The sequence below is a fragment of the Pseudophryne corroboree genome, chromosome 2 (genome assembly GCF_028390025.1).
Source record: "Pseudophryne corroboree isolate aPseCor3 chromosome 2, aPseCor3.hap2, whole genome shotgun sequence".
NCBI lineage: Eukaryota > Metazoa > Chordata > Amphibia > Anura > Myobatrachidae > Pseudophryne > Pseudophryne corroboree.
The window spans coordinates 361,025,442-361,169,620 of NC_086445.1; the positions used below are offsets into that span (position 1 = coordinate 361,025,442).

The following is a 144,179-nucleotide window of genomic DNA, read 5'->3' on the forward strand; positions in this document are numbered from 1 at the left end:
CTCAAAGAAGACTTGATGAACTGGCACAGGAGTGCTTGTGAACAGAGGATAAATAGCAGCTTCCCAGTCGCAAACCACAGCTGCACATAACTAGATAATCAATGCTGCCAGGTCACAGAGTGGGAACTGCTAGACAGACCAGGAGGCAGAGAGTGACACCTAGAGGCAGAATGGATATATGGCACGGATCATGACAGCTAATAGTCAAAACCATGGGGGTAATTCAGACCTGATCGTAGCAGCAAATTTGTTAGCAGTTGGGTAAAACCATGGGGGTCATTCCGACCCTATCGCACGCTGCGCTTCTTCGCAGCCGTGCAATCGGGTTGGAACTGCGCATGCGTAGCGGCTGCATTGGTGTCATTGCCCGATGATGGCCGTCGCCAGGCAGCGATACCTGCTAGCGAAGAAAGCGGTCGCAGCGTCCGGGCGGCAACTTACCGTTTTCGGGGAGTGGTGAGTCCAACGCAAGCGTGTCCAGGCGTTAGGAGGGTGGATGTCTGACGTCAATTCCGGGACCTGCATCGCTGGATCAATCGCACAAGGTAAGTGTAACTGTTACCATGGTCTTCTTTCACAGGAAACATTTTTTGCATATCAGGGCTGCACAAGAGTTCACAGCCCTGCTATGCAGAAATACATTCCCCCATTGGCGGCGTTTAGTTGATCGCACGGGCAGCAAAAAGTTGCTAAGTGCGATCAACTCAGAATGCACTGCAGGGGGGGGGGGGGCAGATATAACATATGCAGAGAGAGTTAGATTTGGGTGGGGTGTGTTCAAACTGAAATCTAAATTGCAGTGTAAAAATAAAGCAGCCAGTATTTACCCTGCACAGAAACAATATATCCCACCCAAATCTAACTCTCTCTGCACATGTTATATCTGCGCGCCCCCCCCCCTACAGTGCACATGGGGAGTAATTCAGACCTGATCGCTAGGGTGTGTTTTTTGCATACCTGTGCAGGTGTGCGATCGCATGTGCAGGAGAGCTGCACAAACAGCAGTTTGTGCAGCACAGGCCAGGACTTACTCAGCCGCTGCGATGATCGGGGCCGGAGCTGACGTCACAAATCCTCCCACAAAAGGCCAGGTCACTCCTGCGTTTTTCCGGACACTCCCTAGAAACGGTCAGTTGCCACCCACAAACTTCCTGTCAATCTACTTGCGATCGCCGGTGCGTTCGGATTTGTCGCACCATCCCGTCGCTGCCTGACGCTCCCCGGCGCTGCGCATGTGTATACACCGGCGCTTGCGGTGCATACGCATGCGCAGTTCCGACCTGATTGCCCGCTGTGCAAAAACGCACAGCAGTGATCAGGTCTGAATTAGCCCCATGGTTTTGCCCATTAGCTAACAAATTTGCTGCTGCAATCAGATCTGAATTAGGCTCTAAGCCTTGAAGAGAGATAATGTGGATGGAGATAAAGTGCCAACCAACCAGCTCCTGTCATTTTTCAAACTTAGCCTATAAAAGATAGGAATTGATTGGCTAAGAGCTGTAACTAGACTTTATGGTGCCCTGTGCCCTGAGAATTGGTGCCCCCCCACAACACACACATATTTTTCCAATAGGGACATAAGGCGCATGCCCTTGTGGGAAAGAGGCATGACAAAATTGATCCCAGATATATATATATATATATATATGTGTGTGTGTGTGTGTGTGTGTGTGTGTGTATGTGTGTGTGTGTGTGTTATACACACACACATTTATAGAACACTGCAAGGCAATGGACACAATTCCTCTTTTTACCACATTCATGTACTTAAGTTGAGAGTTTGTTGATATTCAGCTATGATACCTTTTATTAAATAACACATTTCAATATACGGACATACCCAGGATTCAAACCCATAACATGTTGCATTCCAGTCAAACACCCTACTCATTGACCTATTTGATCCTGCATAAAAACTATGAGATTTCTGGTGCTTTATCGCTTTCCAAAACTTACGTACATAAACCCCTGTGTTTGAAAAATGAAAGGAACTGGTTGGTCGGCACGTTTTCTCTCTCCACTTTATCTCTATCCAAGGCTTGGTAGATAGGGGTAATTGTATTAAAGGTTGATATGAGAGCAAGAGGTACCAGCATGTTATGTGCGCTTATAACGCTTCCCCCCATATATGGCTGTCTATATTGACGTTGCTATCTACAAGACAGCACGCCGGTATGCAGGGCAATGCAACACCTGCAGCTATCGATTCATGTTGCTATAATACATCTCCCACATAAACTACCATGTCAGGGAAAGCCAAGTTGTCTGAGGCCACATCCCATATGAAAGCACCAGGAAATACACACACACACACACACACACACACACACACACACACACACACACACACACACACACACACGAGTGAGTGTGTGTGTGTGTTTGTGTAAGTTTTTCGGGGTCCACACACCACTCTGTCAAGGTGAAAGAATATATATGTATATATATATATATATATATATAGAAGTTGTAACACTGTAAGGGTACAAGGTGCCGTTTCCTGGGGTAAATGGCAGCACGCAGCAGCTGAGGAATCACACAAGTCCAGTTTCTGGTGCAACTGGCCACAGACAGTTTTATTATACAGAAAATAAAACAAACACCAAAAGAAAATACCTTGCCTGTCCGGCACTAACTAAACACAAGATGTTCCTAACTATCACTAAACAAAAACACAGAGTTCTCCAGTAAACACTGTATAGCTCACTTGTATCAGAAAGCGTGTTTCTCTCACAGAGATCCTGCAGTCTTCCCAGGCAGTCTGCACACATTAATTAGGCTAGAAGCCCTATAAGGCTCTTGCACAGCTGAAAGCCCTGATTAGCCCTCTGTGAGGCCAAAGATCCGAACTAGGCCCAATGTGTGGAACTCGCCCTATCTCTCTCTCAGGGCCCTTATCCAGCTTTTCCAGCAAACTGAAAAGGTTCTAACAAAACAAGCATTTTCCTAGAAGTTTCCATTTTCTAAAACATGTAAGACAAGAACCTGGGACGAACATACCTGCCCTCAAACACTATCCCAGTGTTCTTGTCCCCCTCCCCTGTTTCGACCTAGGGGCCGGAACACTTGTAACACCCAAACAGAAGATGCGGGACAATGCATCTGCGTTGGCCAATTGTGTACCCGGTCTATGTTCGACAGTAAACTTAAAATCCTGCAATGCTAGAAACCATCTAGTTACACGAGCATTCTTGCCTCTATTTACATAAATCCATTTTAAAGGGGCATGATCTGTCACTAGTCTGAATTGTCTACCTAAGAGGTAATATCTCAAGGTATCTAGTGCCCACTTAATGGCCAAAGCCTCCTTTTCCACAATGGCATACCTTTTTTCATGCTCATTGAGTTTCCTACTCAAATAAATGATAGGGTGTTCGTCCCCATCTCTGGTTTGGGACAGCACAGCGCCTATCCCTACCTCTGATGCATCTGTCTGTACCACACATTCTTTTGAAAAATCTTTTCAAAAGAATGTGTGGTACAGAGTTCTCTTTTAACGCTTGGAACGCTTTTTCTGCATCAGGGTTCCATTTCACCATATTTGACTGCTTCCCTTTGGCAAGGTCTGACAACGGCACTGCTGTGGTCGCAAAATTGGGAATAAACCGTCTATAGTACCCAGTTATTCCCAAAAAAGCCCTTACCTGTTTTTTATTCACTGGACGAGGCCAGTTTTGAATAACATCTATTTTATTCAATTGGGGCCTAATCAGACCTCTGCCTATGGTGAAGCCCAAGTATTTGACCTCCTCCATTGCGAGGCAGCACTTCTTTGGGTTAGCAGTTAACCCTGCTTCTCTGATTGAGTCCAGTACTGCTTTTACTTTAACCAAATGGGACCCCCAGTCTGTACTGTAAATTACCACATCATCCAAATAGGCAGCTGCATATTTTCTATGGGGCCTCAAAATTTTATCCATCGCCCGTTGAAAGGTTGCTGGAGCCCCATGCAACCCAAAGGGTAACATCTTATACTGGTACAGCCCCTCCGGAACCGAAAAGGCTGTTTTTTCTTTTGCACTATCAGATAAAGGTATTTGCCAGTAACCTTTGGTCAAGTCCAACATGGTGAAAAACCTGGCTGTTCCCAGCCTTTCTGTAAACTCATCCACACGGGGCATGGGGTATGCGTCAAACTTGGACACCTCATTTAACTTACGAAAGTCATTACAGAAGCGTATGCTACCGTCGGGTTTCAGGATGAGAACTATGGGACTGGACCACTCACTGTTAGATTCCTCTATGACTCCAAGTTGTAACATGGTTTTAACTTCTTTAGAAACAGCTTCTCGCTGAGCTTCAGGAATCCTATATGGCTTTAAATGGACCCTGACCCCTGGTTCTGTGACAATGTCATGTTTTATTATGGTCATTCGGCCAGGCAGCTCTGAAAATATCTCCCTATTTTGGATGAGAAATTCTTTAACCTGATTGTTCTGATCAGCTGATAATGTCTCTGACACCTTTACTGCGGGAAGCAACCGAGGTGAAGACACCGAAGGGCAAGGCTCTGCTGACAGAGACAACCTATCTTTCCAGGGTTTAATTAAGTTAACATGGTAGATTTGTACGGGTTTTCTCTTTCCCGGCTGGTATACTTTGTAATTAACCTCATTCACTTTTTCCCTAATCTCAAATGAACCCTGCCATTTAGCTAAGAATTTGCTTTCCACAGTGGGTACCAAAACAAGAACTCTATCTCCAGGAGCAAATTCCCGTATCTTGGCACTCCGGTTATATACCCTCTGTTGAGCACTTTGGGCCTGTTCCATGTGCTCTCTGACAATAGGTACCACGGCTGCAATCCTATCCTGCATTTGTGTTACATGTTCAATAACGCTTCTATAAGGAGTGGGCTGTCCTTCCCACTACTCTTTGGCAATGTCCAACAGCCCTCTGGGGTGTCTACCATACAACAAATCAAATGGAGAAAACCCCTTAGAGGACTGAGGAACTTCTCTGATGGCCATTAACAAGTAGGGCAACAAACTATCCCAGTTTTTCCCATCTCTATCAACAACCTTTTTTAACATACTTTTTAATGTTTTATTAAACCTTTTCACCAACCCGTCAGTTTGGGGATGGTAGATGGACGTCCTGAGGTGAGTGACCTTAAATAATTTGCACAATTCTTTCATGATCCTTGACATAAATGGAGTACCTTGGTCAGTCAAAATTTCTTTTGGTATTCCCACTCTACTAAAAACCTGCACCAGCTCCCTAGCTATCACCTTGGTTGTGATAGTGCGTAAAGGGACAGCCTCAGGATATCGAGTGGCATAGTCCATAATTACCAGGATATACTGATGGCCCCGAGCAGACTTTAACAAGGGCCCCACGAGATCCATGGCTATTCTGTCAAACGGGACCTCTATAATAGGCATGGGAACTAGTGGGCTCCTGAAATGGGGTCTAGGGGCATGATACTGGCATTCAGGACAGAAAGAACAATATTCAGACACTTCTTTATAAACCCCTGGCCAAAAGAACCTTTGTAAAACTCAGTGTTTTTTTCTGCCCCTAAATGTCCTGCTGTAACGTGACTATGAGCTAAATCTAGTACCGTTCTCCGATAAGGCTGGGGAACTACCAGCTGTTCCACCACATCCTCACCCCTTTTGACAATGTGGTACAAGAGCTCATTACAGATGGCCATGTGGGGATACGTAACCCTGTCACCTGGTACCACAGGTTCCCCATTAACAACCTTAACATTCTCTCTAGCCTTTATTAAGGTAGGATCCTTTAACTGTTCAGACGCAAACAGATCCTTCTTTACCTCCAGGTCAGGCACGCTTTCAGTTCTAACTACTATGTCTCTGTTCCCAGCAAGAGGGTCCTCACTGGACTCCCCATCTGTCACTTCCTCAGCCAAACTAGCAAAAGGCAAAGGGTCAGAAAGTACCGAAGACACGCGTACATCCATAAAATCACCGGTATTATCAACTGGCTCTTTACTTCTCACATCTATTGATAACCGTGATTCCCACAGTTTCCAAAAATGAGGAAAATCCCTCCCTGTTATGGCCTCATGCACCAAGGTGGGGACCAGTCCTACTTTAACAATTGCTGACCCACAACAAGTTTCTATATTCACTTCAGCAGTGACATAATGTTGGGTATCCCCATGTATGCAAGTTACCCCAATAGGTATTTGCTGGACCTTTAAGGGGTTCACTAACCCAGCTTTCACAAGGGTAACTAAACTTCCTGAATCTAGCAAGGCCTCTACCCAGTTACCCTCTAAGAACACATCACACATTTGTTTTTCCAGCTCAGGTGAAGGTACCACAGTACAGGCTAACCTAGCAAAGAAAGACATTCTGCGACAATCAAAGGCAGTATCACATTGCATGGATTCTTGCGTGACTGAGCAATTGGCAATAACATGACCTGGCATACCACACCTAAAACATTTAACCACACGATTATCAACCCGTTTGGGCAGCATAGACCGTTCTAGCCCCATTGGCCTGTCTCCAGGGCCAGTGTTTACAGTCTCTCCAGCCTTGCGTTCTCTTAACCGCCCAGCAACGTTTTCCCACGGAACAGTCTTACCAGTCTTTACTGAAGGGCGCTTTCGAGGATCTATGGGTTGCTGGGTGGTCATCAGTAGTTCCTCTGCCGCCAAATACCTCTCTACCATGTCCACTAATTGGTCAGCAGTATCCGGGTTTCCATGGCTCACCCACTTGCGCAAGACCACGGGCAAAGATCTCAAATAGCGGTCCATGACAACTCTTTCAACCATCTGGGGACCAGTTAATGTCTCTGGCTGTAACCATTTTTTTGTTAGCTGAATAAGGTCATGCATCTGGGAGCGAGGAGGCTTCTCCATGGCGTACACCCAATGGTGCACCAGTTGTGCTTGTACTGACAGCGTGACTCCCAGGCGGATCAGGATCTCAGTCTTTAGTTTATCATAGTCCCGAGCCTCAGCAGGGCTTAAATCAAAGCACCCTTTTTGGGGCTCACCTGACAGAAAAGGTGCCAGCAGACTGGCCCACTGTGCTTTCGGCGAGTTCTCACACTCAGCAGTCCTTTCAAACGTGGTCAGGTAGGCCTCCACATCATCAGCCTCTGTCATTTTCTGCAGGAAGTGACTGGCCCGTATAGAACTAGAGCTGGTCGGAGCACTGATGGCCATATCTCCAATCCGGGCCGCAAGGCTCTGCACCACTTCTGTTAAGGCCTCTCTATCCTGACGCTGTTGCCTGTAAAGTTCGTCAATTGCCACCTGCTGCTGTCTCCTATTTTCCTCCATTGCCACCTGCTGTTGTCTGTTGGCCTCCTGCTGAGCCGTTGTAGATTGCAGCAAGGCTTTGAGCAGTTCCTCCATGTCGACAGACTTTTCAGGCGGCTTTGTAGCTGCTTTCACCCAGGACATATATCAAATCCTCAGGGCGAGTCTCAGTAACTTCACACTGGGCTGTATCTGCATAAACCACCGTTTTCTGCAGGCCTCAGAAAGCTGCTGCTTTCACTTATGCGCAGAACGGCATGCTCGCATTCTCCACCAAGTTGTAACACTGTAAGGGTACAAGGTGCCGTTTCCTGGGGTAAATGGCAGCACGCAGCAGCTGAGGAATCACACAAGTCCAGTTTCTGGTGCAACTGGCCACAGTCAGTTTTATTATACAGAAAATAAAACAAACACCAAAAAAAATACCTTGCCTGTCCGGCACTAAGTAAACACAAGATGTTCCTAACTATCACTAAACAAAAACACAGAGTTCTCCAGTAAACACTGTATAGCTCACTTGTATCAGGAAGCGTGTTTCTCTCACAGAGATCCTGCAGTCTTCCCAGGCAGTCTGCACACATTAATCAGGCTAGAAGCCCTATAAGGCTCTTGCACAGCTGAAAGCCCTGATTAGCCCTCTGTGAGGCCAAAGATCCGAACTAGGCCCAATGTGTGGAACTCGCCCTATCTCTCTCTCTGGGTCCTTATCCAGCTTTGCCAGCAAACTTAAAAGGTTCTAACAAAACAAAAGCATTTTCCTAGAAGTTTCCATTTTCTAAAGCATGTAAGACAAGAACCTGGGACAAACATACCTGCCCTCAAACACTAACCCAGTGTTCTTGTCACAATATATATATATATATATATATATATATATATAAAAATATATATATATATATATATATATTATAAGGGCACGGTCGTGCCCTTATATTAAGGCTGAATCAAACAAACGGAATTCTCCCATAGGGGCATGGTGTTTGAGGGGCTACACCTCAAAAGTGATGGGACGTACTGAGCTGAAATTTGGCATGAAGGCGTAGAATCGTCACCCGCTGCTGCATGCCAAATTTCAGGGCAAAATAATAATGAGGAATTGGGAGTAATCTAAAGTTTCAACTGTCACTTTTTTTCTGTGACTTCCTGGTTGGCGTTTTGACACCGTTTTCCCATATAGTGATTGAGAATTTTTTTGGGAAGGCATAACTCAGAATAGAGGACGAATTAAGACTTGAGGTTTGTTTCATTAGATAGATCTTGTCCCAGTGTAGTGCCTTTTGGGGTTAAGGTTTTTCAGAAAGTTACAGTTTTTTTTAAATTTAGTAAAATATGCCCCATTATAGAGATAGGGAATTTCAATTTGTTGCGGCTGCGCAGTGGCCGCCAGCAGGGGGTGTACTGAGATAGGCTTCATATGGGCGTACAAATATGGCCGACTTTGAAGATTTACGATCTGCACAGAAGGGGACATCTGATCCGCCATCCTCCTCGCAGCCAGAACACTCTGCCGGTCCCCTCCTTAGTTTGCCGCTTGGCCAGCAAGAAGGTATGGGGGGAGGAAGGGTCAGTAAGTGAGCGGCGCTGGCGGCTCATTTATACACCGGGGCATCTGCAGCAGTACTTTACTGCTACTTGGCTGCCCCTGTGACAAAGGGACCCTCAGCAGTGGCGGCGGAGCGAGAGAAGGACTAGGGGCAGCTACAGCAGTACATCACTGCTGCCGGGCTGCCCCTAATATCCAGGCATTGCCGACCGCAACAGTGTTCCTCTGCTCACTCATCATCAGTAGAGGAGGACTCCGGGCGCCTGTCCCCTCGCCCGCGATCCCCACCCGCACCGTATCAGTAGAGGACTCCGGGCGCCTGTCCCCCCGCCCGCGATCCCCACCCGCAGCACTGTTCCCCTGCCCGCACCCTATCAGTAGAGGACACCGGGCGCCTGTCCCCCCGCCCGCGATCCCCACCCACAGCACTGTTCCCCTGCCCGCACCGTATCAGTAGAGGAGTCCGGGTGCCTGTCCCCCCGCCCGCGATCCCCATCCGCAGCACTGTTCCCCGCACCCTATCAGTAGAGGACACAGGGCGCCTGTCCCCCCGCCCGCGATCCCCACCAGCAGCACTGTTACCCCCGCACCCCATCAGTAGGGGACACTCACCGCCTGTCCATCCGCCCGCGATCCCCACCCGCAGCACTGTTACCCCCGCACCCTATCCTTTCGTGACCACCACCAGCAGCAGCACATTCTGTCCTTGCAATAGGGGCCAGAGAAGTGGCAGGTGAGGGCTGGAGGGGGGTGCTGGCAGGGGAGACAGTGTTGCTGTATATGTGGGTGGGTGGAGGGGGGTGCTGGCAGGGGAGACAGTGTTGCTGTATGTGTGCGTGGGTGGGAGACAGTGTTGCTGTATGTGTGGGTGGGTGGAGGGGGGTGCTGGCAGGGGAGACAGTGTTGCTGTATGTGTGCGTGGGTGGGAGACAGTGTTGCTGTATGTGTGGGTGGGTGGAGGGGGGTGCTGGCAGGGGACTGCCCGGTTATAGGAAACTGCAGGTGCTAGTCTCCCCTGCCAGCACCCCCCACTTCCCCCACCCCCATACAGCAGAAGCAACAGTCTCCCCTGCCAGCACCCCCCCCCTCCACCCACCCACACATACAGCAACACTGTCTCCCACCCACACACATACAGCAACACTGTCTCCCCTGCCAGCGCCCCCCTCCACCCACACATACAGCAACACTGTCTTCCACCCACGCACACATACAGCAACACTGTCTCCCCTGCCAGCACCCCCCTCCACCCACCCACACATACAGCAACACTGTCTCAAACCCAGGCACACATAGAGCAACACTGTCTCCCCTGCCAGCACCCCCCTCCACCCACCCACACATACAGCAACACTGTCTCCCACCCACGCACACATACAGCAACACTGTCTCCCCTGTCAGCACCCCCCTCCACCCACCCACACATACAGCAACACTGTCTACCACCCACGCACACATACAGCAACACTGTCTCCCCTGCCAGCACCCCCCTCCACCCACCCACACATACAGCAACACTTTCTCCCACCCACGCACACATACAGCAACACTGTCTCCCCTGCCAGCTTCCCCCCACACATACAGCAACACTGTCTCCCACCCACGCACACATACAGTAACAATGTCTCCCCTGCCAGCACCCCCCTCCACCCACCCACACATACAGCAACACTGTCTCCCACCCACGCACACATACAGCAACACTGTCTCCCCTGGCAGCACCCCCCCTCCACCCACCCACACATACAGCAACACTACCTCCCACCCACGCACACATACAGCAACACTGTCTCCCCTGCCAGCACCCCCCTCCACCCACCCACACATACAGCAACACTGTCTCCCACCCACGCACACATACAGCAACACTGTCTCCCCTGCCAGCACCCCACTCCACCCACCCACACATACAGCAATACTGTCTCCCACCCACGCACACATACAGCAACACTGTTTCCCCTACCAGCACCCCCTCCACCCACACATACAGCAATACTGTCTCCCACCAACGCACAGATACAGCAACACTGTCTCCCCTGCCAGCACCCCCTCCACCCACCCACACATACAGCAACACTGTCTCCCACCCACGCACCCATACAGCAACACTGTCTCCCCTGCCAGCACCCCCCTCCGCCCACCCACACATACAGCAACACTGTCTCCCACCCACGCACACATACAGCAACACTGTCTCCCCTGCCAGCACCCCCCTCCACCCACCCACACAGCAACACTGTCTCCCACCCACGCACACATACAGCAACACTGTCTCCCCTGCCAGCACCCCCCCACACACATACAGCAACACTGTCTCCCACCCACGCACACATACAGCAACACTGTCTCCCCTGCCAGCACCCCCCTCCACCCACCCACACATACAGCAACACTTTCTCCCACCCACGCACACATACAGCAACACTGTCTCCCCTGCCAGCACCCCCTCCACCCACCCACACATACAGCAACACTGTCTCCCACCCACGCACACATACAGAAACACTGTCTCCCCTGCCAGCACTCCCCTCCACCCACCCACACATACAGCAACACTTTCTCCCACCCACGCACACATACAGCAACACTTTCTCCCACCCACGCACACATACAGCAACACTGTCTCCCCTGCCAGCTTCCCCCCACACATACAGCAAAACTGCCTCCCACCCATGCACACATACAGTAACACTGTCTCCCCTGCCAGCACCCCCCTCCACCCACCCACACATACAGCAACACTGTCTCCCACCCACGCACACATACAGCAACACTGTCTCCCCTGCCAGCACCCCCCTCCACCCACCCACACATACAGCAACACTGTCTCCCACCCACGCACACATACAGCAACACTGTCTCCCCTGCCAGCACCCCCCTCCACCCACCCACACATACAGCAACACTTTCTCCCACCCACGCACACATACAGCAACACTATCTCCCCTGCCAGCACCCCCCTCCACCCACCCACACATATAGCAACACTGTCTCCCACCCATGCACACATACAGCAACACTGTCTCCCCTGGCAGCACCCCCCCCTCCACCCACCCACACAGCAACACTACCTCCCACCCACGCACACATACAGCAACACTGTCTCCCCTGCCAGCACCCCCCTCCACCCACCCACACATACAGCAACACTGTCTCCCACCCACGCACACATACAGCAACACTGTTTCCCCTACCAGCACCCCCTCCACCCACACATACAGCAATACTGTCTCCCACCAACGCACAGATACAGCAACACTGTCTCCCCTGCCAGGACCCCCTCCACCCACCCACACATACAGCAACACTGTCTCCCACCCACGCACCCATACAGCAACACTGTCTCCCCTGCCAGCACCCCCCTCCACCCACCCACACATACAGCAACACTGTCTCCCACCCACGCACACATACAGCAACACTGTCTCCCATGCCAGCACCCCCCTCCACCCACCCACACATACAGCAACACTGTCTCCCACCCACGCACACATACAGCAACACTGTCTCCCCTGCCAGCACCCCCCCACACACATACAGCAACACTGTCTCCCACCCACGCACACATACAGCAACACTGTCTCCCCTGCCAGCACCCCCCTCCACCCACCCACACACACATACAGCAACACTTTCTCCCACCCACGCACACATACAGCAACACTGTCTCCAATGCCAGCACCCCCTCCACCCACCCACACATACAGCAACACTGTCTCCCACCCACGCCCACATACAGAAACACTGTCTCCCCTGCCAGCACTCCCCTCCACCCACCCACACATACAGCAACACTTTCTCCCACCCACGCACACATACAGCAACACTTTCTCCCACCCACGCACACATACAGCAACACTGTCTCCCCTGCCAGCTTCCCCCCACACATACAGCAACACTGTCTCCCACCCACGCACACATACAGTAACACTGTCTCCCCTGCCAGCACCCCCCTCCACCCACCCACACATACAGCAACACTGTCTCCCACCCACGCACACATACAGCAACACTGTCTGCCCTGCCAGCACCCCCCTCCACCCACCCACACATACAGCAACACTGTCTCCCACCCACCCACACATACAGCAACACTGTCTCCCCTGCCAGCACCCCCCTCCACCCACCCACACATACAGCAACACTTTCTCCCACCCACGCACACATACAGCAACACTGTCTCCCCTGCCAGCACCCCCCTCCACCCACCCACACATACAGCAACACTGTCTCCCACCCATGCACACATACAGCAACACTGTCTCCCCTGGCAGCACCCCCCCTCCACCCACCCACACATACAGCAACACTACCTCCCACCCACACACATACAGCAACACTGTCTCCCCTGCCAGCACCCCCCTCCACCCACCCACACAGCAACACTGTCTCCCACCCACGCACACATACAGCAACACTGTTTCCCCTACCAGCACCCCCTCCACCCACACATACAGCAATACTGTCTCCCACCAACGCACAGATACAGCAACACTGTCTCCCCTGCCAGCACCCCCTCCACCCACCCACACATACAGCAACACTGTCTCCCACCCACGCACCCATACAGCAACACTGTCTCCCCTGCCAGCACCCCCCTCCACCCACCCACACATACAGCAACACTGTCTCCCACCCACGCACACATACAGCAACACTGTCTCCCCTGCCAGCACCCCCCTCCACCCACCCACACATACAGCAACACTGTCTCCCACCCACGCACACATACAGCAACACTGTCTCCCATGCCAGCACCCCCCTCCACCCACCCACACATACAGCAACACTGTCTCCCACCCACGCACACATACAGCAACACTGTCTCCCCTGCCAGCACCCCCCTCCACCCACCCACACATACAGCAACACTTTCTCCCACCCATGCACACATACAGCAACACTGTCTCCCCTGCCAGCACCCCCTCCACCCACCCACACATACAGCAACACTGTCTCCCACCCACGCACACATACAGAAACACTGTCTCCCCTGCCAGCACTCCCCTCCACCCACCCACACATACAGCAACACTTTCTCCCACCCACGCACACATACAGCAACACTTTCTCCCACCCACGCACACATACAGCAACACTGTCTCCCCTGCCAGCTTCCCCCCACACATACAGCAACACTGTCTCCCACCCACGCACACATACAGTAACACTGTCTCCCCTGCCAGCACCCCCCTCCACCCACCCACACATACAGCAACACTGTCTCCCACCCACGCACACATACAGCAACACTGTCTCCCCTGCCAGCACCCCCCCCTCCACCCACCCACACATACAGCAACACTTTCTCCCACCCACGCACACATACAGCAACACTGTCTCCCCTGCCAGCACCCCCCTCCACCCACCCACACATACAGCAACACTGTCTCCCACCCATGCACACATACAGCAACACTGTCTCCCCTGGCAGCACCCCCCCTCCACCCACCCACACATACAGCAACACTACCTCCCACCCACGCACACATACAGCAACACTGTCTCCCCTGCCAGCACCCCCCTCCACCCACCCACACATACAGCAACACTGTCTCCCACCCACGCACACATACAGCAACACTGTTTCCCCTACCAGCACCCCCTCCACCCACACATACAGCAATACTGTTTCCCACCAACGCACAGATACAGCAACACTGTCTCCCCTGCCAGCACCCCCTCCACCCACCCACACATACAGCAACACTGTCTCCCACCCACGCACCCATACAGCAACACTGTCTCCCCTGCCAGCACCCCCATCCACCCACCCACATATACAGCAACACTGTCTCCCACCCACGCACACATACAGCAACACTGTCTCCCCTGCCAGCACCCCCCTCCACCCACCCACACATACAGCAACACTGTCTCCCACCCACGCACACATACAGCAACACTGTCTCCCCTGCCAGCACCCCCTCCACCCACCCACACATACAGCAACACCGTCTCCCACCCATGCACACATACAGCAACACTGTCTCCCCTGCAAGCACCCCCCTCCACCCACCCACACAGCAACACTGTCTCCCACCCACGCACACATACAGCAACACTGTCTCCCCTGCCAGCACCCCCCTCCACCCACCCACACATACAGCAAAACTGTCTCCCACCCACGCACACATACAGCAACACTGTCTCCCACCCACGCACACATACAGCAACACTGTTTCCCCTACCAGCACCCCCTCCACCCACACATACAGCAATACTGTCTCCCACCCACGCACACTTACAGCAACACTGTCTCCCCTGCCAGCACCCCCTCCACCCACCCACACATACAGCAACACTGTCTCCCACCCACGCACTCATACAGCAACACTGTCTCCCCTGCCAGCACCCCCTCCACCCACCCACACATACAGCAACACTGTCTCCCACCCACGCACACATACAGCAACACTGTCTCCCCTGCCAGCACCCCCCTCCACCCACGCACACATACAGCAACACTTTCTCCCACCCACGCACACATACAGCAACACTGTCTCCCCTGCCAGCACCCCCCTCCACCCACCCACACAGCAACACTGTCTCCCACGCACACATACAGCAACACTGTCTCCCCTGCCAGCACCCCTCCACCCACCCACACATACAGCAACACTGTCTCCCCTGCCAGCACCCCCTCCACCCACCCACCCACACATACAGCAACACTGTCTCCCCTGCCAGCACCCCCTCCACCCACCCACACATACAGCAACACTGCTCCCCCTGCCAGCACCCACCAATTATTAATTGGCATACCTAAATGTACCCAACTGAATTAAAAGAAAGACAGTGAAGCCTCAGCAAGCAGCACCCGGCCCCCCCTGCCCAAGATAGCTATTTGCTTCCCCCGCAAAGGGCCCCCATCAACCAGCACCTCACCGCCGCCCTCGATCGTCACCCGCTCCTCCTGCAAAAGAGCCACACACGGCCGTCACCCCTGATCAGCACTTGCTACTCCCACAAGATTAATCTCTTATCCACAGCAGTACAGGTAGAACCTTGAATCCCCCCCTCCCCCAGGAAGCACCTCCAATTCCCTCCTACCACTGATGGCACCTCCAATCCCCCCTCCTCCCCCATGTATGTCTGATATTTTTTAGTGCGCCTCCATCCCGCTCTGGCTGCCGTCCATCTCACAGACTCCATCCCCCTCCGGATGCAGGTACCGGCCACCTGACACCTCACCGCCACCAGCATCCTTCCCACACTGGCCGCCAGCCTCTGTCCTGTGCCGGCCGCAGGTTCCATACTCCTCACCGCCACCAGCATCCTGCCCGCACCGGCCGCCAGCCTCTGTCCCATTCTGGCCGCAGGTACCGTCCATCTCACCGCCGCCAGCATCCTTCCCGCACCGGCCGCCAGCCTCTGTCCCGTGCTGGCCGCAGGTGCAGTCCACCTCACCGCCGCCAGCATCCTTCCCGCACCGGCCGCCAGCCTCTGTCCCGTGCTGGCCGCAGGTACCGTCCACCTCACCGCCGCCAGCATCCTTCCCGCACCGGCCGCCAGCCTCTGTCCCGTGCTGGCCGCTGGTACCGTCCACCTCACTGCCGCCAGCATCCTTCCCGCACCGGCGGCCAGACTCTGTCCCACGCCGGCTGCAGGTAATGGCCACCTCACCGCCGCCAGCATCCTTTTCGCTCTGGCCGCAGGTACTATCCACCTCACCGCCGCCAGCATCCTTCCCACACTGGTCACCAGCCTCTGTCCCGCGCTGGCGGCAGGGGCTGGCCACCTCACCGCCGTCAGGTTCCATCCCGCCGCTGCCTTCAACATCGCAGGGACCAGCTCCAACTTCAGGAGGGACCGGCCACCTCAGCGCCGCCAGGCTCCATCCCTCGCAAGCTGCAGGGACCTGCCACTAACCGCCTCCTTCTTGATCCAGCTACAGGAGCCAGGGACCACCTCACAATGCTGCAAGCTCCAGTTGCAGGGCACATATGGAGCTGTGCAGCACACACGCACCGCTCCAGTAACATAGCGAGCTCCAGCCTGTCGGACAATCCGCGGAGACCACTTAGGTGTTCAGCTATTTTCCCTCATACACTTAAGATATGTGGGGGTGTGAGAGAGCAAGAGAGAAGTGATGGAGAGTGAGATGTGAGGGCGTATGTTTTGAGTAAAAAAAAAACTAAACTGAAGTACTGTAGGCAGGCACTGTCCGCCTACTTTGGTGACACCACAAGTTGGACAGAAGTTGGTAGGTTGGTTGGTCTGATGAAAAGTTGGTTTGATGTGTGGAGCAGTTTTAGTTGAACAGACAAGTTGGATGGTTGGAAGTTTGGAGTGTTGGAAAAAAGTTGGTCTGAAGTTGGTCTGATGTATGGCTAGCATTAGAGGGTGACATGCACACGTGTTCTAGTTATTAGTTCACAAAAGCAGCAAAAGGGTTAAGGAAGCTCTTCAGCATGGCTTCACTGTGCTGTGTGATACTGATACATGCATGAGCCTGGTAAGGGTACACTGATGCAGCACCCTCACTGGCAGTGAAGGGGTGATGAGATCTGCTGCACTTTGGATGCTCTCCTGTGGCAGAGAAGGCTGCTCTCTGCTTGCTCAGGGCCAGGCTGCTGTGGGATGAAGACATCTATGTACTGGGTACACACTGGCAGATATATTGGCCGATAAATTGATCGGCCTATATATCGTTAACCATACCTCCCAACATTGAATCCTGTGGAAGAGGGAAATCAACGCAGCGAAGCCGTGCCCATTTTTGAAAAGGGGGCGTGGCTTTATGGGGTTGTCGCGATTGCGAGCCACGCCCCCGTTTTCATCACTGAGGGGGTATGCCCAGCGCTCTGTGAGCTGATGGCATGCCCTCTCATCCCCCTATCACCTGTGAAAAGACGCTGTGCCCATGCGCACAGTGTCTATTCAGTGATGCTCTGCTAAGCAGAGCAGCAGTGACAGGAGCCTCCCAACTCCCCCCTCCACCGCGGGACACTGGGGCGCGTGTGGTGGGACAGCGGGACAATTCCCAAAAAACGGGACTGTCCCACGAAAATCGGGACAGTTGGGAGGTATGCGTTAACTGTTCGGCCAAGGGCCCTCATTCCGAGTTGTTCGCTCGCAAGCTGCTTTTAGCAGCATTGCACACGCTAAGCCGCCGCTTACTGGGAGTGAATCTTAGCTTAGCAAAATTGCGAACGAAAGATTCTCAAAATTGCGAATAGAAATTTCTAAGCAGTTTCTGAGTAGCTCGACACTTACTCTGCCACTGCGATCAGTTCAGTCAGTTTCGTTCCTGGTTTGACGTCACAAACACACCCAGCGTTTGCCCAGCCACTCCCACGTTTTTCCCAGAAACGGCAGCGTTTTTTCACACACACCCATAAAACGGCCAGTTTCCGCCCAGAAACACCCACTTCCTGTCAATCACACAACGATCACCAGAACAAAGAAAAAACCTTGTAATGCCGTGAGTAAAATACCAAACTTTTTAGCAAATTTACTTGGCACAGTCGCAGTGCAAACATTGCGCATGCGCAATTAGCGGAAAATCGCTGCGATGCGAAGAAATTACAGAGCGAACAACTCGGAATGAGGGCCAATGTGTACAAACGATATGTCTGTGAACAAAGTCGTTCACAGACATATCGAGTCGGCCCTGCAGCACAGCCCATGACCAATATAGCTGTAGATACATTGGTGCATCGTGCTGTGTGTATGGGCGACCTGTGATAGGTCAGCCTTTATGCCCATCATTAGGTGGGCTGGGTTATGTAAATACATAACCCAGCCAGCTCATAGTGTTGCGAGGAGAGCAGTACACTTCTGGCAGGGAGCGGAGCGCTTTTACTGCCGGCAGGAGGCTGCTGTGGCTGGGTTAACTGGCGGAAGCCTTGGTCATCATTCCAAGCACTGTTGAGAGATAAGCTAGACTCCTCTTCCAGTTCCTCCAGTGCCACAGGTCTGCCAGGCATGCAGTCCTCTTCCAAGTCCGCCGGTGCCACAGCCATCGCCAGGTCCGCCGTTCCCCATTCAGGTCCGCAAGGTCAGCAGCTCCCTTTAAGGTCACCAGGTCCCGTTAGGGTCAGTAGTCCCCCCCCCACCCCCAGGTCCGCAGTTCCCATTCAGGTCCGGCAGGTCTGTAGTTCCCCTTCAGGTCTGCATGCAATGCAGTTCTCTTACAGCATGGGGTGCATGAGCACAGAGAGGAGTAGTGGGGGTGCATAAGCAGTGCAAGATGGCAGTGAAGGTGGCAAGCAGTGCAGATGCAAGAGAACAGTGAGGGAATAGTGTGGGTGCCGTGAGCACAATGATGGGACGAGATAAATTTCCTATCCCAACGGATGGGATAGCGGCGGTCAGTTGACTGATGCCGGAATCCCATCACTGGTCGCAGGACCGGCGCTGGAAACCCCGACAGCCGACACCCCCCCCCCCCCCCCCCCCCCGTGAGTATTAGGGTTGCTTTAAGGGTTAGGGTCCTGGGGAGGGTTAGGCATCATAGTTGGGTTAGAATTAGGCATTACGGGGATGGTCAGCTGTAGCTGCCATTGCCCGAAATTTTGCAGTAGCTGCCACCCCACTAGATTTAGCCCTAGCTGCCACCAAGGTAGAGGGTGGGGGTGGGGGTGGGGGGTGGAGTGTTAGGTTAGTTATCCCCCAAAACAGTCGGTATTATAACATTCGGGATTCCGCGTCAGTCATCACTGGCATCCCAAACACCAGCAACACCTATCACACCTGATGGGACAATGGGGGTGATTCCGAGTTGTTCGCTCGCTAGCTGCTTTTAGCAGCATTGCACACGCTAAGCCGCCACCCTCTGGGAGTGTATCTTAGCTTAGCAGAATTGCGAACGAAAGATTAGCAGAATTGCGAATAGAAATTTCTTAGCAGTTTCTGAGTAGCTCCAGACCTACTCACAAATAGCGATCAGTTCAGTCAGTTTCGTTCCTGGTTTGACGTCATACACACGCCCAGCGTTCGCTCAGCCACTCCCCCGTTTCTCCAGACACTCCCGCGTTTTTCCCTGAAACGCCTGCGTTTTTCCGCACACTCCCAGAAAACGACCAGTTTCCGCCCAGAAACACCCACTTCCTGTCAATCACACTACGATCAGCAGAACGATGAAAAAACTTTGTTATGCCGTGAGTAAAATACCAAACTTTTGTGCTAATATACTTGGCGCAGGCGCGCTGCATACATTGCGCATGCGCAGTTTGTGACTAATCGCTCCGTAGCGGAAAAAAATAACGAGCTAACAACTCGGAATGACCCCCAATGTGGGTGTATGAGCACAGTGAGGGCGCAGTGTGAGTGTATGAGCACAGGGTTATGGCGAAATTATATAAGGCTAAAGGACCTTTGACGTCACAGACCACGAGGGGGAGGAGCAAAGTCGGAACATGGGACCCAAAATTTACCCTCGCAGGGTTCACTTTGCTCGCCACACTTTGGGCTGGGTGGATCACTTCGCTTACCACCAGGTTACTAACTGGAATAGTTGGTGATGTGGATAGTGAAAGTACTATCCCACCAACCTTGCTCCTCTCCCTGACGTCAGAGGCCCTTTAGCCGACTAGGAACTAGCATCTACCATGAGCATAGTGACAGGACAGTGTTGTTGAATGCGCACAAAGGGGGAGGTATCAGTGTGGTGCTATGAGCTGAGCAGTGTCAGTTTCACAGGATATATCATTATAGCTTTCTAGATGTGGAGGGGGGGGGGCGTGGATGCCCCCACACTAAACACCCACACTAAAAGCTCTATAGCAAAGTGACAAGGAGACAGTTGGCTAGCCACAGTTCCTGTGACTGCCCAGCATCTGTACTGTTACCATGGGGGGAGGAGGGTTGTGACCACTAGGGCGAGGGGTGTGCGGCCGCTGGTGCTGTAAGCGGATGTATGAGTGCGTCAGCGTGCAGGATGTATGAGTGCGTCAGCGTGCGGATGTACGAGTGCGTCAGCGTGCAGGATCTATGAGTGCGTCAGCATGCAGGATGTATGAGTGCATCAGCGTGCAGGATGTATGAGTGCATCAGCGTGCAGGATGTATGAGTGCATCAGCGTGCAGGATGTATGAGTGCGTCAGCGTGCGGATGTATGAGTGCGTCAGCGTGCGGATGTATGAGTGCGGCAGCGTGCGGATGTATGAGTGTGGCAATGTATGGATACATGGATGAGAGCGGCAGTGTACGGATATATGGATGTATGAGAGCGGCAGTGTATGGATGTATGAGAGCGGCAGTGTGTGGATGTATGATAGATGCAGTGTACGGATATATGGATGTATGAGAGCGTCAGTGTACGGATATATGGATGTATGAGAGCGTCAGTGTACGGATATATGTATGTATGAGAGCGTCAGTGTACGGATATATGGATGTATGACAGCGGCAGTGTATGGATGTATGAGAGCGGCAGTATACAGATATATGAATGTATGAGAGCGGCAGTGTACGGATATATGGATGTATGAGAGTGGCAGTGTACGGATATATGGATGTATGAGAGCGGCAGTGTATGGATGTATGAGAGCGGCAGTGTATGGATGTATGAGAGAGGCAGTGTGTGGATGTATGATAGATGCAGTGTACGGATATATGGATGTATGAGAGCGGCAGTGTACGGATATATGGATGTATGAGAGCGGCAGTGTATGGATGTATGAGAGCGGCAGTGTACGGATATATGGATGTATGACAGCGGCAGTGTACGGATATATAGATGTATGAGAGCGGCAGTGTATGGATGTATGAGGGCGGCAGTGTGTGGATGTATGAGAGATGCAGTGTACGGATATATGGATTTATGAGAGCGGCAGTGTATGGATATATGATGTATGAGAGCGGCAGTGTATGGATGTATGAGAGCGACAGTGTACGGATATATGGATGTATGAGAGCGGAAGTGTATGGATGTATGAGAGCGGCAGTGTACGGATATATGGATGTATGAGAGCGGCAGTGTACGGATATATGGATTTATGAGAGCGGCAGTGTATGGATGTATGAGAGCGGCAGTATACGGATATATGGATGTATGAGAGCGGCAGTGTAGGAATGTATGAGAGCGGCAGTGTATGGATGTATGAGAACGGCAGTGTACAGATATATGGATGTATGAGAGCGGCAGTGTATGGATATATGGATGTATGAGAACGGCAGTGTACGGATATATGGATGTATGAGAGCGGCAGTGTATGGATGTATGAGAGCGGCAGTATACGGATATATGGATGTATGAGAGCGGCAGTGTAGGGATGTATGAGAGCGGCAGTGTATGGATGTATGAGAGCGGCAGTGTACAGATATATGGATGTATGAGAGTGGCAGTGTATGGATATATGGATGTATGAGAACGGCAGTGTACGGATATATGGATGTATGAGAGCGGCAGTGTATGGATGTATGAGAGCGGCAGTGTACAGATGTATGAGAGCGGCAGTGTATGGATGTATGAGAGCGACAGTGTATGGATGTATGAGAGCGGCAGTGTACAGATATATGGATGTATGAGAGTGGCAGTGTATGGATATATGGATGTATGAGAACGGCAGTGTACAGATATATGGATGTATGAGAGCGGCAGTGTAGGGATGTATGAGAGCGGCAGTGTACAGATATATGGATGTATGAGAGCGGCAGTGTATGGATGTATGAGAGCGGCAGTGTACGGATATATGGATGTATGAGAGCGGCAGTGTACAGATATATGGATGTATGAGAGCGGCAGTGTAGGGATGTACAGTATGAGAGACAGAATGAAATAGCGTGTGTGTGGTAGAAATAAAACGAGATAGTATGTGTGTAAAAGAGAGCAAGAATTAGAGACAAAAAGGAGAGATGTGAAGTAATGTGAGAGAGACCAGAGAGTGTATGAGTGAGAGGTGGCAGCCGGGATGAGAAGGTAGTTGCAGTCCCCTTCAACCCAGCACCGTACTACTGCTGCTGTCAGTCGTGAAGAGCCTTCTCGGAACCAGAGAGCCAGCCAATAGGGGTAAAGTATGTAAGTACCAGAGTGTGTGTTTAGCTGTGTACGTATTTTGCTATATGTGTGTGTGTGTGTGTGTGTGTGTACAATTGTTTTGCTATGTGTGTTTAGCTGTTTGTGTGTTTTGTCATACGTGGTTGTGTGTGTTTTGCTATGTGTGTGTCTTTTACTATGTGTGTGTATATACAGGGCCGGCCCGACCGTTACATCATGGAGAGTACCATATGTGGAGGGTGCTGCCGCTGCCTTCTCATCTCCTCCCGAGGTGTGCTCGCACCCCTGCTGCACTACCCCAAGAGAGCCTGGATCACAGGGTGAGGTGAGTGGAGAGCCAGGGAGGGAATCCACTGGCATAGGGTCGCACACTGCGGCCGCCATCTTTCTGCATGCACACTTTCTCTCTGTCACCTCTACCTCAGTCACCCACTCTATACCTGTTACCCACTATCTCCCTCTCACCCCTGTCTCAGTCACCCACTGTCTCCCTGTCACCCCTGTCTCTGTCACCCACTGTCTCCCTGTCACCCCTGCCTCAGTCACTCACTATCTCCCTGTCACCCCTGCCTCACCAGTCACCCACTATCTCCCTGTCACCCCTGCCTCAGTCACTCACTATCTCCCTGTCTCCCCTGCCTCACCAGTCACCCACTATCTCCGTCACCCCTACCTCACCAGTCACCCACTATCTCCCTGTCACCCCTGCCTCATAATCACCCACTATCTCCGTCACCCCTGCCTCAGTCACTCACTATCTCCCAGTCACCCCTGCTTCAGTCACCCACTATCTCCCTGTCACCCCTGCTTCAGTAACCCACTATCTCCCTGTCACCCCTGCTTCAGTCGGGATCCGGTCTGAAGATCGACAGTGTCTAGGTCGACAATGTTTAGGTCGACCACTATAGGTCGACAGTCACTAGGTCGACAGGGTTTGAAGGTCGACATGGTTTCTAAGTCGACATGTTCTAGGTCAACAGTTGAAAAGGTCGACCTGAGTTGTTAACTTTTTTTTTTGGAACTTTTTCATTCTTAACGATCCACACGGACTACGATTGGGAATAGTAACCTTGCCCGAAGCATGGCGAGCGAAGCGAGCCATGCAAGGGGACACGGTGCACTAATTGGGCTTCCCGGTCACTGTACGGAGAAAACGACACCAAAAAAACATGAAAAACTCATGTCGACCTTTGACCTGTCGACCTAGAAACCCTGTTGACCTTCAAACCCTGTCGACCTAGTGACTGTCGACCTATAGTGGTGACACCCACTATCTCCCTCTCACCCCTGCTTCAGTCACCCACTAGCTCCCTGTCACCCCTGCCTCATTCATCCACTTTCTGTCACCCTGCCTCAGTCACCAACTCTACCTGTCACCCTGCCTCAGTCATCTACTCTATACTTGTCACCCCTGCCTCAGTCACCCACTATCTCCCTGTCACCCCTGCCTCATTCACCCACTCTGTCACCCTGCCTCAGTCACCAACTCTACCTGTCACCCTGCCTCAGTCATCTACTCTCTACTTGTCACCCATGCCTCAATCACCCACTATGTCCATGTCACCCCTGCCCCAGTCACCCACTATCTCCCTGTCACTCCAGCCTCACCAGTCACCCACAATCTCCCTGTCACCCATACTTCGGTCGCCCACTATCTACCTGTCATTCCTGCCTTACTCGCCCACTATCTCCCTGTCACCCCTACTTCGGTTGCCCACTATCTACCTGTCATTCCTGCCTTACTCGCCCACTATCTCCCTGTCACCCCTACTTCAGTCACCCACTATCTCCCTGTCACCCCTGCTTCAGTCACCCACTATCTCCCTGTCACCCCTGCTTCAGTCACCCACTATCTCCCTGTAACCCCTGCCTCATTCACCAACTCTCTGTCACCCTGCCTCAGTCACCAACTCTACCTGTCACCCTGCCTCAGTCACCAACTCTACCTGTCACCCTGCCTCAGTCATCTACTCTCTACTTGTCACCCATGCCTCAGTCACCCACTATGTCCATGTCACCCCTGCCTGAGTCACCCCCTATCTCCCTGTCACACCTGCCTCACCAGTCACCCACTATCTCCCTGTCACCCCTACTTTGGTCGCCCACTATCTACCTGTCACCCCTGCCTCAGTCACCCACTTACAGTTTTTTTTGTGGCGTGTGCTATCCCTATTTTTAATAAGGGAGAGGGGCCCAATGCATATTGTTGCACCTGGGCCCACCATTCTCTAGTTCTGCCACTGCCCTTGTCTGTCTCTCTCGCTCCCCCTGATACCTCTGTCTCTCTTGCTGCCCCTGATACCTCTGAATCTTGCTGCCCCTGGTCTGTCTGTCTCTCTCTCGCTGCCCCTGGTCTGTCTGTCTCTCTCTCGCTGCCCCTGGTCTGTCTCTCTCGCTGCCCCTGGTCTGTCTCTCTCTCTCGCTGCCCCTGGTCTGTCTCTCTCTCTCGCTGCCCCTGGTCTGTCTCTCTCTCTTGCTGCCCCTGGTCTGTCTCTCTCTCTCGCTGCCCCTGGTCTATCTCTCTGCCCCTGGTCTGTCTCTCGCTGCCCCTGGTCTCTGTGTGTGTGTCTCTCTCTGTCCCTGGTCTTTCTGTCTCCTCTCTCTCTTCCCCCATGTCTCCCAGTATCTCTCTGGCCCTGGTCTCTCTCTGTCTCCCCATCTCTCTGTCTCCTATGTCTCCCAGTCTCTGTCTGGCCCTAGTCTGTTTCCCTCTCTCTTTCTACCTCTAGTCTGTCTCTCTCTCCTCCACCTCTCTCTCTCCCATGTCTTCCAGTGGCCTTCTCTCTGGCACATCTCCCTTTCTTTCTGTCCATCATCTCTCACTGTCTCTGCCCCTGGTCTCTCCCCCATGTCTCCCTCTCGCTGTCTGGCCCAGGGCTCTGTCTCCCTCTCTCATGTCTCCTCTCACTGCCCCTGGTCTCTCTCTCTCTGCTCCTGATCTCTCTCTCATGTCTCCAACTCTCTCTGCCCCTGGTCTGTCTCTTGCTGCCCCTGGTGTCTCTCTCTCTCTGTAACGGCCCCTGGTCTCTCTCTGTTTCCCCCTCTCTCCCGTCTATCTCTGGCTCTAATCTCTCTCTCTCTGCCCCTGGCCTCCGTCTGTCTATCTCTCTTCCACTGGTCTGTCTCCCCCCATGTCTCCCGGTCTCTTTGCCCCTTGTCTCTCTCTGTCTCCCCGTCTCTCTCTCTTCCCCCATGTCTCCCAGTGTCTCTCTGGCCCTGGTCTCTCTCTGTCTCCTCCACCCCTCTCTCTCTCTTCCATGACTTCCAGTCTGTCTCTGCCCCTGGTCTCTCTCTGTCTCTCTCTCTTCCCCATATCTCCCTCTCTCTGTCTGGCCCTAGCCTCTGTTTCCCTCTGTCCCTCTAACTCAGGGCCGGCTCCACGGTTTGCAGCGCCCCGGGCAGGCAATAGGGGCGTGGCTGAAATGTGTGGTGCGCGATGACGCGCCTAGTTCCCTTCGTGGAGAGGACCTTTGCTGTGCGGTGCACGATGACGTCATCGCACACCGCACAGTAAAGGTCCTCTCCACGAAGGGAAACTAGACGCTAGGTAGCGTCTAGTTTCTCTTCGTGCAGAGGACCTTTCCCATAACCCCCTGGGTCCATGCCACAATCTATTTGGAATAGAAAAGTGTGGCGAGCGAAGCGGAGCGAGACACCGAGCCCGATGCGTGGCGAGCGTCCAATGCTGCATAGAAAAAAAAAAATACCCCAAACGATCGGAGAACGAAGAAAACATTTAGGAGCTGTAAGGGCGGAAGTTCTCTCCTGCCCACTCGTTTTGTCACGTCCAGGTCCTTTGCACAAAGGCAACATAGACACAACCATTTGGTTATGTACTCTGTAATTGGGCACTGCAGAACCCCTGTGGCGCCATATAAGAATACTAGTGGCATGATGGGTGTGTGTATACAATATGTGTGCATGTTCGTGTGCACTACTGCCATGCTGAGTGCGCGTGTGTGTACCAGTGCCATGCTGGGTGTGTGTATACAGTACGTGTGTGTATACTATTTCCACGCTGGGTGTAAGCCCGCCCCGGGCAGCATTGAGACAGCAGAGCAGTGGCAGCAGGGGGCGGGGCGCGCATTGCTCCTCCCTCACTCCCGGTGTGCTGCTGCTTCTGGTTAGCTGCTGCAGTTGAGCTGAGAGCAGTCATGTCTGTGTGCTCGGAGCTCGGATTCTCCAGCGAGGAGGTACTAAATCTCCGCTTCCCACTTCACCGAGCCTGCCGGGATGGGGACCTCCGCTGCCTCCGGTCCCTGCTGCAGGGCCCGCCCGGGACCACTGCTATGCAGCTGGGCAAGGAAGACACCTGCTACGGCTGGACGCCCATACATTGGGCCGCACACTTCGGAAAGGTGAGAGCCGTGAAAGCAGCTGCTGCTTCTGGGATACGGAGCGTGGGCATCCCCGAGGAGAGGGAAAGTGGGAGGAGATGGCGCCATTTTCTCCGGCTCCTTCCTAAAGCGTAGCCAGGGCGGGATGGGGGAGCAGATGGAGCCGACTCAGCCGAGACAAAGGAAATGGGGCGGGGCCATGCTAATGAGAGAGGCGGGGTGGTGCTCGGAAAGAAGAGGGAGGGGCAAGGCTGCCACAGCTGCCGTCTGTAGAAATACATTAACCCCTGAGCGCCCTCGGAGCTTAGGCCTCATGCCCATGGGCTGTAGCAGCGGCTATACAGCAAGCTTGCACTGGTGCCAGGGATGCCGCTAACATGTGTCTCCCGCCTGTCAGAGAGGGAATACACTGCTCTCTTGGGTGCTGTGTGTCTACGCTGTTACTGAACAAATCAACACACACGGAGATGTAGCCTACATTATTAATACAGACAGAGAGAAAGCAGGCCACAGCAGCCAATCAGCTTTTAGCGATCATCTAGCAAACACAGTAGAGGCTGATTAGTTGTTATGGAAAATATATGTACACTTTATCTCTCTCTAAGCTGTGGCACATCTATCTTCTCAATTCTTATCTAAAACACACATTCATGTTTGCAAAGGCCAGTGCCTGGTAACTACTAGTATGATATGGCACTGTGGGAGGAAGGGTGACCATAAATGCAGCACACTCTTGTTTAGCTGTCCCCGCTCTTTCAAATGTGTTACTTAATTTGCTCTGTGAGTATAGGGTCTATGTACTAAGCCTTGGAGAGAGCTAATATGGATGGAGATAAAGTATAGTCTTCACGCTACCTACAGTTGCCACGTTGATTCCGTGTGAATGCACACAGTATCTATTCACATCGAAGAGCTTTGGGGGAAGCCAAACACCACCTCAAGTGCTGGGCACGCCCCCATTAGTGATATTGACAGCCAGGCACACCCCCATTTGTGATACTTACGGGGGCCTCACCACGACCCCTTTTTGAGTGCGTGCATGCTGCCCCGCTTCTTGCCTGCATCCTGGCTGGTACTTTGTCTCCAGCCACTTTGTCTCTCTCCAAGACTTTTATAGGCCCTACACACTTAAAGAACTAACTGGACGTTCATATCGTTCAGAGTGTAGCGCTCGTTTATCGTTGGTGCCGGGTCGCTTATACATGCATGCCAATATGGACAATCTCGTCCATATTAGCATGCACTGCTATGGAGCCAGGTGACGGGGGGTGTGAAGAAACATCAATTCCCCCTCCACCCTCTGCCGCCGGGTTGCCCACCGGCCGTTGGGCATCTCGGCAGCACGTCGACGGGTGTGTAGGGCCCATTGGTACATAGACCCTTATATTCAGTATTGCATTTCAGTCAGCATTCTTATTTGAGAACAGTTGATTGCAGCACTGTCACTCGTGAGACTTGATGAGTTGCAGAGGAAAAAAACACACCTTGCAAGCTTTAACCCATGGTTATTGCCATTTTGCTTTTAAGTAAAATTGACATTTTTAGTTTCTAATTGGGTACAATTGTAATTATCAATTAATTGAGGTTGTTTATGATTTGGTATTCTGTTAAGGGCCCCATACACTAGAACGATTATTTCGGGCATTCGGGCCAATATATCGAGTGAAATTGGGCATTTTGGATGTGTTTCCTATCCGATGCGCGTTCCCGTGAGGGTCGGATCGGCTCCCCTAGATCGTTGGTGCTGTACTCGTGATATGTCCGTTCCCGCAGGCATGGCTGGGACCGCATACGATATATTGCATGCAAAATGTACCAGATCGTATGGAACCAGTCCTGGGAAGCACCCGGCAGAGTTAAAGGGAAATCGCCTCCGACTTCAGCCTCAGACATATCGTTGTAGTGTATGGGGCCCTTTACTGTTTACAGAAGATGTATTGACATTGGGGGTAATTCAGACCTGATCGCAGCAGCAAATTTGTTAGCAATTGGGCAAAACCATGTGCACTGCAGGGGGGGGGGGGAGAGAGTAGATATAACATGTGCAGAGAAAGTTAGATTTGGGTGGGATGTGTTCAAACTGAAATCTAAATTGCAGTGTAAAAATAAAGCAGCCAGTATTTACCCTGCACAGAAACCAAATAATCCACCCAAATCTAACTCTTTCTGCAAATGTTATATCTGCCACACCTGCAGTGCACATGGTTTTGCCCAACTGCTAACACATTTGCTGCTGTGATCAACTCTGAATTACCCTCATTGGGGCAGATGTATTAACCTGGAGAAGGCATAAGGAAGTGATAACCCAGTGATTAAGTGCAAGGTGATAATGCACCATCCAATCAGCTCCTGACTGTTAATTTACATATGGTGGCTGATTGGCTGGCGCATTTCTCCAGGTTAATACATCTGCCCCATTATTGTTTGAAGTGTATTATGGTGTGTATCTGAATTGATGGCATTGATCATGTGTTCATAGTTGGAGTGCCTGATCCAGCTGGTCGGAGCAGGGTGCTCTGTTAATGCCGGTACGACTCGGTTTGCTCAGACTCCAGCACACATTGCTGCGTTTGGAGGACATCCTCACTGCCTATTATGGTTGATTCAAGCAGGTGCCCATGTAAATAAACAGGTAAGCAAATATGGAATTCACAGCTTTCAAACACGAGACCATTAGCTACATCAATACACTGGAGATCGTTCCCTATGCACAGATTATTTTTCCTTTGAACTTGTCTGTGTATTGAATGGCAGTTGGGTGCTGTGGCACCTGTACTCAGTGTAGGCAGATTATTGTTATTTATTTTTCCCCTCAACTGTTTTTGTACCTGAGCGCGATAAAAGAGCCTGGCAGTATGACATTTATTTATTTATTTATTTATTATTAATGATTTTATATAGCGCATACATATTCCACAGTACTTTACAGAGTAAACATCACATCAGTCCCTGCCCTAGAGGAGTTTACAATCTATATTCCCTACCACATATACACACTAGGGTTAATTCTTGTCAGGCTACAAGTAACCTACCATTATTTCTTTTGGGTCATAGAGCGGAACAGAGAGGATACCTTAACCGGCAGCGAGCCTGCAGTTACACTTTATAAACTTTCATTTTGAGGCCATCTGGTTAGAATACACCACTCTAATACTTACAAATGATTTGTATTTGTCCATATGCCTATATGCTATTTTTATGTTATTTGTCTGTTCATGATTCTTATATGAAAAAGGTGATAATGTATAACTTTAGTGTCTCAATTTCTTCCATTCTTTTTGCTTTGTTCCCAAATCAAGCATTTGGAAACCCACTCCTCCTGCGTTTGCCCTTGGGTTCAGATCCTCCGACCAGGCGTCTTGTGCTGCTGTCTAGCTGGAATTGATTCCTGCATTTCATTTTCAAAAAGTGACACTTTTTAATTATAGTCTTTGTTATAGCCAGCTCCCACTCTTAATCTTGGTCCTAGAAATAGTGTTTAAGGTTTAGAATTTCAAAGCTTTTGCCATTACTGTTAGGTTTCAGAAATATGGAAGGATGCCTGAAATAACCAAAAGATGAAGGCCAACTGGGCGAAACTAAACATTACATTTGAAATATTTAATTTACATATGACTGGTCCTTAGATGACTGTGAAGGGTTCTGTTCATTCGCCACTCTATGCTTACTATGGCTGAGTTTTTTTGAAAAAGGAGAAGGTGTCCTCTTTTTCCCTGTACACTTACCATGCATGCATGGATGGTAAGTTAATGAAGGGTATACATCATTATCTGCTGGGCCTGTCTATAATGAAGGCTTATGCATGTAGGACAGTAATAATTTCCTATGGTAATAATTACCTATAGCAAAGGTTTCTCGGGAAAACATACCACCATGAATGGTGGTGCAGATTGTCATAGTCACTTGGTAGTATCTTTTATTTCTAAGGCACCACAATGGTTCTATAGCACTGTAAGTAGTGGATAGAACGTGCAGTATACATCATAATATAATTGTAACCTGCAGTTTTTGTAATTACGTAGAGACCACTGAGGGAGAGGGCCGTGCACTCTAGAGTGGGTGGACCTACAAAGAGATTGGTGCATACTAGGAGATTGCAGAAGCTGGATCATTATATGGAAGGCTGGAATGAAGGGATGACTTTTAAGAGCATGATTGAAGACCTGGAAGCTGAAAGTGTGAGAGTGTAGGAGGGCATCCTAGACCAGGTGTGGGAGGAGGTTATCAGGGAAGAGTTGAGGCAGTAGTCAATGAAGTGGGAGGGAGTCTGTGTGTGAGTGAATGATACTGGAGTTGTAGGGAGGAGAAGAATAGTATAGAGCTATGTAGGAGATTGAGTGAGGTTTGAATTTTTGTATTTTATGTTTGGAAAATGTATACAACACCAAGTGATAACATATTTTCAAAGGTGCAGTTTAATTTGGTTGTTTATGGGACGGGGAGCCAATGGAGCAATTGGCAGAGGTAGTGCATCAGAGGAAAATTACAGTAGTCAATGCGAGTTAGGAGAAAGGGAGTGGGGGTGAGAGTTTTAGTGACTTCCAAGGTAACAAATTGCCTGTTCCTGGATATGTTGATTGCCTTAGACTTCTTTTTGAGATAGGCATTTGCTTTTAGCTATCATTATGTGAACCCTCTTTTTATATGTGATGTGAAAAACTTGTCTGTAATGCTCTTGTTTGTTTGTTTTTACTTCTAGGACTACGTAGGGGAGACCCCCGTGCACAAAGCAGCAAGGGCTGGTAGTATGGACTGCCTTAAGGCCCTTGTGTCCAGTGGAGCGCAAATAGAGTATGTGCCACTTTTATTTTTCTATTTGAACGCTTTCTCATATTGCTTAAATATATGAAACCCAACACATTAACCTTATATGGCCATGACAAGTGAGTAAACTCACTTGTGTTTTTTTTTATCTACACAGGCTATATAACCAATTGTCACTACACACATTGCTGACAACATTCAATGCATGATGTTTCTAACATTAAGATGCACACACATATTGAGATTTAATTACATTACTGTATTAATAAAGGCCTGCATGTATTATGTTTATAATTACATTCTGTCTAACCTTTTTTGTCTTGAAGGTTTACAAATATCCTTTTAAACCGTTTCCTTCTACCTAAAAACAAAAAGTCTCTTCGCTTACAAATCCTAAGTGACTGTTTTTAAGTGAAACGTGCATCTATATATGACTCCAAAGCATGTTTTTCTTTCATCTTAATGCTGCAAACAATACAAAGGATATATCAATACAGTGTAGGCCTTGGGCTTTGTGTTGTCACAATGTAAACAAAGTAATGGGATTGCTGTAATGTACATATTTTAATTAGAATAAAAAAAATGAAGTACAGTAATATGTTAGACTCTTGCCCACTATTGACGCCTATTTTAAGGCACACTTTTTCCTTTCCGAATACAATAGCAGACTTACGAGTTTCCTACAGTAATGAGTCATTTAGTGCTGATGTCAGGTGATAGCGTCACCCGGCCTCTTCTCTTATGAGGCCTGTTCTTGCTGCTTTTTACATTTAACTCTAGTACAGTCAAGATAATGTACTTAAAAGTACCTTATTGATCACCTCTAGCATAGTGACTGGACACACAAACATTAAAACTTAGTTATATGACATTACTTTCAAGACAAATGATAGCAAGGCTTATACTGGCATTTACAGCTATCTTTTCTTGTCTGAAACTAGTAACTACTTGAATATTTTTAGTTTTAATATCCGCCACCATAAGGTGGTATCATGCAATATATAGTACGTTACACAATGCAGCATAAAAAGAATCCGTATATTTCTTAAAACCATATGAAACCTTTTCTTCAGCAAACAGGTTTTTAATAGATATTACAGGATGTAATATCTTTCTCATATTGCTTAAATATATATATACATGTCTGGTAAGGAGACTCGTAGCTGAACATCACTATGAGAATTATCCACATTATGTGGTCCACCATTCTGGCCATGGTTATGCTTCTACTGCTGAAAAGCCCATGTGTTACACTGTAGGCACGTAATACATTTGATATTGATCATTGATAATTACCTGTAGCGCTCCTCACTTTACAAAAAAAAAAAAGTGAAACCATTGATTAATACTAATCTTTTATAAATAACGTGTGATACATACTTAAGCATTCTCATTTCTATCACGTAATTGGAAACCTTATTACAGTCTTTCACATCTCCGGTCTTCAGGGACCACTAACAGTGTATGTTTTATACATCTCAGTATCACCATTTAAATAATTAGCACCACCCGTGGAGCTTTTGAAATGTGTCAGCCACTAATGAATGGACCTGTACACCAATTAAGAAATCTGTGAAACACGCACTGTTTAGGCTGGTTACACGCTAGAACGATATATAGTGTTTGTTCGAGCGATGAATGATACATCGGTAGCAGGTCGGTCGGTGTGTACACCCAATATGTCTGAATGAAGACCTATTATCAGTGGTTAATTTCCCTGGAGATTACCGTCTGGTTCGTTTATTACCAGTATTAAGGCAGCTGTAATAAATGTGCAGATGTCTGATAATGTACTCACAGATTATTCCAAATCATCTGCAGTTTTAGTTTCAATTAATTTAATGAGGTTATCTAATCCAGATGTCCATTTTTACAAACTATTCATATAGAAATATTAACATTATCAGTCACGCCATCTTTAGTTTTTACAAATATGAAACACCACAATCTATTAAAACATTTTCTAACAATAATTGTCACTAGCAAACCATTTTATGTACCTCTTTTAATGACCAGCTTTGTCTGCACGGGAGGATACAGTATATATATTTGTATGCATAAATATATATACTGTAATTTTATATTTGGATTCTCACAAGCGCTTTCTTGATAATAATATTAAATACAGTTTACGCTGTAGACTTCTTTACCTAGTAGAACACAAAATAGCATCTAGACGTCTTTAATGAAGATTATCTATTCCCTTTCTAATAATTGTCTTTTTTTTTTAAAGTAAATATTTGGCAAACTACTGATCACGTTCTCGCAGAATCTTTACCAAGATCATGGTTTTCAAAGTGTTCACATTCTAATGAAAACCAGTCGCATTTGCACTGTTAACTGTATGGGTAATCTCCAATTGATTACCTGAATTATTACACTTCTGTGGCTGGTTCTTTATCCTCTGCCTCAGTAGAACAGTTCTGTAAAATGGAATGTCCCTGTGTGCACTCGGGTAGTGTTCTCAGATGTGGCTGCACCTGAGCTACACCCAATTCATCAGAACCATGGGACCTTCCCCACATTTAAAGCTAAAACCAGCTGTCTGGAGTCCTTAATTTGCTGGTAATTGGGTATTTATCTTTCACTTGTGTGACTCTTGCAGTCCTCTTTCGCTATTAGAAGCGGGAATTCACTGTTGTCATTCTGCTATGTAGGGGATATATTTTTCATATCTGCGTTTATAAGGAGTGCACTCACCTTTGGCCAAATGTTTTAGGCCACTGAGCCACCTTATCACTCCGACGTAGTTGACTGTACAACAGACCTCTCTTTCTGCAGACTTTTAAACTTACAAGTCATATGATGGGAATTATAATGCAGGCTTATAGTGATGTTTAAAGTTTGTCTGTTCTTCCCATCTCTTATCTGAAAACAGAAACCACTATTTGCATGTTACACCCTTAAGGTGGCTGATACTGGAAGCTGTACAAAGTACATAGCAAATTATTTTCCCATAAAAAGACAAAGATAGCATGCATTAAATAACGGGATCTGATCCCAAAAATCTTATAAAGAAGCCTCTTAGCTGTGCATGTTGTCGGCCATTCAGCTTGGTCAAGCTCACTGCAAATCCAGGTGTTAAACTTTATACACAGTACATTTCCTTATGAAGCAAGATGTTACATGGCTTTATATATTGCAGTATTTATTATTGATTATCTATCAAAAATATGTGTACAACATCAACAGACATTAAATTATGTGCTGTACTGAACTAAACAGGAAACGCTGGTAGTAGTACAGGTTGAGTATCCCATATCCAAATATTCCGAAATACGGAATATTCCGAAATACAGACTTTTTTGAGTGAGAGTGAGATAGTGAAACCTTTGTTTTTTGATGGCTCAATGTACACAAACTTTGTTTAATACACAAATTTATTAAAATATTGTATTAAATGACCTTCAGGCTGTGTGTATAAGGTGTATATGAAACATAAATGAATTGTGTGAATGTAGACACACTTTGTTTAATGCACAAAATTATAAAAAATATTGGCTAAAATTACCTTCAGGCTGTGTGTATAAGGTTTATATGTAACATAAATGCATTCTGTGCTTAGATTTAGGTCCCATCACCATGATATCTCATTATGGTATGCAATTATTCCAAAATACGGAAAAATCCCATATCCAAAATACCTCTGGTCCCAAGCATTTTGGATAAGGGAGACTCAACCTGTAGTAGTAACATAGCCCACTATTTGTGGTGAAACTGGCACAAAAATGTTCCCTTATCACCTTGCCAGATATCTCCTATTCGATTGTTGTAGCTATTTAGGTAATAGAATTAGGTACTTTTCAGGCATGTCCTTTTTACATTAGCCCTCCTGCGCTATTATCCCAAAAACATGCCTCTTCCCAATCTTCCCTTTGCCAATTTAGAAAACACATTTATTATAAGTTTGTATCGAGCAATACTTTTATTACATATTATTTGTTCAGATATCCCATCCATACTCGGGGGTTTTTTTCTTATGTTTTTGCTATAATGGTACAGTTCCTTTTTTTTTTTTAAATTTTTTTTATTTTATTTTTTTATGGATGTCTTTTACATATTGGCAAAATACACTTTTGTTCCGGGAAGGTGAAAGTTACATTTCCTGGCTAATGAAGCACTGTATTCGGTGTAAAGTGCGGTTCAGCGTATGGACTTCACCTTAAATTACAGAAATCCCTGTGAGATCACAGTAGTGTTGAGTGGAGTTGAGTGGAGATGTTCAGTGGAGTTGGTGAGATCCAGTAAACTGGGCTATCACTGACAATAGTGATCCATGACCTGTGCTTCCATTTATGCTTTACTGTATGATCATCTCTCATGAGTAAGAAGTTCTGCTAAATCCTCTATTCTGTTCCGCTTACGTCATCTGCGTCCTTACAATTCTTGTTTCTGCACCAGCTACTCGGCTATCCGCTATTTTCAAGTTGAATGCAACAGTGTATTTATAAACACATTTTGTTATTGGCATTACCAAAATGTTTTTCTGTTAGCTCTAAACTGGTGCCATACTTTTATTCTATTTTATACTCCTTATGGGATTAGTGCAGACTGTGGACCCTAGTTTGCTTCATTTCTGTGGAACACCATTCAGAAATAACTTAGTTTACATTGACTTCTTATGACTGATGATTCACCAATTATTTTTGTAGTATATTGTTCCCCCTCATCAGTTTCACTGTAAAGTAAATCAATTAGGATGGATATTTCACACTTGAACTCTAATTTTAAATGCTGCAAGCACAGTTCTATACGTTATAAATAGGCACAAGTTCCTGAATCCCATGTGCACATTTTATTTTATCTATTGTTGCAATGGAGCAGATTTACTTTGTGAACAAAAACTGATATTATTTTTTTTTTTCACTTTGAAGCAGAATATTCTATTCCTGAAATCCCTTTTCCGTTCTGCACCAAGTGCAGAATGCAGTGTACTTTAGCTACTGTGCATTTACATCAATTGTCTCCAATCTATCAGTTGTCATCAGGAATTATATACATAATTTACACCTTCTTTCTTTTTTTTTTCTTTTTTTCCTTTTGTAACCACAGTTTTACATTTGCTGACATTTGTGGGAAAATACAGAATCATAGAATTTTCATGGCAGATAAGAACCACTTGGCCCATCTAGTCTGCCCTTTTAACATATTGGTAACCCAAACCCTATTCGAGCCTTAGTTCTTTGTAAGGCATATTTTAAGTTGCTCTGTTGTCTTAGCCTCTGCCACCTCTGATGGGAGGCTATTCCACCTATCAACTACCCTTTCTGTGAAGTCATATTTGCCTAAATTTCCCCTGAACCTACCTTCCTCCAGTTTCAGCGCATGTCCTCATGTTCTAATACTTCTCTTCCTTTGAATGTTTCTCTCCTGTACCTTTTTTAAAGCCCTTGATTTATTTGAAAGTTTGTATCATTTTCCTCCGCTGCTCCAGTCTTTCCGGGTGAGTTTTGTGACGTAGACCATGCGCTATTTTAGTTGCACAAGAGGATTCGTGCCACTGCTAATTTTTAGCTTCTAGTACTTGCACAGATGCCCTTTGGGAAAGCTACTAGCACTCTTACCAGAAGCCTTGGCACTGTCGTTCTGTTTTTATGCCCAATGCCATGTTTCATATTGTATCTCTGCTGTGGAGTAAGTTACAGCACAAGCTAATGGTTGTCTTTATTCTTTTTGATGTTGTCTAGTCCTGCTTTTGCAAATGACCTATATATTCAAAAGGTCATGCATTTTTCGAGTTAAGTCTTCAAAAACAAAATCCTAATTTCAGTTTTTGGAATATCATTTCAATGACGGCCATCACATTCTTCTAAAAAAAAAAAGGTTTGCTTTTACTGAATTGGGCTCTTCATTTTCTTGTAGCTGAGAGACATACCCAGCTGTCACGGTCACTAGAACTTGTCATCTGTAATAGCATTTCTCTACTTCATCTTCTGTAATGACATCTTTCTTACCCATCTGGAATGCTTCAAAGTATGGTGTTGGACCACCATGATTTTTCTCTCACCCCTCTCATCTCTTGTGACAGTATTATGTCTGCTATGATAACCTATCCATGTCCTCCTGGTGCGTGCATACATATGCTTACAAACATAAAACTTGCCTTAGGGGAAGAAGTTAGCCAGAATGATGTGTTTTTTGCAGCATTTTTGATGAATGTAAAATGTGTTTTGAGACGTTTGTTTAATTGCAGAAGACCTGTCATGTCTTACGTTAAACATATGCTCTGAGTTATTTAGATTGTTGCTAGAAATTGCACATTCATCCATTCCCTTTTAGATGTTTATAAAATATAGGTAATAAACCTTCTGTCCTTCAAGATAAGAGCCTTACAATCAAAATATATTTTTAAAGTGGTCACATGACATAAAAAATGTGATTGTTCCTTGGGCTCCAGTACACTCTTTTTGGGTGTATATAGATGTAATTTAAAGTCGTAATGTTGGCTGCAGATATGTGATCCCTTACATGATCCGTTTCCTGTTTATTTTTCTGTAATTTGCCATTTCCCTCTATAAATCAATTAGACGCTTTTTAAGAACTGTAAAAACTACACATGTCAATGTTTTACAGCTACGTAATTCGTATTGACTTGATTTTTTCAAGTAATCCTAGAAAGGGGAGCATCCCAAATAGAAACTGCTGAAACTGCCACAGGTGCTTCTCCGAAAACCTTACAGTTGTGGCAATGAGTGTTCAGTATCGCTTCCTTTCTGCACACAAGGCATACTGTTGAGGTATTTGTTGCGGTGATTGGTTTTAATGCTAATTTAGGAATTCCGTTATAGAGTTTTTAGATTTGCATGCATATGTTACCCTAATATACAGTCTCTGCTGTATCTCTTAAACTAACAGTAGCTGAGATCAGGTTAGTTAGTTTCTGTTGTATGAGGAATAAGATGTGACATTTTAACAAATCAAATTGTCTAGTGGCATTTAATTAAAAATGGTGGCAAAATGTTTGCATTTGGAATTGAGCAAATTATGCATGTCTCATATCAACTGATGCAGAAAATCTGCTCTATAAGTATATTTACATTTTAAAAGCTTTATGCTCCTGAGAATTATTTTTCAAAATTAAAGTGATCATTTGATTGTCTATGACATAAAGGGTTCATTCCTACTGAAACAGTTATGTTCACATTATGCTGTAATCCTGCTGGCTTAATTCATTCATTCTGATGTCTACATAAATCTTCAAATGTCAAACCTCCACCATCTCCAGACCACCACCATCAAAAAAATGATACTTACAATTTTTTTTTATTGTTGCTGTTTTATGGATTCTGCAGACTTCAGCTTCTTTTGGACTATCACTGAAGGAAACTACGCAAGAGATCAATCTGATCAAGATGAAAGGTCAAACTATTAAATGGTCACTGAAAATGTTAGAATTTATACAAAGATGACTTTATGACTCTTTGAAAATATATTTCTAAATTAATTATTTGAATATATTTTTATTTTAGGGAGCACGTTTTAGGAGTGCTGTACTTTTAAGACCCTATATAGCCTAATAATTACTTTGGCCCATCCTTTATCAGAATTTGGTATCTTACATGACTGCTTTCCAGTTGTCATAACAAGCAAGACATGACCTTAACTTTGTTTTGTAAGCTTTTCCACCTACTGCCTCTTAAATATCTTGACATGTCTATCTTTCAAATGATCTAAAGTTTTGGCCAATAAATAAAGGCAATTTCACTTAACAAGGCTTCTTTTTTTGTCTCCTAAGTCCCAGATTTCCCCTTCATTTATGTTCCTCACTTCTATCTTAGTTAATGTAAATTAACTTTTCTCTGTTGAATTGGGTATGTTTATAGTAAAGTGGTTTTCTTGTTATCGGGGAGTCCAGATGGTACCTGCCATATACTCCCAAGAGTGTAAGTATGGAAACAGATGGCTCCCTTAGGACACTAGTTTCCACTTCTAAGCAGCAAACATGGGACTGGATATACAGCTCTTCATTGTGTCTGAGCATGGCTCGTGGTCACCTCTGCTCATGTCTCTTCTGGACTGTGCAGCTTTGCTGCTCACGGAGAAGTTGATTGAAGCACTAATACTTTGCTAAGAAGTACAGGACATCGAGGATTTCCAGCAATGTAAAACCTGAACCCACAAAAAAGTCAGTGCTTCCTTTAGTATTTTTGAGAAGTGCTCTACTGTAAAAACTTTCATTGTAAGTTTGGTTAGTAACTATATCTTCCTAGTACTCTAGCAGAGCCTGTAGGGGGACGAAAACTAGCAAAACTCAACTTATATGTGAACCTTGATCTGATGAATATGTGGTACACATTAATTGAGCCCAAATGAATTATCACCATGATTATTTTTTTGTCTCTAAGAAAAATGAAACCTACATGGGCAGAAGAGACTAGATCATTAATTATTGGCATAAAAGATGTACACCCTCATCCCTGGGATCTTTTATTGAACATGCTTGGTCATCAAGCAGTCAGGAGTAATATGGGAAGAACCATGGTAATTTAATCCTGAAGTTGTGAATGTTCTACATAAACATATTACCAACATTATGGTGATAAATGGTACTACAGCCTCTGCTTTTCTCCAAGATTAATTATTTGTGGCTCATCAAGATTTGTTTATAAAATACCAGATTATTAAAGACCTCATTGATAGAGAATGGTAGTTGATGAGCAGACGTCAACTGGGTGATTCTCCGTGATGCACTGGAGAGCTACACAAATTCAAATGACATACTTCTCCAAAATATCAAGATATTAGTGGGTCTTAAGTTATAGGGCAGTGGTTTCCAAACTTTTTTGAATCACGGCGCCCTAGAATAGAATTTTTTTTTTCACGGCACCTAGGCCAAAAATTTCTTATTGAGAAATTTAGAAAGAAATATTACATTAAGTAGATCACGTTTATATGTCATCCTTAGGGTCAGTTGTGTGGTGAAGGACAAGATTTGCTTCTGTTTGGCCACATATTTTATGACTGGCAGCCACCAGCACTGGTTTTGCCTATTATATTGACCATGAATAATTTGAATTGGTCCTGGACCACCATCCCAGGGCAACCCTGCAAGAGTCCCGAGGCACCCCAGGGAGTCACGGCAAACAGTTTGGGAACCTCTGTTATAGGGTAAGGCATTGCTAGCAAGCAATTTAGTTTTCATATAACAACAATTTCTTAACAGACCAGTTTAAAATGGAAAAAAAAATTAAAAGCGTGTGACTTTATGTTCACTTTCTGGCGAATCACCCTATTTAATCTTAAAAGAATGGACCATGTGTATCCTTTTGAAGTTAAAGAAGGTTCTAAATGATTCTTAATTCCTGAAATGTGGCCATAGACGAGCGGTCTACAGGCAACCATTCCATTACAAGATGTTCGCTAAATTGATGCTATGGATTAGAAAATGGCATGTTACTTTATGAAACTACATATTGTCAGAATCCTGCTGTCGAAAGAAAAATGCAGACTCAGCGGGACTTGATTCCAAATCCTGCGGTGTAGTGATTATACTAGGTGTGTCAAAGCACTTGTTCAGAAAAATGTGATCATGAGTTTGCATGGAGCATACTCTGATATATCTATGGATATGGTTGTCTGGAAAGCCATGGCCGTGCTTGCTTTAGGAATACGTCTCTGGCGCTAGTCGCCAGGAAAGCCTTATTATTGCATTCATTTGTGGCATGACCAATATCAAAGTATCCTTTTTCCACACTTCCATTTGTTGGAGATCTACTGTTCGGGTATAAACCATACTCAATGATTCAAAAAGTCACTGGAGGTGAATCCCATAATATGACACAGGATAGGAGAAAGCTCATTTTCCTTTATCTTCCTTCGTGAGCAATTCAAAGAAGCATGAAGCCATTGACTAGGAAAACCATTCATTTCAAAATTGCTTGGTTTACATTTAAATGGCTTTTTTTTTTTGTCTCTTTAAGAAGTAAGCAAGGTAAGCCATTGCAAAAGCCTCTTAATGATTGTTTAGGCCATTGGTTCCCAAACTCTGTCCTCAAGGACTCCCCAAAGTTCACGTTTTCCAGGTTTCCTCACCGTCACAAACTAAATAATTACCACCACCTGTGGATCTTTTAAAATGTATCAGTGAGTAATAAATACACCTCTGCACCTGCTAGGTAATCTGGAAAACGTGAACTGTTGGGGGCCTTGAGGACCGAATTTGGAAACCACTGGTTTAGACCATCCTCTATGGACTCTTGTGGTTGGTAAGTATGCACAAACTTGGATGCTTATAATTTACAAGATCTTTGGGGTTGTGCTCTCAGCCAATAAAACAAGGTAGAATTCCACTGGACCCTGTTGATTTTCATAGTGAAATCAAGAGTTCCATCCTTTCCAGTGGAGCTGGAGGTGCTACAACAATATACAGACTTAAAATAATAATCTCCTTTTTCTGTGAAACTGGTGCACAGGCTTTTATTCAAAAATTTCCCTGGTAGAAAAGGTTGACTTCTGAATTCTGTATGGAATCTGTGCTTTCCTTCAGTAGATTTAAAAGGTGCTGGTAGGTCACATGGCTTCTCTCAGGAAACAGATTCACATGGCCTTATCTTTTTCATCTTTTGTAGCCGTTTATTACATACTGAACAGGTTAGGTGACTTAACTATGATGAATATGGGTGAATCATCAATACTGCAAAACGCATTCTACCGCCCTCTCAACTGCTTACAGTTCATAAGAGTACATAAGGAACAGTATCTTTGTCAGAAGACAGATTTGTTACATTTTCAGGATCTTGATCATCCACTTCAATCTCCGCAAATTGGGTCAATAAAGTATTGTCTCCGTTTCCTAGGATTGTTTTCATCCACTAGAGGTATTCTTTTGCCAAAGTAACTCTTTAAAATAAGATTGCAATCCAATGTCTCTAAATCAAGTCCTCCGTATTTCACAAATAAGTTCCTGTAAGGATGGCAAGGACCAAGGCTAAAAGATCAGGGAATGTGTCTTTTGATACCAGTATGGTTAGTATTTAGCACAGCCGTCTGCCCCATAATGTGTGGTTACAAAGATTATGGCTATAGGAAAGGAAAAAAAATAAAATGCATATTCTGAAAAGTGAGGGCATTATAGCTTGCTATTCAGTCATTTCAACCTCAGGACACAAACATCTGAAAATATTTTTCAATAACTATACAATATTTCTTTATAAACCGGCAAAGTGGAACAAGTAGCAGAAGCAGAAAAAAGTTATTTCTCACTGCATTACATGCCCAAGCAAGCCTACACGATAGAATACAGTCTCAGCTGCCGTCAAGTCAATCCTTGAGAATGAGCTTTACAGAAAGAGGTTTTTAAACTTCTTTGTGTAAGAGGTTGGACTCTTACAAGTAAATTTAATAGCGATTTCCTATATTCCCATCACAGCGATACCACAACAAAAGGAAAAGCTGTTCTTGTCCAATTCCATGGAGCCCTACAGAAGGTCAAGCGAGAAACCACATCAAAGGTGGTTTGCAGTGTACCGAGGGACTCTTCTATAACAGCTGTGGTCTTTGCCAATTCTGTTAAGGCTTCTGCATTTGCGGCTGATTTTGCATCCCGATCGAAAAGTCATATTTTTGATGCCGTGAAGAAGCAATTGAGGTGGTAGTTAGAAAAGCACTTCCACTACTTACTAAAGGATTTGCAGGACATTCTGTTGTACAAACCTAAACTATTTGACACTTCTAAAATGAATGGATTTATTATTAATAATATTATAATTATTATTATTTTTTGTTTAGGATGGATTAAACATGGTCTTGTGATCATTACCTCGAGAATTTCGGGGTGTGCACTTAATGGTTTCGTGACACCAGAACATCAGAATTTAATTATTTCCCCACCCCCCAAAGCAGAAAGAATTGAGCTGTGAAGCAAGCTTTTTGTGGCACCATGAGATCTTAATCTACAGTAAGAGGCTCTAATGATTGCTCACTTTGCAAGCGGTTTCCCTGAATGATCCTTAAGGTGCTGTTTCTTGTAGCAGTAACATCTGAGTGTCCAAAGGGAGAACTAATCTTTATCGTATAAGAAGCCTTTTTGGAATGTAAATATGGACAAATTGATGCTGCAAACAGCTGTTTTTTGTTTTAATATAAATCAGGAAATTGTATTTCCTTCTCTTTATCCTCATGAAACCATTGATAACAGAAAAAAAGATGACATATCTTGTATCTCATCAGGACAGGTTCTGTGTGCCTATCCAGAAAAAAATAATTCAGGAAAATTGATTAACCTTTTGTACTTCCTATCGGGACCCTTCAAGGACATGCTCCGTCCAAATATACTCCTGCAAGTTATTAAGTGTGTCATTGTACAAATGTGGCTTTATTACTTCTGACACAGTACATCCGTTCCCCTTGCAAGCCTGTACAAAGGTAGTGATGACCTCCTGTGCATGCAGGGCTCAGACTTCAGCAGATTTATGGAAGTCAGGAGAGTGGTTCTCTCTTCTTACCTTTTTGCCAGACATTTGGAACATCATAACAGTTGTTAAACAAAAAATATTTTTGTTTTTAATCTTCAATTATATGTACTATAAAAGGTAAGCCAGCTTCTTCCTTCACGTTGACTGCTGTGGAGTTTAAAAAGGAAATAGTCAAATTATTGTAATAGTTAATTTAATTTCCTTGAAATACTCGATACTAGCCAGATACTTCCATCAGTGTTCTCCGTTTGTATTGTAGAACAGCTTGGAAAGTTTTTCAAAAATGGGCAAGGGAAGCCATAGTCCCACTGTATACCTTTCTGTACTTGGTGGACTGAGTTATAACTCATTTGGATTGGCAGCCATGGAGTAATTCAAGGAAAATTAATTTTAAGTAATTTGACTATTTACATGTAATAAAGATCAGTAATCCCACCTTCGGGTACTATATGGAGGAAGTATGCTTCATACTTCTGTTTCCTCTAATATAATACAGCAGGCTTTACAGTTGCTGCTACATATGCAAAGCATAATATACATAATTGATTTATGTATTTCATTTATTTCCTCGTCTATAATCGCCTGAGCTTATTTCCATCACCTTGTTTCTTTTCTTCATTCTTTATCTGAGGTATTTTGCCTCTTCGAGTCAAACGAATCCCCATCCTAACCAATTACTGATGTTTTGGACATCCATAGTCTGGGTTATACCTGCAAAACTTTTGCGATTTATTTAGCTTATACCTGCTTTCTGTAGCCAATTTTAAAGAACTTTGAAGCTAAAGCTCAGAGTACTTCTAATGATCCTTTCACAGCCAGTGGGATTTGCAGGTTTTGTGTAACAAATTGTAACCAAGAACCCAATCATTTGAGATTACAAATCTGTTTTTTAAAGGTGAGACATGAAAATGCCACAGACAATCTATATAAAGGATAAAACCTAGGTAATTTTGTTTTCTTTTTTTATGCTATGATATATTGTATTTTTAAGTGTAGCCTAAGTAGTAAACCTCTGATCTTGTGCTCTGGAGTTTGTCGTAAATTTAGGAACTTCGAGCAAATTTTTATATATAATTTTTTTTTTTTTTTTTTGAGTTTAGGGAATTAAATATTTTTAAGTGAGAAGATATCATATTCTATATGTCTGAAAGATTTAGAATTGCCTTTGGTGATTACATCTTTTTTAGAAATAGCTGAATTTGTGTTTCTGCTGGAAAGGCCTCAGTAGATTCAGTAAAAGCAAGACCTATCTAGAAGCGAAGGAGATTTGAGCTTTACAGAAAGATTCTACTTGTTTTGCCTTCAGATAGTTAGCCACTGAGGGCTTGCCCTATGCAACATGGAGTATCTAATTCAATTCTTTGTTACACAGCTTTAGGAATGCCAGTGGCTTGACAGCGGCTGACCTTGCACACTCCCAAGGTTTTCGAGAGTGTGCTCAATTCCTCCTAAACCTCCAGAACAGTCAGCTGAACGGTTTCTATTGTAGCAGCTCCTTAAATGGAGGTCAACAGAACAACTCATCTAATCATTTTAATGGAGGAACAAACAACCGCAAACGGTCTTTTCATGATTTGGAGGCCTCTACTTTCAAGAAGCTTAGAACGGAGGGTGAGAAATGTTTTTGCTGTTCAATGAGACCACCTACAATTACAGAAATTAGACCTGAATCATACGGCCTTCTTTACCTTGGGGCTATTGGTGCTTTTGCCCTTGTTCACTGACTCCACTGCAAGGAATCCTTAGACATGTTATACCAAGAAGCACAGTCAGGTGCCTTAGGGCCTAATTCAGATCTGATCGCAGCAGCAAATTTGTTAGCAAATAGGCAAAACCATGTGCACTGCAGGGGGGGGGCAGATATAACGTGTAGAGAGCGTTAGATTTGGGTGGGTTGTGCAAATTGAAATTTAAATTGCAATGTAATAAAAAAATAGCCAGTATTTACCATGCACAGAAACAATATAACCCACCCAAATCCAACTCTCTCTGCCCACTAGCTAACAAATTTGCTGCTGCGATCAGATCTGAATTAGGCCCTTAAATTTTAGAGTTATTTATCATTAGAAAAGTATTTAAAATCATTCTGGTATTCAGATAGATCAACATGGATTTTTAATAAATTTCCATTGACTGCTAATGCTGTCCGCAGGAGTATTCTGCCATAGGTGTAAGGAACGTTGATTCTGTTACGCTTTGGACTCGGTGGGCCTAATTCAGGTTGGATCTCAGAACACGATCCAACGGCAAAATATGCTAAAAAGATGCCGGCGAATGCGCAGCACCTGTCCTGCGCATACGCCTGCATTTTCTGTGGGGGAAAGGACACAAAATGCGATCGCCTCTGCCTGTCAATCATGTTTCCTAGGCGGAGATGGAAAACTGCAGTGGTGGTGTCGGTGAAACATGGGCTTGGCGTGGGCGTGATCAGAAACATGGCTGCAGGCTTTCTGCGGGTGCAGTTAAGCTGAGCCGGCAGTAGGCAACCTTCATTTCTCTTACGTCCTAGAGGATGCTGGGGACTCCGTAAGGACCATGGGGGAATAGATGGGCTCCGCAGGAGACATGGGCACTAAAACGAACTTTAGTTATGGGTGTGCACTGGCTCCTCCCTCTATGCCTCTCCTCCAGACCTCAGAAAGAAAGGAATTTTGTTAGGTTTTTTTATTTTCAGGGAGCCCTGCTGGCAACAGGCTCTCTGCATCGTGGGACTGAGGAGAGAGAAGCAGACCTACTTAAGTGCTAGGCTCTGCTTCTTAGGCTTCTGGACACCATTAGCTCCAGAGGGAGTCGGAACGCAGGTCTCCCCTCGCAGTTCGTCCCGGAGCCGCGCCGTCGTCCTCACAGAGCCGGAAGATAGAAGCCAGGTGAGTATGAGAAGATAGAAGACTTCAGAGGCGGCAAAAGACTTCAGATCTTCTCTGAGGTAACACACCATTGCTCACACACACAACACACATGGCAGGCACTGATGGGCGCAGGGGGTGCGCCCTGGGCAGCAATTTTAAACCTCTAGGACAGGCACAAATAAAAAAAAAATTATATATATATATATTATATACACACACACACTCTGCGGGCTGTATATAGGAAACCCCCGCCAGTTTTTAAAGAAATCGAGTGGGACCGAAGCCCGCCGCTGAGGGGGCGGAGCTTGATCCCTCAGCACTCACCAGCGCCATTTTCTCCACAGCACACCGCTGAGAAGCTGGCTCCCCGGACTCTCCCCTGCTGAACACGGTGACAGAGGGTTTTAAAGAAGGGGGGGCACATAATTTGGCGCAGTGAAAATATATATATATATATATATATATATATATATATATATATATATATATATATATATATAATAAAAGTGCTATATCTATCTGGGAATTTTTTCCAGGGTCATTGGCGCTGGGTGTGTGCTGGCATACTCTCTCTCTGTCTCTCCAAAGGGCCTTGTTGGGGAACTCTCCAGATTAGAGATTTCCCTGAGTGTGGGGTGTCGGTACGCGTGTGTCGGCATGTCTGAAGCGGAAGGCTCTTCTAGGGAGGAGGTGGAGCAAATGAGTGTGGTGTCTCCGTCGGCAACGCCGACACCTGAATGGTTAGATATGTGGAATGTTTTAAATGCAAATGTGAATTTATTACACAAAAGGTTGGACAAAGCAGAGTCCAGGGAATGTACAGGGAGTCAAGCCCTGCCTTTCACTATGTCGCAGGGACCTTCTGGGTCTCAAAAGCGCCCACTATCCCAAGTAGTAGACACTGATACCGACACGGATTCTGACTCCAGTGTCGATTACGATGATGCAAAGTTGCAGCCAAAATTGGCTAAAAGTATTCATTATATGATCATTGCAATAAAAGATGTTGCATATCACAGATGACCCCTCGGTCCCGGACACGAGGGTGCGCATGTATAAGGAAAAGAAACCTGAGGTTACTTTTCCCCCTTCACATGAGCTAAATGAGTTGTTTGAAAGGGCTTGGGAAACTCCAGACAAGAAACTGCAGATTCCCAAAAGGATTCTATTGGCGTATCCTTTCCCGGCTAAGGATAGGATACGGTGGGAATCCTCCCCAAGGGTGGACAAGGCGTTGACACGCTTATCCAAAAAGGTAGCGCTGCCATCTCAAGATACCGCAACCCTCAAAGATCCTGCTGATCGCAGGCAGGAGACTACCTTGAAGTCAATTTACACACATACTGGTACATTACTCAGACCGGCGATAGCGTCGGCTTGGGTTTGTAGCGCTGTAGCAGCGTGGACAGATACCGTATCTGCTGATATTGATACGCTGGATAAGGAAACCATTTTATTGACCTTGGGTCATATTAAGAATGCGGTCCTATATATGAGGGATTCTCAGACGTGGGCTTACTGTGTTCCAGAGCCAACGCTATGGCGATTTCTGCTAGGCGAGCCCTATGGACCCGACAATGGACAGGTGATGCCGACTCGAAGAGGCATATGGAGGTTTTGCCTTACAAGGGTGAGGAATTGTTTGGGGAAGGTCTCACGGACATTGGTTTCCACAGCTACTGCCGGTAAATCAACTTTTTTGCCTTATGTTTCCTCACACCTAAGAAAACGCCACATTATCAGATGCAGTCCTTTCGGTCGCTTAAATCCAAGAGAGTACGGGGATCTTCCTTTCTTGCCAGAGGTAAGGGCAAGGGGAAAAAGCTGCCAACTACAGCTAGTTCCCAGGAGCAGAAGTCCTCCCCGGCTTCTACAAAATCCACCGCATGACGCTGGGGCTCCGCTGAGGGAGTCCGCCCCAGTGGGGGCACGTCTTAGACTTTTCAGCCATGTCTGGGTTCAATCACAGGTGGATCCCTGGGCAATAGACATTGTTTCCCAGGGTTACAGGCTGGAATTCGAAGAGGTGCCTCCTCGCCGGTTTTTCAAATTGGCCCTACCGGCTTCTTCCCTAGAGAAGGAGGTAGTTTTAAATGCGATTCAAAAATTGTGTCTTCAACAAGTGGTGGTCAAAGTTCCCCTGCTTCAGGGGATGGATGGGGTATTACTCAACCCTGTTTGTGGTTCCGAAACCGGACGGTTCGGTCAGACCCATTCTGAATTTAAAATCCTTAAACCTATACTTAAAGAGGTACAAGATGGAATCGCTCAGAGCGGTCATCGCCAGCCTGGAGGGGGGGGGGGGGGTTATATGGTGTCCCTGGACATACAGGATGCATACCTTCATGTCCCCATATATCCTCCTCATCAGGCGTTCCTGAGATTTGCTGTACAGGATTGTCATTACCAATTTCAGACGTTGCCGTTTGGGCTTTCCACGGCCCCGGGGGTTTTCACCAAGGTAATGGCGGAAATGATGGTGCTCCTGCGCAGGCAGGGAGTCCCAATTATCCCGTACTTGGACGATCTCCTAATAAAAGCGAGATCAAGAGAGCAGTTGCTGAACAGCGTATCACTCTCCCTGAGGGTGTTGCAGCAGCACGGCTGGACTCTCAATCTACCAAAGTCACAGTTGGTTCCAACGAACCAATTGCCTTTCTTAGGCATGATTCTGGATACAGAACAGAAAAGGGTTTTTCTCCCGATGGAAAAGGACCAGGTACTCCAGAACTTGGTCAGGGACCTGTTGAAGCCGAAAAGGGTGTCGGTGCATCAATGCACTCGAGTTCTGGGAAAGACGGTGGCGTCTTACGAGGCCATTCCATTCGGCAGGTTCCATGCGAGGACCTTTCAGTGGGACCTTCTGGACAAGTGGTCCGGGTCACATCTACATATACATCAGATGATCAGCCTGTCCCCAAGGGCCAGGGTATCTCTCCTGTGGTGGCTGCAGAGTGCTCATCTTCTAGAGGGTCGCAGGTTCAGCATTCAGGACTGGGTTCTGGTAACCACGGACGCGAGCCTCCGAGGATGGGGAGCAGTCACAAAGGGAAGAAACTTCCAAGGTCTGTGGTCAAGCCAGGAGGCATGTCTACACATCAACGTACTGGAATTAAGGGCTATATACAATGGCCTTCGTCAAGCGGAGAATTTGCTTCGCGACCTACCGGTTCTGATTCAGTCAGACAACATCACCGCAGTGGCTCATGTAAACCGCCAAGGCGGAACAAAGAACAGAGTGGCAATGACAGAAGCCACCAGGATTCTAAGCTGGGCGGAAAATCATGTAAGCGCTCTGACAGCAGTCTTCATTCCGGGAGTGGACAACTGGGAAGCAGACTTCCTCAGCAGACACGATCTACATCCCGGAGAGTGGGAACTTCATCTGGAAGTCTTTGCAGAGATTACAAGTCAGTTGGGGCTGCCTCAAATAGACATGATGGCGTCACGCCTCAACAAGAAGCTTCCGAGATATTGCGCCAGATCAAGGGACCCTCAGGCGATAGCAGTGGACGCCTTGGTCACACCGTGGATGTTCCAGTCGGTCTATGTGTTTCCTCCTCTTCCTCTCATCTCAAAGATATTGAGAATCGTAAGACGAAGAGGAGTACAGACAATTCTCATTGTTCCAGATTGGCCTCGAAGGGCCTGGTATCTGGATCTGCAGGAAATGCTCACAGAAGATCCGTGGCCTCTTCCTCTCAGAGAGGACCTGTTACAACAGGGGCCCTGTCTATTCCAAGACTTACCGCGGCTGCGTTTGACGGCTTGGCGGTTGAACGCCAGATCCTAGCTGAAAAGGGCATTCCAGATGAGGTCATTCCTACTCTGATAAAGGCTAGGAAGGAGGTGACGGCGAAACATTATCACCGTATTTGGAGGCAGTATGTGTCTTAGTGTGAGTCCAGGAATGCTCCTCCGGAAGAATTCCATCTGGGCCATTTTCTTCACTTCCTCCAGATGGGAGTGAATTTGGGCCTAAAATTAGGCTCCATTAAAGTTCAGATTTCGGCCCTATCCATTTTCTTTCAGAAGGAATTGGCTTCTCTCCTAGAAGTCCAGACTTTTGTGAAGGGAGTGCTGCATATCCAGCCTCCTTTTGTGCCTCCAGTGGCACCATGGGACCTTAACGTGGTGTTAAGGTTCCTTAAGTCTCACTGGTTTGAGCCGCTTCAAACGGTGGAATTAAAGTATCTCACTTGGAAGGTGGTCATGTTGTTGGCCTTGGCACCTGCTAGGAGAGTATCTGAGTTAGCGGCTTTGTCTCACAAAAGCCCCTATCTGATCTTCCATGTAGACAGAGCTGAGTTGAGGACTCGTTCTCAATTTTTGCCTAAGGTGGTTTCCTCTTTTCATATGTACCAACCTATTGTGGTGCCTGTGGCTACGCGGGACTTGGAGGATTCAGAGTACCTTGATGTGGTCAGGGCATTGAATATTTATGTAGCCAGAACGGCTCGGGTTAGGAAAACAGAGGCACGGTTTGTCCTGTATGTAGCCAACAAGGTTGGCGCTCCTGCTTCTAAGCAGACTATTGCTCGCTGGATCTGTAACACGATTCAGCCGGCTCATTCTACGGCTGGATTGTCGTTGCCAAATTCGGTAAAGGCCCATTCCACTAGGAAGGTGGGTTCTTCTTGGGCGGCTGCCCGAGGTGTCTCGGCATTACAGCTTTGCCGTGCGGCGACTTGGTCTGGTTCAAACACCTTTTGCAAAGTTTTACAAGTTTGATACCCTGGCTGATGAGCACCTCATGTTTGCTCAATCGGTGCTGCAGAGTCATCCGCACTCTCCCGCCCGTTTTGGAGCTTTGGTATAATCCCCATGGTCCTTACGGAGTCCCGAGCATCCTCTAGGACGTAAGAGAAAATAAGATTTTAAACCTACCGGTAAATCTTTTTCTCCTAGTCCGTAGAGGATGCTGGGTGCTCGTCCCAGTGCGGACAAAATTCTGCAAGACTTGTATATAGTTATTGCTTACATAAGGGTTATGTTACGGTTTTGATCAGTCTCTGGCTGATGCTGTTTTGTTTCATACTGTTAACTGGTTCGTATATTCCATGTTATACGGTGTGGGCTGGTATGAATCTTGCCCTTAGATTAACAAAATCCTTTCCTCGTACTGTCCGTCTCCTCTGGGCACAGTTTTCTAACTGAGGTCTGGAGGAGGGGCATAGAGGGAGGAGCCAGTGCACACCCATATCTAAAATTCTTTTTAGTGCCCATGTCTCCTGCGGAGCCAGTCTATTCCCCCATGGTCCTTACGGAGTCCCCAGCATCCTCTACGGACTAGGAGAAAAAGATTTACCGGTAGGTTTAAAATCTTATTTTCTCTAACGTCCTAGTGGATGCTGGGGACTCCGTAAGGACCATGGGGAATAGACGGGCTCCGCAGGAGACTGGGCACTCTAAGAAAGATTTAGTACTACTGGTGTGCACTGGCTCCTCCCTCTATGCCCCTCCTCCAGACCTCAGTTAGAATCTGTGCCCGGACAGAGCTGGGTGCATTTTAGTGAGCTCTCCTGAGCTTGCTAATAAGAAAGTATTTTAGTTAGGTTTTTTATTTTCAGAGAGCTTCTGCTGGCAACAGACTCTCTGCTACGTGGGACTGAGGGGAGAGAAGCAAACCTACTAACTGCGGCTAGGTTGCTCTTCTTAGGCTACTGGACACCATTAGCTCCAGAGGGATCGAACACAGGACCTGACCTTGTCGTCCGTTCCCGGAGCTGCGCCGCCGTCCCCCTCGCAGAGCCAGAAGTCAGAAGCCGGCGGGTTGAAGAAAGAAGACGTCAAAATCGGCGGCAGAAGACTCCTGTCTTCATATGAGGTAGCGCACAGCACTGCAGCTGTGCGCCATTGCGCCCACACTAACCCACACACTCCGGTCACTGTAGGGCAGCAATTAGATACCTCCTGGCAAAAGCAGCATATATACAGTTGGACACTGTTATATGCATGAGCCCCCGCCATTAATTTTACACACAATCGCGGGACAGAAGCCCGCCGCTGAGGGGGCGGGGCCTTCTTCCTCAGCACTCACCAGCGCCATTTTCTCTCCACAGCTCCGCTGAGAGGAAGCTCCCCAGGCTCTCCCCTGCAAACTCCCGGTAGAAAGGGTAAAAAGAGAGGGGCGGCACATAAATTTAGCGCATTTAATATATATACAGCAGCTACTGGGTAAACACTAAGTTACTGTGTGATTCCTGGGTCATATAGCGCTGGGGTGTGTGCTGGCATACTCTCTCTCTGTCTCTCCAAAAGGCCTTGCGGGGGTCCTGTCCTCATATAGAGCATCCCCTGTGTGTGTGGTGTGTCGGTACGCGTGTGTCGACATGTTTGACGAAGAGGGCTATGTGGAGGCAGAGCAAGTACAGATGAATGACGTGTCTCCGCCGACGGCGCCGACACCTGATTGGATGGATATGTGGAAGGTGTTAAATGATAATGTAAACTCCTTACATAAAAGGTTGGATAAAGCTGATGCCTTGGGACAGTCGGGGTCTCAGCCCATGCCTGATCCTACAGTGCAGAGGCCGTCAGGGTCTCAGAAGCGCTTACTATCCAAAATGGTTGACACAGATATCGACACGCATTCTGACTCCAGTGTCGATGACGATGATGCAAAATTGCAGCCTAAAATGGCTAAAGCCATCCGCTACATGATTATAGCAATGAAGGATGTATTGCACATATCAGAGGTAAACCCTGTCCCTGACAAAAGGGTGTATATGTATGGGGAGAAAAAGCAAGAGGTGACTTTTCCCCCTTCACATGAGTTAAATGAATTATGTGAAAAAGCGTGGGATTCCCCCAATAAGAAAGTGCTGATTTCCAAAACTTATGGCGTACAGTTTCCCGCCAACGGACAGGATGTGCTGGGAATCCTCCCCTAGAGTAGATAAAGCTCTGACACGCTTATCTAAAAAGGTGGCTCTGCCGTCACAGGATACGGCCGCCCTAAAGGATCCTGCAGATAGGAAGCAGGAAAGTTTCCTGAAGTCTGTTTATACACACTCAGGTACTATACTGAGGCCGGCAATTGCGTCGGCCTGGATGGTGTAGTGCTGTAGCAGCATGGACAGATAATCTGTCTGAGGAAATGGATACCTTAGACAAGTATACCATTTTACTGACCCTGGGGCATATAAAAGACGCTGTCCTATATATGAGGGATGCCCAGAGGGACATTTGCCTACTGGGCTCAAGAATAAATGCAATGTAAATTTCTGCCAGAAGGGTCCTGTGGACTCGGCAATGGACAGGTGATGCCGACTCCAAAAAGCACATGGAGGTGTTACCTTACAAGGGTGAGGAATTGTTTGGGGACGGTCTCTCGGACCTAGTTTCCACAGCTACGGCTGGGAAGTCAAATTTTTTGCCATATATTCCCTCACAGCCTAAGAAAGCACCGTATTACCAAATGCAGTCCTTTCGATCACAGAGAAGCAAGAAGGTCAGAGGTGCGTCCTTTCTTGCCAGAGGCAGGGGTAGAGTCCTCCCCGGCTTCCACTAAATCCACCGCATGACGATGGGGCTCCACAGGAGCCAGGACCGGTGGGGGTGCGTCTCCGAAATTTCAGCCACCAGTGGGTTCGCTCACAGGTGGATCCCTGGGCTATGCAGATTGTGTCTCAGGGATACAAGCTGGAATTCGAAGTGATGCCCCCTCACCGTTACCTCAAATCGGCCCTGCCAGCTTCCCCCATAGAAAGGGAAGTAGTGTTAGCGGCAATTCACAAGTTATATCTCCAGCAGGTGGTGGTAAAGGTTCCCCTCCTTCAACAAGGAAGAGGATACTATTCCACAATGTTTGTGGTACCGAAACCGGACGGTTCGGTCAGACCCGTATTGAATTTAAAATCCCTGAACATTTATCTGAAAAGATTCAAGTTCAAAATGGAATCGCTCAGAGCGGTCATTGCAAGCCTGGAAGAGGGGGATTTTATGGTGTCTCTGGACATCAAGGATGCTTACTTGCATGTCCCCATTTATCCACCTCATCAGGAGTACCTCAGATTTGTGGTACAGGACTGTCATTACCAATTCCAGACGTTGCCGTTTGGGCTCTCCACGGCACTGAGAATATTTACCAAGGTAATGGCAGAAATGATGGTGCTCCTTCGAAAGCAAGGAGTCACAATTATCCCATACTTGGACGATCTCCTCATAAAGGCGAGGTCCAGAGAGCAGTTGCTAATCAGCGTAGCACACTCTCAGGAAGTGTTGCAACAGCACTGCTGGATTCTGAACATTCCAAAGTCGCAGCTGATTCCTACTACGCGTCTGCCTTTTCTGGGCATGATTCTGGACACGGACCAGAAGAAGGTGTTTCTCCCGGCGGAGAAGGCTCAAGAGCTCGTGACTCTAGTCAGAGACCTCTTAAAACCGAAACAGGTGTCGGTGCATCGCTGCACGCGAGTCCTGGGAAAGATGGTGGCATCATACGAAGCCATTCCCTTCGGCAGGTTCCATGCGAGGCTCTTTCAGTGGGATCTGTTGGACAAGTGGTCCGGATCGCATCTTCAGATGCATCGGCTGATCACCCTATCCCTCAGGACCAGGGTGTCTCTTCTGTGGTGGCTGCAGAGTGCTCACCTTCTCGAGGGCCGCAGGTTCGGCATTCAGGACTGGGTCCTGGTGACCACGGATGCGAGCCTCCGAGGATGGGGGGCAGTCACTCAGGGAAGAAACTTCCAAGGGTTGTGGACAAGTCAGGAGGCTTGTCTGCACATAAATCTCCTGAAACTAAGGGCCATATACAACGCCCTGAGTCAAGCGGAGCCTCTGCTTCGCAACCAACCGGTGCTGATTCAGTCAGACAACATCACCGCAGTGGCTCATGTAAACCGCCAGGGCGGCACAAGAAGCAGAGTGGCGATGGCAGAAGCCACCAGGATTCTTCGTTGGGCGGAGAATCACGTGCAAGCACTGTCAGCAGTGTTCATTCCAGGAGTGGACAACTGGGAAGCAGACTTCCTCAGCAGGCACGACCTCCACCCGGGAGAGTGGGGACTTCATCACGAAGTCTTCACTCAGATTACAAATCGATGGGAACTGCCACAGGTGGACATAATGGCGTCCCGTCTCAACAAAAAGCTACAAAGGTATTGCGCCAGGTCAAGAGACCCTCAGGTAACACCGTGGGTGTTCCAGTCGGTGTATGTGTTTCCTCCTCTTCCTCTCATACCCAAGGTGCTGAGAATCGTAAGAAAAAGAGGAGCGAGAACAATACTCATTGTTCCGGATTGGCCAAGAAGGACTTGGTACCCGGAACTGCAAGAAATGCTCACAGAGGACCCATGGCCTCTGCCTCTCAGACAGGACCTGTTGCAATAGGGGCCCTGTCTGTTCCAAGACTTACCGTGGCTGCGTTTGACGGCATAGCGGTTGAACGCAGGATCCTAGCGGAAAAAGGCATTCCGGATGAAGTTATTCCTAAGCTGATAAAGGCTAGGAAGGACGTGACGGCAAAACACTATCACCGTATATGGCGAAAATATGTTGCCTGGTGTGAGGCCAGGAAGGACCCTACAGAGGAATTCCAGCTGGGCCGGTTCCTGCACTTCTTACAGTCTGGAGTGACTATGGGCCTGAAGTTGGGGTCCATAAAGGTCCAGATTTCGGCCCTATCCATTTTCTTTCAAAAGGAACTGGCTTCTCTTCCTGAAGTTCAGACGTTTGTTAAGGGAGTGCTGCATATTCAGCACCCTTTTGTGCCACCAGTGGCACCTTGGGATCTCAACGTGGTGTTGGGTTTCCTGAAATCCCACTGATTTGAGCCACTTAAGACCGTGGAGCTAAAGTATCTCACGTGGAAGGTGGTCATGCTATTGGCCTTAGCTTCAGCTAGGCGTGTGTCAGAATTGGCGGCTTTGTCATGTAAAAGCCCCTATCTGGTTTTCCATATGGACAGGGCAGAATTACGGACTCGTCCGCAATTTCTGCCGAAGCTGGTGTTATCTTTTCATTTGAACCAACCTATTGTGGTGCCTGCGGCTACTCGTGACTTGGAGGATTCCAAGTTGCTTGATGTAGTCAGGGTTTTGAAGATCTATGTAGCCAGGACGGCTGGAGTCAGGAAGACTGACTCGCTGTTTATCCTGTATGCATCCAACAAACTGGGTGCTCCTGCTTCAAAGCAAACTATTGCTCGCTGGATCTGTAGCACGATTCAGCAGGCTCATTCTGCGGCTGGATTGCCGCATCCAAAATCAGTGAAAGCCCATTCCACAAGTAAAGTGGGCTCTTCTTGGGCGGCTGCCCGAGGGGTCTCGGCATTACAGCTTTGCCGAGCAGCTACTTGGTCGGGTTCAAACACATTTGCTAAGTTCTACAAGTTTGATACCCTGGCTGAGGAGGACCTTGTGTTTGCCCATTCGGTGCTGCAGAGTCATCCGCACTCTCCCGCCCGTTTGGGAGCTTTGGTATAATCCCCATGGTCCTTACGGAGTCCCCAGCATCCACTAGGACGTTAGAGAAAATAAGATTTTACTCACCGGTAAATCTATTTCTCGTAGTCCGTAGTGGATGCTGGGCGCCCGTCCCAAGTGCGGACTTTCTGCAATACGTGTATATAGTTATTGCTTAATAAAGGGTTACGTTATGTTGGCATCCATTGTTGATGCTCTGTTGTTGTTCATACTGTTGACTGGGTAAGTTATCACAAGTTATACGGTGTGATTGGTGTGGCTGGTATGATTCTTACCCTGGATTCCAAAATCCTTTCCTTGTAATGTCAGCTCTTCCGGGCACAGTTTCCTTAACTGAGGTCTGGAGGAGGGGCATAGAGGGAGGAGCCAGTGCACACCAGTAGTACTAAATAGAGTGCCCAGTCTCCTGCGGAGCCCGTCTATTCCCCATGGTCCTTACGGAGTCCCCAGCATCCACTACGGACTACGAGAAATAGATTTACCGGTGAGTAAAATCTTATTTTCTGCTATCAAGCAGAAATTGCGATGTGATGGCAATTTCTGCTTGATGAAGGGGGAGAGGAGGCGGTCAGCATGCTAGGCGGCTTTGCCCTACGATGGGCGGCCCCCAGCATGCTAACACAAGGACTGCAAATTCTGCTAATTAGCAGAATTTGCAATCCTTACTGAATTAGGCCCAGTGCTCGTTTAATCAACTGTGGTGTAACATGTTTCAACGTTGGCTGTAAAAATGTGTGACTGATGCCACAACACAGGCAAAATGATGTAAAGGTCATAAAATACATTTAAAATATATATTTGTCCAGTGTTGACATTGTGAGCTGTGTTTTTTCAGTGTAATTTATTCCACCTAAGAATCCATGTATTTTACAAAAATATTTTGGGGCAGATGTATTAACCTGGAGAAGACATAAGGAAGTGATAAACCAGTGATATGTGCAAGGTGATAAAGGCACCAGCCAATCAGATCCTGACTGTTAATTTACATATATGTGCTGATTGGCTAGTGCCTTTATCACCTTGCACATATCACTGGTTTATCACTTCCTTATGCCTTTTCCAGGTTAATACATCTGCCCCTTTATTCGGTAAGAAACATCCATTCACTGCTAAAACCAGTTGGGTGACAAGTTTTCAATTTCAACTTTTAGGATGGAGGTTGTGTTAATCACTTCCTCTTGTATAATCTAATCCTCTAATTCCCTGAAAATGCATCAAGGAAGCATCTGCTTTGTCTAATTATTAGACTTTTTTTTTTTTTCTTTATTGTCCTCTTTTTAGTGAGACTTTTCACTTTGGGGCATATTCGTCATTGGTGGGGCCATTCGGGTAGCTGCTCCGAAAATCGCTGTCCCCGCTATCAGTAATACTGCTACTTCATTAGCAACGTTACTTACCACCACTGTTGTCCGTTCTGCGTATGTGCTACCTGAAGTAACGTATGCACACAGCCATTGTTCAGAGTGAGGATTCGGTGGAGTGGATCCTTCTATGCAGCTCCGGAACTTCTTCCCATAGAAAGCAGTGGGACTGAGAACCAGCACCATCTGAAGATGGTGTTTGTTCTCGCAGACAAACTCCGAAAACGTTTAGTTTGTTGAATATTAGGCAGCTCTATTGAACCACTAATAATGAATGGCCCATTACGCAAAACATTTGGAAGCTAAGGTTCCCACATGTGCGACTGGCCATTTTAGTGATCATGAATAGGCCCCTTTGAGTTCAGAATTGGAAGATTCTTTAAAAGTTTAGCCTGAACTGAAGCTTCCACTGAAGGTTTCTGGTTCCCTGGAAAGCCGAGGACATTACAGTAGTGTCAGTGGGGCGTGTTGTTTAATGTACAGTGGATGATGATACCTGCCTCTCTAGCAGTAGGTCTCTGTTAGAAATCCATTCTGACATCAATGAGGGCATCAGAGACTTGTATCAATTGCCTCCTGCCCGTATGGAGAACACAATGCAACCGTAGTCTGATTTCGGTCCAGCTACTTTCTTAGCCACAGTGTCACACAAACACCCCCTCCCCCCCAAAAAAACAAAATGCCATGCTTTTTCTTACAGCATCTCCCCTTTATAACCATTTTTTTCCATAATCTTTGATTTGCACCTGGTTTTTTAAATTACTGTCCTTGGGAAGAATATGTAAAACTAGTGCAGTCATTCTTGAGCTGAATAAGCTACCTGAGATATGAAATAGTACAAACTTGAAAAGTGTTCTTTGTCCATTAAATTGCCAAATTATGGAGGGCAGCATTGCTTTAAGAGCAAGTAAAGCCGCTATTAAACTTTTAACATACATCAGTAGTTGTGTATAGTTATGTATGGATTGATAGTTATAATATTTAAAAACTGAACTCTTGATCTATTTTACTAAGATCATTGACTATAGTTGACTTCTGGTAAGCATATTTATCATCTTCTGTCTGCAGACATTATTATCCATCTGTTTGCGGTGATCCAGTGTATTATTACCCATTATATTTTGTACATGTTATACATGTTTTTAATATATTGAAGATTTATGATGCTATAGTACCTAAATGTTAGATCGTAATAAATATTTTAGAGATAAACCCATCAGGCTGGAGGATATATACTAGTGTTCACAACACAATTTGTGGGTATAAATAATGTGGATTCTACACTTCTAGTGAAATACTCAGTGGAATATCACCGCTGCCTCTGCACACAATATAGGGAGTTGAGCTTCTCCATTCCGAACAGCTACTTATTGTACGTAAAGTATTTCTATTTGGGACACATTGTAACCACCTCTAGCTACAACGGCAATAAGTGATACAGTTGCTATATCATTAGAACTTCCATCTGCTGGAGCACTGAGCCGAATTCTACTAGTGCTCATATACAGTCCATATACCTTGGGGACTCAGATTGTCTGCGGACATTATTATCCATCTGTTTGCGGTGATCCAGTGTATTATTACCTATAACCTATTATATTTTATACATTTATATACATGTTTTTAATCTATTGAAGATTTATGATGCTATTGTATCTAGATGTTAGATCGTAATGAATATTTCTCTGACGTCCTAAGTGGATGCTGGGACTCCGTAAGGACCATGGGGAATAGCGGCTCCGCAGGAGACTGGGCACAACTAAAGAAAGCTTTAGGACTACCTGGTGTGCACTGGCTCCTCCCACTATGACCCTCCTCCAGACCTCAGTTAGAATCTTGTGCCCGGCTGAGCTGGATGCACACTAGGGGCTCTCCTGAGCTCCTAGAAAGAAAGTATATTTAGGTTTTTTATTTTACAGTGAGATCTGCTGGCAACAGACTCACTGCAGCGAGGGACTAAGGGGAGAAGAAGCGAACCTACCTAACAGGTGGTAGTTTGGGCTTCTTAGGCTACTGGACACCATTAGCTCCAGAGGGATCGACCGCAGGACCCGACCTTGGTGTTCGTTCCCGGAGCCGCGCCACCGGCCCCCTTACAGAGCCAGAAGCAAGAAGTGTTCCGGAAAATCGGCGGCAGAAGACTTCTGTCTTCAACAAGGTAGCGCACAGCACTGCAGCTGTGCGCCATTGCTCCTCATGCACACCTCACACTCCGGTCACTGATGGGTGCAGGGCGCTGGGGGGGGGGGCGCCCTGAGGGCAATATAAGACACCTTGGCTGGCAAATCATCACAATATATAGTCCCAGGGCTATATATGTGATAAATTACCCCTGCCAGAATCCATAAAAAAGCGGGAGAAAAGTCAGCCGAAAAAGGGGCGGGGCTATCTCCCTCAGCACACTGGCGCCATTTTCTCTTCACAGTGCAGCTGGAAGACAGCTCCCCATTCTCTCCCCTGTAGTTTTCAGGCTCAAAGGGTTAAAAAGAGAGGGGGGGCACTAAATTTAGGCGCAATATATGTATACAAGCAGCTATTGGGGGGAAAATCACTCAGTTATAGTGTTAATCCCTGCATTATATAGCGCTCTGGTGTGTGCTGGCATACTCTCTCTCTGTCTCCCCAAAGGACTTTGTGGGGTCCTGTCCTCAGTCAGAGCATTCCCTGTGTGTGTGCGGTGTGTCGGTACGGCTGTGTCGACATGTTGGATGAGGAAGGTTACGTGGAGGCGGAGCAGAGGCCGATAAATGGGATGTCGCCCCCTGTGGGGCCGACACCAGAGTGGATGGATAGGTGGAAGGTATTAACCGACAATGTCAACTCCTGACATAAAAGGGCTGGATGACGTAACAGCTGTGGGACAGCCGGCTTCTCAGCCCGCGCCTGCCCAGGCGTCTCAAAGGCCATCAGGGGCTCAAAAAACGCCCGTTACTTCAGATGGCAGACACAGATGTCGACACGGAGTCTGACTCCAGTGTCGACGAGGTTGAGATATATACACAATCCACTAGGAACATCCGTTACATGATCTCGGCAATGAAAAATGTGTTACACATTTCTGACATGAACCCAAGTACCACATAAAAGGGGTTTTATTTTTGGGGAGAAAAAGCAGCCAGTGTTTTGTTCCCCCATCAGATGAATGAATGAAGTGTGTAAAGAAGCGTGGGTTCCCCCGATAAGAAACTGGTAATTTCTAAAAAGTTACTGATGGCGTACCCTTTCCCGCCAGAGGATTGGTCACGTTGGGAGATATCCCCTAGGGTGGATAAGGCGCTCACACGTTTGTCAAAAAAGGTGGTACTGCCGTCTTAGGATACGGCCACCTTGAAGGAGCCTGCTGATAAAAAGCAGGAGGCTATCCTGAAGTCTGTATATACACACTCAGGTTCTATACTGAGACCTGCAATTGCCTCAGCATAAATAGTGCTGCTGCAGCGTGGTCTGATACCCTGTCAGATAATATTAATACCTTAGACAGGAATAATATTTTGCTAACATAGAGCATATTAAAGACGACGTCTTATATATGAAGGATGCACAGAGGGATATTTGCCGGCTGGCATCCAGAATTAATGCAATGTCCATTCTGCCAGGAGGGTATTAGAAACCCGGCAGTGGACAGCTGATGCTGCCTTTAAAGGGCACATGGAGATTCTGCCTTATAAAGGTGAGGAATTGTTTGGGGGTGGTCTCTGGGACCTCGTATCCACAGCAACAGCTGGGAAGAAAAATTTTTACCTCCAGGTTTCCTCACAGCCTAAGAAAGCACCGTATTTTCAGGTACAGTCCTTTCGGCTTAAGAAGAGCAAGCGGGTCAAAGGCGCTTCCTTTCTGCACAGAGGCAAGGGAAGAAGGAAAAAGCTGCACCAGACAGCCAGTTCCCAGGATCAAAAATCTTCCCCCGCTTCCTCTGAGTCCACCGCATGACGCTGGGGCTCCACAGGTGGAGATAGGTGCGGTGGGGGCGCGTTTCGGGAACTTCAGGGACCAGTGGGCTTGCCCACAGGTGGATCCCTAGGTTCTGCAAGTAGTATCACAGGGATACAGGCTGGAGTTCGAGGCGACTCCCCCTCGCCGTTACCTCACATCAGCCTTGCCTGCTGCCCTCGGAGAAAGGGAGGTAGTATTGGCGGCAATTCACAAGCTGTACTTCCAGCAGGTGAAATCAAGGTACCCCTCCTTCAACAAGGCCGGGGTTACTATTCCAAAATGTTGTGGTACCGAAACCTGACGGTTCGGTGAGACCCATTCTGAAATTGAAATCCTTGAACACTTATATACGAAGGTTCAAGTTCAAATTGGAATCGCTCAGGGCGATTATTGCAAGCCTGGAGAATTTCATGGTATCACTGGACATCAAGGATGCTTACCTGCATGTCCCTATTTACCCTCTTCACCAGGAGTACCTCAAAATTGTGGTACAGGATTGTCATTACCAATTCCAGACGTTGCCAGTGGTCTGTCCCCGGCACCAAGGTATTTACCAAGGTAATGGCCGAAATAATTATCCCGTACTTGGACGATCTCCTTATAAAGGCGAGGTCCAGGGAGCAGTTGTTCGTCGGAGTAGCACTATCTCGGGAAGTGCTACAACAGCACGGCTGGTTTCTGAATGTTCCAAAGTCGCGGGTGGTTCCTACGACGCGTCTACTGTTCCTGGGTATGGTTCTGGACACAGAACAGGATAAAAAGGGTTTCTCCCGGAGGAGAAGTCCAAGGAGTTGTCGTCTCTAGACAGAGACCTCCTAATACACATACAGGTGTCGGTGCATCAATGCACGCGAGCCCTGGGAAAGATGGTAGCTTCTTACGAAGAAATTCCATTCGCCAGGTCCCATGCAAGGATCTTCCAGTGGGATCTGTGGGACAAGTGGTCCGGGTCGCATCTTCAGATGCATCGGCGGATAACCCTGTCTCCAAGGGCCATGGTGTCGCTGTTGTGGTGGCTGCAGAGTGCTCATCTTTTAGGGGGCCGCAGATTCGGCATACAGGACTGGGTCCTGGTGACCACGGATGCCAGCCTTCGAGGCTGGAGGGCAGTCACACAGGGAAGAAACTTCCAAGGCTATGGAAAAGTCAGGAGACTTCCCTACACATAAATATTCTGGAACTAAGGGCCATTTACAATGCCCTAAGTCAGGCTAGACCCCTGCTTCAACACCGGCCGGTGCTGATCCAGTCAGACAACATCACGGCGGTCGCTCATGTAAACCGACAGGGCGGCACAAGAAGCAGGATGGCGATGGCAGAAGCCACAAGGATTCTCCGATGGGCGGAAAATCATGTGTTAGCACTGTCAGCAGTGTTCATTCCCGGAGTGGACAACTGAGAAGCAGACTTTCTCAGAAGACACGACCTCCACCCGGGAGAGTGGGGGCTTCATCCAGAAGTCTTCCAAATGATTGTACACCGTTGGAAAAGGCCACAGGTGGACATAATGGCGTCCCGCCTCAACAAACAGCTACAAAGATATTGCGCCAGGTCAAGGGACCCTCAGGCGATAGCTGTGGACGCTCTGGTAACACCGTGGGTGTACCAGTCGGTGTATGCGTTCCCTTCTCTGCCTCTCTTTCCCAGGGTAATGAGAATAATAAGAAGGAGAGGAGTAAGAACTATACTCATTGTTCCGGGTTGGCCAAGAAGAGCTTGGTACCCAGAACTCCAAGAAATGATCTCAGAGGACCCATGGCCTCTGCCGCTCAGACAGGACCTGCTGCAGCAGGGGGCCTGTCTGTTCCAAGACGTACTGCGGCTGCGTTTGACGGCCTGGCGGTTGAACGCCGGATCCTGAAGGAAAAGGGCATTCCGGAGGAAGTTATCCCTACGCTATTTAAAGCTAGGACAGAAGTGAACGCAAACCATTATCACCGCATATGGCGGAAATATGTTGCGTGCTGTGAGGCCAGGAAGGCCCCAAAGGAGAAATTTCAGCAAGGTCGATTTCTGCACTTCCTACAGTCAGAGGTGACTATGGGCCTAAAATTGGGTTCCATTAAGGTCCAGATTTCGGCTCTATCAATTTTCTTCCAAAATAGAACTGGCTTCACTGCCTGAAGTTCAGACTTTGTTAAGGGAGTGCTGCATAGTCAGCCCCCGTTTGTGCCTCAAGTGGCACCGTGGGATCTCAACGTGGTGTTGGATTTCCTGAAGTCGCATTGGGTTGAGCCACTTAAACCGTTGAGCTACAATACCTCACGTGGAAAGTGGTCATGCTGTGGGCCTTGGCGTCGGCCAGGCGTGTATCAGAATTGGCGGCTTTGTCATACAAAAGCCCTTATCTGTATTTTATATGGATAAGGCGGAATCGAGGACTCGTTCCCAATTCCTTCCTAAGGTGGTAACCGTTTTTCATGTGAACCAACCTATTGTGGTGCCTGCGGCTACTTGGGACTTGGAGGATTCCAAGTTACTGGACGTAGTCAGGGCCCTGAAAAGTATATGTTTCCAGGACGGCTGGAGTCAGGAAAACTGACTCGCTATTTATCCTGTATGCACCCAACAAGCTGGGTGCTCCTGCTTCTAAGCAGACTATTGCTCGCTGGATCTGTAGCACGATTCAACTTGCACATGCTGCTGCTGGACTGCCGCACCCTAAATCTGTAAAAGCCCATTCCACGAGGAAGGTGGGCTCTTCTTGGGCAGCTGCCCGAGGGGTCTCGACTTTACAACTTTGCTGAGCTGTTACTTGGTCGGGTTCAAACATTTTTGCAAGAGTCTACAAGTTTGATACCCTGGCTGAGGAGGACCTAGAGTTTGCTCAGTCGGTGCTGCAGAGTCATCTGCACTCTCCCGCCCGTTTGGGAGCTTTGGTATAATCCCCATGGTCCTTACGGAGTCCCAGCATCCACTTAGGACGTCAGAGAAAATAAGATTTTACTCACCGGTAAATCTATTTCTCGTAGTCCGTAGTGGATGCTGGGCGCCCATCCCAAGTGCGGATTGTCTGCAATACTTGTTTATAGTTATTGCTTAACTAAAGGGTTATTGTTGAGCCATCTGTTGAGAGGCTCAGTTATATTTCATACTGTTAACTGGGTATAGTATCACGAGTTATACGGTGTGATTGGTGTGGCTGGTATGAGTCTTACCCGGGATTCAAAATCCTTCCTTATTGTGTCAGCTCTTCCGGGCACAGTATCCTAACTGAGGTCTGGAGGAGGGGCATAGAGGGAGGAGCCAGTGCACACCAGATAGTACCTAATCTTTCTTTAGTTGTGCCCAGTCTCCTGCGGAGCCGCTATTCCCCATGGTCCTTACGGAGTCCCAGCATCCACTACGGACTACGAGAAATAGATTTACCGGTGATTAAAATCTTATTTTTAGAGATAAACTTATGTCAGCTCTCCTTTTATTTTTCTGTTTTCACTCCTACGAACGCAGCTGTTTTTCTTTTCCAATTGTTTTGCTCCTTGGCATGCATTTCTTTGCTTTCAATGTGATTTTAGTTCAGGGATCCCCTGACATGTATACTTACCTGTTTAACCTTTTAGAAAAAAAAAAAAAATATATATATATATATATATATATATATATATATATATATATATATATATATATTTTACTTGTTCCAAGGTAAGCAGAAGCTGCATTTAAACTTAATTATTAGCAACTTAAGGTTTCGTATGACACCTGCTTTGCTAATATTATATATACATGTTCCTAAATGTAGTACAGCCCAAGTGGTTTCTAACAGTCCATGGTTACTGGATGTTGTATGTGCAAATACTGTTCATTCGGACACCAGGTTTTTTCACATTCTATAGATGTTAATTTTCTCTTTTACAGCAAGCAGCTTTGTCACAAGTCCGACCAAGTACGTGGCAGGAGGGATGGAAGATGATGATGAGAACATGCATGTAGAAACTCTCTCAGAAATATCAGGTGGGATTGGGCAGTTTTCTGGCACATGCTGCAACACCAATGAAGATCTGAAACCTCAGGAGAGCACTTCTGTTAGACCAACAGATGCTAATATTTGCACGGTGTCTACAGTACAAACACACTTCCGTTGCATCAGTCAGTATGCTTATTTTTAAAACGGTCTCAAGTATCAACTGATGTTGACCATATCAACTTTAATCCATTTGTGTCATAGCTTTTAAAAAATAGTACCTTATTTAATAAAGACTTTTGGGTGCAGTCTGTATTACTTGGTAACATAGAGGAGTATTCCCATACAGCACACTCTGTTTGTTTTATAAAGTACGACAAAGATCTGCTTTACAGTATCCATTCTGCAGTTTGCACACTGGGCCAGAATTATTGTAATCATTATACCCCCTTTTTTGACCAAGTGGATATTCATTTTAAATGAACTCTAATTTTGATTACATTCACTGGACACTTATACTGGCATGAAAGTCATTAAATTACAGTCTCGCTAAAATGTTCTTGGATGCACTTGTTTTAGCTTATATAGAACATCCTTGTAATATGTGCAGATGTTTTGGTGCGGTCAATAAGCCAGACTTTTTAAAACCATAAACTCTAAAGCGGCCCAAGCCACAGAAGACATTATTAGGAATAACCGCCTACTTCCCACAGATCAAAGCAGTGAGACTACGTTGTATCAAAGCATGGAGAGAGATAAAGAACCTTCCAATCAGCTTCTAACTGTCATTTTACAGGCTGTGTTTGAAAGTGACCGGTGCTGATTGGTTGGTACTTTATCTCTCGCCGATATTTGATACATCTCGTCCTAAGCCACCAGGGGCATTTTAAGGCATGTCCTCTTGTAACCTTTTTTTTTTTTTTAAATGTAATCATGTATAATAGCATTTGGATGTAATGGCAGTGTCCATCCCATTTACCTCCACGGATCTTTCTAGCAGCATGAATCCCTTTCCAGGCATGGAATCTGGATAACTTATAACTGTGCCAAGACTGTATTTGTCCCATGACAGTAACTGGTTGTGGCATTCATTCGATTAGGTACTGGCATCCACCATGGCCACCCCAGGTTAAACAAACTGTCTAGTCATTATTACTGGAGGTGACCATGTTCAGTGAGCTGAATTTGTGACTGCAGGGATATCCGGAGACGGACCAGCAGTGATCTAAGCAAAAGAAGATTGGGGGGGGGGGGGGAGAAGTGGAAAACTCCTTTTAAAAGGAGTTTAAATATCTCTCAGGTCACTGTCCTTTGCCCTAGTCTTGTATCATAGATTTACAGCAGTATAGTGTAATTTGGACCAATCCACTATGAACACTTTTTTTTTTTAATTGCTTCTTTCTGCCTGGATGTCAGCAGGATATTAACAGCTGTAAGAACATTTGTAGCCTTTTGGAGTGGCTGTTGAGCAATAGGCATTGTTGCCCTAATACAATCATGGGTCACTGAGGCTCACTTTTGTTACACTGTATGCAGCAAGTGCTATAGTATCATGGCAGACTACGTTACACTACTTGGTGTGTGGAGTTTGAAGGCCAGGGTACAGGAGCTTTCATGGTTAGAGGTTTACTTAAGAAAACATTGGTATGTAAGATAAGCAATAGTGAATATATTTGTCTTTTAACAAAAAAGGAATGCTGCGATATTAAATCTAGAAGCATATTTATATCAAAACAATATCTAAGTTTAGTAATTTAGAGCACTATAAGTTCACTTTTGGGAAATTGGTTGTAATGGGTTGTCAGGCTGTATTTTTTATTTTGTGTGTGCGCTTTGAGATTATAAAATGTTATTATAATGACCGTAAATGGCTTTTAACAAATCTCAATTATTATTTGTTTTATCAAAGTAATTGCAGACATGTCCATCTACTATATTCTATGGCAACAGCAATGCAAATAAAGTATATGTGCATATTTTATTGAATAAAATCTTATATTAAGAACAGTGACAAAACAAAAATGTTTATACATCGTTCCATCTGCACAATATGGGACGGAAGTACTAGCACGTCACTTCAGTGAAGAATTGAATAAAAAAAAACCACATTCTACTAATATTTAATCCAAGAATTTTTTTAGGCCAGGTGTAGTAATTTGAAAGGAAGGAATTACACGTTCGTGCTGATGCCGAATTGAATGCAACTCTGATGCCATTACACCTACAATGTGTGCATGGAACTAAAGGCAAGTTCATGCCAAGCTGTATGCACCTCTGCAACCAGTCCTGGCTGTAGAATTTGCTTCACCATTATCAGGGTGTCCTTGCACCAGTCCTTTACCTGGTGCAAGAGGTCTGGAAGCAGAAGGATCTCCTGTGTACGCACAACTGTACAGTCCCATGCTAAGCTTACCCTATGTGTGAATGCCCAGCTACGCCCATTGTAGATGCAACTGAATTACTTATCACTCATAGAGGTGTGCGTTTGGCTATGGAGCATGTACAGTGCTGAAAACCTCAAAATATGTCTGTATAGTGGACTTGCGTTTATCTTTGCATTGGCCCCAATGTCTTTATTAAATGTCACGTCTGTTACATTTATTTTGCAGCCTGTCATTATAGCTACACAATACTTCAGGGAGATTTTACATATTCCCTTTTATGGACAAATGTCATCTTTACCATTTGTTTTACTTTATCTTCCCTTACATAATATGCAGTCCGTGGTATGTAAGAAGAGTTCTGGTACTCGTTTGCAAACAACACTTGGTACATAATTAAATAGCAACAATTGTAATATTATTATTATTATTACATTTTATTTATAGAGCGCCACAAGTGTTTTGCAGCGCCGTACAAAGGCCAGTACAGGGAGACAAAACTTAGCATTACAGTAAATAAATAACAAAATAGAGTACAGGTAACACAGAGCACCACAATTCTCAAAACATAATACAGCTAGGATGTAAGTAGCGAGGGAGTAATAATCGCATACCTCCCAACATGACCCTCTCCAGGAGGGACAGAATGCTCTGCTCCTGGACTTTCCTCTTAATTCATGATGGCCCTCACCTGTGCTGAAACACTTTTCTTATCTATTACCCTGTTCAACACAGGTTATTGCAATCATACATTAAGAGAAAAGTCCAGAAGCAGAGCATTCTGTCCCTCCTGGAGAGGGTCATGTTGGGAAGTATGTAATCGTACTACTTGGGGCTGGCGGCCATAGATAGAGAGGAGCCTTTACCAGTAGGAGAAAAAGCGAGTAAAGATGGTCGCAGAGTAGGAGAGAGTTGCGAGTGAAATGTGTTGAGAAGAGGGCTTTGACAACAAGAGGAAAGAGGGCCCTGCTCTGAAGAGCTAACAATCTAGTGGGAAGGATAAACCTTACCTAAAAAATAAAGAAACAGGAATTGTCTGCATTTATGTTGCAATTGTTATGTCCTCAAAGTATTTTGTTTTATAGAGTGGAAACTTTATTATGGTGACAGTTCTTCACACTATGGAATAATGCCCTGTATATATACCAGAAGTTACAGAGGAGTTTTGGGAGCATATAATTGTGTATGCTTCTGTAGGGAGAAATATCTTATATAGATCACAAAAATGCAAGATACAGTAACTTCTATTATCTGTAATTTACAATAGTGCATTATTCCATCTTGTACAAGCTTTCCGTATGAAACCTGTAGAAATGACCCTGGAAATAATCGTTTACCGTAGTTTATGATGTCACACAGGTGCTAAACCCCAGTTCTTTTACAGTTTTAGAACCGCTCATATCTAATTTCATAGTGTTATCACAGTTGGGAAAATTAGTGTTTTTAAGTAGTGCAGCTTAAAACGTGCAGATTAAAATGCTTTGTGTAACAGGACCTATAGCATTATAATGTATTTCAGTTGAAAGTTGTTGTTGTTTTGACCACCATGGACATTTGTCTCATAAAAACAATTTAAATTTGGAGTATATTAGACATGTAGTAAAATTATCTGTATGAACAACCTGTATACACTCATATATTATCGTCACCTGAGTCTTATATTTGTGTGTTGCAATATCTTTTTCCTGGAACGAAATAGAATCCTTTATTGCACTTTTGATCTCCCATAAACCATTTTGAAACTAATTTAAATTAACTTACTCCATCCACATAAAGGCACAGCAACATTGTGCATTGTAAGTGTACCCAAAATAAGTTTGAGGTTTATAGACAAAGTCAGAGTATTTCTGTTTATTCTTCTACACAGTTTCTTTTAGTTTTAATAAATGTGTGTGAGTGAGTGAGAGATTAGGTCTGCCATGGTCCCTGGTGCGTATAAGGATACCACCCTGCTCTCCACTTTCCTCTTCTTTCTTGGTATCTTTGAAACAAGCCAAGCACTTATGGTTGCCCCAGTCCTCTGAAGATCAAATTAGGGAGAATAGGAAATCGGTCAGCATGGGGTCATCAACAACTGCTCTGCTTGTTTCAAATCCCTGTGGATCCAGTAGGTGGAGTGTTGCAGGTAGTTTTTATTTTAACATTAAACCATGTTCTCCACCAAAAGCTGCATTTTCTTTTTATTTGGGGCGGTGTTTATTATACTAAAATAATATCTAGGTCATTAGTATAAATAGGCTGCTTTATTACTTATGCTGCTTAAGTTTCTGACCCAGTTAGCAGTTTCAGTGAATATTAGGTTCCCAGGGTGCATAAATTGTAATTAGATATTGTATAAGAAATTGAACGTAACAACCACCTTCTTACACATGGTTTTCTATAAGACTTCTCAAGATTTGTGACAGGTTTGTTTCTTAATGCAGATATGAATGGTAGCACGCACAGTACATTAACAAACGGACAAGAAAATAATGAACACGTTGCACCTCTCGGCGAAATGGAAACCAGTCCTTCCAAGTGCCTTCTGTCATCCAAAGGATTCTGCAATGTCACAAATGGGAACCAAGAGAGCCTAGATGGGCATGGAACTGCCACTGACCATAACACTGAAGCTGCGACTTCCCAATATTGTGGCTCTTTGCATCTTAATGGTAGCCCTGATAGTTGTATGACTCCTAGGCCTACCTGGGGGGAGGGGCTTGCTGATGCTTTGCAGTATGGATATTACCATGGCTTTGGTGATTCCGCTGAAAGCTTGCCTGAGTTCAGTAGTCTTATAGATCATTGTGATTCCGTAAATGTTGAACATAAGTACAAAAGTGCATTCATAAGCACACTTCACCAATATCAGGGATTCTGAGGTTACCTAATTGCCTGTAAGAAATACGTTTTGTATAATAAAACATTTCAATACTAAACCTTATAATTGAACATATTGCAGATGAAAGCCATTTCTATTAAGATGAATTATGGAGGATTTTTATTTTGTTGCTGGTTACATTTCCAGAGAAAATTTCCAGGCAGTGCTGCCCAGCTTCATAATTTAGGCAATGGTTGTTGGCATTTCACAATCCCCATTAAGTTGTCATTTTTGTTAAAAGCAGCTTTAAATGCGAAAACAACTTTTGTACATGTGAAAATGTTCATTGTTTTTGTAGCACATATAGATGTAAAACGTTTACCAATGCACTTCTGTAGGGACGTTTGGATCCCTGCAATGTGAGAAAACAAAGTAGACTGGTATAAGGGCAGGGATTTTCTAACTCGCAAGTGCTTTTTTTTTTTTATCCACTTTTGTAACTTTTTTGTTTCTTTTCTAAAATGTTTAGATTCATAGGCAGCTAACCTAGTAGTAACTACATGCGTTTTACTAACGTTAATGTTGGTAAAACCATTACTAGGCCTTTAGTATCATTCTGCTTGTGTTACAGTTTTAAAACATTTGTTCCATCCACATGCAAGTACTGTGGGTATTGTATTGTGGAAAGCTATAGATCAGGGGTTCTCAAACTCGGTCCTCAGGACCCCACACAGTGCATGTTTTGCAGGTAACCCAGCAGGTGCACAGGTTACTTGTTAAAAGGTCCGCAGGTGGAGTAATTATTTCACTTGTGATTTTGTGAGGAGACCTGCAAAACATGCACTGTGTGGGGGGGGTCCTGAGGACCGAGTTTGAGAACCTGTGCTATAGATAGTTCTGAATGCATTAGACATGCATTTTTACTAGCATTTAAAGAAAACAAATCTCACTGCTGCAGTGCAAGTGTGTACCTGGCCTAAAGGTTACTTGGCTTTAGAGTCCCTCTGTCTGTAGGCATTACTGCTTACATTAAATGATGAGGCTGCCTCCCCTATGTCACACTTAGCTATTCATGCTAAACATTAAACCCAGTTATGTTGAGAAACAATATTGATGCTTGATATCATGAGCAGACAATAATGTATCAAACACCATAAAAGGACTTGGTAATACATTCTCCTTGGCCTAACCATTGTCTATGTGATGTTACAAAAGTGAGCCGTTAGCCTTTTGACTTTTTAAAAATGTTTTCATTTTATTTCTTTTCTATGCAAAATATTAAGGAAAGTGGTTAATTCTGTTTTGTTTCAGTGTATCTTTGTAATAGATGTCAATATGTTAATATTCAATTACTATGTGCCTATGTTTATTGTATATGGTTAAGCAGTGCTTATTCCTTAATATGTAGATATATTGTGCTCAAAGTAAACTTTTTATGTAAAGGACAAGTCCACGTCTAGTGGAGCTTTCGTTAAATAAATAGCCCCCAAAGTTAAAAATAGTCTGCTCTAGCTGCCATTACTGGAGGGTTAAGTATACGTATAGTCCTATAATTGAGCTGTTCCTCTTGCTTTTGGCCTAGAGGTGAGGTTACCAGTTTGAAAACCTCCATTACTTGCTGTAGATTTAATTAATGAAAACAGTGCAAACTTAGGAGATGTTATGTATAAACGATGTTCTTTTTTTTTTCTTTTTTTGTAGACCAAAAAGGTTGTTTTTTCATGTTTAGTTAATAGCTGTTCAGGTTTGTTTTTACTTTGAGCTGACACAATTAAACAAGGCAGTCTGATATTTTCTTGGCTGTGTTAATTTAAGGTATGTTGGAGGCTACAGTTTATGTAAGGCAAGCTTGTCTTAACTACAGCCTATAATAGTCTGAACTCATGTTTGCAGGAAAGGTAGTTATATCATTTTAACACAGCAATTCAGAGTAATAAGTGAGATGTGGCCGTATGGCTTGTTTTATTAAATCTAAAACTGGACAAGACTTTAAAGGTCCCGTCATTGTGTTTGCATATTAATTTGGTATGGCTTGAGTGGGGTTTTTTTTTTTTTGTAGCTTAAAATCATTGCTTTTTGTGTCTGTGTGTATTCTCAGTATATCTATATTTGCTGCAAGTTTTGCTTTGTTACAGCTGAGATTGCCACTTACTCAGTGCAAGGAGTGAAGAGGTACCATATGTACTGCATAAGGATATATGGTGCTTATGTAACCATTTTTACTTTGTCTGGTGACCAGGCTACAACCTTAATTCCAGGTTCAGACCGGACTAATCGAAATACAAGTTCACTGACAGTCTGCTCAGCTTGTAGTCAAACTCCTGCTGTAGCAGTTTCAGATAGAAACTATAAATGGAAGCTTGCTTATCGCCATTATTAGCAGAGCTGACAAAGCAATATACTGCATAAGCCTATCCTCACTGAGTTGGTGGCACAAGCATTTTTGTTCAAAAACCAACATGATCTGTTTTGACTATTATTTTTCTTCAGGTTTGGTTTTGATTTTTTTGTACAGTTGAACATTGCAAAGGGAATGCATGTGCCCTGAACCGTTTGTTTAAAAAAAGAAATAAAACTGTTAATGCATTACTGATTCGTTCTGCATGATTTCTGTGATGTTGAGGTTGTGTTTTGTCCTCTCTTTTTTTTTTTTTTCAAGATTACATTTTTATTAGTTTTCACATAAAATGGGGTTTGGGGGGAGGATTACAGAAAGAAAAAAAAGGGAGGGGAGAGGGAGTAGACATTGCATCATGACAATACAAACGAGTAGAGTTCTTAGCAATAATTCGATACTTCGTGTCAGTCTATACCACAAGAGGCAATTGAGTACAATAAACAACGGATATCATCTAAAGGAGATCCCTTATCCGGGAGTAACAAAGGTTAACTGTCCCAAAATTGGCGAATCTAATATTCTAAGGGGCCTCTCTGAAGTGTCATTTTACTATAAACAAGGGTTGTATGACCCGAGATTTACAACTTCCAGATTGGAAGTAGACTATCAAGGCCAGGTAGGTGGTTCAAGGGGGCCGTGTCTTCCTATAGTCACACCATGCCGCCCATTTTGCGGTTAGCTTGGCGTTTCCTGACGTAAAAGTTACGCCCGCCATCTCAAACTTAAAGTGAGACTGAACTGTGGCTTCAATAGCAGAGACACATTTAGACAAACGAAAACAGGAGTCAAATATCAGACGCCATTCATCCTCTGTCAGGACACTATTCAGATCGGATTCCCACTTCACCTGACACTTAAGTTTAGTCTGAGAGGGGGGGTCAGTTGAGTAGGGCATACCGTCTGGAGACTGTACCTTTGCGGTCGGTTCTCACAATCAGAGAGTGAACATATTTGGGAATCGGTAGTAATGTGGCATGGGTACACTCTGCAACCAGTGTCGGAGCTGAAGATATTTAAAGAAATCACCCTTGGGGAGGGAGAATTTAGATTGTAGTTGGGCATAGGACATTAAAGTACCCCCTTCCATCACATCTTGAAGAGTCCTAATCCCCTGGAAAACCCATAAGCGAAATTATAAATCCGGAACTAGACCCGCTACTCCGTCCAGTGGGAAGTCTGGCGGGGGGAGAGAGATTTCCGGTAACATCCCTACCAAAGTCAGCCAAGATTTACGTGCGGATTGCACCATAGCGATCCTGAAAATAGATTCGGCCTCTCAATATTGGGCATTCCTAAGACACTAGATAAAGGGAGAGGTGATGAGAGGCACCTTTCCAAGGAGACCCATATTCTAGGAGCATCCGTCTCATACCACGCCCCTAATGGGGCCAAAATACACACTATCTGTTATAAATGTAAATCGGGAAAAGCTAAACCACCCCTCGATTTTGGTAAGGATAAAATTTTACGGGCCGGTCTTGGTATTTTGCCTCTCCACACATATCGGGTTAGTACAGAGTTAAATTTGGTTAATAAGGCATTAGATAATAGGATGGGGATAGTCCTAAATAGATAAAGCAGTTTGGGGAGCAGGACCATCTTCAAAGTTGCTATGCGGCCCAGCCACGATATATTATATAACATCCAGTCTTTCGTCAACATTGTAACTTTAGAGGAGATACGGATGCCTAAATAGTTCAGGCAATCTACTTGCCAGGTATAAGTATATTGAGTATACACACATGGGTTCTTAGGCCATGGGTAGCACTCCCAGATAATTAGGAAGTGTGTTGGTAGCACACTATATAAGAAGAGATAGGGGAAAGAGAACATCTTGGAAATATATTATACTGGTGCGGGAGTCATTGTTTCAGAAATAAGTATATTGAGATTTCAATTGATCGAGAAGGGCAGCGGAGAAGTTGATCGGGAGCGCTTCTGTTTTAGACGCATTTAGTTTGTAATAAGAAACTAGAGAGTAGGCCTGCAATATGTCATGGAGGGCCCGGAGAGAGTCGTGAGGTTTGGTAATGGTGAGGAGGACATCATCCGCAAAGAGGCATATCTTGTACATATGACCAGACAAAGTCGGACCTCTCACCCTGAGATCAATGCGGATAGCTTCCGCCAAGGGTTCAATGGCCAAAACAAAAACTAAAGGGTAAAGCGGGCAGCCCTGGCGAGTACCGTTAGAAATTGTAAATATGGGAGAGAGCATACACTTTATAAATATTCTAGCTGAAGGGACAGAGTAGAGTGCAGTAATTGAGGACAGGGCCCTACCAGAGATACCAAATTTTATCAAAACTACTTTCAGATAGCCCCAATGTAATCTGTCAAACGCCTTCTCCGCATCCAAGGAAAGCAACAAAAGAGGATCCACCGACTTGGAGAAGGCGTCCAACAGATCTATAATCCTCCTGGTGTTGTCGGGAGCTTGACGATTCTGAACGAAGCCCACTTGGTCTTGGTTAACTAGAGATGGCAATAGTGGATTTAGTCTATTAGCAATTAATTTTGCATAAATTTTAACGTCGGAATTTAAGAGAGCTATAGGGCGGTAGTTAGATAGCATAACTGGATTCTTACCAGGTTTGGGGAAAGCTACTATTCTGGCTTCCAACATTTCCGATGGAAATGAGCTCGTTGTCGTAGCTTCATCAAAAATTGTCCTCAAGGCTGGAACCAGGGTATCTCTAAAACATTTAAAGAACCCGTTCGTGAAGCCATCTGGGCCAGGGGCTTTTTCTGACGGGAGTCCATCAACTACTCGACTAATCTCCAAGGTCCAGGGGCGTTCCAACACTGGAATGGAACGGGGATCTAAGCTGGGCAAATTTAGTTTACTCAAAAAAGCATCAATCTCTATAGTAGCTGGTTGCGGGGTAGAGGGGTCCGAGCGGAGATTATATAGGGTTGAATAGTACTCTGCGAAGGCATTGGCTATGTCCGAAGGGTCAGAGACTTTCAAGCCTTTAGCATTAAAAACCTCCTTGACTCTCTCAGTTGCCAGTTTGCCTCTCAGCTTCCTGGCTAACATTCGTCCTGCCTTATCCCCGTGGGTATAGAATTTTTGTTTCAGCTTAAAGAGGTTCTTATGTACCTCTTTTAAGGTTAAAATATTCCATTCCTCCCTGACGCGGAGTAGCTCCCGTTAGAGTGATTTATTATCGGGCGAGGATTTGAGTCTAAGATCCGGGTCTGCTAAGCGCGCTTCTATGTCAACTTGTTGCTTTCGTAACAGCTTTCGATGTCGAGCTGCCGCTTGGATAACTGAGCCCCTAACCACCGCTTTTAGTGCGCACCAGTTGTTAAACACAGACGTGTCAGCAGGATCATTACATTCTAGGTACGAGGATAGGGCTTGGGAAATACATGATTTGGCTTCTTTATCTGTGAGGAGGTACTCGCCAAGGCGCCACGGTCAGGAGGAAGTCTGAGGGGGAAGTCAAATCCCAGCGTAGTTTTAAGGCCGAATGATCCGACCAGGGGATTGACAATATATCGGCCCGCTTTATTTGTTGTAACGTCCATTTGTCTGACAACGCCAAGTCGATCCTGGAAAATGATCTGTGGACTTGGGAGTAGAAGGTGTAATTTCTACAGTTAGGATTCCGTGCCCTCCAAACGTCATACAGGTCATACTCATGTAGTATGCGTCTAAATGTTTGGGAATGGTCCCTAGTCGGAAGGGGTTGTAGGGGTCGTCGGGTAGACGACTTATCTAAACGTGGATCTAAGACCAAATTAAAATCTGCCACTAATAATAATGCTCCACTGAGGCAGGATTGGAGAGTAGAACAGAATTTCCTAATAAACGTGGTTTGTTTGACATTAGGGACATAAACCACCGCCAATGTTACCTGCTTGTCATTCATTGTCCCAGTAAGAATCAGGTAGCGGGGGGACGGGGACGCCATAAAGTGAGTTTCCTGCAACGCTATCACTTGTGCTTTAAGTTTGGCAAAATGACATAAAGCAAGCCTCCGTTTATTTGGGGAGTTAAGGCCTTTAACATTAAGGGATATTACATTAACCATTTTGTGGGTAGAGGAGAGGAAGCTGGAGTATAGGACTGATTTGAAGATGTGGACTTAAGAACACGTCTATTTGTAAGCATTTGCTAAACACGTTGCAATGTATGGGGGGGGGGGGGGGGGACATAAGGGGACAGGAAATGTCAAAAACAAAAGAAAAAGGAAGGGAAAAATAGGTTGAGCGCCTCACGGGCGCGACTTGGGGCCGCCGAACATAGCGGCACATAGAGGGTAGTGGCCAGAGTAGCCACCCCCTACACTCCGACATCAAAAAGACTCAGCGGTCCAAATCAGGCAATAACTATAGCGCCCGAACCTGTCGGGCTGTTTTTTAAGATTAATTGGACAACACAACCTTGACCGCGGGTCTGATATAAACAACAACAGAGTAAACAGTAACATAGACCACTCTAGAAAAATAAGAAAGAACAAAACATAGAAAACACCAGTGAGCCCACACCTAGTAGGGAGAGAGAGGTAAATCAGCCATATGGCCGATCACACATCTATCAGCATATTGAGAATACAATAAACACATAACATATGTAGAAAGTCCATGCTAGTAGAATGTGCAGTATATGAAGTTAAGTAGTATATCATATGACCCTAATGGACATCAGGGTTGAGCTACAACGTCACTAATATACATGTCGCAGTCTGCCATCATGGGGGGTGAGTCTTAGTAGCCCAATCAGGAGAGATTTTATAATCCGAGGCCTTTACAGAAGAATCATCCTCCAAATTCCAGGAACGGAGAAGTTGGGAGCCTGCCGCTGGCGTGGAGACCACAGTCGTGGTCCCATTTTTCCTAATGATTAGTTTGGTTGGGAATCCCCAGCGATAAGGGATGTCAGCCTGTCTCAAAGCCTTGGTCACCAGGTAAAAGGAACGGCGAAATGCCAACGTAGCAGCGGATAAATCACCAAATATTTGGAGATCATCCAGGATGTCTTCGGAGGAGTCTGACAGGCGAGCTGCATGAAGTACCCTCTCCTTGATATGGTAATAGTGAAACCGCATTATGGTGTCTCTCGGGGCATCTTTTGGGGCATTTTTGGATTTAGGGAGACGGTGAATCCGATCCAATAAAAAGTCTGTTATCGTAACCGTCGGGAGCAACTTGGTAAATATGTCCATGACGAATTCAAGCAGGTCAGTCGCTGAAACAGATTCCGGGATACCCCGTATTTTGATATTGTTCCTGCGCGATCTATCCTCAAGATCTCCAATTTTAGCGCGGAGTTTCCGTGATTTCCACCTGCATGTCATCATGGAGGGTAATAAGCCCATTGTGGGATGCGACCACTTCTTCTAATTTGGTTTCCAACCGATCAGTACGTTGACCCACTTCATCTATGGATTGTTGGCAAACCTGCAATGCTGATCTGAAGTCCGCTGAGATATCCGCTTTAAAGGAGGCTAACAGCTGTTTCATTGATCCAATCGTTAGTGGGGCATCATCTCCCAGACCGCCCTGAGTGGTCGGAGTCGTGTGAGAGGGCTCAAAGGGAAAGCTCAAAGCAGACAGCTTGTGGGTTTTGTCGGTAGAGGAAGTGTTCTTATTCGTACGCGGAGGAGAGTGTGGTTTAAATAAATTAACGGTAGGGATTCCGGCCGGATCCTTCTGTCGTTTGGGCGGCATTATCACCGGTAGTGTATGTGTATAACAAATCACACTGGTGGACTATGTAGTATTCAAGCACACGTGGGCAATTGCGGGGGTAGGCAGTAGACGTCACATCAGAATGTTACTGTACGTATGATGTCGGAGCGGAAGGGGCGTAATGAGTGATCACATATGATGTTGACAGATCACCTGCATGGTGAAGCCTGCATACATCACAATCAGCAGCCAGTGGATTCCGCAGAAAACTTTCAAGGTCACAAACTCAGTAATTGCGGAGATGGAGATTCCCTCACACACAATGGATAGTATAGATAATGGTGCAGTTGAGGTAAAAGCCCCTGAAATTACCAGAAGCATCCACCAGATGGCAGCGAAGAACCATGTGGAAACTAACACCACTGAATATACAACTATTTGTCCCTTGCCAGACAGGAATAGTAATGCCCCGTTGGTATGGGGTGCAGTGAGTACTGAGGGTACTACGGGGGGGGGGCAGTTGGAGCAGGAATCAATGTCTGTAATTACAGCCCCCCTCTCCTCTCTTCCTGGGTGCACTATTCCTCCTCTGCTGAAGAGGTCTGCTGGTGCAGAGTCCAGGGCACTGGGGAGAGTGAGGCCGCGAGGCGGAGGTATAATGATTCCCCTCTGTGTAGGGGCGGAAGGCAGCGGAAGGCACGCGGCCGCTGAGAAGCGACGGCCGGAAGTCGCGCTGTCCGCTCACCCGTGCGCCGCTACACGGGACTCAGGTGGCGCCTTTCTCCTCCGCTGCTTCGCGCCCTCCGGCTCCCTCCGTCCAAAGTCAGGTAAAGCTCGTCGAGGGGGGTGTGGGGTACCTCAGGCGAGACAGGGAAGGACCCGTTGTGTACAGGGGGCTCCCCAGGTGCAATCAGGGGGATATAAAGAGGCACAATCTGGCAGGATTGAGGCAATAGATCCTATATATAGGTAGGATTTGCAGGGGCCCACCAAAAACACATCCTGCTGTGTAGGCTGACAGGCCACTCCCCCGTGTTTTGTCCTCTCTTATGCTGCAGTGACACATGCATTCTATCAAGCTGAGCTGCTTGTCAAAACATCAACCTAAGATGAAGGAAGAGATTTACATATTAATAGTGGGTTTAACAATAAGATCAACAATGGAAAATAAGTGCAAAAATATTGTTTATTCTCTATAAAACATATTACTAGATATACAGTCAGGTCCATAAATATTTGGGCAGCGACATAATTCTCATATTTTGGGCTCTATACACTACCAGAATGGATTTGAAATTAAACAAACAAGATGTGCTTTAACTGCAGACTTTCCGCCTTAATTTGAGGGTATTTACATTAGTGATGTGCACCGGCAATTTTTCGGATTTTGTGTTTTGGTTTTGGGTTCGGTTCCGCGGCCATGTTTTGGGTTCGAATGCGTTTTGGCAAAACCTCACCGAAATTTTTTTGTCGGATTTGGGTGTGTTTTGGATACGGGTGTTTTTTTCAAAAACCCCTAAAAAACAGCTTAAATCATAGAATTTGGGGGTCATTTTGATCCCATAGTATTATTAACCTCAATAACGATAATTTCCACTCGTTTTCAGTCTATTCTGAACACCTCACAATATTATTTTTAGTCCTAAAATTTGCACCGAGGTCACTGGATGACTAAGCTAAGCGACCCAAGTGGCCGACAAAAACACCTGGCCCATCTAGGAGTGGCACTGCAGTGTCACGCAGGATGGCCCTCCAAAAAAATACTCCCCAAACAGCACATGACGCAAAGAAAAAAAGAGGCGCAATGAGGTAGCTGTGTGACTAAGATAAGCGACCCAAGTGGCCGACACAAACACCTGGCCCATCTAGGAGTGGCACTGCAGTGTCACGCAGGATGGCCCTTCAAAAAAATACTCCCCAAACAGCACATGACGCAAAGAAAAAAAGAGGCGCAATGATGTAGCTGTGTGACTAAGCTAAGCGACCCTAGTGGCCGACACAAACACCTGGCCCATCTAGGAGTGGCACTGCAGTGTCACGCAGGATGGCCCTTCAAAAAAATACTCCCCAAACAGCACATGACGCAAAGAAAAATGAAAGAAAAAAGAGGTGCAAGATGGAATTGTCCTTGGGCCCTCCCACCCACCCTTATGTTGTATAAACAGGACATGCACACTTTAACGATCCCATCATTTCAGCGACAGGGTCTGCCACACGACTGTGACTGAAATGACTGGTTGGTTTGGGCCCCCACCAAAAAAGAAGCAATCAATCTCTCCTTGCACAAACTGGCTCTACGGAGGCAAGATGTCCACCTTATCATCATCGTCCGATTCATCACCCCTTTCACTGTGTACATCCCCCTCCTCACAGATTATTAATTCGTCCCCACTGGAATCCACCATCTCAGGTCCCCGTGTACTTTCTGGAGGCAATTGCTGCTGGTGAATGTCTCCACGGAGGAATTGATTATAATTCATTTTAATGAACATCATCTTCTCCACATTTTCTGGAAGTAACCTCGTACGCCGATTGCTGACAAGGTGAGCGGCGGCACTAAACACTCTTTCGGAGTACACACTGGAGGGAGGGCAACTTAGGTAGAATAAAGCCAGTTTCTGCAAGGGCCTCCAAATTGCCTCTTTTTCCTGCCAGTATACGTACGGACTGTCTGACTTGCCTACTTGGATGCGGTCACTCATATAATCCTCCACCATTCTTTCAATGGTGACAGAATCATATGCAGTGACAGTAGACGACATGTCAGTAATCGTTGCCAGGTCCTTCAGTCCGGACCAGATGTCAGCACTCGCTCCAGACTGCCCTGCATCACCGCCAGCGGGTGGGCTCGGAATTCTTAGCCTTTTCCTCGCACCCCCAGTTGCGGGAGAATGTGAAGGAGGAGATGGTGACGGGTCACGTTCCGCTTGACTTGACAATTTTCTCACCAGCAGGTCTTTGAACCTCTGCAGACTTGTGTCTGCCGGAAAGAGAGATACAACGTAGGTTTTAAATCTAGGATCGAGCACGGTGGCCAAAATGTAGTGCTCTGATTTCAACAGATTGACCACCCGTGAATCCTGGTTAAGCGAATGAAGGGCTCCATCCACAAGTCCCACATGCCTAGCGGAATCGCTCTGTTTTAGCTCCTCCTTCAATGCATCCAGCATCTTCTGCAAAAGCCTGATGAGGGGAATGACCTGACTCAGGCTGGCAGTGTCTGAACTGACTTCACGTGTGGCAAGTTCAAAAGGTTGCAGAACCTTGCACAACGTTGAAATCATTCTCCACTGCGCTTGAGACAGGTGCATTCCACCTCCTTTGCCTATATCGTGGGCAGATGTATAGGCTTGAATGGCCTTTTGCTGCTCCTCCATCCTCTGAAGCATATAGAGGGTTGAATTCCACCTCGTTACCACCTCTTGCTTCAGATGATGGCAGGGCAGGTTCAGGTGTTTTTGGTGGTGCTCCAGTCTTCTGTACACGGTGCCTGTACGCCGAAAGTGGCCCGCAATTCTTCTGGCCACCGACAGCATCTCTTGCACGCCCCTGTCGTTTTTTAAATAATTCTGCACCACCAAATTCAAGGTATGTGCAAAACATGGGACGTGCTGGAATTTGCCCAGATGTAATGCACGCACAATATTGCTGGCGTTGTCCGATGCCACAAATCCCCAGGAGAGTCCAATTGGGGTAAGCCATTCTGCGATGATCTTCCTCAGTTGCCGTAAGAGGTTTTCAGCTGTGTGCGTATTCTGGAAAGCGGTGATACAAAGCGTAGCCTGCCTAGGAACGAGTTGGCGTTTGCGAGATGCTGCTACTGGTGCTGCCGCTGCTGTTCTTGCTGCGGGAGGCAATACATCTACCCAGTGGGCTGTCACAGTCATGTAGTCCTGAGTCTGCCCTGCTCCACATGTCCGTGGTTAAGTGGACATTGGGTACAACTGCATTTTTTAGGACACTGGTGACTCTTTTTCTGACATCTGTGTACATTCTCGGTATCGCCTGCCTAGAGAAATGGAACCTAGATGGTATTTGGTACCGGGGACACAGTACCTCAATCCAGTCTATAGTTGGCTATGAAGTAACGATGGATACCTGGATACCGGAACCACGTTTCTCACTGCCCAGGCTGCCAAGGCCTCAGTTATCCGCTTTGCAGCAGGATGACTGCTGTGATATTTCATCTTCCTCGCAAAGGACTGTTGGACAGTCAATTGTTTACTGGAAGTAGTACAAGTGGTCTTCCGACTTCCCCTCTGGGATGACCATCGACTCCCAGCAGCAACAACAGCAGCGCCAGCAGCAGTAGGCGTTACACTCAAGGATGCATCGGAGGAATCCCAGGCAGGAGAGGACTCGTCAGACTTGCCAGTGACATGGCCTGCAGGACTATTGGCTTTCCTGGGTAAGGAGGAAATTGACACTGAGGGAGTTGGTGGTGTGGTTTGCGTGAGCTTGGTTACAAGAGGAAGGGATTTACTGGTCAGTGGACTGCTTCCGCTGTCGCCCGAAGTTTTTGAACTTGTCACTGACTTATGATGAATGCGCTGCAGGTGACGTATAAGGGAGGATGTTCCGAGGTGGTTAACGTCCTTACCCCTACTTATTACAGCTTGACAAAAGCAACACACGGCTTGACACCTGTTGTCCGCATTTGTGTTGAAATAATTCCACACCGAAGAGCTGATTTTTTTTTGTATTTTCACCAGGCATGTCAATGGCCATATTCCTCCCACGGACAACAGGTGTCTCCCCGGGTGCCTGACTTAAACAAACCACCTCACCATCAGAATCCTCCTTGTCAATTTCCTCCCCAGTGCCAGAAACACCCATATCCTCATCCTGGTGTACTTCAACACTGACATCTTCAATTTGACTATCAGGAACTGGACTGCGGGTGCTCCTTCCAGCACTTGCAGGGGGCGTGCAAATGGTGGAAGGCGCAAGCTCTTCCCATCCTGTGTTGGGAAGGTCAGGCATCGCAACCGACACAATTGGACTCTCCTTGGGGATTTGTGATTTCGAAGAACGCAAAGTTCTTTGCTGTGCTTTTGCCAGCTTAAGTCTTTTCATTTTTCTAGCGAGAGGCTGAGTGCTTCCATCCTCATGTGAAGCTGAACCACTAGCCATGAACATAGGCCAGGGCCTCAGCCGTTCCTTGCCACTCCGTGTCGTAAATGGCATATTGGCAAGTTTACGCTTCTCCTCAGACGCTTTTAATTTTGATTTTTGGGTCATTTTTTTACTGATCTTTTGTGTTTTGGATTTTACATGCTCTGTACTATGACATTGGGCATCGGCCTTGGCAGACGACGTTGATGGCATTTCATCATCTCGGCCATGACTAGTGGCAGCAGCTTCAGCACGAGGTGGAAGTGGATCTTGATCTTTCCCTATTTTTTTTAACCTCCACATTTTTGTTCTCCATATTTTAATGCGCACAACTAAAAGACACCACAGGTATACAATGTAGATGGATGGATATACTACTAGTATACTTTATGTATGACGACGAGTGACGACACAGAGGTAGGTACAGCAGTGGCCTACCGTACTGCTATATACAGTATAATGGACCTGGTGGACACTGTCAGCAGACTGCGTTTATAGTATAAAGAAAAAAAGACACCACAGGTATACAATGTAGATGGATGGATATACTACTAGTATACTTTATGTATGACGACGAGTGATGACACAGAGGTAGGTACAGCAGTGACCTACCGTACTGCTATATACAGTATAATGGACCTGGTGGACACTGTCAGCAGACTGCGTTTATAGTATAAAGAAAAAAAGACACCACAGGTATACAATGTAGATGGATGGATATACTACTAGTATACTTTATGTATGACGACGAGTGACGACACAGAGGTAGGTACAGCAGTGGCCTACCATACTGCTATATACAGTATAATGGACCTGGTGGACACTGTCAGCAGACTGCGTTTATAGTATAAAGAAAAAAAGACACCACAGGTATACAATGTAGATGGATGGATATACTACTAGTATACTTTGTGTCTGACGACGAGTGACGACACAGAGGTAGGTACAGCAGTGGCCTACCGTACTGCTATATACAGTATAATGGACCTGGTGGACACTGTCAGCAGACTGCGTTTATAGTATAAAGAAAAAAAGACGCCACAGGTATACAATGTAGATGGATGGATATACTACTAGTATACTTTATGTATGACGACGAGTGACGACACAGAGGTAGGTACAGCAGTGGCCTACCGTACTGCTATATACAGTATAATGGACCTGGTGGACACTGTCAGCAGACTGCGTTTATAGTATAAAGAAAAAAAGACACCACAGGAGTGTTTTTCAGGCAGACAAACGTATACTGGTGGTCACTGTCAGCAAAACTCTGCACTGTACTCCTGCTATAGCTGCTCCCCAGTCTCCCCCACAATTAAGCAGTGTGAGCACTCAGCACAGTCAGATATATCATGCAGCACACTAAGGCTGAGCACAGATATGGTATGGAGCGTTTTTTTCAGGCAGGGAACGGATAAAAAAAAACTAGCAAAACTCTGCACTTTACTCCTCCTGTCCTAACAGCTGCTCCCCAATCCTCTCCACAATAAGCTAAGCAGTAGCAATCAATCAGATCAACTAACTCTAAGGCTCTATAACTAAACGGAGAGGACGCCAGCCACGTCCTCTCCCTATCAATCTCAATGCACGTGTGAAAATGGCAGCGACGCGCGGCTGCTTATATAGAATCCGAATCTCGCGAGAATCCGACAGCGGGATGATGACGTTCGGGCGCGCTCGGGTTAGCCGAGCAAGGCGGGAGGATCCGAGTCTGCTCGGACCCGTGTAAAAAGAGTGAAGTTCGGGGGGGTTCGGTTTCCGAGAAACCAAACCCGCTCATCACTAATTTACATCCAAATCAGGTGAACGGTGTAGGAATTACAACGGTTTCTATATGTGCCTCCCACTTTTTAAGGGACCAAAAGTAATGGGACAATCTACTCAAAAGCTATTTCATGGACAGGAGTGGGCTATTCCCTCATTATTTCATCATTAAGCAGGTAAAGGTCTGGAGTAGATTCCAGGTGTGACATTTGCATTTGGAATCTGTTGCTGTCGACTCTCAATATGAGATCCAAAGAGCTGCCACTATCAGTGAAGCAAGCCTTCTTTAGGCTGAAAAATCAAAACAAACCCATCAGAGAGATAGCAAAAACATTAGGTGTGGCCAAATCAACTGTTTGGAACATTCTTAAAAACGCACCGGAGAGCTCGGCAACACCAAAAGACCCTGGATGACAGAAGAATTATTTCCCTGGTGAAGAAAAACCCCTTCACAACAGTTGCCCAGATGAAGAACCCTGTCCAGGAGGTAGGTATATATGTGTCAAAGTCAACAATCAAGAGAAGACTAGAGGGTTCACCACAAGATGTAAACCATTGGTGAGCCACAAAAACAGGAAGACCAGATTAGAGTTTGCCAAACATCTAAAAAAGCCTTTACAGTTCTGGAACAACATCCTATGGACAGATGAGACAAAGATCAACCAACTTGTACCAGAGTGATGGGAAGATAAGAGTATGGAGAAGGAAAGGAACTGCTCATGATCCAAAACATACCACCTCATCAGTGAAGCATGGTGGTGGTAGTGTCATGGTGTGGGCATGTATTGCTGCCAATGGAACTGGTTCCCTTGTATTTATTGATAATGTGACTGCTGACAAAAGCAGCAGGATGAATTCTGAAGTGTTTCGGGCAATATTATCTGCTCATATTCAGTCATGCTTCAGAACTCATTGGACGGCGCTTCACAGTGCAGATGGGCAATGACCCAAAGCATACTGCGAAAGCAACCAAAGAGTTTTTTAAGGCAAATAAGTGGAATGTTATGCAATGGCCAAGTCAATCAACTGACCTGAATCCGATTGAGCATGCATTTCACTTGATGAAGACAAAACTGAAGGGAAAATGCCCCAAGAACAAGCAGGAACTGAACTCATTTGCAGTAAAGGCCTGGCAGAGCATCACCAGGGATGAAACCCAGCGTCTGGTGATGTCTATGCGTTCCAGACTTCAGGCTGTAATTGACTGTAAAGGATTTGCAACAAAGTATTAAAAAGTGAAAGTTTGATTTAGGATTGTTTAGTTGGGTCTGGGACTCAGGGTCGACAACAAAAAGGTCGACACACCTTAGGTCGCCGCCAATTGGTCGACACACCTTAGCTCGACATGGACAAAAGGCTGACATGGTCAAAAGGTCGACAGGAACAAGGTCGACATGGAAACAGGTCGACATGAGTTTTTTATGTTTTTTTGGTGTCGTTTTCTTCGTAGAGTGACCGGGAACCCCAATTAGTGCACCGCGTCCCCTCGCATGGCTCGCTTCGCTCGCCATGCTTCGGGCATGGTGCCTTCGCTTCGCTCGGCACAGATTACCGTTCCAATCGTAGTCCACGTGGATCGTTAAGTATGAAAAGGTTCCAAAAAAGAAAAAAATCGTGAAAAACTCATGTCGACCTTTTTCCATGTCGACCTTGTTCCTGTAGACCTTTTGTCCATGTCTACCAATTGGCGTCGACCTAAGGTGTGTCGACCTTTTTGTTGTCGACCTGGAGTCCGGATACCGTTAAGTTTGTCCCATTATTTTTGGTCCCTTAAAAAGTGGGAGGCATATATAGAAACCGTTGTAATTCCTACACCGTTCACCTTATTTGGATGTAAATACCCTCAAATTAAAGCAGAAAGTCTGCAGTTAAAGCACATCTTGTTTGTTTCATTCCAGATCCATTGTGGTGGTGTATAGAGCCCAAAATATGAGAATTGTGTCGATGTCCCAATATTTATGGACCTGACTGTATATAATGTGACTTATGTGTGGGGGTGGGGATTTATCAAAACTTCTAATTAGGACCAGTGAAGAAGTTCCCCATAGCAATCACATTGTTCCTATCATTACAGAATTTACTAGATACAGTAAATGATGGCTATTTTCTTTGGTGGTTGCTATGGGCAGCACATCCACTGGTGTTCGTTAGGAGGTCAGAAAATAAATCTTCCCCTTTTTAACAAATTATCTCCACAGGGAGAATCAAGAGTCGCAAAGGTGACTCAAGGATGCAGGGGTCTATTTACTAAGCTTTGGAGAGAGATAAAGTACATCCAATCAGCTTCTAACTACTGCAGGCTGTTACAAAAATGAAAATGAGCTGTTTGGTTGGTACTTTCTCTCTCCAATTCTTAGAACATAGACACCTAAGTTCTACATAGCCCTTAGTTTAACACCACTCTCCTTCAGATGCAGGAAATTATCAATTGCAGGGTAAAATTAATATAGTGTCCTTTTACCACCTCTCGGTGGAAAACTTATATTAAGTAGCAGCTGAAAAAGTGGCGTTTATCGATCACCTGAACAGCAAATTAAAAATGAGATTGATGTATATGTGAACAAGCCCTAAATGTGGCTGCATAGTATATGTGTATATATATATATATATATATATATATATATATATATATATAATGTACACTTATAATTAGCTGAATACCCATGCTTCGCTACGGAATTTCAAGTATTTCCGTATAACTTTAATTGTGAAGATTTCCCCCCGGATTGATGCTGTCAAAAAGCTGGCGCTGAAGAGAATAATCCACCGCCTCCTCTCCTCTGATGCTGCCCTGCTCAGTGCTGCAAATGCTGGGACGTTAGGCCAAGCTCTTTCTGATGTATGTCAAATATGTAAGGTTTGCAGGGATAGGCTGACTCTATTCCAAAGGGCCCTAGGTCTCCTTGCTTAGTTTTTTGCTCTCCTTAGGGCTCCTCCTTTGAGGTAAAAAGGTTAATATTTTTGCACACCACTTAAGGTCACTGAGAGACCTGTCAGTACCCTGCTACACAGCAAATAAGCAGTTGCTGACTATCAAGCTTTCCTGTAATGCATTTAAGAGTCAAAATATCTATCTCTCCTTTCCTCCTATTGCTCTTTGAGAGGTTCGGCAATGTTTAATTCAACTGACAGGCTAACCTCTGATGATTGAGACACTATCCTCTCCTGACTGGCAATAGGTTGGTTAAATACTTATCGCTGAAATATCTCTCCTCTCTCTCTCTCTCTCTCTCTCTCTCTCTCTCTCTCTATATATATATATATATATATATATATAATGGTAAACCCCACTGACTCATCACAAAATCTCAGTCATAAGGCTGGACTTCCTTGCCAGTGGCAGTTGCAGAGCAGTACATTATTCAAATAGGGGAGCCCAGCGATGTTTTACAGTGTTTAGGGGTGGCAGTTGATGTGGCTCCCCTATTTGAATAGTGGACTGCTCTGCCTCTGGCAAGGAAGTCCAGGAACAGAGCATTTTGTCCTACCCCCCTCCGTGACTTATCGTATCGCCAGCACCGTGAATTCTTTATAGCCCCGGCTGGGTGGGCTGTCTTGACTCTCCTCTGTGAGGGGGTAATTCCCAATAATCATCTCACCCCTTTTGTGGGTGATTTTTGAAAAATCCCTTCTTGAGGGTGCCTACGTCACAAAAGCAAGCTACTGTCCAAATTTCAAGTTCCTAGTCTGTATGGTTCAGGAGATTTTGTGATTAGTCAGTGGTATTTGCCTTTTATATATACAGATTACTCACCCAGTGACGTGTGGCCTTCTATATGTTTAAATCTTCAGCTATTTTAGTCATTGCCATTTGGGTGAATTTTGGCTCATAATTGAAAATGGAATATGGGAATGGGGAAGCAAAATAATGATGTTTGAAATAGAAATAAATGAATAATTACAAAAACCTTCACTTTTATTGGGAGGTGACCAATCCTGTACTGTACAGTAACTGAGCTTTTCCTAACTCTCCTGGGCTGTGGGGCAGAGGTATTTAACAAGATTTGAGAATCTAAAGAATCAACAGTGTCTCCCGTACATGGAACCATAGAATTGACGGCTGATAAGAACCACTTGGTCCATCTACTCTGCCCATGTACATACACTTATACACTAGGGTTAATTTTTGTTGGGGGCCAATTTAGCCCATTATATTTTTGGATTGTTGGAATAAACCGGAGTACCTGAGGAAATCACGCAAGCTCTGTGAGAATATGCTAACTCCAAAATGTAAGCTGCTTTTTTATTTTTTTTATTTTATTAAATTGGCTATGGTCAAAATAGGGCTTATAACCAACCAATCAATAAAAATAAATAAAATAAGGAGGAAGACTAGAGGCATTTGGACATTTTAAAGAAGGCTGGGGACAGCAGAAGGTGCATGAACCAAACGTGGAGTTCGTTAACACACTATGTTAGCGACTGTAAAAAATAGGTCATATTGTGCGGGAAAATCTTATAGAGGTTTAAAGATGGCAGAAAAGAGCCTAAGATGTTTCTGTGCAAGTTCGGAAATTTAATCCACGTATTAAAGTCTAAACTCTTAGTACCAATCAGGGTTGGCTGGTTTCAACCAAATGGTTTTTTTTTATAAAAACCACTCTGGTTTTTTAATTATGCTGTTAGTATACTCACGATGCCGTGATTTATTAAAAAAAAGTCTATTATACTAAAAAAAGTGTTTTTATTCAAAATGTTTAATGCCAGTGACATGCCCAGTGCTTATACTTAACTCCTCCTTTTTGTGTATGTGTGTTTCTCTGAAAAGTGCTTTTGCATTTTCCATTTTGTATTACTATTCAGATTTATTTAATTATAATATTAATGCTTAACATGAACTTGTTCTTATTTTCAGTTTCATCTATGAGTGTATCTTGTATGTTTTAATACAGTATGTTTAGTCTATCTACATATATTCAGATGTAATAGGAATATTAAGCTGTAAAAATATTGGTTTTATTGAAATATGTAAAATTAAATCAAAGCCTAATAACATTATTAATGTTTCAAAGCATTTAAACATGGTTTATTGAGGTTTCTAATACATTAATGAAAAAAAAAATTGGTTTAAAAAAAACAAAAACGAATTACTAAAAAAAAAAGCAGATTTTTTTTTTAGGGAGCCCCACGAAGTAGTGGAAGAAGACATACAGAGCAAATATACCATATAAACTTGCTCAAACTTTGGCAAGAGGAGACGTTTATTCCTGTGCCCCTGGCTAGATCACGTTCCCGTCAATCTTTTTGTGGGATACGTTCTCTGCAAGGCAGGCGAAAAGAGTGGAGCCCAGCGTCCACAAGAAAAGAAGGATGGCTGCTTCTTTGCCAGAACGGACCACATTCGGCAAGAAGGAGGAAGATACACCTGGGAAGATGGTCAGAAAGCATAAGTCCGGTTTCCAAACCCGAAGTAAGAATTCTTTCAAAACTAGAAGTGTTAATAGTTTATTTTATCAATTATCAAAATGCAGATTAATTGAACAGAAAAGAAATCTAAATCAAATCAATATTTGGTGTGACCACCCTTTGCCTTCAACATAGCATCAATTCTTCTAGGTACACTTGCACACAGTTTTTTGAAGGAACTTGGCTGGGAGGTTGTTCAAAACATCTTAAAGAGCTAACCACAGGTCTTCTGTGGCTGTAGACTTGCTCAAATCCTTCTGTCTCTTCATGAATCCCAGACAGACTCGATGATGTGGAGATCAGGGCTCTGTGGCAGCCATATCCTCACTTCCAGAGCTCCTTGTTCCAGTACTCCTTGTTCTTCTTTATGCTGAAGATGGTTCTTAATGGCACTGGCTGTATGCTTGGGATTGTTGTCCTGCTGCAGAATTAATTTGGAGCCAATCAGACGCTTTCCTGATGGAAATTATGTCCAGGGGATAAAGGCTTACTCTTAGTTCCAACGCAATAAAGCTGGTCCTGCAAGGCCAGTACAGGCACCAAGGACTGGGAATTAAGGGGCTGATCCTGTTATTTTGCAGAACACAAACCAATATGAAATTATAGAGCCAATACCTGCTACTTTGCTCTCCAGGGAGTGCTCGCAAGTTAAGAGTAGGACTCCAATATCTGCTGTGTTTGATGTTGTCCATCTTTAGTACTTATGGATGCATTAAGTTTTGTATTTTTTAGCGTGCCATTCTGGAGCATGGAGTGGATGCAGATAACTGCAGATTATGGATGGCTAACATTATTGACATAGTCTAACATTTCCCTTCCATATTTGTTACAATACATGGGAGTTTGTTCTTTTTATACAGACCTAGCAAGTTGGCTTTGGGGCCTGTGACTTGATTGTCTTTTAGTAGTGGATGTCATATCAGACTTCATGCCTACAATAATTCCTGCCACAAGGCCAAGGTCTATCTAACCATGCCACTAAATTGGAGGCCGTATATGACTTATTAATAAAAAGTTTGGTAGGAGATGGTTATGGGAAAAAAAGTCCATGAAACCTTGGTGGGTGAGCTCTGAGGGTAAATTTGGTTAAAATGTCTGGAAAAAAAATGTTATAAACACCCCTCAGTACTAGTGATGTGCACCGGACATTTTTTGTGTTTTGGTTTTGGAATCGGTTCCGCGGCCGTGTTTTGGATTCGTACGCATTTTGGCAAAACTTCCCTTAAAATTTTTTTGGGGGATTCGGATGTTTTTTTCCAAAAAACCCTCAAAAACAGCTTGAATCATAGAATTTGGGGGTCATTTTGATCCCATAGTATTATTAACCTCAATAACCATAATTTCCACTAATTTCCAGTCTATTCTGAACACCTCACACCTCACAATATTATTTTTAGTCCTAAAATTTGCACCGAGGTTGCTGGATGACAAAGCTAAGCGACCCAAGTGGCCGGCACAAACACCTGGCCCATCTAGGAGTGGCACTGCAGTGTCAGACAGGATGGCACTTAAAAAAATTGGCCCCAAACATCACATGATGCGAAGATAAATAAAAAAAGAGGTGCAAGATGGAATTGTCCTTGGGCCCTCCCACCCACCCTTATGTTATATAAACAGGACATGCACACTTTACAAACCCATCATTTCAGCGACAGGGTCTGCCACACGACTGTGGCTGAAATGACTGGTTGGTTTGGACCCCCACCAAAAAAGAATCAATCAATCTCTCCTTGCACAAACTGGCTCTATGGAGGCAAGATGTCCACCTCCTTCTCATTGTCCGATTCCTCACCCCTTTCACTGTGTACATCCCCCTCCTCACAGAGTATTAATTCGTCCCCACTGGAATCCACCATCACAGGTCCCTGTGTACTTTCTGGAGGCAATTGCTGGTAAATGTCTCCACGGAGGAATTGATTATAATTCATTTTGATGAACATCATCTCCACATTTTCTGGAAGTAACCTCCTACGCCGATCGCTGACAAGGTTACCGGCTGCACTAAACACTCTTTCGGAGTACACACTGGAGGGGCGGGGGGGGGGGGGGGGGGCCACCTAGGTAAAATAAAGCCAGTTTGTGCAAGGGCCTCCAAATTGCTTTTTTTTCCTGCCAGTATTCGTGCGGACTGTCTGACATGCCTACAGTGATGCTGTCACTCATATAATCCTCCACCATTCTTTCAATGGTGACAGAATCATATGCAGTGACAGTAGACGACATGTCAGTAATCATTGGCAGGTCCTTCAGTCCGGACCAGATGTCAGCTATCGCTCCTGACTGCCCTGCATCACCGCCAGCGGGTGGTTTTGGAAATTTTATCCTATTCCTGGCAGCTCCAGTGGCAGGAGAAAATGAAGCAGCCACCTCTTCCCATCCGGTGTTGGGAAGGTCAGGCATCGCAACCGACACAATTGGACTCTCCTTGGGGATTTGTGATTTAGAATAACGCACAGTTCTTTGCTGTGCTTTTGCCAGCTTAACTCTTTTCATTTTTCAAGCGGGAGGAGGAGTGCTTCCATCCTCATGTGAAGCTGACCCACTAGTCATGAGGAACATAGGAGAGGGCCTTTGCCGTTCCTTGCCACTCCGTGTCGTAAATGGCATATTGGCAAGTTTACACTTCTCTTCAGACGCTTTTAATTTAGATTTTTGGGTCATTTTACTGAACTTTTGTTTTTTGGATTTTACATGCTCTCTACTATGACATTGGGCATCGGCCTTGGCAGACGACGTTGATGGCATTTCATCATCTCTGCCATGACTTGTGGCAGCAGCTTCAGCACTAGGTGGAAGTGGATCTTGATCTTTCCCTATTTTACCCTCCACATTTTTGTTCTCCATTTTTTAATGTGTGGAATTATATGTCAGTAATATATCTGGAATTAGACGGCAGTAATGTCTGGAATTAGATACCACTAGATAGATACCAGATACCACTGTGACTGGAATGATGATGACCTATGCACAGTGACAGGACACTACCACAGCACCCTATAGCAGCCAGATGTAGCACAAGACACTGGACTTTTAGTCACCACAATGCAGCACTGATACTGAGCACAGATATTAAGCACTGTTCAAGATACTAGAAGTGACACTGAGCTGCAAGATACAGCAATGGACTACTGTACTGTACTACTATATACTGGTGGTCACCACAATTTAGCACTGTACTATATACTGGTCACCACAATGCAGCACAGATGTTGAGCACTGATCAGGAGAATAGAACTGAGTCTGACACAGAGCTGCAAGATACAGCAATGGACTACTGTACTGTACTACTATATACTGGTGGTCACCACAATGCAGCACTGTACTACTATATACTGGTCACCACAATGCAGCACAGATATTGAGCACTGATCAGGATACTAGAACTGAGTCTGACATGGAGCTGCAAGATACAGCAATGGCCTACTGTACTGTACAACTATATAGTACTGGTGGTCACCACAATGCAGCACACTGAGTACAGATATGAAGCTTTTCATGCAGAGAACGTAGCACACATCCTCTCTGCTCAATCGACAATGCACGAGTGAAAATGGCGGCGATGCGTGGCTCTTTATATGGAATCCGAATCTCGTAAGAATCCGACAGCGGGATGATGGCGTTTTCCCCCGTTCGGGTTTTGCGTCTTAGGCAGGAAGAACCAAGGCTGCCTCGGACCCGTATAAACCACGTGAAGGTCGGGGGGGTTCGTATCTCGACGAACCGAACCCGCTCATCTCTACTTAATACTTTAACTGTGCGTCCCCTCTTTATTTGTATAATATAAGCAGACGTGATAAAGTTTAGATGGACAGAAACGGCTGTGTGAATCGCCATTAGTGCTGCCAAGTAGAAGACAGCTGGAATGCTTATGTGTGCTGCTTTGCTTGTTTAGTTAAAAAATTGAGACACTTTTGGGCACACACATATTGGCTCTGAATTTATAGAAGTCTAGTAAGGCTAAAAAAAAATGGGAAATCCTCTGATACCAGATTCACAGGCTTAAATAAGCCCTTTTATCGACATTGATAACTTCCAGGGCAAGGTTTGTATAAGACGATGATAGTTAATTTCCTACAACAATACCTTAGCTGGTTTCTTCCTACAGAGGACATTACTAGAGATGTGGATGCCATGAGTTCCTGCCTTTTCTGTTGCATTCTGGTAATGGTAACTCTTGTAATCAGAAACAATCACACATTGGGGGTAATTCCAAGTTGATCGCAGCAGGAATTCTGTTAGCAATTGGGCAAAACCATGTGCACAGCAGGGGAGGCAGATTTAACATGTGCAGAGAGAGTTAGATTTGGGTGTGGTGTGTTCAATCTGCAATCTAAATTGCAGTGTAAAAATAAAGCAGCCAGTATTTACCCTGCACAGAAATAAAATAACCCACCCAAATGTAACTCTCTCTGCAAATGTTATATCTGCCCCCCTGCAGTGCACATGGTTTTTCCCAACTGCTAAAAAATTTCCTGCTGCGATCAACTTGGAATTACCCCCATTGTTGGGGCTATTGCATTTTAAAAAGAGGTCTGTCTTATTCATGTACAACACTTGATAACAAGTTGCTTTAGAATACTGCTCAGGAAGTTTTTCACAGGGGCGTAAATTCTCCTAAGTCACCCGGAGGCATGATAGATTTTAGCACCCCTCCCCCTCCCAACAGAACATAGAAATGGTGTGTGTGTGATTGAGCCAGAGGTACGGAAACAGCAGAAGGACTGCCAGCAGTCTCCCCCACTGACCAGGACTTCCCTACAGCCAGAGTAGGGCACCAGAGGGCTCACCTGCATATCCACACAGACCTTGTCTGCACTACCAGCAGGAGAAGGAGCCAGGGACCAGGTAGCAGCAGGCAAGCAGGAGGCTCCAAAATGACGTTGGTGGCCGCTGTAGAGTGAGAAGAGCTCCATTCTCAGGACAGGACCGACCCATAACAGCTGATTGGGGCTCCACAGGTGGGCTCAAACACTCTCCGGTTAAAGGTAACAGGTAGACAGCCACTGCGTGCAGTGAAGCCATCCGATGGCTGGAGATTGCAGGTGTAAGCAGGGCTCCTGGTATAGAGTCTATCAACGCTGCAGCAGCAGTGAAGGACCAACAAATGCACCCTAATGTTGCTGTACATGCTGAAGATGGAGGAGCCCCTTCAGGGCTTGGTGCCCCGGCGGCTGGAGCCTCTATTGTCTCTGGGAGTTCCACTAATGGTTCTTTATTAGTTTAGTGCAAGCCACATTTGTAAGAATGGGTAATGTTAATTTGGTTCATATGCATAAGTCCTTTACTATTCTTCCATCTCACACTCTTGACAGTTACGGATGCAGTAATGTGAATATGCAGAGACCATAAGCAAAGGTAAGAACCTTGTGTCCATTGGCATCATCCTAGGTGGAGAGGCAGGAGGTTTTAGGATACTGCGCCCAAAATGCCTCTCCCTACCTCTCTTTTTGGTCTTGTCCCTGTAGCAGCCAGCGCAGTATATGAGACAGTGTACAATGCCACCCCAGCAGCAAGAAGAGATGGCACATAAAATGAATCTAATTGCAATTGTAGTTAAAGAGGGATCAATGTGGACCATCAGCCAGTCAGCTCCTAACTGCCATGTTACAGGCTGTGTGTGAAAAATGACAACCAGGAGCTGATTGGTTGTAACATTATCTCTCTCCAAACTTTGACACATATGCCTATAATGTGTTAAGTCCTTGTTTAAAAATGCAATTAGTGTATTTGTTGAAGTTATATTCATGGCAGTAAGAAACACATTTAGGGGTCACATTTGCAGGGGCTGCTGGTATGGAAAAGTGTATTTTTGTATGTTTTATTTTGTTTTCCCTATATAATGGTTATAACATCAAGATCTATCTTTCGGTATATTATTAAAAAATAACCCTACCTAGATTTGGAACACTGTCCAAGAATATCCCATACATTTATGCTACGTGTCCAAATCTGTAGTACATCCAAATATGTGCAAAATCGGAAAACGTGTGGCAACCAGATTGCACACCACATTTCCTTCCTACCCATCCCAGTCAAGAAAGCTGATAAATTAAATTCCTTTCTTAAAGAGCGATTCCAACTAGACCTTTGGTAGGTGGTTATTGGTTCAGACAGAGGCTACACATGTCTTGTGATGTCTCAAATATTTTCAGTCTGTCTAGGAATCAACTTTTTTGAAAACTTCCTGAGTCTGTCCTTATCCCTTCTCAGTGTTTTGAGTTGACTGATACCCTCTCAACATTTTCTTCCATTATCAGTCTCCCCAGTCTAGCCTCCTCAATTGTTTGGGAAGCCTCAATTAGAAAAATGCATTAATAGCTCAAGTGCCAGACACAAAGAGGAAAGAGAACTCCTTGACAGACTGGAAACTCAAATTCTATCCTTCTCTACAAAAACACCAGGGTTCCCTTCACTCTGTTCTCCTCATAAAGCCCTAATCTATATGGTAACACCTTACTGTGGTTCTTCTTCAAAAATCCAACAAAATCCTTATGGTCCTGCCAATGTTTTTGTTAACACTTGTTCCTTGCTAAAACAAAGCTCTGAGAAAAATAAATAATTTGAGATGTCATTATAACCCAAAAATAATTGCAAGAGAATTCCATTTTTTTAAATCTAATTTAAACAATTTACCTCTCATTCTCAGAACCATGGCCCAGAGCTTGCAATAAATCTTCACTAAGGGGTATATTTACTAAAGTGTGAGTTTTCAAAAGGGCAGATGTTGGCCATAGCAACCAATCAGATTCTATCTATTATGTTCTAAAAGGTGCTAGACAAATGATAAGTAGAATCTGATTGTTCGCTATGGGCAACATCTCCACATTTGAAAACCCGCACATTAGTAAATATACCCCATAAACAATCGCCATACTTTCTCTTGCATTGCTTAACTCTAAGATCTCCAAAAGGAGGCGGCAATGTTCTCCAGCGCATGAAGGTGGCCTCTGCTATAATATTATGAAACTCTTGTTGCAGTGGCGTCACAACGTGGGTGCGGGGGGTGCGGCCCGCACCCGGATGTTACCCTCTGAGGGGTGACACCAAAGTGCCGGCTCCTGCTCAGTTGCAGGAGCTGGATGCTGCAACCCGGCTCCTGTCACAGTGCAGAAGCCAGCACTGCAGATTCAGCAGTCTCCGCGTGAAGCCCACATCCCCCGGACCCGCAATGTGCCGAAAACGGGGGTTGGAACACGAAGCCACGCCCCCTTCCGCGAAGCCACGTCCCTTTTCACCCGCGACCGCACCGGGTGTTTTAAAAGTAAGTGACGCCTCTGTCTTGTTGCCAAGATAACAGCACTATTATACTGTCAGAGAGGAAGGGTCCTTTAATACTGTTGCATGAAGTGCTAAAATTATGGTTAAAGAATACAAAGATTGCCCCCATGAAGCAGCTATCAAATCATCTCCCTGTCAGGTGTCAATTTAAAGATCTTTCAAAAAAACTCTGTGTTACCATGTCTAATTCGCCTGGAGCAAGTAGCATTTTGTTGCCTGTCGACAGGTGGCGGACAATGCCAGGCGGATCTTAGACTAAGCACTCAATACTGACTTGCTGCTACATTTCCTACATACGCCTATGTTTTGGGGACAAATGTGCAGTTGAGGGTATACTTAATGTACATTACTATTTACCTATGGAATTTAGCAGTATTTCATTTATCATTGACTCTGATTAATATATATGTGTCTGTCAGAATAGGTGTACACAGGAGGTCTGGGGCTGTCATTGGTGTTCCCTCTGAAGGATGTGGGGTCACTCTTGCTTAGATTTGCTCTCTCAATTTAAAAATAAGTGTTGTTAGCCAATGCTGGCATGTCACACTCTGGACTTTTAAAAGTACTTTCTTACTTATGCAATGTCTGTCCTGGCTGGCGCAAAGGTCAGTGCACGTGTATCCACACATCGCTCACAGACGTCTACCAGCGCTGATCCAGCATGAAGTCTCCTGCAGCGGCTGCTGCTTCTGTGCATAGCACTTCACAGTTCTGTCTTCCATTGTTTCAGTGTTTATTTCTCATTGTGCTCACTTTCTGGTGTTTGGGCCCAGTCAGAGTTTCCCTACAAATTCAGACATGGGCACTGCCATCTTAGATTCCATCAGCTGATCCTCCATTGTCCACTCCTGGGGCTCCTTTCATCAGCTGACTGTAACATCCAATGAATCCACACTGCACGGTATAAAGGTAACTTCCTGGGATTACCAATTCGTCAATACAACAGTCTCTATCTAGGAAGTAACAGCTCTGTCCTGAGCACCATCATTCCAGTTACTTTGTATGATACAGTCCGTCCCGATTCCACTCCGGCTACTATTGCTATTTGGACTTTGCATTTCTTCAGTGTCTTTCTGCAATACTGCCAGTGTTAAGATTCCGGATCAAGCCCGGTGAGCACTCCAGTCCGTTCTGGTTCCATTCTGGATGCTATTGTCATTTGAACTGTGTCTTTCTGCAATACTGCCAGTGTTAAGATTCTGGATCAAGCCTGGTTAGCACTACAGTCCAATCCAGTTTCTTTGTGGATATTATTGTTATTTGAACTTTGTCTTCTACAGTCCAATCCAGTTTCATTTCGGATATTAGTGTTATTTGACCTTTGTCTTCTATAGTCCAATCCAGGATATTATTTCCAGTCATCATTCCTGTGGCTAACCTTGTATCTTCTGTCAGCATACAGTAACTGCAGTGAATCATGGATGTTGTTCTTTAATAAAAGTTTTATTCTTTATTATAATTGGCTCTGGGCTTGTCACTGCTAAAACATCAACAATTCTTTCAAGTCTATGCACCATACCTGGATAAAGCCTCCTCAATTTATTTATAATTCCTCTGTGTCATCTTTATCCACAAACGCCTTTCCAAACCAAACCCAACCCTCAGGCGTGACAGTTTGTACTGACCAAATGGATCCAGCCAAGGATCAGGCTTCATCTGCAGGACCAGTCCAGATCCTAGTCGCAAGCCTAGTACATCAAGAGGCTGCGCAGGGTCAGGTGATTCATTGCCTGCAAGAATTGTCCAGTCGCCTAGATGTCTTTAAAGCTTTACTCAAGGGTCATGGAGCTACACTTCCTTCACCTTCAAATCCTCCAGCTTTTTCTCCAGCCTCAGTGTCTCGGCTCCAGCTTCCTATTCCTATCAAATTCAATGGGAACCCCAAAAATTGCAGTTTTTAAAAAAAAAATCAATGTGAGATCCACTTCGAATTACAACCTAAGAACTTTCCAACTTAGCGTACCAAAGTGGCTTATATCATCTCCTTTCTCTCTGGGTCAGCCTTGGACTGGGCATCTCCACTCTGGGAAAAATCTGATGCAATATTGTTTTTATATAAAGACTTTGTAACATCTTTTCGCTGGATTTTCGATGAACCTGGGAGAGTGACATCTGCTTCCACAGACATCTAATGTCTCTGCCAAGAGTCTCGCTCTGTTGGCCAATACATGGTTCAATTCCATATATTGGCTTCTGAATTAAGCTGGAATAATGAGGCACTCTATGCAGCATTTTGGAATGGTCTATCTGAGAAAATCAAAGACGAACTTGCCACTCGTGACCTTCCAGACAAGTTAGAGTCCTTAGTCTCCCTATGTACTATGGTGGATTTACGCTTCCGGGAGCGAGCTATTGAAAGAGAAAGATTTCCTCTGCCTAAGATTTCAGCTGGGTCAACTCGTCAGATCTCTCCTACCAAGGAGGAACTGATGCTAGTAAACCATTCTCATCTGTCCCGGTTAGAACGCCTAAGACGACATTCTGAAAATCTCTCTACTGCGCTGCTCCTTCACATCAAATCAACTCCTGTCCCAAGCGTCTGGGAAATGCCCGCTCCTAGTCAAGCAAGGAGATGCTCGACTGGTAGTACTCAACTCCTCTCCACGAAATTCCGATTGTATTCTTTCAATTTACTTGCAAGTTGCCCAACGATTCAAGAAAGTCTCAGCTCTTCTCGACTCCGGTGCTGCTGGAAATTTCATCCCCACAGCTTTAGTCCAGCAATGGGCACTACCCTCTGAAAGTCTGTCCAAACCAGTTTGTCTAACTGCAGTAGATGGGAGTTGCATATTAAGTGGTACCATTACCCACCAGAGTCAACCTCATTGAGTCAAGATTGGGGCCTCGCATTCCGAACTTGTACATTTTCTAGTTATCCCTAGGGCATCGCATTCCATTGTTCTGGGTCTGCCTTGGCTCTGTCAGCATAACCCCCAAATCAATTAAGAAACCTCTCAAATCACTGCTTGGGGATCATCCTGTTTCAAGTCTGCAACAAGTATTACCAACACATTCTACAGGTCCGTCTCATCCGGATATTCCTCCTCATCTCCGACCATGGAGTTCAATTTGTTGCCAAATTTTGGCGTTCTTTATGTTCCGCTCTACAGAACCAGCTCAGATTCTCTTCAGCATACCATCCTTAGACCAATGGTCCGAGAGAGATAACCAGGATCTGGAGTCATTTCTTTGCTTGTACGTATCTTCTTCACAAAACAACTGGGCTGAATTAATTCCTTGGGCAGAATTTTGCCACAACAATCAATATCACGCATCTTCTGGAACTACGCCTTTCTTTGCCAACTACGGACTTCATCCTAGAGTACCATATTTCCAGCCTCTTCCAGCATCTCAAGTTCCAGCGACTGACCAAGCTGTACAGCAGTTTCAAAAATCTGGAAGGAAGTTCGTTCCTCTCTCAAGTCTTCAGTCAGGTACAAAAAATGTGCTGACAAGAAGAGATGAGCAATTCCTAGTCTTAAGCCTGAAGATCGAGTATGGCTTTCTACTTGGAATTTAAGACTTAAAGTTCTATCAATGAAGTTTGCACCTCGTTATAGTGGGGATTTTCCTATTGAAAGTGTTATCAACCCAGTTTAATTCAAACACAAGTTACCTCCATTCTTAATAATTTCCAACTCATTTCACATTTTGTTGCTTAAACCACTTATTCTTAAAAGGTTTCATTCCAATATGTCAAAAGCATCTAAAGTCCAAACTCAACGTGGCGTTGAATACAAGATTTCCAAGATTCTGGACTCTCGAATTTTTTGTGGGAAACTTCAATACCTGCTTGATTGGAAGGGTTATGGCCCAGAAGAATGCTCCTGGGCAGATGCCACTGATGTCCATGCACCAAGATTGGTTTGAGTGCTCCATGCCAAGTTTCCACGTAAGCCAAAAAGGTGTCCTGGGGCCACCCTTAAAAGGAAGATGGGGGGTGCTGTCACACTCCAGACTTTTAAAAGTACTTTCTTTCCTATGCGATGTCTGTCCTGGCTGGTGCAAAGGTCTGTGTGCGCTGTATCCATACCTCCCAACATGACCCTCTCCAGGAGGGACACAATGCTCTGCTTCTGGAATTTTCTCCTAATTTATGATTGCCGGCACCTGCTTTGAACAGGTTAATGGATGAGAAAGGTGTTTCAGCATAGGTGATGGCAATCATAAATTAAGAGGGAAGTCCAGGAGCAGAGCATTCTGTCCCTCCTGGAGAGGTTCATGTTGGGAGGTATGCTGTATTCACACATCGCTCCCAGAAGTCCACAGGCACAGATCCAGCATGAAGTCTCCCACAGCGGCTGCTGCTTCTGTGCATAGCACTTCACAGTGCTGCCTTCCATTGTTTCAGTGTTTATTTCTCATTGTGCTCACTTCCTCGTGTTTGGGCTTAGTCAGAGTTTCCCTACAAATTCAGACATGGGCGCTGCAATCTTGGATTCCATCAGCTGATCCTCCATTGTCCAATGCTGGAGCTCCTTTCATCAGCTGACTGTAACATCCAATTAATCCACACTGCAAGGTATAAAGGTAACTTCCTGGGATTATCAATTCGTCAATACAACATTCTCTATCCAGAAAGTAACAGCTCTGTCCTGAGCTCCTTTTTTCCAGTGACTTTGTATGATGCAGTCCATCCCGATTCCACTCCGGCTACTATTGCTGTTTGGACTTTGCCTTTCTTCAGTGTCTTTCTGCAATACTGCCAGTGTTAAGATTCCGGATCAAGCCTGGTAAGCACTACAGTCCAATCCAGTTTCTTTTTGGATATTATTGTTATTTGAACTTTGTCTTCTACAGTCCAATCCAGTTTCATTTCAGATATTAGTGTTATTTGACCTTTGTCTTCTATAGTCCAATCCAGGATATTATTGTTATTTGAACTTTGTCTTCTTCAGTCCAATCCAGTTTCATTCCAGTCATCATTCCTGTGGCTAACCTGGTATCTTCTGTCAGCATGCAGTAACTGCAGTGAATCATGGATGTTGTTCTTTGATAAAAGTTTTATTCTTTATTATAATTGGCTCTGGGCTTGTCACTGCTAAAACATAAACAATTCTTTCAAGTCTATGCACCATACCTGGATAAAGCCTCTTCAATTTATTTATAATTCCTCTGTGTCATCTTTATCCACAAACGCCTGTCCAAACCCAACCCTCAGGCGTGACATGGCACTCTCACTTTTTAGAGTTAGGACCATCTTATTAGCAGAAGCACCATGGCAGTGGATCACTGTATAGTATGTGCCACCAAGACATCTGTTTTATAATTACTAGTTTAGAAGCATTTTTTGCAGCTGGGTTTTGTAGCAAGTGGGTGCTGGAGAGAACCTGTTCTATCTCACAGGCAACTAGGGAAGCCAATCCCGGGGTTGGCGGGATCCCAGGATTTAGGGCCAAAAACGGCCGGGATTCAATCCTGGGATGGGAAGGTCCAATCCCGGGGATTGAGGGATCAGCGTGGAGTGTCCACAGGATGCTCAGAAGCTGCCCAACTTCCTCCTTCCGGCTGCGCCGTCAGCCGCCGCTGGGGGAGAGATTGTGGAGTTCCTCACCCGCCCGCGGTATATGGTTAGTTATGTGTGCAGAGCGGGGCGAGGGGGCAGCTACATAGTTAAAAGCCAATCCCGGGTGTCCCGGGATTGGCCATTTCCTTTGTATGTATTGACTTTTATTACCATGACGATTTACATTAATGCATACTATGGATGGACAATGGAAACTAAGGGTGAGCAACCATCGATGCTCCTGATTCAATGGAAATGGTTTTTCCTTATGACATTGGGCATGGGGTGGTTGCCACCCTTGTATTCTAATTTCTGAGTTCCAACTGATGGTTCATTCTGTTCATTCAACTCAGATTCCCGGAAGCATCACATCTCCATTGCGCAGGTGCGAAATCCCGGCACAATTTAACCATCAACTAGTTTCCTTGTGATGGGCACAATGGCAAAGTAGAAAAGGGGATGCAAATCATCAAATCGACAGTGTCTAGGTCGACAATGTTTAGGTCGACCGCTATAGGTCGACAGTCACTAGGTCGACAGGGTTTCTAGGTTGACAGGTCAAAAGGTCGACATGAGTTTTTCATGTTTTTTTGTGTCGTTTTCTCCGTACAGTGACCGGGAAGCCCAATTAGTGCTTCGCTCTGCACAGATTGCCGTTCCAATCGTAGTCCACGTGGATCGGTAAGTATGAAAAAGTTCCAAAAAAGAAAAAATGTGAAGAACTCATGTCGACCTTTTTTGACCTGTCTACCTAGCACATGTCGACCTAGAGACCCTGTCGACCTAGTGACTGTCGACCTAGACAGTGTCGATCTTCAGACTGGATCCCAGCAAAGGATGCAATAGCTTGTTTTTGCAATGTAAAGCTGCACTGACACCTAAAATAGTGAGCATTTCCATTTGCTTTACAATAGCTACAGAGGGCTGTGTAAGTGGGATAACTAATGAGAAGATTCAATGCTTCCTTTCACAGTATTACAAAGCCACATTTTACAAGGTATCCAGACTCCAGGTTGACACCAAAAAGGTTGACACCTGAAATAGGTCGACGTGGACAAAAGGTCGACATGAGTTTTGTTTTTTTGTTTTTTTTTCATACTTTACGATCCACGTTGACTACAATTGGAAGCGATAACCTGGACCGAACACAGCGGTAGTGGAGTGAGGCACCTTGCTCGAAGCATGGCGAGCGAAGCGAGCCATGCGAGGTGTTAAAGCAGATTATTTATCTTATATAATACCCTTTATGAGGTCTAAGAACACTGTACGCTAACTACGTATGAAGTACCGTAAGGGTATGCACATTGCGTAACGATCGCTTAGCCGTGGTCGAGATGCTCAAGCGTTACGTTCGCTCACGGCCAAGAGATCACTGGCAACGTGCGTACCCTCACGGTACTTCATACGTAGTTAGCGTACAGTGTTCTTAGACCTCATAAAGGGTATTATATAAGATAAATAATCTGCTTTAACAATTGGGGGCTCATCCTGTCCTTCACATATCTGCACTAGGTAATTACAGCAGACATTATCCAGCAGCAAAGGGCGGGAGATCATATTCCTCGTAGTGCTGCTTGGATAAGCGTCTGCTTCTCTTAGTAAAGGGTGCTGAAGGAATCCGGGAACCGGAGGTAAGAACAACACGCTAGTCTCTTTTAAAACTGTTTATTTCTGTCTTGCGTACACACGCACGCATATCTGCATTTCTTTTCATTCGTGTATTTTCGTATATCACTCTCCTGTTTGCTATTATATAGTTGATAAACGTGCTAAGAGAGATTTGCCGCTATTTCAAAGTGTAAAAGTAAAGGTAATATAGTTAAAGTATAGACAAACACACAGCTCTGCCTGAGAGACAAGGCGAAGTCAGTGTGGTGTGCGGTAGATGATCAAGGATCATCTACATTGATAAACATATAAATTGTGTTACGGTGGATCTTTATTTTGCGTACACGTGTCTCTAACAAGGACTGAGATTTGTGCACGCAATCCAAGGGCCGACGCACGCAGCGTATATTACGCAACGGAGCGTACGGGTACGCCCACGTAACTCAAATCACAAGTTTTTTCTCTCCTCTCAACGCGATAAGTAGCGCCACGCGGTAAATAACGCCAGGCGATAAATCGCACAAATTTATTTTAAATTCGAAATTTAAATTAATAGATCCTTCTCCTAATTTGTAACACATCTGGTCTAAAGAGAAATTTCTGCGCAGAAATAGAAATAGAAACAAAAGTGTATATGCGGTGAATGAGTGTTTGTTTTTACAATTTTAAAGGTTGAACCACAAGAAAAGTCGAGTTCTCGTGAGGTACATGCGTGTAAGTGACGTACATGGTGGCTAGGGAGGCATCCCTGGTTAAAACATACAATTTGAGCATTAGAGTGTAGCAGACCAGGAGGTCATACTGTAACAGACCAGGAGGTCATAGCAGACCAACAGGTTCAGGTACAGCAGACAAGGAAGTCCGCTATACAGTCCACAGGCACAACACCAAGAAAGGGTTGGTGCAACACCCATATAGGCCATACAAGCTCTTGCTGAAGGAATTCGCAGCCGCAATTTTCGATTCCACTGGTCGCTCCGTACATAAGATTAGTTGCTTATGTGCTGAACGATTGTACCGCACGTAATTGTGTACATTAGTAAAACCTGACCGGTACTATTTGTGTACGAAGGTCATAAACGCTATTTGTACATTCTAACGTGATTTGTGTAATTTTTTTTATTTTAAGGGAAGTTCGCTGCTCACTCAGGAACTATCCAACAACCAATAGTTACTGAAAAGAGTAAGTGTTCTTCGGATCACCCTCACAGGTTCCAGTAAACAGAGGTTCAGGTTGCAGGGGCCCTAGGTCGAGTACGCCAGCACCATATCGGTGTGATCAGGTCGTATTGGTCGGCGTGGGCGAGTGAGTGGGGTACTCGGTAAACCGCCACCGTCAGCCTATTTTGGACATTTGGTTTGCGTAAGGGTTGGCTGGATAAAGCAACACTTTCGAACTATGGGGGCCACTTGTTCAAGTAGGGGGCGATCAACCTCGGTTCGGGTTGATTCAGTGAACCGACCAATTGGGTCGGCAAGGTATGTAATGTGTGAGAAATACGGAAGTCACACAGAAGCTTTATGTGATGAATGGGAGAGAATGACAGTACATGACGGGGAGAAATTCCCAAGAGTAGGTAGCTTCAGCACAGAAGTGTTAACGAATTTAAGGAGAAGGATATGTCTCATTAAATCAGCAAAGAGACGAATCAAGCATTATGATTATTTGCAGTTGTGGCAACAGGAGGGTGACATACAGAGAGGATTGGCTCAGGCGGCGGGATCTGGCTCAATCAGAAAACTGATAGCCACGGCCCCACCGCCACCATACATATCAGGAGAGAAATTGGTTGCGGAGAATGACGCACTAAGGTGTAACACACAAACACTTAGCAACTGTGTAAATGTTAAAGATAATGTTAACCAATTAACCAATGCAAGTATTAACCCGTGCAAGTTGTACCCTGTTTTGAACTTTCCTCAGGAGTGTGATCAAGAAGACGAATCGGCAACAATTTCAGCGCTCTCTCTAGCAGCCACCATAGCAGAGACCACAGTAGGCACAGCTCCACCCACGAGATTAGTAACAAGGGCCCCTAGCGGAGGGATAGGTGAGGTCGTATCTACAGGTAAGTACGGCACCATACACTATGCTGAAGCCATTTCACCACAGGCTATAGAACCCACACAGAGTGATGTTGTTAGAGTTAATCCTGTTAGGGTAATAGCTGTTCCAAATGGGAAAACTGACACATCAGGAGTCACCCCTGTGAGGAACATTGCCATGTATAGCCCATTTCCCAGAATGGAATTAAGGACCATAGTGTCTGAATTCCCTGACCCTAGAAAAGACTTAGTTGCCAGCCAAAAATACATCAGAGACCTAGGTAACACTGTAGAGCCCAACAACAAAGACTGGCAGATATTGCTGAGAGCATGTTTACCCTCCAATGTTGACGCAACTCAATTTTTAGCTGACTGTGGATTAGATCAGGATGTACCTCTTACAGATGTGTACAACAAAGACAATGTAAAAAGAATAAGCTTACAGTTAAAGGAGTATTTCCCAGCCGTAGTTAAATGGAACAAAATATTCTCCATTAAACAGAAGGAGTCAGAAACAGCTGCAGAGTATTTTCACAGAGCATTATCAGAAATGGCAAAATACACAGGCATAGAGGACATTAAAACAAACATAAACCATCGAGAAGTAGCAGTATCGGTACTGATGGATGGTTTAAAAGAATCATTAAAGACTAGGGTACAGACCACACAACCATGTTGGCGAGGTCTGTCTGTGGCTACTTTGAGAGAGGCTGCTATTGATCACGATAGGAACATCACCAGACACAGGGAACAACAAAGTGATAAGTTAATGGCAGTAAGTATACAGGCCCTGACCACAAAACAGCCTGTGTTAACATCACCAAACCCTGTGGGTAAGTCAAATGTGGTAACATGTTATTTTTGTCACAAACAGGGATACTTTGCACGAGACTGTAGATCGAGAAATGTACAAAAATCTTATCAACCCCCTAGACAACGACACGACACACGACATTGGGAGCAGGGTCCGCAGAAACGGAGTTATGAGCCACATGCAGGGGAAACAAAAAGATACCCCCCAAACAGAGATTGGCAAACCTCTGGTAGTTCCCAGCTAACTCCCTCACAAGTAGTTGCTGCCAGCGGGATTCAGGGAGGTCACCATACCCAATAGGGGTGTGGCCATACCTGTAATCTGCAGCCAGTAAAATTGATTGCAAGCCTTGGAAGTGAACCAGAAATTGCAATCAATGTAGCTGGTAAATCATTAAACTTTCTTGTAGACACAGGGGCGGCCAAATCAGTGATAAATTCGACAGTGGGCATGAGAACCACTGGTAAGACAATTCCAGCCATAGGGGTAACGGGAGTAGTCCAGCACTACCCTGTTAGCAAACCAGCCGAGATTACAGTAGGGCCATTACATACCAAGCATTCCTTTTTGCTGGCTGCATCGGCACCGACCAATCTCCTGGGTAGAGACTTATTGTGTAAAATGGGGTGCGTCATTTATTGTACTCCTGAAGGTGTATTCTTGGACATACCTGAGAATCACGCTCAGGAAGTACGAGATATGTTAGACTCCCCGTCAAAATTAATGTCACATACCATTATGACAAATAGGACTCCCTCCCAAGTAGAAGAAATGACATCTCAGATACCAGAGTCACTTTGGACAAAAGATGGACAGGACACTGGATTAATGGCAAACGTAGCTCCGGTAGTTGTACAAGTAAAAGATGGTAGGATAGCTCTAAAAATCCCACAGTACCCTCTGAAGCCAGAGGTGGAGTTAGGAGTTTATCCCGTAATAGAGCGCTTGCTACAACAGGGCATTCTGGTAAGAACGTCCAGCACTGCTAATAGTCCCATCTTCCCTGTGAAAAAGAGTGGGGGGAGGGGTTACAGGCTAGTGCAGGATCTAAGGGGGATTAACAAAATAGTTGAGAGTCAGTTCCCCGTAGTGCCAAATCCAGCTGTCATCCTAATGCAAATCCCTCCCACTGCGAAATTTTTCACTGTTATTGACCTCTGCTCCGCTTTCTTTTCGGTACCTCTGCACCCTGACAGTCAATATCTGTTTGCATTCACATACAGAGGAGTCCAATACACATGGACTCGATTACCACAAGGATTCATAGATAGTCCAAGTATATTTTCTCAGGCTTTGCATGATTGTTTACAGTCTTTCCAACCAGTGAGTGGATCAGTATTAATACAGTACGTGGATGATCTACTACTGTGTTCTGATTCATTGGAAGCATCCCTGAAGGATACGAAACAGCTCCTGTTTCATCTTTCAGACACAGGACACAAGGTTTCCAAAGACAAGTTGCAATTATGCCAAACTAAGGTAAAATATTTGGGACACTGTCTAACACAAGGACTGAGACACCTGACCGCTGATAGAATTCAAGCAATTAGAGACATGACTCTGCCACAAACCCAGCAACAGATCAGAACATTTTTAGGAATGTGTGGGTATTGCCGTAACTGGATCCCAGGGTTTTCCATCCTAGCGTTACCCTTGCAGGAAATGGTCTCCTCAAACAAACCTGATCGGATTTCGCATACAGACGAGTCTGAGACAGCATTTGAGAGACTTAAACAGTGCCTAACGCAGGCACCAGCATTAGGTATGCCTGACTATGGGAAACCCTTTGAACTATACGGAACAGAAAGTGCTGGTTGCGCGGCAGGCGTACTAACCCAAAAGCACGGTGATGCCAGCAGGCCGGTAGCATATTACAGCGCTCAGCTAGACACGGTAGCGCGATCCCTCCCCACATGCTTGCGAAGCGTTGCTGCGATAGCATTGCTAGTAACGAAAAGCGAAGACGTCGTGCTAGGTCACAACCTCACAATTCATACACCACATGCAGTGTCAGCCTTGTTAAATTCTGCCCAAACCAGACACGTCTCATCAGCGCGGTTTACAAGATGGGAATTGGCACTAATGGCCCCCGTAAACATCACCATAAGGAGATGCAGTGCATTAAATCCTGCAACATATCTCCCAGGTGTGCCTGGACAGGCACAAAGGGTGGAGGATGAGAGTGGTGGGGAAGGAGAATTTAATACAAAGGAAGACACTCATGATTGTATGGAATATTTGACCCAAAATTTTACCGCAAGGCCTGACATCAGTGACAACCCACTGGAAGATGCAGAACTTACGTTCTACACGGACGGTAGTTGTCATAGACAGTCAGACTCGGGAGACTTGTGTACTGGATACGCAGTCGTAGATGACCAAGGCACCATAGAAGCGGAACCGCTAGGCCCACCTCACTCAGCCCAGGTTGCTGAACTGGTCGCCCTAACCAGAGCATGTGAATTGGCTAAGGGCAAATCAGCCAATATCTACACCGATTCTAGATACGCATTCGGGGTAGTCCATGATTTCGGAGCCCTATGGCGCCTCAGAAATTTCATGACGGCAGCTGGTACACCGGTAGCGCATGCAGCTCACATAAAAAGGCTTCTAACAGCGATACAGGAACCCGACAGAGTGGCTGTTATCAAATGTAAAGCACACACATATAGCCAAGACCCAATATCACTTGGTAACAGCCGAGCAGACGAAGCGGCTAAATTAGCAGCTGGTACCCCCAGACAGACAGACACCACACAACTGATGGTATTTAATACCATCAACACACAGAAGTTGTGTGAGATGCAAAATTTGTGTTCCACACAGGAAAAGGCAGTCTGGAAGGCAAAGGGATATGGCCAGGAGTCCTCAGGACTCTGGACGGATGGACAAGGTAAACCGGTGGCCCCCAGAGCACACCTTCCATGTTTAGCTGAGGCAGCTCACGGGCTGACTCATCTGGGCAGGGAAGGGATGTGCAAGTTGGTAAGAGCATATTGGTGTGCCCCAGGATTCTCATCTCATGCGAGTAAAAGGGCAATGTCATGCCTTACCTGTCTGAGAAAGAACATCGGAAAGGCAATACCAACAGAACCATCCCATATCCCACCTGCCGGCGGCCCTTTCCAGGTAATACAGATTGACTTTATTCAATTACCCCCTTGTCGAAATTTGAAATATGTACTTGTTTGTATAGATGTTTTCTCAAATTGGGTCGAAGCATTTCCGGCGGCCACAAATACCGCTATGTTTACTGCTAAGAAAATTGTGCAGGAATTTGTATGTAGATATGGTATCCCTAGAATTATCGAAAGTGATAGGGGTACCCATTTTACAGGTGATGTCTTTCAAGGAATGTGTAAATTGATGGGAATTGATAGCAAGCTGCACACTCCATACCGTCCACAGGCGAGTGCGAAAGTGGAAAGAGTGAACAGCACTATTAAAAATAAACTGAGTAAAGTGATGGCAGAGACAGGATTGACATGGCCAGAAGCTTTACCCATTGTACTGTACAGCATCAGAACCACTCCCAGGTCCCCTCTTAATCTGTCTCCCTTTGAAATCTTGTTTGGTCGACAACCGCATGTTATGATTAACCCTCAGGATGATTTGAAGTGTAACAATGAAGTGACTGTAAAATACTTGATTAACATGAGTAAACAGTTAAGGAATCAAAATGATAATCTGAAGTTAGTGATTCCTGATTTACCAGATAGTAATTGTCATGACATTGAACCTGGGGATTATGTAATGATACGGAATTTTCTACGCTCAGGTTGCCTTATTGACAGATGGGAAGGACCATACCAGGTCTTATTGACTAGCACTACAGCATTGAAGGTTGCTGAGAGAGAGACTTGGGTTCATTCGTCCCACTGTAAGAAGGTTGCTGATCCAGAGAGGTCCCGTGATAAGGAACAGACGGTAGAGGTTGTATCACTGGAGTGTCTGTTCCAGGAAGATTGAGGCGGCACCTGAGCATTGAAAACCACAAGATCAAAAGCAGTTGTCGATCCCCTGTTCCCTTTTATTGTTTTTCTCCAACTTCCCATCCCCTCTCCCTCAAATTATTTTTTTCCCCCTTCTCATTCTTCTCCGTTTCCTCCTACAAGATGGACTTGCCCCAAGAGACTGTGATCCGGTTTTTCCTGTTGACCATGATGTTGACCAGAGCAGTCTGTTCCGGCGAGAGTACCATGGAGGTCGAGAGAGGTTCTGGAATGGGTTCTGATGACAGAAATGGAGGCGTAGTTTTCCAAGAACAACTTAACCAACAAGTAAAGGCGAGTATCAGAAAACGATCCGATAGCATTGACCATAGAAGGAATTGTGAAGGATTGTTAGCTGAAGAAAACTGTATCTGTCGGCTTTGTAACAATGTCATTGAGGATGGGTGCATAAAGAAATGCCAATCCAGTTTTAATATCCATATGGACCGGCATCCCTTGAGTGACTATCACTCTTTAGTGGGTAGTGTGTTAAATAAAACAGATTGTTGGGTATGCTCTCAAGTACCTCAAGGTCATAGCAAATCAGGGCTAGTACCATTTCCTTTAACGTTAGGGGAGGTACTTGAGTTAAGTGGTGGGAGACCGGTGGACAGGAGGTTTAATATCTCCAGCCCTCCTAGTTTGAAGCTCCACCAATACCATGTGGATAGGTCCCTATTATGTTTTAACATCTCAGCACGTTGTTAAAAGGCACCTGATAGAGAAGACAGAGCATCCGACCTCTGATCTGATAAGTGAATCCACCGGGATTCAATTCTTAATCGCGTTAGATTTCACCCGCACCGCTAGAGGAGTGCTGAATTATAAATACATATCGGCGCTCGCAAATTTGTTAGATAATATCACTGAAATGTATGATGACACATTTAGGTATACTGGAAGGGAACTTCAAGCTTACAAAACAGAACTGGTACAGCATAGAATGGTTCTCAATTACCTCACAGCAGTGACAGGCGGATATTGTGTCACACTGGCAACACAATACGGCGTGAAATGTTGCACATATATTACGAATAGCACCGAGGACCCGGTCGAGGTCATAGACCAAAAGATGGACGATATTCTCCAACTAAAGTGGGAATTTCGCAGAAGACACAATCTCACCCTTGCTGCTGTGAGTAATGAGCTGACTGGTTGGGTGTCATGGTTGAACCCGCGAAATTGGTTCTCCGGTTTAGGAGAATGGGCCCAAGGAGTTATAATGGATGTTGGGAAGTTTCTCCTATGTATCTTAGGTGTTATCATAACGATTGGTTTGATATTTAAATGCGGTCAGGCTTTAATGAGGTGCAATCGTCATACTAGGGTAATGAGTTTAAGGAGTGAGGAAACTGTAATTCCAATGGACTTGATTTATGACCCAAATGTAGAAACAATGATGTGATGAAAATGCGATTTCTACGGTCCGTTTCTTTCACCTGTTTTTCCGTTTCCTCCAAGGTAAAAAGACCCACTTGGACGAGGAATTTGATGAGCCGATATACAGACAACAGAGGGATTAAAGAAGAAGTTTTGACAACCTGAAACACAGATTTTGATGAACTATGCCATGGATTCCCAGTTTCCCTAGAAATTTTAAAATTACGCTAGCCCAACACTTTTGTAAATCTATGGACATTGACAGCTTTTGCTCGCACCTTATGAGCAAAAGCACAAAGAAGACTGCATTCAACAGACACCAAACAAGACCTCAATCGACGAATGTACATTTACCTGACATAGAATACCACCGCATTTACCGTAATTATGTCTTTTCTTCATTTCTACAACCCTCAGGTAATGACACACATAGTCGATAGGGAATACAGGCACAGATATCAGCAATCACATATCTCCCCCATTCATGTATCATCAACTAAAATGTGCTCCCCCATTTTGTTACAACCAAAGCCGAAAAGAGCTCGGTAAAGTTTGACAGCCCATCCACAGACCCGTACCACGGGATAAGAAGGAATTCAAATGTATACTTCGCAATACCTCGAAGCTTGATTTAAAACACGTACGGCACAATGATACATGACCCCCAAGCACGGATTCATACACACATGCTTCTGCTATCTCACTAGGTCATACCCTTTTCCTACCCTCTCCTCTCCTCCCTTACCCAACCATGTAAATGTATTAACCCCTAACATATATTTTTCCTTTTTTGAAATGTTTTCAGGAAGTGGCAGTTATTGTTGACTGCCAAAGGGTGGACTGTCAAAGTCAGAAAAATATCTCTATGCACACTACCATATTTGCACCTCACACAGGTCCGTGCTGCGCATGCGTACGCTCTCCCGTACGTGCGCATACTCACAGTCGCGGGCACCCGCAGGTGCACGGTATGCGTATTTACGGTAGAGTTTATGTGATCGTAGCGTGCGACTCAATCATTACATATTTTCACTATATAATGTATTTTTTAGATCATGGTCCCTTTGATAGATTCTGAAAGTTTGGTTAATATAGAATGTTCATGAACAGAGAAATCCCTCTTTGTTTGATACGAAGGGTCAGACAGGAGTAATACAGTGGTGTTTAGTATCCATCGGAAGAATATTTAATTAGAAATATTCCGGTGTTGGTTTGAAGCAGATCAATCGCTCGTGCGAATAGTTATGGACATAAGAAGTTTATGAACATTTACTTTATTTGCACTTTATTACCCATGCGGCGGGAAACCCAGTTTCCCTCCCACCTGAGCTGTTGGAAATAGTCACAGCCCACCTGTATGAATCAACCTATGACCTTTTGTTATAATGCGAGGAGGAATTCCTGTGTCCAATGAACAATGAGATTGTAGGGACCATTGAATTGCATTGTGTGTGGGGCATAAATAGAAAGGCCGATCACATCCAGCTCTCACTCTTCAACGGTTATCATTGCTGAAAATCGGGAGCTGGATGTCCAGAGGCGCATGCGATCGTTTCCTTTGTGCGTAAGTTTTTCTCCGTGATCATACTGTTTCTCTCTTGTTATTATGGGCCATATCTTTCTCTCTCTTCTCTTTCTCTCATTTTTCTCTTAAACTTAATTGTATTGTATTTACTGTGTAGTTACCTGGTTAGTTAGTCTATGTTATATTGTAGTGTATGATTTGTATTTGTATTAATTCTTTTGCAAGTATATCATTCAAAATATATATATATATTAGGCGTTGGACCCTAAGCCCAGGTATCTGTGTATTTCTTATAGAGTTAAGTATTCTCAGAGCGTCGGTGACGCTCAAACTGCTTTTAAGCTAGTAAGGTTATACTGTGTTGCATTTACACTATATCACTACACAAAGGGTTTACTGCATAATACACTGTTTTTGGTTTAGATATAAAGGTTTTACATTGTGAGCGTATGCGCCGCTGGTGATCTCTTCGTGGTCTCGAGCGGTCGCATCGCTATAGCGAATCATTACGGTAGTCGGCAGCCAATAGCGTACCTGCCAGTGATCTCTTGGCCGTGAGCGAACGTAACGCTTGAGCATCTCGACCACGGCTAAGCGATCGTTACGCAACGTGCGTACCCTTACGGTACTTCATACGTAGTTAGCGTTAGTGATGAGCGGATTCGGTTTTACTCGGTTTTACTCGGTTCTCAAAACGGCATCTTATTGGCTCAGGGATGTCACGTGTTTTGGATAGCCAATAAGATGCCGTTTTGAGAACCGAGTAAAACCGAGTAAAACCGAACCTCGCTCATCACTAGTTAGCGTACAGTGTTCTTAGACCTCATAAAGGGTATTATATAAGATAAATAATCTGCTTTAACAATGCCGCTGGTGATCTCTTCGTGGTCTCGAGCGGTCGCATCGCTATAGCGAATCATCCCGGACGAGCCCCCAATTGTTAAAGCAGATTATTATTCACAATGTGAATGTGGCTTAGGGTCCAACGCCTAATATATATATATATTTTGAATGATATACTTGCAAAAGAATTAATACAAATACAAATCATACACTACAATATAACATAGACTAACTAACCAGGTAACTACACAGTAAATACAATACAATTAAGTTTAAGAGAAAAATGAGAGAAAGAGAAGAGAGAGAAAGATATGGCCCATAATAACAAGAGAGAAACAGTATGATCACGGAGAAAAACTTACGCACAAAGGAAACGATCGCATGCGCCTCTGGACATCCAGCTCCCGATTTTCAGCAATGATAACCGTTGAAGAGTGAGAGCTGGATGTGATCGGCCTTTCTATTTATGCCCCACACACAATGCAATTCAATGGTCCCTACAATCTCATTGTTCATTGGACACAGGAATTCCTTCTCGCATTATAACAAAAGGTCATAGGTTGATTCATACAGGTGGGCTGTGACTATTTCCAACAGCTCAGGTGGGAGGGAAACTGGGTTTGCCGCCGCATGGGTAATAAAGTGCAAATAAAGTAAATGTTCATAAACTTCTTATGTCCATAACTATTCGCACGAGCGATTGATCTGCTTCAAACCAACACCGGAATATTTCTAATTAAATATTCTTCCGATGGATACTAAACACCACTGTATTACTCCTGTCTGACCCTTCGTATCAAACAAAGAGGGATTTCTCTGTTCATGAACATTCTATATTAACCAAACTTTCAGAATCTATCAAAGGGACCATGATCTAAAAAATACATTATATAGTGAAAATATGTAATGATTGAGTCGCACGCTACGATCACATAAACTCTACCATAAATACGCATACCGTGCGCCTGCGGGTGCCCGCGACTGTGAGTATGCGCACGTACGGGAGAGCGTACGCATGCGCAGCACGGACCTGTGTGAGGTGCAAATATGGTAGTGTGCATAGAGATATTTTTCTGACTTTGACAGAGGGCACACGGTGCACTAATTGGGGTTCCTGGTCACATTACGGAGAAAACTACATAAAAAAAACTCATGTCAACCTTTTTCCATATCGACCATGTCCATGTTGACCTAGTTCAGGAGTCGACCTTCGGTGTGTCGACCTAAGTGATGTCAACCTTTTTGGCGTCGACCTGGATTCCCATACCCATTTTACACTAACCTCAGAACCCCAGGAAAATGAAGTAGTTGTGGCCCCCGGGAAAGTAAGACGCTATTAAGCTCCAGATGGTCAAGCAATTTTAAAGATAAAGTATGGTTTGTTGCAAATAACAGTGCGCTATGGATAAGGATTATGTATAGAATCTATGCCTGTCCTGAGCTTTTGCAAGTTCTCATTAATATAGCAGTAACATAAAAGCACAGTATTGGCAAAATTGTAATTTGTATTATTCTGCCACCTGCTGGTAAAAAAACATAATGCAGTTTGTACCAAGACAGAACTGAGTGATGCTTGTACATTAAACGACCTAAGCTAAATACATTTTCTTTGGTATTGAGCTCTTATTCTTTTTGTTTCTGAAAGTTTACCAATGACAAAATCAGTTTACAAAAAAGGGTAGAAATAGGGACCAAAAGAAAAAAGCCTCTTTGTGGGGGCACTCTTTCAATACTTTTTACATTGTTTAAAAATACATTTTAATTCAATAAATTTAAAATAATGTGTATAGAACAAGGGCTAAATGTACCTATTGGTACAACCCTATTAGGAAAAAACAAACATGATTCTGTGGTGAATACAATGTATATAACATACTCCTCCAATGTAACAACGTATCTAAAAAGAAAAAGTTTGTAGCAGCCTCTGTATCAAGTGATATGTCTGAGAGTACAGATAGAAGTACCTGTACTCTTGACACAGGATGCAATTTAATTGATTGATTGCCTTAAGCAGTATTCATGGAGGGAAATTAATTAGTTAATTGCTAGGTGAAAATTATAGACAAGTAAGGTAGTTATTAAGTAGGCAAAGGCAAGGCACTTATTATCCAAACCAAATCACCGGTCAGACAATAAAATTCAGGTTATATAAACATGATAGAACTAAGTTAATTAATATGCTCATTAGTCTGATTATAGATAAATGTTAGAGATCAATATTAATAACCACACAGAACGACCAGTGTATGTAAATAGTCTGGCGCGTACAAAGAATACAATACAGTCGCTTAACGATTTGAAAATCAGTGTCCAAATAATTCAGCAAGTGCCTGATAAGCAAGCTCTGCAGCAATAATAAAGATAATTATGTATGATTGCAGGTTATTATCATTAAACTAGTACCAGTGTAGAGAAGACAGTACCCGTGCCGTTCGTCCGCTAACTTCTGCTGCCTTCCCATATGTGAAAACCGCCACAGTGAATGGGAGGTGAAAGAGTCAGCGGCCGGAACAGGTATGAAGGAAGAAACAGGTGGCGTTACTTGCTGTTGTCGGGAACAAGGAGGGTTAACCCTGTTAACAGTATGTCATTGCAGGGAAAACCCACTTCCGTCCCGCAATGAGTGCGCGACGAAATACCTATTAGAATGGTGTGTAGTCCTCCTGATGTACTAGATCGCTGCCGTTAACTTGATACATGTCCCTAGTTGCCTACGAGTCCGGACCCGTGTGCGCTTCATGGGAATCCCGGAGAAGACGTCAGGGTGACGTCAGTATGAGACCGAAGCTGGACGTACGTTTCACCCTAGCCAAGCTTGTTCACCATAGATCCTATTGTGGTCATGCTGCTTTGTGCCTATATACTGACCGCAGCCAATCATAATTAAGAGCCGGAAATTTCAAATCCAAATAAGAATGGGGCAGTGGCGTGTCACCAATTAACCAGGCTTAATTAAGATGATCACTATGTACATACTGATTAGAAATGGAATAAACAGGCTACTAATAAATAATATACAACATGGGAATAATTATATAGCTGATTGTAGACAAGAATTGAAAGAGTGCCCCCACAAAGAGGCTTTTTTCTTTTGGTCCCTATTTCTTTGTAGGGACAACCACCCTTTTTTGTAAACTATATTAACACCTCTGGGGCGCACCACCAACATATATACAACTTTTCTAACTATATGATGCCTATGATTATCTAAAATTGTTGGTTCATTCTTATTATTCATAATTATTCCTAGTGGTGCAGGCAGACTCAATCTCTTGCTTCACAATGATAAAATCAGCTAGCCCTGGCCCCCCCTGGGCCCCTCCAAGAGGCCGGGGCTAGGTAATTAGTGCCTACTCCTCCCCCTCTTGGCACCTCTCTGATGTAGCCTGTGCTGTATGCACTGAGGGTAATGTGACTTTGTCTATGGTCTTGTCACAACATTTACAAGAACCTTGAGAACCATGAGACTTGCCTATTTCTCCCTTTAAATAAATCTCTTACATTAATACTAAGATACTGTTACATTAAACATGACATTGAAGGAGAGATGTATCAAGCAGTGGAGAGAGATTAAGTACCAACAAAGCAGCTTCAAAGGGGAGCTGTATCAAGCCGTGGAGGGAGAAAGCACCAACAAAGCAGCTTCTACTGTAAGGTTGGTTATACACTGATAGACATATTGCCGGTTCTAAAGGCGTAGTTACCATATGTGCATTCAGTGCAGCTGCTATGGGGCCCACAAAGTTCTGGCTATGCACTTGGCTTGTTCCATCAAACCGATATCGCTATAGGTCATTTGCGGGTTAACAACGTTGTCCAGACATACCGAGTTGGTCCTGCATCACAGCTGATTCTGATATAGCTTGCAGATATATCGGCATGTCTGGCTGTATATACGGACGGCCCGCTGACCTCCCATAGACTGGCTGCAGGGACTGACATCACAGGTGGGCTGACAAATTAAAGTGCCAGCTCACTTGTAATGTCTCAGCCGCTTTGCCGGCATAGTGTTTACCCAGCCTAATTGTCAAGTTACAGAATGTGTTAGAAGCTGATTTGTTGTTACTTTATCTCTCTCCAATGCTTGATACATCTCCCCTTCAGACAGAATTAGAGACTCTGGGTACTTATTAGTCATAATTAAAAATGTTTTAGCTGCAATATACAGCAAATGATTCATGCTAAGAGATTAAGCTTTATCTTGTATTCTATGTATGATGTGTGTCACATTGGGGGAAATGTAACTTCCAGACCTCTGCACAATGTTCTGGAATGCACATATGGCATCGTAAGGGTTCCCTTGCACCCCATAAAGGTGTGAGGGGAAAACCTGTGATGTCAGCCCTACTGTAAGAGCTCGATATGTGCACACTGCGTAGACTGGCATCATGGCACTTCCCGCTGAACTGAATTCCCCCTACTGAATAATTACAACTGTTATAGTTTGTATTGTTAGTAAGGATACCTGTAACATACCATAATGCTGTCTGAGTGACATGCAAATACACATTATAGATAATGGTATATTGCATAATAATGGTATCTTTTGAACTTAAGCAAAAATGTGCAGTTGAGGGTATATTTCTATACTTCTATTCCAGTTTACCTATGGAAGCGGACTAGAGCTGAGAACCACTAACTGAATGTCTATGGAACACATTTTGCACCATTAATACTGGCATATTTGGGGACATCAATAACAATTGGGGCGTGGGGGAGGTGGAATATAAAGAAATTGATGCTGGAGGTGGGCAGTAAAAATAATGCAAACAAAATTAAAAAAGGTCACAAGGTGGGGGGTGCAAAAAAAAGGTCTTTTTACAGGGTGGGGTGGGGTTATAAAACATTATTTTTGCTACTAAGGGGGAGTATACTAAAGCATAGTAAAACTGCACTAAGGACCTTATTCAGCAACATACGCTGCTGCGATGCGATCCCATTCTCCCCGGTCCTGCAGCAGTGTGCACGTGCAGGACCCACATTGTGCATGCGCTGGCCAGGAAGATGCAATCGCATCGCAGTGATGCGAACGCCTCTGCCTGATTGACAGGCGACACAGCGTTGCGACGGCGGTACAGGTAAAACTGGGGCTGATTGGTGCCATTTTTGAGGCGTGGCCATTGCAACTGAAAACATGGCCGCCCTGCACCTGCCTTCGCAGCCAGACTGCGCAGATGGGGGGGACAGCCCTAATGCAGCAATGCGATCACAACTGAATTGCGATCACAACTGAATTGCGATCACATTGCTGGCGGGCATTTGCATGCTGGGCGGCCCCCGGCATGTGGTCTCAAACAGTTGCAGTTTTGCTAAATTAGCAAAACTGCAACTGATGCTGAATAAAGTCCTAAATAAGGAGAAAGTGGTGTATTTCTGTTGTACACTATGGTGAAACTGATCAATGTAAAGTGAAAGAAGTGCTTGTCAGGAAATGTGTGTGTACAGGTCCATTCACTTACATTGCAGTTTTAGTTTTCAGTTCTACAAATTTGTGTTGTTCTCATGTATTAAAAAAAGCTTTGCGTGCTTGTTTCAACACCCATGTGTACGAGGCTTTAGATGACAGTGGATTGTAATGGTAACGTTCCCAGTACGTAGGAACAAATCTGCTAAATCCAACCTGTCATATTTCCTTAACCATTCATTAAACACCCACATAATGGCACTGCCCCTGTTAGCAACACCTGTTTACAAACACTGTTTTTAAAATGCATAATCAGACAATGATTTCTGATAAATTAGAATTTGCATTATCCTCCATATGTACAGGCTACAGCAAACACTCTGCCCATATGAAAGTGACTAAGGAACACTACTCAGGATAAGCATGGGATGATGGAACAGCTGCTCCGGATCATGCACAATAAACTGCTATCACATTTAGTCAAAGAAAACAGTTTCCTTCATAAGCACAAACATTTCGATATGCACCTGCATATTACTAAATCCTCAAAGACAATTTAGCAATACAGCAAATAACAACTTGACAAGTCTATCTGTAGTCTGTTCCCTTGGTATCAGAATAAAGTATTTTTCTTCAAATTTCAGTTATTCAATCAGCTGTTGACCCATTTAGTGAATGTAATGATGGGAAAAAATGGAAATAGTAGAAAATTGCTTTCAATTATTTTTTAAAGGTCATTAATAACAATTTTCATAGTACAGGTTGAGTATCCCATATCCAAATATTCCGAAATACGGAATATTCCGAAATACGGAATTTTTTGAGTGAGAGTGAGATATTGAAACCTTTGTTTTCTGATGGATCAATGTACACAAACTTTGTTTAATACACAAAGTTATAAAAAATATTGTATTATAAGACCTTCAGGCTGTGTGTATAAGGTGTATATGAAACATAAATGAATTGTGTGAATGTAGATACACTTTGTTTAATGCACAAAGTTATTAAAAATATTGGCTAAAATGACCTTCCTGCTGTGTATATAAGGTGTATATAAAACATAAATGCATTCTGTGCTTAGACTTAGGTCCCATCGCTATTATATCTCATTATGGTATGCAATTATTCCAAAATACGGAAAAATCCGATATCAAAAATACTTCTGGTCCCAAGCATTTTGGATAAGGGATACTCAACCTGTATTTAACCACTTGCCTGGTACTGTCAATGTGATGTGATGTGACTGGAGCCCGGATTACATTACCCGGCCAGGTGTCCCCATCATGTAGATTAGGAGATCTGTTAAAAGTGCAGAACGGATCTATTATTTATTTATTTATTAACAATTTCGTATATAGTGCAGCAAATTCCATTGTGCTTTAGAACTGGACACAATTAGAAGACAAAACTGGGTAAAAACAAACAGTCATAGAGGGAGGAGGGCCCTACTTGCAAGCTTACAATCTATGGGGAAATAGGCATGGATACACAAGGATAGGTGCTATCTATTGAATTGTTGTCAACTAGATTGCAAAGGTTCTTGGTGGGCTGCATGATATCACAGCAGTGATGAACCAGGAGGAAGGGAGAGTGAAGAAAGAAAATATGTGGGGGATATGTGTGGACTGTACTGTGGGAATATAATTGGATAGAGAAGCTATGAAGGTAATGTGAGCGGTTCTGGAATTTGATAAGCTTGTCTGAATAGATGAGTTTTCAGGGAACAGTTGCAGGTTTGAAGACTAGAGGAGAGTCTTATTGTATGTGGTAGGGCATTCCACAGAATGGGTGCAGCCCGAAGTAAGTCCTGTAATCGTGCATGGGAGAAAGTAATGAGTGTGGATGAGAGATATAGATTTTGTGAAGAGCGAAGGGTAGGGATTGGGAGATATTTTGAGATTAGCTAAGAGATGTATGTTGGTGTAGTATGGTTAATAGCCTTGTGTGTAAGTAAGAATATTTTATATTGAATACGGCAGAATACAGGTAGCTAATAGATGGACTGACAGAGTGGGTCTGCAGACGATGAGCGTCTAGTGAGGAATATTGGCCTCGCAGCTGCATTCAGAATGGATTGTAATGGTGAGAGTCTTTTCTTAGTAAGGCCAGTAAGAAGACTATATGTTTATAATCTATAGGATATGTTTCTTAGATGCATGTAACATGATTTTGAGACAGATTGAATGTGGGGAGCAAAGGACAGTTCTGAGTCAAGTATGACACCTAGGCAGCGAGCTTGTGGTGTAGGGTTTGATTGTAGAGTTCTTAACAGTGATAGAAATATCAGGTTAGTAACTGCTATTGGCCGGTGGAAATATAATTAACTCTGTTTTGGAAATATTAAGTTTGAGGTGGCGAGATGACATCCAAGATGAATCGGCAGAGAGGCATTCAGTGACCCGGCCCAGTACAAATAGAGACAAATCAGGGGAGGATAGCTAGATTTGAGTATCATCTGCGTACAGATGATACTGAAATCCAAAAAAGCTGATTAGTTTCCCAAGAGATGAGGTATAGATTGAGAAAAGTAGAGGACCTAAGACTGAGCCCTGCGGTACTCCAACTAAAAGAGGTAGCGAAGCAGAGGTGGATTCAGAGAAATGGACACAGAAAGAGCGATTAGATAGGTAGGATAGGAACCAAGAGAGGGCCGTGTCCTGAAGACCTAGGGATTGCAGTGTTTGTATGAGAAGAGAGTGGTCAACAGTGTCAAAAGCAGTAGAGAGATCTATTAGAATAAGTGGTGAGTAATGGCCTTTAGACTTCACAGTGACCAGATCATTCACTATTTTATTCAGCGCTGTCTCTGTGGAGTGTTGGAAGCGAAAGCCTGATTGCTGTGGGTCCAATAATTTGTATGAGTTAAGAAAGTGTGTGAGGCGAGTGTAGGCAAGTTTCTCAAGTAACTTGGAGAGACATGGGAGCTGAGAGATGGGACGGTAGTTTGAGAGAGAGTTAGGGTCAGAATTTTTTTTTTTCAGAATGTGAGTAATCACGGCATGCTTGAACAGTGAAGGAAAGATACCAGTAGAGAAAGAGAGATTACAGATATTAGTTAAGGTTGGGATGAGCACAGGAGACAGAACTTTACTTATTTGTGAGGGTATAGGATCAAGAACAGAGTGTCACAACTGAGGGCCTGAGCTGACGGGAGGCAGCCTCAGTTGTAGGGGCTGAGATGTACCGGAACCTGGGAGGTTGTATCAGACCCCTGGACATGTAAGTAACATGAATAATAACTGCCCGAAGGCGTGACCACGACAACTTGGATAAAAGTCAATGATGTTTATTATGACAACTCCGCAACACAGCAGCAGTAAAAGAAAACGTAAAAGTCAGCAAAGAATAAATACAGTTCCTGGGTACTACAGGATGGCAGGAGCCACAGGGCACTGGTAGTGTGAGATAGTTCTTATAATCTTCTAGATGGAAAGTCCTTACCAGGCCCGACTGTAGCAATGGAGATAACCCAGGATTGTGCCAGCTGGTGTTCCAGGAAAAGCTGGGTTGCTGAAGATAAAACGGCTGCTGTGGATACTGGCTGGAACCAGACTGTTGTTAGCACGGAGTGGATACTGGCTGGAACCAGTTAAATAATAAATGAACTTGGGAGCGATGAAATATGAACTGAAATGTAGAACTTGAGAGCGGAGAAATAATAATACCGGTGGAGAGTGGTAAAGTGTAGAAAGGACACCGGCCCTTTAAGAGAAGCTGTACTCTGCTGGAAGCTGAGCTGGAAGCAGGTAATGTTGTAGCTGGAAACAGATGAATCCACAATGGATTGGAGAGTCAGGCTACACCGCAGGTGGAATGCTGGTGCGGGTCTCTATGGTGGAAGTCTTGAGACAGGAGCTGGAACCTGGAAGACAATCACAGGAGAGAGACAAACAGGAACTAGGTTTGACAACCAAAGCACTGACGCCTTCCTTGCTCAGGCACAGTGTATTTATACCTGCAGCAAGGAAGGGATTGGCTAGGCAATTATGCAGATTATCAATACTGAGAACAGATTGGTGGAAATGATCAGCTGACAGAATCCAAGATGGCTGCGCCCATGCAGACACTTGGAGGGAAGTTTGGTTTGTAATCCATGTGGTAATGAAAACAGTAATGGCGGCGCCGGCCACCGGAGACAGGAGGCGCCAGGCTGACAGATGCACATCCAACCACGCGGACACAGCGGAGGCCGCGGCTGACGTAATCGCCACTCAGACACTCTGCATGCAGAAGAGCAGGGACGGCGGCGGAGGCCGCAGGAGACGCCATGCCAGGTGTAATATGGCGTTTACTGTGACAGCGTCCCAGAGTGACAGGAGAGGATACAGGAATGTACACATCAGGATAACAGATGGGATCCGGTCCTGGAGCGCTGAGCCAGCCTTAGGAGGCATCTGATGGGTAAGAAATGGCGTCCAGATACCCGGATCGTGACAGCACCCCCCCCCTTTAGGAGTGGCCCCAGGACACTTCTTTGGCTTTTGAGGAAACTTGGAATGGAATCTCCGGACCAAGGCAGGAGCATGGACATCAGAAGCATTGGTCCATGAACGTTCCTCAGGACCATAACCCTTCCAGTCAATAAGATATTGTAGTTGACCGTAACGGTGACGTGAGTCCAGGATCTTGGCCACTTCATACTCAACGCCTCGTTGAGTTTGGACTTTCGGAGTTGGAGGAAGTGAGGAATTAAACCGATTCAAGATCAGCGGTTTCAACAGGGAAACATGGAATGTCCTGGGTATTTTTAAGAAGGGAGGCAACTGGAGTCTGTAAGCAACAGGATTGATGACTTGTTCAATCTTGAAAGGACCGATATAGCGAGGTGCAAACTTCATACTGGGAACTCTTAACCTCAAATTCTTCGTGGATAACCATACCCGATCACCCACCTTGAGAGCAGGAACTGCTCGACGCTTCTTATCCGCAAACTTCTTGTACCTGAACGATGCCTTGAGCAGAGCTGATCGTACGCTCTTCCAGATATTGGCAAACTGATGCAAGGTGATATCCACTGCGGGAACAGAAGTTGCTGGAAGCGGTTGGAACTCAGGGACTTTAGGGTGGAATCCAAAGTTAGTGAAGAATGGTGTTGAAGCAGATGAAGAATGATACTGGTTGTTATGACAGAACTCGGCCCAGGGAAGTAATTGAACCCAGTCATCTTGAGAGGAGGACACATAGATGCGGAGGAAGGCCTCCAAGTCCTGATTCACCCTCTCGGTTTGACCATTGGTCTGAGGATGGTAAGCCGTGGAAAACTTTAGCTTGACTTGGAGGACTTGACATAAACTTCGCCAGAATTTGGCTGTGAATTGAACTCCTCGATCTGAGATAATTTCTTCAGGAAGACCGTGGAGTCGGAAGATCTCTTGTATGAATACTTGAGCCAACTTGGAAGCTGACGGAAGACCGGTGAGAGGAATGAAGTGTGCCATCTTGGTGAACCGGTCAACTACCACCCAGATGGTATTGAACTTGTTGCACATGGGTAAATCTGTAATAAAATCCATCGACAAATGGGTCCAAGGTCGACGGGGAACAGATAGTGGAACCAGTTGCCCCGCAGGCGACTGGCGGGATACCTTATGTTGAGCACACTTTGGGCAAGATGCAATAAACTCCAAGACGTCCTTTTTCAGAGTTGGCCACCAATAGGACCTAGAGATAAACTCCAGGGTTTTTTGGATACCTGTATGTCCGGCAAAACGGGAAGCATGGGCCCAATGCATGAGCTTCTTCCTTAGCATCGGTTTCACAAAACTTTTCCCTGATGGGGGCGTAGAGTCCATCCCTACCGTGGAGAATGCCAACGGATTTATAATAGGATGCTTGTCTGAAGACTCTGACTCATTTTCTTGCTCCCATGAGCGGGAAAGGGCTTCGGCCTTGCGATTCTGAGAGCCCGGACAGAACTGGAGTTTAAAGTCGAACCTGGAAAAGAAAAGTGCCCATCTGGCCTGACGAGGGTTGAGACATTGTGCGCCTTTCAGATATAAAAGGTTCTTGTGGTCTGTAAGTATGGTGATTGAATGAGAAGCTCCCTCCAACAGATACCTCCACTCTTCTAGAGCGAGCTTGATGGCTAGCAACTCCTGGTCGCCAATGGCATAGTTGCGCTCAGCTGGGGAGAACTTCCGGGAGAAGAAACTGCAAGGGTGTAAATGGCCATCTTTAGCCCTCTGAGATAACACCGCTCCTACTCCAACGGAGGAGGCATCCACCTCTAAGATGAAAGGAGAGTCGATGTCAGGCTGTTTCAGAACAGGCGCAGAGATGAACCTTTGTTTTAAAAGATGAAATGCTTGCATGGCTTCTTCAGACCACTTGGACGGGTTAGCACCCTTCTTAGTGAAAGCAGTAATAGGCGCCACAATGGTGGAAAAGTCTCGTATAAACTTTCGGTAATAGTTGGCGAACCCTAAGAACCTCTGGACCCCTTTGAGGGTTAAGGGTACCGGCCAATTTTGGATTGCTTGTAGTTTCTCAGGATCCATCTCTAGTCCGGAACCGGACACAATGTACCCTAGAAACGGAATGGACTTGACTTCAAAGACGCATTTTTCTAATTTGCAATAGAGATGATTGACACGGAGACGGGACAGAACCTCTTTAACCCAAAAACGATGTTCCTCTAAATCGTTGGCAAAAATGAGGATATCGTCTAGATAGACCACGACATGACGGTATAGAATGTCTCTGAAGATCTCATTGACAAAATGCTGGAAGACAGCTGGAGCATTGCTCAATCCGAAGGGCATGACGAGGTACTCATAATGTCCGTCACGGGTGTTAAAGGCGGTCTTCCACTCGTCACCCTCACGGATCCGGATGAGATTGTATGCACCTCTCAAGTCCAGCTTTGTAAAGATGGTAGCTCCGCTAACTCTGTCAAAGAGCTCAGTAATCAGGGGTAAAGGATAACGGTTCTTGATGGTAATGTCGTTCAAACCTCTGTAGTCGATGCACGGCCGCAGACCACCATCTTTCTTTTTTACAAAAAAGAAGCCTGCGCCGGCTGGAGAAGAAGAAGGTCGAATGAACCCCTTTGCTAGGTTCTCTTTAATATATTCCTCCGTAGAATGCGTCTCAGGCAGAGACAACGGATAAGTTCGGCCTCGAGGTGGAACCTTCCCTGGAACGAGATCAATCGGGCAGTCCCATTCTCTATGAGGAGGAAGGATATCAGCAGAAGCTTTACTGAACACATCCGTGAAATCTTGATATGGAGGAGGTGGAACATCAGACGACCTGGGGGAGGAAGAACAGACAGGCAATACTTTAAACAAACATGTCTCAGCACAGGAGGAACCCCATGCCAGGATTTGCGTAGTCGTCCAATCAATTGTAGGATTGTGAAGACGGAGCCATGGAAGGCCCAGGACCACAGGATGTGTGGCTCTTGGAATCACTAAAAAAGAAATAAGTTCGGAATGAAGAACTCCCACTCTCAGACGAACTGGTAGAGTCCTTAAAGAAATAACTGCATCAAAAATTTTGCTGCCATCCACGGCAGTTAAAGAAATGGACGAAGGAAGTCTCTCGGTGGGTAGGGACCACCGTTTAACATAGGCTTCGGTAATAAAGTTCCCAGCTGCTCCGGAATCAAGGAGGGCAATGACGTTCCGATAACGTTGAGCAACTTGAAGCGAGACTGGGAGATTACAATCTTGAGGAGATGGAGAGGAGATCATTACTCCTAGCCGGCCCTCTCCTTGGCGAGCTAGGATTTGGAGTTTCCCGGACGTTTGGGACAGGCATTAATGGTGTGAGACGGAGCTGCACAATAGAGACAGAGAGACTCGGAGAGACGTCTTCGGCGCTCAGCAGGAGTTAAACGGGAACGGCCAAGTTGCATGGGCTCATCTTTAGATGGTGACAGTTGACGAGGAGGAGGAGCAGAAGATTTTGGAGCAGATGATCTTCCACGCTCAGTTGCTCTCTCTCTGAAACGTAAATCAACTTTCGTGCAGAGTGAGATTAGCTCATCTAACTTAGAAGGTAAGTCTCTGGTAGCTAACTCATCTTTAATACGCTCAGATAAGCCATGCCAGAATGCAGCATACAGGGCCTCGTCGTTCCATGCCAGTTCGGATGCCAGGATCTGGAACTGTATCAGATATTGTCCTACAGTACGTGACCCCTGGCGTAAACGGAGAATCTCGGATGAAGCTGAGGTTACCCGGCCTGGCTCGTCGAAGATGCGCCTGAATGTTGACACGAAGGCAGTGTAGGAAGATAGCAGGGTGTCGGACCTCTCCCATAACGGTGATGCCCAATCAAGGGCTGAGCCACTGAGAAGAGAAATAATGTAGGCAATTTTTGTACGGTCACTGGGAAAATTGCCAGGTTGTAGCTCAAACTGAATCTCACACTGGTTGAGAAATCCCCTGCAGAATCTTGGAGATCCGTCAAATTTTGCTGGCGTTGGAAGATGAAGACGTGGAGCAGAAATGGGTAAGGTGGGTGGGGTTATAGCTGGAGTCACTGTGGTTGACGCACCAGACGCGCCTGATCCACGGAGAGTTGTCTGAATCCCATCCAGCCGAGTAGAGAGATCCTGGAGACAGCGGATGATGTGGCCCTGTGCAGCCTCCTGATGTTCTAGTCGGGCTGCCAGTTCTTGCATCGGCCTGGCCGCTTGATCCTGGTCTCCGGCTGGATTCATTAGGTCAGTGCTTACTGTCACAACTAAGGGCCTGAGCTGACGGGAGGCAGCCTCAGTTGTAGGGGCTGAGATGTACCGGAACCTGGGAGGTTGTATCAGACCCCTGGACATGTAAGTAACATGAATAATAACTGCCCGAAGGCGTGACCACGACAACTTGGATAAAAGTCAATGATGTTTATTATGACAACTCCGCAACACAGCAGCAGTAAAAGAAAACGTAAAAGTCAGCAAAGAATAAATACAGTTCCTGGGTACTACAGGATGGCAGGAGCCACAGGGCACTGGTAGTGTGAGATAGTTCTTATAATCTTCTAGATGGAAAGTCCTTACCAGGCCCGACTGTAGCAATGGAGATAACCCAGGATTGTGCCAGCTGGTGTTCCAGGAAAAGCTGGGTTGCTGAAGATAAAACGGCTGCTGTGGATACTGGCTGGAACCAGACTGTTGTTAGCACGGAGTGGATACTGGCTGGAACCAGTTAAATAATAAATGAACTTGGGAGCGATGAAATATGAACTGAAATGTAGAACTTGAGAGCGGAGAAATAATAATACCGGTGGAGAGTGGTAAAGTGTAGAAAGGACACCGGCCCTTTAAGAGAAGCTGTACTCTGCTGGAAGCTGAGCTGGAAGCAGGTAATGTTGTAGCTGGAAACAGATGAATCCACAATGGATTGGAGAGTCAGGCTACACCGCAGGTGGAATGCTGGTGCGGGTCTCTATGGTGGAAGTCTTGAGACAGGAGCTGGAACCTGGAAGACAATCACAGGAGAGAGACAAACAGGAACTAGGTTTGACAACCAAAGCACTGACGCCTTCCTTGCTCAGGCACAGTGTATTTATACCTGCAGCAAGGAAGGGATTGGCTAGGCAATTATGCAGATTATCAATACTGAGAACAGATTGGTGGAAATGATCAGCTGACAGAATCCAAGATGGCTGCGCCCATGCAGACACTTGGAGGGAAGTTTGGTTTGTAATCCATGTGGTAATGAAAACAGTAATGGCGGCGCCGGCCACCGGAGACAGGAGGCGCCAGGCTGACAGATGCACATCCAACCACGCGGACACAGCGGAGGCCGCGGCTGACGTAATCGCCACTCAGACACTCTGCATGCAGAAGAGCAGGGACGGCGGCGGAGGCCGCGGGAGACGCCATGCCAGGTGTAATATGGCGTTTACTGTGACAGCGTCCCAGAGTGACAGGAGAGGATACAGGAATGTACACATCAGGATAACAGATGGGATCCGGTCCTGGAGCGCTGAGCCAGCCTTAGGAGGTATCTGATGGGTAAGAAATGGCGTCCAGATACCCGGATCGTGACAGAGAGGTAATAGAGTAGCAAGATGAGAAGAGTGTTGATACTTCCTCTTCATTTGTGGGATCAAATGAAGAGAAAGTGCCAGAAGGTTCAGGTAGGGAATTGAGTAGGTCACTGGTTGAGGCAGAATATACCATTTCATCTTGGATCTTATCAATCTTGTCCTTAAAGTAGGAAGCAAGATCTTGCGCCTTGATAGTCGCTGGTGGGTTGAGTGAAGGAGGGTTGGGAAGTGATTTAAATGTATTAAAAAGTAATCTGGGGTTTAGAGGCTTGAGCAGAGATGAGAGTTTGGAAATATGTTTGGCAGTGTCCAGGGCATTATGATAAGAGTGGTAGACAGTCTTGTATGTGAGAAAGTCACTTGGAATACGAGATTACTGCGACTGGCGTTCAACTTTATGTGACAGTTTTTGTAGGTGTCTTGTTACTTTAAAGTGCTACGGTTGACATCTAGGCCTACATGGAGTGTGCTGGGTAGCTGGAGCCACTTCATCAAGGGCTATCTCTAGAGTCTGGGTTCAGGTGTGATACAGCCATCTCAGGAGAAGTAAATGCAGAAATAGGTGAAAGTAGTTGTTGCAGTGAGGTGGAAAATTCTTGAAGATTAAATGCAATAATATTTCTGCAGGTTTGAGGAGGATTGGAGGATGTCAGCGACACTGAGTTTGAAGTATTAGAGGAGAGCATGCAGGTGATAAGGTTGTGATCTGAGAGCGGGAAAGGTGTGTTAGTGAATTCAGAAACTGAGCATAATTTGGTGAATACTAGATTGAGTAGATTGGAGGCATGAGTATCAGATTTTGGACTATCAATAGCAATATTGAAATCTCCCATGATAATGGTGGAGATGTCAGAGGATAAGAAGTGAGGGAGCCAGGCAGAGAAATCTTCTAGAAATTGTTTAGGTTGTCCAGGTGGGCGATAGCTGCAATACGCAGAGAAAAAGGAATGTCAATTCTGATAGAATGTACTTCAAATTATGTAAATGTGAGTGATGGAACCTGTTGTAGAACTATGTATGTGAAAGATTGGGATAGTAATAATCCAACCCCACCTCCCTTACTGTTTCCAGGCCTGGAGGTGTGTGTGAAGTGGAGACCACCGTGTGACAGTGCTGCAGGGGAGGCCGTGTCTGATTGTGTGAGCCATGTTTCTGTAATAGCCAGCAGGATGAAGTTGTTACATATGAAGAGGTCATGAACAGATGTTAGTTTGTTACAAACAGAGCGTGCATTCCATAAACTACATTTTAGGCATTTGAAGGGTGCAGGGAGACATGTGATGTTTATGAGGTTAGCTGTATTTCTATATTGCTGTGAGTCAGGTGAATGTGAGTGGGGCAGGTGTTTGGGGTCTGGATTAGGTGAAATGTCACCAGCTAATAGCAGTAAGAGATAGAAGTAAATATAGTTGTATGAGGTTTGTGAATGTTTTTTTATGGTGTCCAGTTGAGGATGTTATTGTTAAAGTACAAAGATGAGTAAAAATAAGATTTTAAACCTACCGGTAAATCTTTTTCTCCTAGTCCGTAGAGGATGCTGGGGACTCCGTAAGGACCATGGGGAATAGACGGGCTCCGCAGGAGACATGGGCACTAAAAAGAACTTTAGATATGGGTGTGCACTGGCTCCTCCCCCTATGCCCCTCCTCCAGACCTCAGTTAGAAAACTGTGCCCAGAGGAGACGGACAGTACGAGGAAAGGATTTTTGTTAATCTAAGGGCAAGATCCATACCAGCCCACACCATCCACACCGTATAACATGGAATTTACGAACCAGTTAACAGTATGTAACAAAACATCATCAGCCCGAGACTGATCAAAACCGTAACATAATCCTTATGTAAGCAATAACTATAAACAAGTCTTGCAGAATCTAGTCCGCACTGGGACGGGCGCCCGCAGCCTCTATGGACTAGGAGAAAAAGATTTACCGGTAGGTTTAAAATCTTATTTTCTCTTACGTCCTAGAGGATGCTGGGGACTCTGTAAGGACCATGGGGATTATACCAAAGCTCCAAAATGGGCGGGAGAGTGCGGATGACTCTGCAGCACCGATTGAGCAAACATGAGGTCCTCATCAGCCAGGGTATCAAACTTGTAGAACCTTGCAAAGGTGTTTGAACCCGACCAAGTTGCCTCTCGGCAAAGCTGTAATGCCAAGACACCTCGGGCAGCCGCCCAAGAAGAGCCCACCTTCCTAGTGGAATGGGCCTTTACTGAATTTGGTAACGGCAATCCAGCCATAGAATGAGCCTACTGAATCGTGTCACAGATCCAGCGAGCAATAGTCTGCTTAGAAGCAGGAGCGCCAACCTTGTTGGCTGCATACAGGACAAACAGTGCCTCTGTTTTCCTAACCCGAGCCGTTCTGGCTACATAAATTTTCAATGCCCTGACCACATCGAGGGAGTCGGAATCCTCCAAGTCCAGGGTAGCCACAGGCACCACAATAGGTTGGTTCATATGAAAAGAGGAAACCACCTTAGGCAAAAATTGAGGACGAGTCCGCAACTCAGCTCTATCCACATGGAAGATCAGATAGGGGCTTTTGTGAGACAAAGCCGCTAACTCAGATACTCTCCTAGCAGATGCCAAGGCCAACAACATGACCACCTTCCAAGTGAGATACTTTAATTCCACCGTTTGAAGCGGCTCAAACCAGTGAGACTTAAGGAACCGTAACACCACGTTAAGGTCCCATGGTGCCACTGGAGGCACAAAAGGAGGCTGGATATGCAGCATTCCCTTCACAAAAGTCTGGACTTCTGGGAGAGAAGCCAATTCCTTCTGAAAGAAAATGGATAGGGCCGAAATCTGAACTTTAATGGAGCCTAATTTTAGGCCCAAATTCACTCCAGTCTGGAGGAAGTGAAGAAAACGGCCCAGATGGAATTCTTCCGGAGGAGCATTCTTGGACTCACACCAAGACACATACTTCCTCCAAATACAGTGATAATGTTTCGCCGTCACCTCCTTCCTAGCCTTTATCAGAGTAGGAATGACCTCATCCGGAATGCCCTTTTCAGCTAGGATCCGGCGTTCAACCTCCAAGCCATCAAACGCAGCCGCGGTAAGTCTTGGAATAGACAGGGCCCCTGTTGCAACAGGTCCTCTCTGAGAGGAAGAGGCCACGGATCTTCTGTGAGCATTTCCTGCAGATCCAGGCCCTTCGAGGCCAATCTGGAACAATGAGAATTGTCTGTACTCCTCTTCATCTTATGATTCTCAATATCTTTGAGATGAGAGTTAGAGGAGGGAACACATAGACCGACTGGAACACCCACGGTGTCACCAGGGCGTCCACTGCTATCGCCTGAGGGTCCCTTGATCTGGCGCAGTATCTCGTAAGCTTCTTGTTGAGGCGTGACGCCATCATGTCTATTTGAGGCAGCCCCCACTGACTTGTAATCTCTGCAAAGACTTCCAGATGAAGTCCCCACTCTCCGGGATGTAGATCGTGTCTGCTGAGGAAGTCTGCTTCCCAGTTGTCCACTCCCGGAATGAAGACTGCTGTCAGAGCGCTTACATGATTTTCCGCCCAGCGAAGAATCCTGGTGGCTTCTGCCATTGCCACTCTGCTCTTTGTTCTGCCTTGGCGGTTTACATGAGCCACTGCGGTGATGTTGTCTGACTGAATCAGAACCGGTAGGTCGCGAAGCAAATTCTCAGCTTGACGAAGGCCGTTGTATATGGCCCTTAATTCCAGTACGTTGATGTGTAGACAAGCCTCCTGGCTTGACCACAGACCTTGGAAGTTTCTTCCCTGTGTGACTGCTCCCCATCCTCGGAGGCTCGCGTCCGTGGTTACCAGAACCCAGTCCTGAATGCCGAACCTGCGACCCTCTAGAAGGTGAGCACTCTGCAGCCACCACAGGAGAGATACCCTGGCCCTTGGGGCAGGCTGATCATCTGATGTATATGTAGATGTGACCCGGACCACTTGTCCAGAAGGTCCCACTGAAAAGTCCTCGCATGCAACCTGCCGAATGGAATGGCCTCGTAAGACCCCACCATCTTTCCCAGAACTCGAGTGCATTGATGCACCGACACCCTTTTCGGCTTCAACAGGTCCCTGACCAAGCTCCAGAGTTCCTGGGCCTTTTCCATCGGGAGAAAAACCCTTTTCTGTTCTGTATCCAGAATCATGCCTAAGAAAGGCAATCGGTTCGTTGGAACCAACTGTGACTTTGATAGATTGAGAATCCAGCCGTGCTGCTGCAACACCCTCAGGGAGAGTGATACCCTGTTCAGCAACTGCTCTCTTGATCTCGCTTTTATTAGGAGATCGTCCAAGTACGGGATAATTGTGACTCCCTGCCTGCGCAGGAGCACCATCATTTCCGCCATTACCTTGGTGAAAACCCTCGGGGCCATGGAAAGCCCAAACGGCAATGTCTGAAATTGGTAATGACAATCCTGTACAGCAAATCTCAGGAATGCCTGATGAGGAGGATATATGGGGACATGAAGGTATGCATCCTTTATGTCCAGGGACACCATATAATCCCCCCCCCCCTCCAGGCTGGCGATTACCGCTCTGAGCGATTCCATCTTGAACTTGAACCTTTTTAAGTATAGGTTTAAGGATTTTAAATTCAGAATGGGTCTGACTGAACCGTCCGGTTTCGGGACCACAAACAGGGTTGAGTAATACCCCATCCCTGGCTGAAGCAGGGGAACTTTGACCACCACTTGTTGAAGACACAATTTTTGAATCGCATTCAAAACTACCTCCCTCTCTGGGGAAGAAGCCGGTAGAGCCGATTTGAAATACCGGCGAGGAGGCACCTCTTCGAATTCCAGCCTGTAACCCTGGGAAACAATGTCTATTGCCCAGGGATCCACCTGTGATTGAACCCAGACATGGCTGAAAAGTCGAAGACGTGCCCCCACTGGGGCGGACTCCCTCAGCGGAGCCCCAGCGTCATGCGGTGGATTTTGTAGAAGCCGGGGAGGACTTCTGCTGCTCCTGGGAACTAGCTGTAGTTGGCAGCTTTTTCCTCTTGCCTTTACCTCTCGCAAGAAAGGAAGATCCCCGTACTCTCTTGGATTTATGCGACCGAAAGGACTGCATCTGATAATGTGGCGTTTTCTTAGGCTGTGAGGAAACATAAGGCAAAAAAGTTGATTTACCTGCAGTAGCTGTGGAAACCAGGTCCGTGAGACCATCCCCAAACAATTCCTCACCCTTGTAAGGCAAAACCTCCATATGCCTCTTCGAGTCGGCATCACCCGTCCATTGTCGGGTCCACAGGGCTCGCCTAGCAGAAATCGCCATAGCGTTGGCTCCAGGGCCGGCAACAGAAATCTTGGGGCCCGGTACACGGCTATCTCTGGGCCCCCCATCCCCCATATATGGCCATTATGTAATACATAGGATACAGTATAATACTGTATATGCTTCTGACAGCTATGTGACTTATGCTATAAACATCACCACTACATCAGGGTCGAAACTAGTATTTTTGTTATCTTGACATGCCCCCCCCCCATATAAAATTACTACACACATTATTACACCGCACAGTAGTACACCTTATTAACATTACCCCACACAGTAGTTATTCACGCTACACCACACAATTCTACCCCTTATACACGTTATGCCACAGTAGGTGTATTACTGACTCCAAGTATATGGGAGGAGGAGGCGGAGTGCAAACTAAGGTAACAGCATCACACGCACACACTACCATAAACACAGTGTACCGGCTGCATACACACTCCTCTTGTCAAACAATATAAACTAGCGCTCTCCCTAGAATATGAAGCAGTTTTAATATCAATATGAAGTGGTGCTAAAATAAGGTATATCTAAACAGCAGCATGAAACAGACACATAAAATATCATAAATCACACACACACACACACACACACACACACACACACACACACACACTATGTATAGGTACTTTAGGAAGAGTTGGCAGGTGCTTCACTGTCAATATGCGGGGAAAATACCATGTGCTGCAGGCAGCTTTCCCTACCTTTCCCTACTAGCAGTGCCCGGATCCATAGAGCACAGGGCAGCGCTCACAGAGATCTAAAGCTGCTGATTGCAGAGTGTGGAGAGCCCCAAATGCACAGCGCTGGTCTGCTGTGTGGAAGCGCGGATCTCCTATAGAGCTTTCCCCCCCTTGTGTCCTTCCGTGACAGGTGCTGGGAGCCCGCACTACAGCACTGGCTTGCTCAGTCAGCGTGCCGCTCAGGTTCCTCCTGCCTTCCTTCCTCCCGGATATGGCGGACACCATGCAGTCAGTGAAAGCGGCTGCGCCAGATTCTTGGGGCCCCTCTTAACCTCGGTGCCCGGTACGGGAGTCCCCTTTGACCCCCCCTGTCGCCGGGCCTGGTTGGCTCTGGAACCCAGTAGGCCCACATCTCTCTGAGCATCCCTCATATATAGGACCGCATCCTTAATATGACCCAGGGTCAATAAAATGGTTTCCTTATCCAGCGTATCAATATCCGCAGATAAGGTATCTGTCCACGCTGCTACAGCGCTACAAACCCAAGCTGACGCTATCGCCGGTCTGAGTAATGTACCAGTATGTGTGTAAATTGATTTCAAGGTAGTCTCCTGCCTGCGATCAGCAGGATCCTTGAGGGTTGCGTTATCTTGAGATGGCAGCGCTACCTTTTTGGATAAGCGTGTCAACGCTTTGTCCACCCTTGGGGAGGATTCCCACCGTATCCTATCCTTAGCTGGGAAAGGATACGCCATAAGAATCCTTTTGGGAATCTGCAGTTTCTTGCCTGGAGTTTCCCAAGCCCTTTCAAACAACTCATTTAGCTCATGTGAAGGGGGAAAAGTAACCTCAGGCTTCTTTTCTTTAAACATGTGGACCCTCGTGTCCGGTACAGAGGGGTCATCAGTGATATGCAACACATCTTTTATTGCAATACTCATATAATGAATACTTTTTGCCAATTTTGGCTGCAACTTCGCATCATCGTAGTTGACACTTGAGTCAGAATCCGTGTCGGTATCAGTGTCTACTACTTGGGATAGTGGGCACTATTGAGACCCAGAAGGTCCCTGCGACATAGTGAAAGGCAGGGCTTGACTCCCTGTACATTCCCTGGACTCTACTTTGTCCAACCTTTTGTGTAATAAATTCACATTTGCATTTAAAACATTCCACATATCCAACCAGTCAGGTGTCGGCGTTGCCGACGGAGACACCACACTCATTTGCTCCACCTCCTCCCTAGAAGAGCCTTCCGCTTCAGACATGCCGACACACGCGTACCGACACCCCACACACTCAGGGAAATCTCTAATCTGGAGACAGTTCCCCAACAAGGCCCTTTGGAGAGACAGAGAGAGAGTATGCCAGCACACACCCAGCGCCAATGACCATGGAAAAAATTCCCCGATAGATATAGCACTTTTATTATATATATATATATATATATATATATATATAGTCACTGCGCCAAATTATGTGCCCCCCCTTTCTTTAAAACCCTCTGTCACCGTGTTCAGCAGGGGAGAGTCCGGGGAGCCAGCTTCTCAGCGGTGTGCTGTGGAGAAAATGCCGCTGGTGAGTGCTGAGGGATCAAGCTCCGCCCCCTCAGTGGCGGGCTTCGCTCCCACTCGATTTCTTTAAAAACTGGTGGGGGATTTCCTATATACAGCCCTCAGAGTCTATATATATATTTTGGCCAGTCCTAGAGGTTTAAAATTGCTGCCCAGGGTGCCCCCCCCCCTGCGCCCTGTACCCATCAGTGCCTGCCATGTGTGTTGTGTGTGGGAGCAATGGCGCGCAGTGTTACCGCTGCGCGTTACCTCAGAGAAGATCTGAAGTCTTCTGCCACCTCTGAAGTCTTCTATCTTCTCATACTCACCCGGCTTCTATCTTCCGGCTCTGGGAGGAGGACGGCGGCGCGGCTCCGGGACAAACTGCGAGGGGAGACCTGCCTTCCGACTCCCTCTGGAGCTAATGGTGTCCAGTAGCCTAAGAAGCAGAGCCTAGCATTTAAGCAGGTCTGCTTCTCTCTCCTCAGTCCCACAATGCAGGGAGCCTGTTGCCAACAGGGCTCCCTGAAAATAAAAAACCTAACAAAATTCTTTCTTTCAGAGAAACTCAGGAGAGCTCCCTGTAATGCACTCAGTCTCCTCTGGGCACAGTATCAAACTGAGGTCTGGAGGAGGGGCATAGAGGGAGGAGCCAAAGCACACCTATATCTAAAGTTCTTTTTAGTGCCCATGTCTCCTGCGGAGCCCGTCTATTCCCCATGGTCCTTATGGAGTCCCCAGCATCCTCTAGGACGTAAGAGAAAAGCTCATGGGTGTTAATAAGAGGTGTGTGGGTAATTGAGGCGGCAATGTGTACAGAGGAGAGGGTTGCAGGGAGAGTAGGCAATGTATTTGATTTGAAGAGAATACCATGGAGTGCAAAGAAGTACAACAATTTGAGGTGCATGGTGTGTTTGTGAAAGGTATTTAGGCTAGAGCATGAATGTATGTGCAAGTTTTAAAGTTGAACATTCAAATACCTGTGTTGTTCAGCTGTTCATTTGCAAACACCTTATGAATGTGAATGCACTTTGACCAGCACAGCTGACCCTAGATTGCATGTAATGAATACTATGGCTAATTGATACAGGCTACCAATGAGAAAAATGTGATGTTGATGAAAGGCGATAGATTACCCTGTATTGGACTAGGCAAACAACAGACATATAGACCTTCATTAAGTATGGATTAATAAGTAAAATTTGAAGTACAAGTATTATAATTGCATGCAAATCATGATATTGCAAAAGTTGCTAAGCATAGATTGTTTGCATAGTGATCACAAAGTGGGGGCGGCAGAGTAATATATACATACATTAGAAGTTGCAAAGAAGTTTATTTGTAGTTGTTTTAGGTGCTTGATGTTTCCTTCCAGTTTTCGTACAGGATAAGTACCGGCTGAAAAACACTTCTATTTCTACACTTTGAATTTTTCACACCCTGCCTATGTCAGCCAGGCTGTGTCAGCCTTGTATCCCTTATTATGTAGACCAAATACCAAGTGTTTGATTTTTCCCTGATTAAGGCCACACCTCACTACCCATCACCCACTGAGGGGTAGTGAGGAGAGCAATTAATAAATAAAAAAAATGATGCTGAGGGGGGAGAGATACCATCACAGAATCACAAACACTAACAGATTGTTCTTAAAATTATTTCAAATTACTTAAGAATGCAGTAATGTTAACTATGCGCCTAATTCAGACCCGATCGTATCAGCCAATTTGTTAGCAGATGGGCAAAACCATGTGCACTGCAGGGGAAGCAGATATAACATGTGCAGAGAGCAGGGCCGGCCCGACGCATACGCGGGCTACGCAGCCGCGTTGAGCGCCGGGTCGTAGAGGGCGCTGCTGCAGAGAGTGAGTCACAGTGACTCACTCTCTACAGCAGCGGTGGCTAGCAAGCGGCTCGACCCGCTCCCGGCCACCGCTGCCCGGCGCGCACTGACGTCTCCAGCAGCGGTGTGTATCTGAAATTCAGGCCCGTGAGCCAATCAGAGCTCGCGGACCGGCAGCTGAGACTCCTGATTGGCTGCCGGACCGCGAGCTCTGATTGGCTCACGGGCCGGCGCCGAGTTTCAGATACATACCGCCGATGGAGACGGAGGGGTAGGAGAGGCGCGCGCTGCCCTCTCCTCCACTCACAGCAGCAGCAGCAGGTGAGCAGCACTTTTTTTTTTTTCAGGGGAGGAGGCACTGTGGGGACATGTATCAACACTGGGGGCATATTTGGCGCTGTGGGGGCATATCTGGCACTGTGGGAGGCATGGTGGGGGCATGTGTATCAACACTGGGGGCATATCTGGCGCTGTGGGAGGCACTGTGGGGGCATGTATCAGCACTGGGGCATATCTGGCGCTGTGGGGGCATATCTGGCACTGTGGTGGCATGTATCAGCACTGGGGGCATATCTGGCACTGTGGGGGCATGTGTATCTGCACTGGGGGCATATCTGGCGCTGTGGGAGGCACTGTGGGGATGTGTATCAGCACTGTGGGTATATCTGGCACTGTGGGGGCATGTGTAGCAGCACTGGGGGCATATCTGGCACTGTGGGGGCATGTGTAGCAGCACTGGGGGCATATCTGGCACTGTGGGGGCATATGTATCTGCACTGGGGGCATATCTGGCACTGTGGGAGGCACTGTGGTGGCATATCTGGCACTGTGGGGGCATGTGTATCTGCACTGCACTGGAGGCATGTGTATCTGCACTGGGGGCATATCTGGCACTGTGGAGATATGTGTATCTGCACTGGGAGCATATCTGGCACTGTGGGGATATATGTATCTGCACTGGGGTCATAGCTGGCACTGTTGGGATATGTGTATCTGCACTGGGGGCCTAGCTGGCACTGTGGGGATATGTGTATCTGCACTGGGGGCATAGCTGGCACTGTGGGGATATGTGTATCTGCACTGGGGGCATAGCTGGAACTGTGGGGATATGTGTATCTGCACTGGGGGCATATCTGGCACTGTGGGGATATGTGTATCTGCACTTGTGGCATAGCTGGCACTGTGGGGATATGTGTATCTGCACTGGGGGTATATCTGGCGCTGTGGGGACATGTGTATCTGGCACTGGGACATCAGTCATTGACTATCTCAATGTCACCCTGCCTCAGTCACCCATTATCTCCCTGTCACCCCTGCCTCACCAGTAATCTATTATCTCCCTGTCACCCACTATCACCCTGTACCACAGGGAGTACAATTGTGTAGCCACACCCCTTTCTTGTAAGACCCGACCTCTTTTATCCCATGAAGGGGCGCCAAAATAGATTTTTGCTTACTAAAACACTTTGACAGGCGCTGGAATTACCCAAACTGTGGTGGTGCGATAGACGGGAAATATGTGCGCATCACCAAACCCACCAACAGCGGGTCGGACTACTTCAATTATAAAGGCTACTTTAGCATTGTTCTCATGGCGGTGGTCAATGCAAATTATGAATTTATTTTCCTGGATGTTGGGAAAAATGGTCGTTGCTCGGATGGTGGATCGTTGAAAAATATTCGCTTCTATGATAGGCTCACCACCAACTCCATTAATCTGCCACCTGTGGAGCAAACGAAGAATGGACTGGGATTTGTGTTAGTGGCAGATGAGGCCTTCACACTGCACGAACACATAATGAAGCCCTACCCGCAAAGAGTCCTGAACCACGATAGGCACATTTTCAACTACCACCTTTCTAGGGCCCGCAGGGTTGTTGAGAATGCATTTGAAATTCTCAGCAACCGGTTCAGGATCTTCCACAAACCCATCAACATGAGGCTGGACAACACAACATGCTCTGACGCAAGACCACCAGGCAAATGCCTTTCCTCCCAGCAGGACCTGGAAGACCCCAACCAGCCAGTGGTGACAGCGCTGATTTCCTCGGTGGGACCACCTGCAGCAACTTTACGCGGCACTGCAAGGGGAAAAGAGGTCAGGAGAAAATATAATGCCTTCTTCAATGGGGAAGGAGCTGTGGCATGGCAGGAGGAATGTATAAGGTAAAAACAATTTAAAAAGCAACATAACCCCTCAGCC

The 144,179-nt window shown here is 45.6% G+C and overlaps 1 protein-coding gene across 1 annotated transcript; it reads left to right on the forward strand.

The window, feature by feature from the left end:
• The first annotated feature begins 26,775 nt into the window (after window positions 1–26,775).
• ANKRD10 (ankyrin repeat domain 10) lies at window positions 26,776–74,489 on the forward strand. The gene is made up of 6 exons (XM_063953164.1): window positions 26,776–27,089; window positions 29,548–29,700; window positions 31,768–31,859; window positions 45,618–45,856; window positions 66,674–66,769; window positions 71,524–74,489. The coding sequence occupies exons 1-6, from the start codon at window positions 26,886–26,888 to the stop codon at window positions 71,958–71,960; spliced, it is 1,221 nt and encodes a 406-aa protein (XP_063809234.1). The 5' UTR covers window positions 26,776–26,885; the 3' UTR covers window positions 71,961–74,489.
• The last annotated feature ends 69,690 nt before the right edge of the window (window positions 74,490–144,179 follow it).

Excerpts from the sequence above, each read along its gene's own strand:
- ANKRD10 (XM_063953164.1), top strand. The coding sequence starts at position 26,886 with ATGTCTGTGTGCTCGGAGCTCGGATTCTCCAGCGAGGAGGTACTAAAT. Across the intron at positions 45,857-66,673 it reads CAAGAAGCTTAGAACGGAGG|CAAGCAGCTTTGTCACAAGT; the intron begins GTGAGAAATGTT and ends TCTCTTTTACAG. Across the intron at positions 66,770-71,523 it reads AACTCTCTCAGAAATATCAG|ATATGAATGGTAGCACGCAC; the intron begins GTGGGATTGGGC and ends TTCTTAATGCAG.